The following is a 144,179-nucleotide window of genomic DNA, read 5'->3' as shown; positions in this document are numbered from 1 at the left end:
AAGGAAATGAAATGAAAGTAAAATATAATACAATAATTAGATTTGAAGATAATATGCAAAAATAAAGTCCTTTTAAAGTAAGCTCATTAACTATCAAATTTAAACTATATATGAATGTGTAAAACATATAAAAGATGTAATGTAAATAGTGACTATCACAATGCATACAAAACATATCTAGATATGTAATTCCATAGAAAGAGGACATGACAACCAAATCAGAATGGAAATGTTATTTTTTAGGTTTATTAAAATGTGTAATAAAAAATGGTGTGCAACACTAGGAATATATATATATATATATATATATATATATATCACCAAATTGTATTGTGCATTAAGAAATTCCCGCAAAGGCTCACCCTCAACCAAATCAAATTAGCATAAACCAACATGGATAAAGGGATATTGATATAAAATTCTAAGTGAGAACAAGGAATTGGAGTTTACTTTCCTATAATGATAAATATGTGTGATATGATATTTAAACGTGTGAAAGGAACTAGTGTTATGACAAAAGAAATGACAATTAACAAGGTATGATATTAGATATGATGTATAAAAGTAAGTTTAAGGGAGAAAATAAAAATAATGGGCTCATCTTGAAGAAATAAGAGGCAAATGGACCTTTAAATTTGATGATGATGATTGCAGAGATGTCAGAATTAGTTAAAACACTAGTTCTTGACTTTGGTACCCATATCTTATTTCTGTGAAAATTGTAGTCCCTAAGGATGAGGCTAACTTAAATGGCCTAGTCCAACATAATGTTTCATAATTTTGACCTATTCAAGCTATAGTTCCAAATTAGATTTTAAAAAAATAGAGGGTCTGTGACTATTTGTGAGTTTCCCAAATCCAAACCCATTATTTGTGTACTTAGTCTTGTACACAAAAAAGAAGGTGAAAATATTGTGGAAAGGGGTTTGACTTGGTCAAACTCCTTTTTAGGATTTAAAAATAAAATGAAAGTGAAATTTCATAAGAAAAGTAATGTAAACAGGATAAATGTAAGTACTCACCTTGCATGAGGGTCTCTTGTGGATTAATTTTATGTTCTAATAAGTTCATGAAGATTCTTGTGCTCTTGTGGATTAATTTTTTGTTCTAATAAGTTCATGAAGATTTTTGTGCTCTTGTGGATTAATTTTATGTTCTAGTAAGTTCATGAAGATTCTGGTATGTGTAGATATCTAAATGAATGTAGAATCAAGGATGTCTTCACAAATGCATAGATCTATGATCACTAATCCTTGATATAAAATGTTTATATGCTTGACAACCTCAGTGGAGAAAGACAAAAAAGAAGAGTGGATGTGTGGATCTTCTTGCTTGACTGATAATTCCTTTTCTTATCCATCATGGGATAGAAACTTGTATCAATGAGGTAATATTGAATTTTCTTGAATGAATCTTGAAGAAATGTAGACCGAGAGATCTTGAATTGGTTGCTTGCATTCAAATCTTGAATTAAAGTCCTTAATAAGTTTGATTGCACTGGCTCTTGAAATAACCAATAGTTTGCATACACTAATGGGTTATTGATTATGGATGTCAAAATTAGATGCTTTGATGTCCTTTTATACTCATTTAAGCATTAAGTATTGTGTGGGTCAACCAAAATTAAAGATCTAAGAGAAAAACCCCTACATCATGGTTCAATCCCACTAGCAAAAAGCTCTAGGACAAGGTTGACCTAGTTGACCTTGTCTAGGAATTATTTTCTCAAGGTTATCTTGGGTCTAGGGGAGTGTGATAAATTACAGAGAAATAAAATGAGTCTTGCAAGAATCAAGCATAATAGACATTTGAAGCTTGAAATTTCCAAAATGGGGTCTAATAAGCTCTAGAACCTCAATGATGGGTGCTAACTTTTTAGGATGGTACACCAATAAAATTAATCACTTTTTATCTAAGACCTTTTTTACAATGCATCCAATCGGTCAAAGAAATCTTAGGACCATGTTTTTCGAAATTATTGAATAAAAACAATAGTAATCTTTTGGAAGGAATCAAAAGAATAAGAAGGCAAAGATAAATCACTACATGATGAATCAAAGTTATTGACATGGGTCAATCACCCTTACTGTTATAAGTCTTAGTATGAGGAATCTTCATATATTTTGGAATAACAACACAAATTATATCCAAAGACAAAGGACTATCTATGTCAAAAGTAGGAATGTTAAACTTGAATTGAGTTATTGAAGAAATTTGTTGTTGCAAGGAAGACACAGTTTGAGCCAAAATATATTAATGGTGGAACCTATAGAATGGATGACAGGAGGAGGAGACATGTTTGGAATGTTTGAAACATTGTTAGAAATTGAAGGTATAGTTGAATATGAAATGGGAAAACTATTGTAAGTGGAAAAAGATGAAGGTAATGAAAAACATAACACACTTTAAGAAATAGAAAGAGCAATACAATTAGGAATGATGACACATGTAGAATTGAGACTTTGACTGAAAGTTATTGTGACAGGTGGAGAATAAGTAGACACACTAGGAATAGAGGTAGAAATGGGTATGGAGGTCTCAACACTAGTAGTAGGTGGAATAAGATCTAATTCTTGAGCACATTATATAATGTGCTTGACATATTTATCAATGAGATGAGAAATACTAGACAAGATGTTAATAACATCTTCATTATTATAAATTAACTTCCTTAAACCTTCTAAAATGGAAATGAATTCCTCAAAAATTTCAAAATAATTAGAAAGTTTTTGAACTTGCCTAGGAGGAACCCATAAAGCCTCATATTTATCATGTGAAGAATGGGGAGAGTTATTCTCCATGATAGGATTCATGTCACTAATATGCATGTGGGCTTAAGCAAGATTCATAGGAAAGATAGAAGGATTAGGATCAAAAGAACAAATAAGTCTATGAAAATTCTCCTAACCACAATGTTATAAGTAGGACTCAAAGTGATAATATTTGTGCACAAAATAATTAAAGAGAAGATGAATGCAATACATTTACAAGATTTGAGAGAGATGTGAAAACTAACCAAAGAAGATATTTTATGGAAGGAAGATCCAAATATCAAATTCAAAGATGTAGTTTATTCTAACTGCCAAAATTAAAAGAGGAAATGTCATAAGTTGGGTTCAATAAAATGTACAATAGGGAAAATGGGGAGAGCAATGCAACAGATAATATGTCAAGTGAATTAGTTTTTCTTTTTAATTGATTGCAAATTAGGAAGGATGAATATCCCTAATGAGTTCAAGAGGTGACTTGAGCACTAATTGTGAAAAACATCCATCCTTCATTAAAATATTTAATGAATCAAATGATAATGCTTAAGTGATCAAGTAGATCTAATACCACACTAAAAATATGATGAAAATAGGCTAATACAAATTGATAATGCACATAATTAAATCAAAATCAAAATCAAAAGATGAAACACATGTGCTCCAAAAATTTCAACTAAAAATGGTAGGGACAAGTTGAAAATCAACATGGTCTTGGGAACATGGTGAAAGTGGCAATGCATTCTCAACACTTTCTATTGGTATTTTCACAAAACTTGCAAGCATTCATTTGTTGTTCAGGTCTAAATTTGTAGCTTCAATATGTGTTCCTACAAATAGAAAATTAGGGAAAAGGTTGGGAAAAGGGGTTTTTCTTGGTCAAACCCCTAAATAGGCATCAACCTTGGAATATGATAGAAATTGCACAAAGGAAATCATGTAAAAAGGAAAATTGTTGATTTACCTTGCATAAACCTTCATGAACAAATGTAGAAATCACATAAATCCATGAATATGACTGAATGTACATGGAATACAAGGATTTGAATTTGAAATGTGATGTAGGATCAAGGGTACCCTCATAAATGCCAAGATCTATGATATCCACTTCTAGATCTAGAATGTAGATCATGCTTGATAACCACATGTAAATAAGGAGAAAGATGAGGATGAATGAATGGATCTTCTTACCCACTTTGAAGTTTATCTAATTGGCCATTACAAGAGAGAAACTTTCATCAATTGGAGAATACTTCCTTTGGTTTAATAGATCTTGAAAAAATGGAGAGTTGGAGATCTTGAATTGGATGCTTGCCTTCAAATATTGAATCCAAATCTTTAATTGCTCTTAATTTCTTGTACTTTATTGACAAATAGCTTGCACTTGATTGTTTCATGCCAAATGAGGAGAGAGAGGGTCCTCTTATACTTTATTTTATTTTAATAGGATTCAAATTTGATCCAAGCATACCTTAATTGAAAACCTCATAAGAAGAACCCAACATCGAGCTCCAGGGAAAGTTTGGGCCCAAAACCATAGGGACAAGTTTCTATTGGCAATGTGTTTTAGGCAAAATGGGCTCAAGTTTCACATAGAGGTCGAGGAAAGAGAATAAGTTTAGGAGAAGAAAATATAGATCACTAGGATTAAAGCATAATGGACATTTAAACCTTGAAATCACAAAAATGGGGCCCAATAAGTCCTAAAGAATCCAATTATGGGTGCTAACTTTTTGTGACTATGCAATCTTCTAGCCTTAAAAAATATCATCAATCATTTGATATAGTGTCAATGATTCTCACTATGTTTTTTTCCCAAATTAGGGTTTCCATGTAAATTTGGTATGAATATGTGTGTGCTTTAATTTCTATATCTTTTTCTATTGATTAGTTGGATTAATAACAAGTAACTAAGAGTTGTGGTAGAAATGTTAAGTTTTGGTTGATGTTGATTCACCCCTCCTTTCATCACCTAGAGGTGTTCAACACATTGAATTACTCCTAGACAACTAATTGAGAATGTTTGGGATGAACAAGAAATTGAGGTCATTAACTACTTCCTTGAATTCAAGAAAGCTTTCGAGATGGTATCTAGAAGCAAATTATAGATTAGAATGAAGGAATTGAGAATTTTGTTGCAATATAAAACTGATATATAGGTTGTATGACCAAATTTGGGCCAAAATTTGAACCAAGAAAAGATTATTAGAATGTTTTCAAAGTGATGTTTAAGTCAAGTAGGGTTTCTCTTTATCTCCTAAATTATTTGGGATGTACATTGACAAATTAAATGAATACATGGACATGTTTGGTAGTGGGAGGATTCACATGAGCAAATATGTAATAAAGTTACTTCTGCATGCATGTGATCTTATTTTGATGGAAAACATAGCTCATAAATTGATCTAACACTTGAAAGTTCTTGAATTATTTTACCTAGAGGTGGTAATGTAGGTGGATACTACCAAAACTAAGGTCATGATTAGACTACCTTAAAGAGAAAGAAGGCCCATGATTTTTTATTTGTATTTATGGAAACACCTTTAAGTGTTCAATGATTATAAGTACCATGGTCTTGATTTTTAGAATAAACTCAAAAGGGAAACATGTAGAGAAAATAAAATACAATGAAGGTGGAAAGCCTTATACTAATTAGAGAATAGAAGTAGAAAAGCTAAACTATGGAAATAAGAAACTAAGAAAACTCGCTTTGAGCTGCTAGTGTTTCCAATTGTTCTATACATGTATGAAGTTTGAAGTAACGACACACCAACAAGGGAGTGAAGGCAAATTAAGAGTTTGCACAAATATCTAATGACACGTAGCTTCAAGATAAAACCTTTTATGTCATATGCCATCATCTTGGTCGAGGCCATGTCCTTTTTGTGCGAGGTGTCAACTATGATATGGTTGCTAAGTTATTAAGAAGATTAAATAATATGGAGTTGAATCATTGGTCCCAGATGACAACAAAAGATAATTTAGAGAAAAGGAATAGAACATAAATGAAACAACCACAACAAGTGGATAAACAAGTAGGGTGTTAACATAAAAAAGAATGAAGAATGAAGAAATAAAAAAGTACTTGCAAGGAAAATTTAAAGAAATTATATGAACATGACAACTTGGGTATAAGAAAGAATAATATATCAAACTAATAATAAAAATAAATTATTGTACATCTCTTTTAAAAATGATATACTCATACAAATATCATCTTCTTTGTTTTAGATTAAGGTAAAAATAAGTTTTGAAGGGCCCTGAAACCCTTTACAATAAACTAGAGATAAACATTAAGCACCACTAGGTTTTATAAGGACCTAAAACCTGAAGAAAAACCAAAACCAACAAAAAAAAAACAAGTTTTATAGGGACCTGAAACTACAAGTTTAAACCAAATAAAATTGACTAGGTTTTATAAGGACCTGGAACCTAGAGTTTTAAACAAGCAAGAAAATAAAAAGAAAAACTAGTAAAACCACACGGACCAACAACCAGCACATCAATAGCCACCACTAGCACCTATAGTAGCTCTTTGATGATTTTTGTCACCTCTTTACTTGCTTCTGCGTACTCTAGATAATTTTAGCTGAAGCTAAAGTAGGAGCCTCAAGAGCCTTAGTGACCTTTTTCCTGATGCTCTACCTAGTTCTCTTACTAGGTCCTCCTGGACTCCCCATCCCAACATTATCTAGAGACATTATATCCTCGTTGCTCTTCTTGCCCAGACTAGTCGTCACTGTACACAAACTAGATGTTACCTATTCCATTATTTGCCCACTTTCCTTTATTAATAACGGAGCTCCTCATATTCCTTGAGCTTTTCAGGGATGTTATCAATTTGTGTTTCCAACTAAGCTCTCATGGTACATTCATAGTCCAACTCTTTCTGCATAACCACCACTTTTTTCTTAAGTACCATGATCTCATTGTAAAGCCAAGAATTGCCTTGAAGGGAAGCCTCCCCTTTAAGCTTAGCAGTATGAAGGAAGGATAATTTCACTTCATGAGACTCTTCCCTTCCTTCTTCATCAGCCCTAATCTTAGAATTAATAGAAATAGTAACTGTATTGATCTGGATATCAATGTTGATTTCCTATTTCTTCATCCTCTCCTCTTTTTCCTCTTTACTCAGGTTGTTTTCCTTAGTAGCAAGGTCTTTACCCTCATTTTCCTTAGCAGTATCCTTTTTCATTTTCTCCTTGTTGTCATTCCTCTTTGGATGGGAGGGGTGAACACCCTCTTTCTCTTCATCTCTCCCCCAAAGCTTTCAACCCAACATTAGAATTAGCAATTTTGTCCTTGCTACCCTCCACATTATCTTTACCAGTCAACACCCCTTTGCTCCCAGAATATCCATCCACGTTGGAACTAAGGTCCCCCATTTCCGTTTTGTCATCATTGTCAAAATTCTCAAACTCCATGATTTCCTCCATGTTGTTCTTATTACTATCCCGTTTGAAACCTTTTTTCTTGCTATCACTAGTGCCCTCCTCTCTTTTAACCTTAAATCTCTTAGAATGAGGATCATTGCCAAACACTTTCCACTTCTTATCCAAAACTAGAGAGGGTTTAATGACCTTACTTTTACAGAAATTTTCTATAAGTAAAATTAAACCTTCATGAAGCATAGTATAGGAATCTTTCTTCCTATGAGCATATAGGCTTTGAAGTAGAGAATACTTCAGGTAAAATGGAAAGGAGATCCTATCTTTATGCCTAAAATGATTTAGGAAAACAAAGTGAAATTTATGAATTTTTTTTTTCTACCATCAAGAATAAAATACTCATGGATACATGACAACACATCCCTTCAGATGACCTTAATCTATTTCAGGTCGTAGAAGTCTCCATTTTTCTCCAAGTTTTTCTCCTCAGCTTTCATCTTTGAGAATTTCCTAAAAGTCGCATTTAAGATACTAGTCTCCTTACTAAATTTTATTCCTTCCATGGGAAGCCCCGTAAGCTCAAAAATAAACTCTTCAGTCAAGTTCACCATGACCCCATGCAATGTAACCCTTTCTTCAAACCAATTTTTGAAGAAGATCTCAGTAATGTGTGGTTTATACCCATGGAGATTCTCAATGTAAGTCATAACTTTCCCTTTCTATAGAATCTCCCATACAGAAGAATTTGCCTTCCACTCCCTACAATTTCTTAGTTCTTGCTTTCTTGGTTCCTCTCCCATCTCGTGTTCTTCTTTACCCCTACAATTCACCTAAGAAATTGAAACCAGAAGAAAGAGTAAACTTTTTATGATTACCAAGGAACTTTTAACCTTACATACACGTCAAATACAAATCATAATAGTACCAAAGTACTTCCTAGGGAAACTCATACTATCCTTCGTAAACCCATCACTCCCCTTAATAAATTTTCCAATCTTAGGAAATCTTTCCTTCTCTAGCATGTGTCTTGTCATAATTAGCTATAGCCATTAGCTCCACTTCCTTACATCAGTCAGCTTGCCACCTCAACTTTCTTTCCCTATAGACAACTTGGTTGGCAATCAGTTTCACTCCTGAAATATATGAGAAAATAAAACGTTATCAAATTTATTCTTTAAGATTTTTAATTTCCAACGTACTTCCCTCAATAGTCCAAGTAACTGGACTCTTATTATTAAGCATATTAATAATGTTGAGTGAATCTCCTTCCAACCAAAGATTTTGATAACTAGAATCCACTACCATCCTCATAGTATACAAAGAAGTTGTAGCCTCTACTTTATGGCTAGTAGATATCCCTATAGGAATGGCAATAGCATCAACAATTCTACTAGTATGGTCCCTCAAAACACCTCCACAACTAGCTTTACGAGGATTTCCTTTTGTAACACCATCAAAATTACCTTTAATCCATCCCATAGGTGGATAATTTCATTTGACATTTTGTCTAATCATCAATTTTGGTTTTATAGCCTTTAGTCTTCACGGGGTTATTAATATGGATTTCATCACTCATTCTTCTATGAGATTTGAAGTTTTCCTTGATGGCTTTGATAATATTGTAACCGAGAACCCACTCAGGAATTTCTTTGTCTCTAAAGATTCTATTGTTTCTTCCTTTCCAGATTCCCCACTAGAGATGGGGTAGAGAAATTTTCCAAAGAAAACCGATATCAACATCCTTTGAAGGACAAGTCCAACTTTGGAAACATTGATCAATGTTGTTATGTTGAACCCAATCTAAATTAAAATAGAAAAGGATATTACTCCAAACTTTCTGGCTGAACTTGCAATTTAAGAATAAGTGATTCCTATCTTCAGATTCCATTATGTGTAGACAACATTTGTTGACCAAATAAACCCCTCATTTTTGCAAATTGTCCAGAGTTAAGATTTTGTTTTGGAGCAAGATCCAAAAAAATAAAATGATTTTAGGAGTAAGATCTTTAATCCATGGTTTAGCCCATAAAGGTTTGTTTCCCTTTTCCTCAAATCTAAAAACAAAATAAACTTTACAACAACATCTTGGTTCAATCCCCCAAACCATTTTATCTTCAATATGAGGATAAAGGCTAAAAGCATTCAAAATTAATTGGATACTGGTAAAAAACATATTATTTTCAGCAAGATTTATCCATTCACTATTAATCCAATCATTCAAGATTTACCCATTCACTATTAATCCAATAATTCTCCACTAAAATACCATAAATCTATTTGCATCTATTAACAAGTGTTCTATCCTTAAAATTCTCAATCAAAGGATGATCCAGAAGCCACACATCATCCCAAAACCTAATCTTATGCCCATTGCCTACTTTCCAAAAGCTCCCCTTGATTATAATATGTTTAGCTCCTTGTACAACACCCCAAATAGCAGAAGAAGACTAGACATTTGGATAATATAGAAAATTAGGCAAAGTAGGAGCAGCAAAAAGGTATTTATGTTTCCAAATATAACTCCACTCATTATTGTCATGATAAACTCTCCATCCTTTCTTAGCAAGTAAAGCTTTATTCATACTCTTGACAGACCTGCTACCCAACCCACCATCCAATTTAGACTTACAAATTTTCTCCCAAGTGATTAAAGCCATTCTCCTCTTCTCTTTAGATCCAAACCAAAGGAAAATCCTTTGGATTTTGTCAATAGTATCAGCATATTATTTTGGAATCCTGAAGATACTCAAAGCATAGTAGGGATACTTTGGAGGCAAGCTATAAGAAGAGTGACTTTACTAGCTTGGCTCAGCAAATTACCTTTGCATCCTGCTAGTTTCTTATTGAATTTCTTAACAAGATCCTCCCAAAAAGAATTCGAAGGACTAGGTAAAAGGGAGACCTGGATAAATACAAGGAAAAAATCTTATAGAACAACCAACGATATCAACAATCTTACCCTGTGTAGAAATAAGAGCATTAATAAAATTCAAAGAACTCTTATTCCAATTAATCAATTGATCAAAAGAAAAAGAATAGAGATTAAGGGCCTTTTTGAGATTCCTCACCTCCCTAACCTTAGCTTTACCTAAAAATTTACTATCATCCACAAATTGTTCATGAGAGAAAATAAGAGGATGAGAAGAAGGTCTCAATCCTTCAATTTCCCCTATAGAAACCAATTTCCCAATATATCTGCCCAAACAATCAACCATAATAGTGAAGATGATCGATGATAAAGGATCTCCCTGTCTGAACCCCCTAGTCGATTTAAAGAAAGCGATGGAACACCCATTAACTAGAACAACAACCATAGTAGTAGAGATCATCTGCATAATAAGTTTAACCAAATTGATACTAAAACCAAAAGATAATAAGATCTTGTGGAGAAAGGACCATTCTACTCTATCATAAGCTTTAGCAATATCAAATTTCATTATAAACCCCTAATTGTTAGAGAGAGATGGAGAATGGATATTCTCATGCATAGAAATAATAGAGTTAAGGATTTGTCTACCAAGAATAAAACCATTTTGTTGCTCAGATATAAGGGAAGGAAGCATATTCAACAAGCTCAAAGTAAGGACTTTAGAAATGATTTAATAAATTGAGTTACAAAGACTAATAGGCATAAACTAATCCAGGGAATCAACACCAATCTTCTTTGGAATCAGATAGAGGAAAGTAGAATTGATTTCCTTCAACGTCTTTTTAGCCCCAAAGAATTCTTTAATAGCATCATACACATCTTTTCCAACTAGTTTCCATTCTTTCTAAAAAAATAACACAGGAAAACCATCCGACCATGGTGACTTATCCCCTCCTAACGAGCAAGAAGCTTTATAAATTTCCTCTCCCTTAGGAATAACACACAACAATCTATTATGATCTTCCAAAACCAATGAAGGAACAACATCCAACAACTTGACCTGATTAGTCAAATCAATTCCAAGGTCTGAGGACATCAAAGAAGAAGAAAAGAAAACCATTTCCTCTAAAATTTCCTTTTCATCAGTTAACTTGATTCTCCCTTTATTGAGACTAGAAATTTGAGTTTTGGCTCTATGTTTCAAAGTTGACAAATGATTTTTTTTTGTATTTCTATTACCTTCTTCAAACCATATAGATCTAGATCTCTACATCCAATAAATCTCTTATATGGTAACAATGTCATGGTACTCTACCATCTTCTCATTTTCTTCCATTACCAAATCCATCGAGTACCCTTCCAACTGTATTCTGTCTTGGATAGCTTGCAAATCCTTTTTAATTTTTGATTTGATATTAAAAATGTTCCCAAAAAATATATGTTCCATTCTCTAACTCTCTTTTTAACATTTTTGAGTTTAGTAGCCACTTGAAATAAAGTTGTTCCTTCAATATTTATGTTCCACCATTCAACCAGTCAATCCTCAAACTATGGATGCTACATCCACATTTTCTCAAATCTAAATAGAAAGTTCTTTCTAGCTTGAATAGCCTTTACTCTAAATAACAAAGGAAAATGATTTGAACCTACCTTTTAGATAGCCTTAAGATTACACACAAATTCCTTTGTCCAATCAGGTGATATTAGAACTCTATCTAGGTGAGCTTGGATATAGTCATTACCAACCCGTTTCTTACTCCAAGTGAAATCAATCCTAAGAAGATCTAAATCCATTAATCTTCCCTTATTTATAAAATCCATAAAATCCAATCTTCCATCCAGTTGACTAGAATTTCCCCCTCTTTTTTCATGCTCATAAAATAAAACATTAAAATCCCCCAAAAAGATCCATCTACCATAATAGTCATTATTCTTAATGTTAGATAAAGTAGCCCAAAACCTTTTTCTAGCATTCTTATTATTAGGTGCCTACACATTCGCAATATACCACTCATTGTTAGGGTAATACTCTTAATCTTAACCACCATAAAATGTTTATTAGCATTCAATAATATACCTATAAACAAGGATTTCTTCCACAATATCATTGTTCCTCCTAAGGCTCCTTGAGAGCTACTTGCTATAATACAATAATTATTAAAAGATTTAAGTTTTTTAGCTTTCTTTTTACTAGAGCACTAAAATATCTAGTTTATGCTCTCTACCAAAATTTTGAACAATATCTAACTTGTGAATATTATTCAACCCTCTAATATTCCAAGTAATAATATTCATCATAACTTTTTATGGGTAAAATCTGGAATAGTTTCCTGTTTACCATCATCAATATTCTGTAAGCTTTCACTTTCTCTAGTTTTCTTAGACATTTTCCTTCTAGGTTTCTTTGGTGTTTCAACATTTGGTTTCAGTTTTGGAAAGCAAATATCCAATTTACTACTTCAAGTCTCAACTCCTTTAGATAAATTCTTACCTTTCTTCTCTATTTTCTTTCTTTGACTCTATTTCTATTTAGATTCTTTCTTATTTGAAATCAAATCCATGTCTTTGGATTCTATGACATTATCAATGGATATAATCTCTTGACAAAGGGGAGACAATTGAATCTGAGATACAACATCCTCTAAAGCCAATATACTACTTCTTTCCTCAAGAATTTCTCCTTCCTCCATCTCTTCTAATTCTTCTATATCTTCCCATTCTTTGAAAGATACCCATCTAATTCATTGGATCTACATCCTTCTCTTGTTCCTACATCCTTGAAGTCTCCTCTACTTCCATCTGCATTCTTGTATTTTGATTATCTAGGATATATTTTCCTTCAACACCTTCTTAGGCATACCTTTAGGTTTCCATACCCTTTTTTGGATCTTAGTTTCTTTTTTTTTTTCCACATTCACCAACTTTGGTTGATTTTTAATTTTTAAAGGACAATTTTTTGCCCAGTGACCCTATTTTTTACAAAGAAAACAAGCATTTGAAATATCTTCAAAGATTATCTCTTGCATCCTTTTACCAAGTTTTGAATTTAATTCCACCTTCTGGGGAAGGTTCTTCAAATGAGCAACTTTCACATAGATTCTGACACACTAAAGTTTTGATCTTGAAGCCATTACATTGTCAATAGCTATGACCAAAAGATCCAACTATCCCCTTAAATATTTCTTCATGCTAGAACTCAAGGGGTGAACCAGGAAGTCTAACCCAAATCGAAGTAGTTAAGAAGAAGGCATCAGACAGATCCATATTGGGTTCCCACTTTTTAATTATTAGAGTACTATTACCAAACAACCAAGGTCAACCACATACCACCATATTTAAATCTTCCTTATAGGTAAAAAAAAAAAGGGGGGGAAAAACCATTCATCATAAGTGCAATGTCTACTTGATTGCAAAGTTCCCATTTCCTTTTGACCATATTTCTCAATGCACCAATATTAGGTCTAGCCCCCAGAAATTTTCCAACAAGGGTAAAATCTATTTTCAAAATAGAAAAATGAATAATCAAATCTGGGATAAAGATTTGAAACTCACCTTTTTCCATGCAGAATTTCGATGTAACTAGTGGAAAAGAAGATTTTCCTCCATGTCTTCTCCCAAACAAAGAAGATCACTTGCGTTGATCTACTTCTAGATTCTCCTTCTTCTTATCCTCCGCACTATAAACATTTTCATTCTTATCCACACCCTCTAAGAAATTCCTTTCCAACACTAGGTCCCTTTTGTAGACATGATAGTCAGGCAAAGGAACGAAAAGAACATCTCCAACCCTTCTTTTTGTGGAATAGGAACTTGATAGTTTGTCTTCTTCTTCCAGGAATAAATCACAATGCATGTTCAACCCTACACTTCCTATCGAGATCCCCGCTATCTAACTCCCTACCCTTCCAGAATTAATCCTTGCCACTAAGTTTCCTCCTACCAAATTCCCACCTACCAGAGTTTCAACCATTTCAAATCATCTTCTTTGTTACATCTACAATAAATTCTTTTTTTTTTAAATAATAATATAGATACTAATATATTCATTCATCATCATTAAATTAAATTATGTTTAAAATGCCAATTACAAAATTATCAATATATATATATATATGAAAAGGTGGTAGTGCCACTTGATATATTATACAATTTTTTTTTACAATTTTTACTAGCTCAAAAAATAAGGGGCTCCTAGAGAAAAGAACTAGGAAAAAAACTTTGTTCATACCCCATCAAGGGAAAAAAGATAGAATAGAAGGACCATTGTAAGGGGGATAAATTAACAGTCCCCAAAAATAGTGCCTCTAGATTACATCAAAGTCTAAAGATTTGATGATTGAACCTAATAAAATATCACTGTTTGGTCCAAAGGAAAATTACATATATCCCAAAGACATATAAAAGTTCCAAAAAATATATCATCCCTGGAACTAGGATGAAATTCATAGAGTACACAAAATGTGGACATAGGAGCCATAAAATGTTGTATCAAAATTCCTTCATTTGAGACATTGTGACTACTTTAAGCTTGAGAAAAATGATGCCTTTGAATCTATATGTGAACATCCTTGAGCAAGATAGAAAGGGTTTCTTTAGGAGTGGAACCGACTGATATACATGAACCTCGTAAATGAAACTTGCACACATAATAGAGAACAAACTACCAAAAGAGAGCAAGATTCACAACATAATATGCAGAAATTTAGTCTTCCATAAAAGCAAAGGGGGTATCAATAGACCTGAGCTTAAGGTTAAGATCGAGAAGGGGTTGTGATGGGGTCGTGTCATGAGCCCTAATGCTAGGTAATTCATAATGAATATATATATATATATATATATATATATATATATATATATATATATATATATATATATATATATATATATATATATATATATATATATATATATATATATATATATATATATATATATATATATATATATACTCAATAATAAAAAACATATTTGATGAGATTTATATCATTACATATATATCAATAGTAATTAATAGATATTGTTTAATGTTAATTGATTAGTTATAATTAATTTAATCAAACTAACTATAACTAATTGTTTAATCATAATTGATTAGCATATAACTATGACAATACTATAATAAAGCACTAATGCAAATATAAAACATCCCAATCACTAATAACTACATCTATGTTTCCTCTAAACAAATCGAATGCATGCTGACTCTCTAATGAAATGATGGGATCATAAATAGGGATGTCTTTTCATCTACATGTCACCGTATTTATAGGGTACAATAATGTTATGTCAGGGCATAGAAGAATATTATGATTAAGTTTATATGTGGAAAGATTATGATCGGATTTTATCAAATCAAACAAGGAAAAACCAAAATCTTTTACCATTAATTGCAGCATCAAGAGACTTGAGTACGAGTTGACAAAAGTGTCCAATTGAATCAAATGAAAGTGGATAGAACAATTATTATTTAATTTGAATAAAAGGTTAAGGAAGTTTATAATCAAACCCATCAGCCGGTGCAAAACTCGATAGGAGGGCAATCTGAGCAAACTAGTGACAAGGCATTGTACAAAGAGTGTATTAGTCCCCAAACGCACGTGGGCTATCCATACAGGTAAGTCTAGTTTGTAATTATCATATATAGTTGCCCACATGATAACATATTACAGGAAAATCCGCCAATTCATCTTACCAAGAATGATATGTTAATTAGAGTGGATGAGAGTATTAATAGAATAAATAAATGTTTAGAGAAAAAGGTTAAAGAATTTATAAGTATGATTTGGGTACTATGCAAAAACATTATATTTGGTCATAATACTATAAATATATGTAATATAGAATATGATTAAATATATAGAGAAGTATAAATAGATTTATACATGAATATAATGTGAGGAAATTAAGATGTGTTCCTAGCTAAGTTTCTTATTTTTTTATTATACTCCTAGGGGTTGATAGATGGTGTTGTGTGGGGAGAGGTGGAGTAAAACCAGAGAAAAAATGGTGTCAAGCACCCTACAACAAGTAAATCCACGATCTCCTCAAGATAGTATAAGAAGAGCATAATAAATCAGGGTTAAACATATCGACTCATTGAAATGAAATAAGTTATATTTTACCATTTAGAATTAATGAAGTATCTAGTAGTTGTTAGACTTGGATTATTGATAGCCTTCGAGAAAGGGGTCATCACAAGTGGTATCAGAGCATAATGTTGCCATCCTATGAATAAAGGTCTACGAAAACTCATGAAGGAAGGACCAAAAGAACCACTATGAGTGATGTAGCAAATGAGATGAGATATTACATGGAATAAAACAACCAAACATTGATTAATCAAATGGAAAAATCTAACCAAGCATTGCAAAGCATGGGAAATTTGATTAGTGATAATTTAAAAGGACAACCTACTCATATAAGAGATACTAGCTCGAATCACTCAAAAAATAACAATGTGCCATCCAGGGCTAAGGTACCACAACCTATATTCTTACCTAGGGGAGATACTGCAAATTATGGGAAATTTGATTAGTGATAATTTAAAAGGACTATCTACTCATATAAGAGATACTAGCTCGAATCACTCAGAAAATAAAATTGTGCCATCCAGGGCCGAGGTACCACAATCTATATTCTTACTTAGGGGAGAGTTATTAAGAGAAGAAGGGATAGAATAACCCTTGAATTGAATTGAAGACATAGAAAGAGCATATGCCAAACTAGAACCACATATTAGGAAATTGATATCCTTTAGATAATTTTCTGAAGATAAGAGGAAAAAAACCACAAAGAACACATATTAATAAGGATCTTAAGCATAAAGAAAATAAGGTGGATGTTCCAAACTTTGATGGATCATAAAAGATTACGACATATAATTGGAAACAAACATTAAACACTTACCTAACTTTCAACTCCATGATTGAAGAAGATGCACTCCAATTTGCCATTCTCCATCTAACCAGCATAGCATGAGAATGGTGGTATTACGGGAAGTACACTCGTGGTCATGACAATATTACTTCATATAAGGAATTCACACAAAAATTTATGAAAATATTTCATCAAAAACATCCCCAAGAAGATTTCAAGAGACTAACACATATTAAGCAATTGGGACAGTTGAAATTTACATTAATGAGTTTGATAGAATATCAGTGCAAGTGACAAAAATGGATGAGGATGGACTCATTTATCTATTTGTGGATGGATTAAAGGAACCCCTTAAAGGGTTGGTTAGTGCTCTAAAACTTGGAAGTCTCGAGGATGCCTTTGAGGCAACATTGAGTTTGGAATCTTCATCAAACAATCATACCCATAATGAGACATTTCATAGAAGAGATGGATCCTACGAAAGAGATAATTTCCACAAAAGGGAGGAATTGCACAAAAATCACACTCAAAAAATGAAGAGCTTAAAAGAAAGAACTTATGTTTCGTCAAGAACCTTGGGGGCAAAGGCACACTTGTCAATAAAGAGAATCATATGAGAGGAAATGGTGCTACAAATACAAGGAGAAATGGAGTCCTGAACATAGATGCGGCAAGAGAGAATGGACTCCCAACATAAAAATAATACTCAATACAGAGATGGTAAGACATGATGATGACAAGAAAAAATATGACGAAGAGACATTATAAGATAATTTTTATTTGAAGCCATTGATTTTAAGTTACACAATGTTACTTGAAAATAAGAAAAATAGATAAATAAATAAAAAAATTGCTTGAGGGCAAGCAATTTGAGGAAGGACGGACTTGTCATGAGCCCTAATGATAGGTAATTCATAATGAATACACACACACACACACACACATACAGTCAATAATAATAAACATATTTGATGAGATTTATATCATTACATATATATCAATAGTAATTATATATTGTTTAGTGTTAATTGATTAGTTAAAATTAATTTAATCAAACTAACTATAACTAATTGTTTAATCATAATTGATTAGCATATAACTATGGCAATACTATAATAAAGCACTAATGCAAATATAAAACATCAAAATCACTAATAACTACATCTATGTTTCCTCTAAACAAATTGAATGCATGTCGACTCTCTAATAAAACAATGGGATCATGAATAGGGATGTCTTTCCATCTGCATGTCACTGTATTTATATGGTACAATAATGTTATGTCAGGGCATAGAAGAATATTATGATTAAGTTTATATGTGGAAGAATTACGATTATATTTTATCAAATCAAACAAGGAAAAACCAAAATCTTTTACCATTAACTATGGCATTAGGAGACTTGAGTACGAGTTAACAGAAGTGTCCAATTGAATCAAATGAAAGTGGATAGAACAATTATTATTTAATTCAAATAAAGGGTTAAGGAAATTTATAGTCAAACCCATCAGCTGGCACAAAACTCGATAGGAGGGCAATCTGAGCAAACCAATGACAAGGCATTGTATGAAGAGTGTATTATTCTCAAATGCACATGGGCTATCCATACGGGTAAGTCTGATTTGTAATTATCGTACATAGCTGCTCGCATGATAACATATTACAGGGAAATCTGCCAATTCATATTACCAAGAATGATATGTTAATTGGAGTGGCTGAGAGTATTAATAGAATAAATAAGTGAATAGATAAAAAGGTTAAAGAATTTATAAGTATGATTTGGGTACTATGCAAAAACATTATATTTGATCATAATACTATAAATATATATAATATAGAATATGATTAAATATATAGAGAAGTATAAATAGATTTATACATGAATATAATGTGAGGAAATTAAGATGTGTTCTTAGCTAAGTTTTTTTTTTTTTTTTTAATACTCTTGGGAGTTGACAGATGGTGTTGTGTGAGGAGAGGTAGAGTAAAACCAGAGGAATTCTGGTGTCAAGTGCCCTACAACAAGTAAATCCACGCTCTCCTCAAGCTAGTATAAGAAGAACATAAGAATTCAAGGTTAAACATATCAACTCATTGAAATGATATCAGATATATTTTGCCATTTAGAATTAATGAAGTATCAAATAGTTGTTGGACTTGGATTATTGATAGCCTTCAAGAAAGGGGTCATCACAGGCTGAGAGTTGTGGGTGAGTGAGGGGCTGAAAAGGTGGAACAATGGAGGAATCTTGCTCTAGCAAGTCCACAATAGAAAAGACTAATTGGTGAATGTTATTAACACAATTCTTAGACAAAGAACCACTATATTGTTGTAGGTCAACTTTGACCAGGTGAAAAGATTGCCTTTCCAGGGCCTTCTTAATACTCTCGAGAACCATGTAGACTTTGTGATTGCTAAGAACTGTATGATGATTTAAGAGACCACTTATTAGAGTAGCACACCCCATAAGTCATATTTTTGACAAGCTTTAGGGATCTTATTTCCTTGCAAAAAACTGGCTTGACATATCTGCTAGTGATCAGCTCTAGATGAAAAGGGGATTGAAGCAAATCCAAAGTGTTAGAGAGAAAAATTGATAAAATTTGTGAAGGATAAATAATTCATTTTCCTGAAGGAAAAAAAACATTTGACCCAATAATCCTTTTAATACCACAATAAATATGTGGGCGATTACACAGAAAGATGGAGGCAAGCATGTCATCATTGATACATCCCAGAAATGGCTCCTTCCACTCTTTGACTTCCAACAATACTCTATAATTTTTAGGATAGTAATCCATATGAAGTGATGAGAAAGTCGAACATAACTCAATTGGAGACCTTACACCAACTAAAAAGTTAGGATGATTGACATTGTACAGAAGACAGAAGACTAAGGATAAAAACCCCAACACTAGAGGATGCAAGCGAAACCACTAGTGGAAACTTAATGAAAGTCAAACAAAGTACCCATAAATAAGAATAAAAAGGGAAACTAAAGAGAGAGAAAAACCTTTACTCAAAAATAATGACACCTGATGCAAAAAAAGATATGAAATCCCAATCATTAGACGAAGGACATAGGCGACACAGGGGAGAAGCCCATATGGGAGTTAGTACCGATTACTCATATGATGGAGAGTCATGCCAATAGAATGTTACCAAAGAGTTTTCAAAAAAATGAAATGTAGAGAGAGATCTAAGATCCAAGAAACATGCTCAAAATATTGAGTGACACCACGCAAGGATGACCAAGTGTTGGAAAATACAGAGAGGAGAAGTACATTTTTGAGAAGGTGGCTCGAGTATGACATTAGATCATCAAGAAGAAATAATGAGGAGGCCAACTTGGGGTGATGGTAAATCATCTTGAGGAATAATAAACAGCGAGCTCAACTTAAAACTTAATAAACATATGTTAAAAAACAAATATCCATTCGAATGCCAAAATATTAAACATATTGTATAATGCCTAAAACAACCCAAAGCATCATCATGGAGTACCTACTTACAACCATAGCTGACTATACATTATGGGACATGTATAGGTAGCTTTGCATAAATAAGAAAACCATGATGGCAAGAAGCATAATAGAGTATATTTAGCAAAATGCAAGGAACACGATCTTATGATGATTCATTCTAAATAATTGCAATAATGGCAAGGAATTTATCTAACAAGTTAACTGAAGAGGGAGAGTCCAAAAGAATTATATTGCAACCATAATTTTCTAAGCAGTCTACCAAAATTGCCTTCTTTGTATGTATGTGAAATAAGAAAATTGCCCAGAGAATCAATAAGACCCCACATTTGATGTAAGTGCCAATTGTAATGTTCCTATGAATGCAAGCATTAATAATAATAAATGAATCACCCTCAATGTGCAAAGAAGAGAAAGACATCTTAGCATGAATTAATCCTTCAAGTAGAGTAATAGCTTCTGCCATATTATTGGTACCAAGGCTAATAGGAGATGCATAGAAAGCCAAAACTTCACCTCAATGATTTCTCAAGCAAACCCCGATACCTAACTCACCGAGATTCCCTCTAGAGGAACCATCAAAATTAAGCTTGAATTAAGAAGGATCAGGAAGAATCCATTTAATTGATGTTCTAGGAATATGAATTTTTCTAATACAAGGAAAGACAAGGGAGGAGGGAGAGGAAATAAGCTTCCAAGAATGGGCTACTTGATTATCCCATGAAGAAAAGGTGGCATTAGGGTTGAAATGGTTGGAGGACATATTATTAACTAGCTTAGATATAAGCCTTTCTATTGTGGAGATAACTGGAGAGACATCTAAAATCTATTTTCTATTACATTCCCACCAAATAGACTAGATAACTGAAGAAGGAACAACAATCCATAGACATGCAAAAATTGAACTTGAAAATAGAATGGGCCAAGATTGAAAGAGCTCCCAAAGGGATCTAGGAAAGGGGAAGGATATGGACAATTTTCCCATGACAAAGGACCACCATTGACTAGTGAAGTGGTAGTGCACAAAAAGATGATCAACTGATTCCTCTTGAGAACCACATAATACACAATTAAAAGGGGCAGCTATATGGAATTTAGCTAACCTACCATTGGTTAAGACTCTACTTTGAATAGCAAGCCAAGAGAAAACACCAACTTTTGGAAGAACGCATTTGTCCCAACAAAATATAAAAGCTCACTAAGAACTATGATGCTCAACCATTTGTTGAAGGGCCTCATAACCAAATTTAACAGAATATAAGCCATTTTTAGAAGGGTACCACAACAATTTCTCACTACCTTTTGAGATAAAAACCAATCTATTCACAAGGACAGCCATGAAATTCCTAGCAAGCTTTATGTCTATAGGGAGGGAAGAAGGATCTTTCCAAATCACCTTATGAGACACAATATCAATGCAATCCACATAGTCCGCTAATAATTCTCCACAAAAAAGAGAAGAAACCCTCATAACCTCATTTCAAGAGTTGGAGGAACATAATGGAGGGAGACCATTCCAAGAATCTCTCTAGAAAAATACATTAAAACCATTGTGAACTTGCCAGGATAAATTCTTTGTGACAACTTCTTTGGATGAAATCATAAAGTTCTCAGTAGTAGAGCCAAAAGGGCGATTAGAGGTAGTAAAAATTCTATGAGGACAATGGGAGTCTAAATACTTTGCTTGCATGATTTGGCACCACAAGGACTAAGGTTTGAAATACATATTCCAAACTAGCTTCCCACCAAAAGCTTTATTTCTAAGAGATAAATTGTGCAAGCCCGCCCCTTCAAATAGTTTATTGGCAGAAAGTTTTTGCAAAGAGACAAGGGGAATCTCACTTGCATTAGTCATATTAGAAGACCAAAGGAAATACCGAATGATCTTTTCAATTTGACTAACTACAGAGATGGGGGCTTGAAGGACAAAAATATAGTAATCAGGAGTAGGTAGAAGAATGATTTTAACTAATAAGATCCTACTAGATAGAGAAAGCCATCATGCTTTCCAAGCTAAAATTATATTTTTGAGTCTACTTATAATACTATCCCAAAATGATATTTTCACTTGCCCAATGAAGAATAGTATACCAAGATAGGTGGATGGCAAGTTATCCACAGGGAAGCCAAGGATATTTGTGATTCTTTGTTGTACAAAATCTCGAGTGAAGAGCATATAGACTTTAGATTTGACAAGATTAATGACCTGACCAGATCGAAAGGTATATCTATCCAAAATATATTTTTTGATACATCTGGCCTCTTGAATAGAAGATCTGCCAAATAGAAGTGTGTCATCAGCAAAGAAGTTATGGGTAACAAATAAATCTAAATTAGGAATGCTTATGCCCTTCCAGTTGGAAAGGAGATTTTGATTTTGAATAGATCTACTAAGAGCTTCTACCATGATAATAAATAAATAGGGGGATAATAGGTCCCCTTAGCGAAATCCATGGGTGGCATAGAAGAAACAAGAAGGGCTACCATTAATAATGACTCAAAAAGAGGCACTAGATAAACACTTCTTAATCCATTTGCACCAAGGATCCAAGAAAACAAATTTAGCTAGGACTTTCAAAAGGAATAACCAACTAACTTTATCATAAGCTTTCATCATTTCTAACTTCGCCACAAAGGAGGGAGTCTAAGAAGATTCAATTGTATGAAGGACTTCCAAATCAATTAATGCACCATCAGATGTATCCCTACCAAGCACAAAACCTCCTTGCTGAGGAGAAACTAATCTTATAGATGGAGTTACATAATGAAATGGGCCTAAAATTGGAAAATGTTTGAGGAGATATAGATTTGGAAATCAAAGTAAGATTAATTTTGTTAAAGTTTTTGAGGATATAGCCTTTCTTGTGGGATTCTTCTACAACCAATAGAAGATCAAAACCAGTAACATCTCAACATTTCTGATAAAAAACCATAGTAAAACCATTTGGACCAAGGGCTTTATCTGGAACCATAGAGGAGACAATAGAACGAAGTTCTTCAATACTAAAAGGACTCATAATATTGGCATCTCTTGATTTGTCAATAGAGATGGAATGGATTGAAGAAGAGCATCCCTATCATGGTTATTCTCACTTTGGGACAATACAAGAGCAAGTGATTTTTTGAAAAAATAGACTCCCTTATTGCTAATTTGTTGTTGGGACTATAGGAAGAGGAAGCTTTCCTAATTTTGGTAGAGGCATGAAAAAACTTAGTATTCCTATCATCCTCTTTCAACCAAAGTTCTCATGATTTTTGTCTCCCATAGATGTCTTCTCTTAAGTATAGAGTTTCCTAATAGCTTTGAAGAGATTTTTGTTTCTCTGGTCTATCTAAATCTAACCCAAATTTGACAATATGATCAGAAATCAAGATAAGATCATGTTCTACCCTAGCCTTTTCATGAAATATGTTCTTAAGGACTTCCTTATTCCAAGTTACAAGTTTAGATTTCACAAACTTAAACTTATTAAAGAATTGAAACATTTTGGCACCTTTGCAAAAAGGAGCACTAACCCACCATTGCCAGAGGAGATAAAGAAAATGGGGATGGGTGAACCGCATACTTTCAAATTTGAAGGAAGAGCATTTTTAAGAATTATCTAGAATGATAAAGTCTAAAGAGATAAGAAATTGATCAAATTCTGATGAAGAGAGGATATTAGAGGAGAGAGAGAAATTTAGGAGCTTTAAATCATAAGAAATGAGAAATCTATCTAGCCTATAAGATATGGGCAAGGCTGATCTACGGTTGGTCCAAGTGAAAAACCCATTAGAGAAAGCGTTACCAAATAAAACATTATTCTGAATGAAAAAGGATAACTCATCTAAAATTCTTTGTGTTGTGGGATTCCCTCTAGTTTTTTCATCAAAAGATGAGATGGCATTGAAATCACCATCTAGAATAAATGAAAGATCTTCAAGCTTACTAAATTGTTCAATCAGAGATTCCCAAAGAATAAGTTTATCTTAAGGGGCTATCGGACCATAGACATTAAATAAAAGAAAATTAACATCAAACCAAGAAATTTTAATGAGTTTCCAATTAGGATTTATAGCCAATAATTGGCCTTTAATGCATTTACTATTCCAAAGGGCAATAAGGCCTCTGCATGCACCAAAAGATGGGACACAAACTAACTCCCAAGAAGACCATTTCACAATAAGCTTATCATGTAATTCTTGAGAAAGCTTAGACTCTTGGATAAGAATGATATCTGCTTGAGAAGAATCAATAAACTTTTTTATTCTTCTTCCCTGACATTCCAGGACATAATCTTTATTGTAGGGTAGGAGAGCGAGCTGCTCTCCTAGTTCTAATAATGGGTGAAAAGGAATCCAAAAAATTCAATTGAATACTAGCTTTAGTTTCTTCTTTAATTTTTGAAGCTAAAGGTTTCCTACCCCTTTTGTTAGGAGTTTTAACTTTGGTTTCGAAAATCAAAGGGGCAAAAGAGCTAGCGGATTGGGCTAAAGATAACTTTTGAGAGTAATCAAAATTTGCAGCAACAAGGGGCAATTAGGATCAACAGGATCTATCAATTGAACTCCTTCAATAACTATTTCATCAACTATTTGTGACGCTACTAAAATAAGAATATGATCAGACATTAGATGGGTCTCTTGATCAAAAAGGGGAGAGGAAGAAGAGCATGGGGTAGGGATAAAGGGTTGGCTATTGAAAACCAAATTCTGCACGATATCATGATCTTCATAGGGAAGGGGGTTATGAATCATTTATGGACAGTCAAACTCAATGAGTAGAGGAAATAAGAAAAAGAGATATAGTGGGGGCTAATGATTCAACAAAAAACATAGTGCAAGAGGCAGGAGAGATCAAGGCGAAAAGAGGACAGATATTACCACCCACACAAAAAGACTGAGGAGTAAACATCTTAGAGAATAATGCAGATAATTTCAAGGATGGAGAAGAAAGAGACAAAAAATTATTTCTGAAACATTGAGGATACTTGCAAACTAGAATACACATCCAAACCAGAAGAAAAATCAAATACAACCAAGTCTCCCTTACGAAATTTTCCAACCACTTTAGAAATATTAGGAATAAAAACAACCACATGCAAAGGGGGAGATCCTAAGGGAGGGTGAGAGCAAGCAAACAGACAAAGCTTAGGATCAGTGGCTAGACTCTAACAAATATCATGAGAAGCCTTAGGATACTATTGACATTGATATGAAAAATGTCTTAGGGAATTGGCATAAATGTCTATAGTAAAAGGACCCAAATACTGAATTTGTTAAGCCCAAATCCCAAATTTTCTTCATAAGAAGACAAATGCTAATTAGGAGATGAGGCTGAGAAAATGGAACTAGATCACGCTTAAGAAAAATCCCCAGTTTATTGGCCAGAAATTCAACTAGGGAGGGGTCTCTATATTCAAGAGGGAGATTTGGGAGAGAGATCCAATTAGGCTAAAACAAAGGCATTGACATGTTGACATCAAAATGATGGATTCATACCAAGGTAGTGATGCCTATACCCTTATAGAACCAACCCTTGAAATTATGCACATCCAAGTTGTGTTTATGGGAATCAAAGATTGCGATAAAGAAAAGAGAGTCTTTCTCATAAAGAAATAATTCTATAAGCCTTGCCCAAACATGACTTGCCCAAGAAATTAACGAATCAAAATCCACAAAAGATTGCAACTTACCAATAAGCATACAAGATCACAAATAATCCACTTTAGAGTTGATCATGCCAAAAGGAAATACTACTCTAGGTTTTATTGATCGCTGGTGAAGATCTTCCTTGTGCAGAACAGACTGCTCTTCATTATGAAAGGAAGACAAGAGGGGGACTTAGTATTTGAGAAACCTAGATTTGGATTGAAGAGGGTTTAGAGGAATGAGGGTTTCAAAATCAAAATATAGTTAGGGGAAGACACAAAAGATAGATACTAAGAAGATCGATCTGCAAAAGGGAAGAAAGGAGTAGGGTTAAACTTTACCGGAGAAGAGGGAGAAGGAGGTTGAGAACCTTGGCAAATATCAAAGGTGTGTCGATGGACAAAAGTTTTCTTCTGTCTAAAAAGATGGTTACCAGATCAAAAAGGAACTTTATGGGACTTCTTATGGGAGGAAGGATGAGGGCCAAGAATGCCTATAGAGGTCTTGTGAGAATTTTCATATGAGGGAGGGTGAGGACTGAGGATACCTTTAAAAACTGAAGCCCTATATTTATTTACAGGATGATAATCCCTTGGCGGATCATACAAAGGACAAAGTTTTTGAGAGAAGGGTGATGTTGGCTTCTGAGTAAATGCACAATCTCTCCATTTCCCTTGTAGCAAGACCCTTTGAGGAATATGATTGGATGTTTCTAGTCAAGCCAAATCTTCTACAACATAAGGATAATCACCCCAACGAGGTTTGATAGCTAAATCAAACCTAGACTTTAAATCTATCGAATGTTGATCTTTGGAGGTGTTGGTTTGTGAAGAAACCTGGTAATGCACTAGCAAACCTCCATTTGTCTAGAGACACCTGGTGTCTCCTACATGCTCATCTTGCGCATCCCTCACAATCACCATTTTACAAGTTTATTATTACTCCTATGTGAAACTATTATCAACCAAATATTATAGTTAGATCTTATTATCTTAAAAAAAAATCATTTCTACTACGAGTTAAATATAATTTAGAAAACTGGTCAAAGGCCTAACCCTAAAAGAAAATTAGTCGATAAGCAAAGCAACACCATCTTATATATAAACCAAAATACCTTATTCTTTGGCCATTAATTTAAGATTAATTTTAATTATCTATTCAAAATAGTTAAAATAGTCAAAGGGCCCTTGGTCTACTGGTGAAGTTGAAAGGCTCACAAAGAGCCCACCAAGGATCAAGTCTTATTGATTACAAGGGCCCCAATATCTAAAAGGAAAATGCGTTTGTTAGAATAATCCATATAAAATAAAAATAAAAATAATTCTCCTAATAAAACAATAGTTAGATGATAGGCTTTTACATCGGGGCAACTCGTGATCGAAAAAGTCTCATGTTGTAGCTTGTTTGCCAATAATTTTGAACTGGTTGGAAACCTACCCCGTTGTGAAAGTCTCACTCACAAGGAAAAATTTGATGAAAATTATTTTCCGGCCAATGTTATCGGCAATCACCTGAATGTACTAGAATTATCCATTGGTCTTTTTGGCTTGCCAACTCAACTTGAATTGTCGACATGAACCCCGCCATCGCTAGTATTGCGTTCATTGTCTCTCGTGCAAGCCCTAAGAATGTGAACATGTTACTGAATTTTGTGCTAGCCTAGAAAACCAAAAAAAGCTCTAGAGTTGTTCTGAAATATTCCCAAGAGGAATGTTGTTTTGTGCAATGTGGTGATTGCGGACTCAAGGAAGGAGCGGAGGAAGCAAGCACAATTATTTTGGGAAATGCCTCACCAAGATATGGTTTTGTGCAAAACCATGATTGTAGACAATTATTTCTCAAAGAAGGTTGTTTGTCAAGACAAGTTTAATGTGTTATTTTGTACTTGGTAAATTTATACAAAAAAAAAAAAAAAATCACTTGAAACATTAAACAATAACATTGATGCAGATAATCCTATAATTTCTCGAATTTCTTTTATGTCATGGAAGCATCGGTAACAAAAGAAAGAACATGACTTCAAATTTTCTATGGGAAATTAGGAATTAATGCATGGTATTAGATTATTCAAAATCCATATGAAATGTATATATGTTTTTAGGAATCCAAAGGTTTTTTTTATAACAAATGGTATGTTTTTTCCCTCAAATATTAGCGTACAATACATATGTTGTCAAATTTCTCAAACTTGTGGACAAGTATATTTCTAAACAAATTATCGTCCCTTAAAATATTCTTGAATGCATGATATGCCCAAAATGGTTGTGGTGATGAGGCCTTGAAGCTTTTTAGAGATATGAACTTTGTTACATCACTTGTTAGAGTGAGTCATTAGACTTCTCATATATAGTGGGGAATTGTGAAGGACTTAGGAATTAAAGAAGTAAATTATAAAATTTTATAAGTAGATAAAATTCAATATTGAACACACTAAATATCAACATATTATTTGCATTTATTTAATTAATATTTTATTTACATTTATATTATGAACATTTTTTTTTTTGGGAACATTATTAGTTCTTTATATCATTTACATTTATGTAATTAATATATTATTTACATTTATATTATGAATATATTATTTTTGGGAACATTATTAGTTCTTTACTTTATTTTCAATAAATACAATTTATTTGCCATCTTAGACTTGTTCAAACAATGGATATATTTAATACATGACTCCTTAATTTAAAATTAAAATTAATGAACAAGAGAAGATCTTCATTGTTCCTTACAACATGTGTGTGTGTGTGATATACACTTCCACTATTCCTTATAGGAGAAACAAACAAAATGATCAAGAGAATTATGGATAGGTGTGGAAAGGCTTGAAGATACTTGGTTCATTTGAAAGAAAAGTAGTCCTTGAATTTTATAGGTCCACAATAACAATGTCTCATAGGAGTCATCTTAATACTGCAAATTCATTTAAGTTTGTTCTTTTCCACTCTGCTATCATTGTTCTCCAATTGCCAAACAAGATGCTTTTAATTTCATTGCCAACAAAGAAGAAAGATCTTAATTGCATTCATTTTTTGTAGACTAGTAATGTTGTGGATAAGTTTTAACAATTTTTTTCTTCAATTGATATTTACATAGATGAGAGAAGTCATACATTTTGTAGTGGACACCAACACAAGGCAACATACTTTCAAGGGTCAGTTTCTCTTACCCTCTGCCTAGGTGTAGGGCACATCTTCTTACAAGGATATGAACAAAATGGTTGTGGTTATTTCAAATCCTCGAATGGGCACCGAAAAGGTGCTTGATGTGTTCAACAAAATACAAAAATCTGGACAAAGCATGAGAAATGTGCAACTTGCAAATGATTCACCCCATTCACTTATTGACTATACCCTTACACCCACACTCGGTGCAAGCGCTAGTTAAGCCAATAGGCTTCTCCTTTGAAGGGAACCTCCTACCATAAATACAATTTAGTGTCTCACACTCAAACCATGTTTCACGTCCAAACTAGTGGTATTTTTTTTTTATCTTACGTGGTTTTTGCTTGTTTAGCTAATATTGTTCTCTTCGTTTCATTTGATTTTTTTTATTTTCATTCGCCATGAGTTTTAGTGGAATATTTTTGGAACTTTGTTGAAATTTAGGTAGAACATTTCAAGATGGTTTATGATGATTGATTAAATTAATTAAATTTTTTTAAAAAAATTAACTTTTAAATATAAAATTAAAAATTATAGTAAAAATAATGAGTATTAGTCAAGAAAAATGTTCAACATTTTCTAATATTAAAAAAATAGAAATTCTAATCTAATTTAATTTTTTATATAAACAATTCAAATATTGTCAATAATTTAATTTAAACTAGAGAATTACTATTATTCTAATCAAAATTTAAATAATATTTACATAACTCAATATATTCATTATTTAAAATTTATTCCAAACAAAAATATCCTATTTCCAACCTACTTATTATTATTAAATTTGAACTGATGTTTTTTACAATTTATAAAATTATCATACCATTTTAAAAAAAAAATTCAATAAACTTCATCAATAATCTAGAATAAATATGTTTATTTAAAATTTAATTGAATCAAAATATTTTTCTAAAAATTAAAATATTTCAAATTACACACACACACACACACACACACACACACACAAAGCTTTTAACAAAAAAAAAAAAAAACCTTATGTAACTTATCTTTTATTTTATATATATTTTTAATAGAAATATTCTGAAACATTTTAAAATAAATTTCAAATTTTTAAAATGAAAAATAAAGATATTTTTTAACTTATAAAAGATAAAATAACCAGTTTATTGAAATTAATAGCAATCTCCAATAAAGTTTTAACTACAGATTTAAAATAATTTAATATATTAATGATTTAAGGTGACTTATTTAGAAAAACATTTGAGATATTTCATTGCTTAAGTCTATGTTTGGACAAATACAAAACAAATTTATTATAAAAGTTCATAATAAATATTATTAACCATCATAAAAGTTTACTCTTAATACATTATAAGAAATAATAATAAATATTATATAATAAAAATGTTTTTGAAAATTGGAAAATTAATTTTAATTTAAAGATTTATAAAGTTAATAAGATAAAAGGAATTGAAAACAATATAGTTTCATTCATAATGATGGAATAAATAAAATAAATATGTGTCCTTTAAAACATGTTCTATTGGAAAAATATTCAACAATATAGTTACAAGATTTACCAAACTCAATGGTGGTTCTAACTTTCTATTCAATGGAGGGTAAGCTAGGATCCGTTGTAGGATTTTTGGTGTTGCCCCATCACGAGCCTATCTCAACATGCCAACAAGCTTAATTGAAGGCCTTTGAGGCCATAGAGACAAACATTGTGCAACTCATTAGCACACCATTTACTTGTTTATCTTCTATTGTTTTTATTATAATCAATGATTTGGAATCACACTTGGTAATTCATTATAAGATGAAAATGTTAAAAAAGTAACCCTAAACTTTGAAAGTTTTCACATTGATGACGAATCATGAAAGATATTTCCAAATATTACTAATAAAATTATTTTACACAATCATATCAATGAGTTAATCAATATTATTAAAATGGAAAATATCACTAATAAATTTATTTTACACAATCACATACATAACTTAATCAAGAAAATTATAATGAGCTTTACACCACTTCAAAAACATGTCAAAAACTCGCCTAAAATGCAAAATTTAATCAAATCAATGATACACAGTTTATTAAAATGATAATTTGGGAAGTTGAAAATATAAGTGTTATGAAAATCTCATAAGTAGAGATAACTTGAGGAGTTGAAAAATACCTTTGTTGTGAAGCACTTTCAGACAACCCTCGCCATTATTGTTTCATGACCAAAAATTTCATAAATCATAAGAAAAATGTAACGCCTTGCCAAGAGATCCAAAAGAATTAACCTAAAGATTTATTAAGTTTGCCAAACTTTTTTTTTTTGAACAAGAAGAATAACATACACATCAAACATAAAGTAGCAGAAGCAATAACATACAATCAACTATAAGCATACATAATAGGTTACATTCCTTAAGGATCCTAGGATGTTGAATCACATTTACATTTAATTAACACTAAGTCTAACAAATACCACATCTATATGAAAGAATAATTAAAAGTCCAAAGTCCATTTAAATGATATACATTTGTTTTAAATGCCGCTTGGCAAATAAAATTCAAAATGCTCAATCATCCATTATACATGTCATAGGGTATGAAAGGCTAAAAGAATATACATTTATAAAAATAGATTACGTCATCCTTTTTCGATCCATGATACAAAGTACAATACAATAAATTAAACCATCCATCATAAAAATATAAATATCCATTATAAGATATAACCATCCATTATAATGATACAAAGATAGAATGAAAGGAAGTGCAGACAAGGAAACTCTAGCCACAACATCAACAAACAAACCTCAATGGTAAGAGTAAAAAGCACTACCAATCGACTGCATGGAACCTAAATGGTCCACTCCCATCGCACTGAGGAGATAGTCTCAAGTCCCAAACATGATATCAATCCAAATATCAAAAGCAATCTCTAAATCCAGGAAACCCTATAAGCAATCTAACTCAAAGGTTTCAAATAAACTCGACATCTAGACCTAGAGGCATATACATACACGTAGAAAATTTATATTGCTAGTGGGCAAGTGTCAATGCATGAATCAACACTAGGGTTACCCAGCCAGTATTTTAATCCTCCAACCCCCTAGTGACCCTATGCGACACTAGTATCCTCTTGTACTGACAAGGCATACTAATGAGTCAACTCTAAGGTTACCTAGCTAGTCTTTTAATCCTCCAGCCCCTTAGTGACTTTCTGTGGTACCATTATCTTATTAATTCATTTAAAACACATTTAATGAAACGTTATTACTTATTAATCTACTTACAATGAGTTACCCTAGCAGTCACTTTGGGCCCTAGCCCCCATTGCAAGCGACTTCCCAACTTAACATACATATTACCTACCCTAGGCTCATAAAAGCACAAATCAAATAATCATAATATATCACCTCAGTCTTATACAAGTGACAGGAAAGCATCAAATGATAATTCACAATAACATATCAGTTCTTTACGAGCAACTAGAAAGCATCCCAAAATAACTGATCAAAGACTCAAAATGGTTAAGTCAAATATGTCCTAATATGACATCACCAAGAACATATCATACCAAACACCTCAACTTCACACAAGAACACTAGAAAGCAATAATGAACAATAAATATAGACTCATCATAGAACATATCAACACGTTACCATGGTCGAATTTAAAAGATCAATATCATATCATCATAACATCACAATCACAAAAAACCTAAGCCTCTGGTAGACGTCCTAAAATTGGCCAACACTCTAGTCAACCCAAACCCAAAACATAGACAACACAAAAAATAGAGTATAGGTTTCATAGTTTGGTTTGATTTGAAAACACGTAGTTGAGTTAAATGTAAGGTTTCTTTTTTCGCTTCAATGAATGTTTCGAGTACATAAAATTCTCAGTTTACCCTACAAGTTAACCCATTCATTTATTTGAATAAAATATAGAATTACCCCATTATATTTAAAGTCAATTTCCTAAAAATATTCAAAGGGCAATTATTTACTTAAATTATTAAAATAATACTTATTGATTTTTGAATAACTTATAATTTTATTAAAATCAATATTATTAAATTAATAATTTAAGTAATTTTTTAGACTTCATCAATGAACTTTTGTTATTAATTAAGCTTAATTAAATTAATTAATAATTATATAGAATAATCATATTAATCTCTCATTTAAATTAAATTAAATTAATATATTATAACTAAAACTATATTAATATTAATTAAAACTTATTAATAAAATTCTTTAATAATTTGATATTCATTAATTATTAATTAATTTAATAACATTAATAAATTACTATTAATAATTTTTATTAATAAATAATATTTAAATTATTAATAAAATTATAATTACAATTAAATTACAATTAAATTAAAATAAATAAATAAACTTTATTTAAAAAAAGGCGTATTGATTTAAAAGGCCCGCCGACCTTTGTCATGCGGTCGTAGGCTTGTTGTTACTATAGGTAGCATTCAATGCTGTTGCAACCGGTAGTCCGGCCTGTTGTCGTAGCCAATTGGTGGCAGGTATGGTTGGGGGTGGGGGTGTCATGACCCCGCCTCCCCTTTTTTTTATAATATATTAATTTTTTAAAAATATTTTTTATATAAATTATATTTTGTTTAAATTTATAAAACAATAACCCCCTCCCAAAAAGAAAGAAAGAAAGAAAGAAAGAAAGAAAGAAATAAATATCCTAAGAAATCTCTGATAGGGAAAATACAACCAAATAGTCGAATTTACTATCTAAATTTTTTATTTCAATACAAACCCATCCCTATTTAATTTTCACTTTTGAATCTGTTGAAGGAGGATTATTTGATATATCAATCTTTCCGTATACAGAAGATTTAACATGCATATTAGAATTTCACCGTATTGAAACACTCATCACAGAGAATCATTTAGAAAATCTTTCATAAACACAAAGAAGACAAGAAAAAGAAGAAACGTAATAAACTATGCAAATAGTCACAAGCATCTACCTGGACTTTGATGCTAATCGCTACGCTCAAGAAAATTATAAGAGAAATTTCTCCTCTCAAAACCTTCTCTCTTCTGAAATCCTTTCCTCTTCCAAAATTTGCGGTCCTTTGAAAATGAACCCTTAATTGGTGATAAGGAGTTCTCTCCTAAAATCAGAGCACTAATTGAGTGATCACCCGAGAGGACTCCTTGCTCACCAGACGTTAACTCATTATTATCTTTTCTTTATCTCTTTCATGCACATTTAATGAATTATAAAATATCTTTATTTAATTCACTTGACTTCTCTTTTTAAATTAATTTATTAAATTTTAAACTCATGCACACTTTATGCAATCTTTAAACTTTTAATAATTTATTATCTTTTCTACTTTTTAATTTATTTGTTACATTTTAATCTCATGCATAATTTATGAAATTTTAAAACTCTTAATAATTTAATAAATTTTCATGCTTTACTTTATATCTAAAACATTAATTGATTAAATATTTATTAATTTAAATAATAATAGTATTTAACATTTATTAAAAAATGAACTCTAAATATATTATTATTAAATTAAATAAATATTATCATGTTCTAAAATTAAACTGATAACTTTTATCCTTAAATTTAATATTATTTAATTAATTAATTCTCCAATTAATTAAATATTAAAAATATCATAATAGTTTTCCTTTAAATTAAATCGTTAATTTAATAATTTAATTTGACTTAATTAATAGAAAAATCACCAAAGACTCATAAAATAAAATACGAAAACCCATCATAGAAAAACACATACAAGATCAAACTAAAGGGTTATAATTATGAATTAACATCATTCGATGCATTCGGAAGGTAAACACTAGATACTTGTCCTAATTTTTTACGACAAATGGCTTAAAGGTTTAGGATTTGGACTTAAGAATTTATCTCCCCTCTCTTACCATTGACTAATGCGATAGGGTATGCTCATCCTGACAATTCAGAGAAGTCGATACCTGGTACCTGCAATCTGCATAAAATTCATGCACATACAAACACAATATTCTAACCTAAACAGACAATGACAAGAAGTGGTGCATCGTGTAGATCCCAACTAGCAGGTGACTATGACTCCCTTCCTCAACCACATCAGAAATGCCATATACATAAAGAAAACATACACGCACACCATACACATATAATATGGGGTAAGTATCCATAAGAAAACACATATGATAATCTATCTAACTAATCATCATCAATAACTAGAAACACTATAATAATCATTCTGCATACATGAAGTATAGAGTACCAAGTAATGTCATCATAAATCAATTGAATTTGAAACAATATTTAATAATCTCAAAACAATGCTATTAATCAACAAGCATAAACTGACCTAAAAGAGTACGACAATGATAACAAAATGCAAACTATGGTCAGACACTAGAAAAAATATGATCAACTCTTTAATGATCTATTTAATTTCAGACAATGATAATATTCATAAAATACTCTATCAACTTATCCCTTGAACCTCTTAGAAATGCAAGTCCAAGTAATATTTGAATGAATAAATAGAATTTTTTAATAATGTCCACAAGAACAAAGCAACCTATTATTACCCGCCTACTAATACAAGTACATTAGAAATGCAATGTAATGGAGACCAAAGCAACCTATGGGACCCGCCTGCTAACACAACTACATTGAAAATGCAGTGTAGCAGATTAAAAAAGGAATTCCACGTAGATGAAAATTGTTTTGGACTGCTTACTCTGGTTTGAAAGACAACTTTTGTGCGACCCTGACGACAAATGCCCTCGTCAACAATAATGTGGTGATTAAGTACGATCTGCGCCATTCCACACTGCTTCGATTTCATGCTGGACAAATTCTCGACCAAAAAGTTATGCTCCTGCTGCTCGAATGGCATGGTTTCATTTGAAGGTTTGATTGGTATATGATGATGCCGCCTAAGCAGTACCGAACCCTAAGAGATTCTGCCAATACATGGGTTTACTCTTCTAATTGACAGAGTAGTTGAATGATTATCTTCAGGCCATCCACAATTTGTTTGAACCCTGGTTCGCTGGTTAGGAGTGGGTAAATGAGGGGGGGTGGCTGAGATGAGGGATGTTTTCGTGGTTGATGAACGCGGTAGCGGCATGCTGGCGGCCTGTCCGGCAGTATGCGCGAATGTACGAGGATGAGGGCGGCCACAATGACGAGCTGCTGTGGTGCAAAGACATTTGCCAGCACGCCTGTGGAGAATTTTCCTTCGCCGTTGTGCAGGCGAATGCACTGGTGGAGGATCAAAGCCAGGTCGAGACAGGACCACACGGCACCTTTGTTGGTATTTACGACGGCCATGGTGGACCCGAAGCCTCCCGCTTTGTTAGCGATCATCTCTTCCCGCATCTCATGAGTATGCATATCTCACTTCAATTTACTCATTTATCTCATTTAATCGAATGCCAAACACATAGATTAGTAGCGGGCTTTATATTCTAGAAAGTTGTTATTGCTCTTGAAGATTTTGAATTCCAAGTTGTTAATTTGTTAAGAACATCAAGTTTTCACGATGCTTGAGTAGATGAAACAAAAGCTTCGTCTTGTTGATGGATTACACCACAGGCTTCTATTTTAATTCCGATGACGGTTTAGTCAGCAGCCACAGGCTTTATTTGAATCTTTCTCGTTAAAATGGGAGTTCATAGCTTTAAAATTTTATAGATGGGGCTGAAAGTTTCTTTCACTAGGGACTTGTTATCTCTGACGATCTGCAGCATGCACAGCATATTTAAAATTTAAATTTCTACTTATTATTAATTGTAATTACTTCTCATCTGGAAATTCTCACTTTCACTTAATCCCTCATAGATTTCATTAGCAGCGCCCTCAACTTTACAACTACCTCCTCGATGAAAACATATCCTTCTACTGTAGATCCTAAAACGCTAAATATGAATGGAAAATGATCTGTGAAAAAATACAAGAAAACTTATAGTTAAGAATTAATAACAATTCTAATTAAATATGTAACAATTCTGGTGAGATAACATCAAGTTTTCAGATTTTCTTTTATCTGGTATGAATTGTGAAAAGTAAATTATGTTTTTTTGGCCATTGATCAGAAGGCATGTCTACATTTACCCAACAAAATAGCATCTTTTAGTAGAAAGAATTATTGCCCATATATTTTACCCTATAGTATATGCGTCTTTACAAGAAAGAGTCTAAAATATATTATGAATAATCAATTTGTCATATATAAGTAGAATAGTTGCCTTGCAAAGGATCTCTCTCCATGTATTTTAGATAGATTTGATAGATGTGCTAAAAGTAGGTTATGTTATTTTCACATGGGCTTTAAGCCTTTAAAAAAATATAAAAGATATAAGTGTTTTACAATTTTTGTTAAGAAAAGAACTAAAATCAATTCTTCTGGTTAAAACTAATGGAAGTATGAATTTGTGGTGTATATTTTTTTTTCTAAATAATTTTATGAAAGCCTTATCTGCTTTTAAATTTTTTCTAAATCTTAGGTGCTTTAATTTTTTTTCCCGAAATACTTTGGTTGGAAAAAAGACCGACACTTGGAAACATAGTAAATTGATTGTATGAATGTTTAGCTCTTCTTGTGGGTTAGTGGAAAAATTGCAAATGTGCGGAAAATTGTAGAAAATTGGCATTGCATGGGCTTATTTAGTGACCTTAGATAATGGAATGTGATTCCAATCTAATATTAATCTTTTATTTAAGGAAATCATAGTCTACCTTGATGGGTTTAGGGGAGAAATATCCACCCATGTCCACCATCTCATGTTTCTTTTGTTAATGCATGCTTCTCTTTATAAGTTTTACTATAGAGTTGGGTTTGTAAAATATTGCAAAAGTAAGATCTCTTGAATAATGTTACTTGGGGTTGTTTGAGACATTGCTAGTCTAGCAAAAGGCTCTCACAAGATATTATAGATGGATATGAGACATGCTCTTGCTATTGCTCAACTCCTTCACTTTGATTTTCTTTGGGGAGGGTTTGCTATCCACAATTGCTAGCTTTCAAACCATGCACTTATATTCTTGAAGATATGTCTAATGATCATAATCTTGAATTTTGCCTATCAATATTTATTTATTTATTTGAAAGTGAATCCTTCTATTTGTATTCTTTCATTCACCTTTCAGAAGAATTAGTATTAATGACACATAACCTTTAATACGGTCTCCCTTGTTGTGACAAATGATCACATCTTTTCAGTGTTATTAGGTGTGGGAAAAAAAGGGCCTCAATTTGGGGATGGCGGGGGGAGGTTTCATAGTATACATATATGACCTGAAATGCTAATTATGAAATGATACTTCAATATAACATACCAAATATAGTTGAACAATGAATATAGAAGATTGAAATGCAATTCATGAACCATAAGTTCAAATTTGAAACTTTATAATCACTGACCATTGAACTTAGTAACATATTAATAGTAAGTTGTAACATTAGCAACATACTAATAGTAAGTTGTTACATTAGTAACATTAAAGTTTTAAACACAATAATAATGATAAATAAAATATATAAATCATGCATAGTACCAAGTAAGTCAACCATTGACTATCAACTATTAAATGACGAAGATGAAAGATTCAAAATTCATTTTTCAAATTATAAATATGATATATCATAAAGATCAAGATGCTCATGATTACAATGAGCAGAGTAGCATGAAACAGTGAAATGAAATAATGTATCATGGCCATATCAAAGTGAGTACAATCTACAAAATGTGAATAATGAGAATGTAGGGGTGGGAGCTCTCTAATCATCCCTTAAGCCAAAGTCCTCATTTCTAGAACTAGTAGACTCATGGGTAAGATAATATTAAAAAAATTGAAAAAATTGACTTTTGAACATGGGCGCCGGATGCACCTAGTGCATTGTCACCTAGAAGCACCCAGTGGGCAGCTGCTGGGTGCGGCTGCGGTGCTGCGTCACTCTGGCGGCAGCAACGGAGCATGGGTGCACTACATACCCGCACATGAGACGTATGTGCACCCGGTGCACCGAGGTTTGCATCTTTTCCTCTACTCTACTGAAAATGTGTGCGAGCCAATTGATACCACTTTTCCCTTCCACTTGTGGCACCTGCCCCACTCTTTTTTCAAGCTTCATTCAGTCCTAGGAAGTAAAATCTTGAGTCTGCAGTGTATAGTTTTTAGTGTCTGCAAAGAACAATTGATATGAGACCTGTTATTTCAGTGATCTTATGATGAACTTTTTTTATAAAGCTATTGTTGTCCATCTAGTTGTATTTGTTAGGTCCTTTTTGGTTAATAAGCTGACTGGAATATTTGATCGTAAAATATGTTAGGCTTTTTTCTACACCCTTTTATAGTAGTTTACAAATGATGAAAAATTATTGTGATAGGTTTTTTTAATCATGCTGTATAATTTGTGTCCTAGTTGCTGTTCATGAAGTTTATGTACCCTTATCTTCCCTTTCATTACCTTGTTGTTTATAAAAGTATAAATTAGCTGGAAGATTGAATTGATGAATGACTTTAAGTGTTTCTCTAACTGGGTGAACTGTTTGTTGTTTTGAGTGTTTCTTTAATGAGGCTTCTCTCTCTCCTGAGAAACTTTATTTAATCAGTTTGTTGTTTGGTCTGGCTGATACAATTCAAATGTTGTTTCTCCTTGAAACTTTAATATGTGGATTCTGGTTCAATGATGTCTAAATTTACTAGTTGTTTCTCCTAGAAACTTTAATATGTGGATTCTGGGCCAATGATGTTTACATTACTATTTCATTGGGTTATGTTTCAGTACTCAGTTGCAACGAGGTCAGTAAGCCTATGTACAAATAGCTCAATTTTAGCTCTGTAGTCAAAGGCTGTGGTCTTGTCAATGTAAATATGCAGTTTAATATGAATACTAGCTATAAAATAGATTGACAAATACAAGCTCTTTGCTAACCAAGAAGTTGAACTGTATTGAGGATGTTTTATGATGGGGGAAACCAAAGTTTATCCAATTGATTGTAGTTTCTAATTTTGAAATTAGTATGTGGGTTTCGTTTTAGAGATTCCAGGCTGTGATTGTGATACTTACTATTTATATTAAGTCAACTGGGTTCTGTATTTCTGGCATTTCAGTTTTGGACTTGCGACCTATCACTAAGATGAAAGATCTATATGTCACTTTATTATTATAAGACCATATTATTATCTTATATGGAAAAAGGACAATTTTAAAAAAAGAGATCAAAAGATAAAGGACAGGCAGGCGAATGTGAAGAGTCACCAAGTTGTGCTTAAAAGAAGAAAGATGAGCTTATTTCAGCATACTTAGTTTTATGAGTTTGGATTTCATTTTCTCCCTTGGAGAGTTTTGGAAAGCTTTAGCTTTCAACAGGTGAGAGGACGGAAACCCTCAAGCTTGGAGACAATGTACACAAACCCACTGTTGCTTGGAGACATCGCGTAGGTATTTCACATAGTGCTTCAGGCTCATATTTTTGATATCCAATCTTACTGTGATTTCTGTAACTACTGCTGGATTCTATGATTGTTTTGCTGTAGAAATTCAATGCAATATTAGTTCCGAAAATTCATTTGTGCTGGAGATTTGAATACAACATTATTTCAAATTTATATTTCTGTTGGGTATTTTATATTGTTTATGTTATTTTGCTGGCTAAATAGGAAATTTGTTGCATTCTCATATCTATTAAAATTTCTGAGTAATGTTTTGAGAAATTTGGAGGAAAATATTCATTGGCTATACTACATGAGCAGCATTCAAATAAAGTCAATATTAATATAACATTCTTGACACATGTAGCCTCCATAGACAAGGACAACGACATCTAGATGAAAGAAACCTAACTAACCTAACAGCACACCTCTCGGGGAATTTAATAAGATGAGTTTTACATATTCTAACATCTTGCACAAAGACTTAAGGTCAAGGTAGTATTCATGTTGAAAAAGAGTGGCTCCAATATTGATGGTTTCAAAAACTCCTACTATGTGGATCGATGTGCAACTTGTTTAGAAAATATTGAAGATAATAATCTCTTAAGCCTTTGCAAAAGCCTCATGATCCTGGACTTGTATGTCTTGCATATTAGTTTGCAAAGTCCTAGTTTCAAAAGCTAATGAAGTTGGTCCTTTAAAAAATGATCCATTATGAGTGGTTCACATCCTCCCCAATCAACATCTTCTCCAAGCAAAAATATCAAAGTCCTTGTTTAAACATGTGACATTAAATATTTCTTCCAGGCCTTCTTAAATTGTAGAAGTTTCCTTTTAACACAAATTATATTCAGCCACATCTCTGATTGAGCTTATCATACGCAAAACAATTTTAAACCTAAATCTTGTTTGACTAACAGCTTTTTGGTCTTCGTATAAAGTTGGTTTATCAATTTGAGCTAGTTACCACAATTTCAGCATCATTAAGTTGATTTTGAGTAAGACATTGGGCCCAAAATGTGTGTTAGAGGGTCTACAATTTTAAGCATCACAAATTTAATTACTTAGAAAATTTTCTGCTTCCATTGATTCAGTGGTTTTATGAGAATTTTAACAATGAATTTGTGTCCTTCATCTGCCCCTAAAATCTTTGTCCCTTTCAAACATATTGTAATGACATTAATTAGGGGTTTGTTTCTACTATTTCCATCCCTTAGAAATGATGGTCACATTTTGGCCCATGAATTCCTAATGCATTACATTGAAGTACATTCACATTTTTTCTAGCTAGTAAGGTGGTGTTTACCTTTTAATAGTTCATATCTTTAGGATCCATGTTGATTCCCTTAATCAAACCCATGAATCTAGTGACCCAGTGAGTTTAAAGAAAGCCCATCGGAGGTAGTATAGTTTGCAATGAGCTGATTGGCATTGTTCCTCTTCTCAATTTGGATGCCTTCTCTAATGGGCCTGCATTCCTTTTCTTTTGTGGCTAAAAGAGGTATCGTTTTTTTCTTGACAAGATGTCAGTAAAAATGGATATGTGATAAGCATACTGGATTAGAGGATGTGGATTCTAGTGGCTTGTTCAATTGTTATTCTATTGGACAAGGGGTGAGATTTCAATTTAGATTTTTTGCCTGCTTTATATCCTTCCCCTTGCTCTTTGATATATGCAGAATTTGTGCCTCTCCCAACTCATGTCTTGTTGGCCCACCACAAACTTTGATTGAGAATCAATTGTTCACATAGAGACTTTCATTTAAGTATACAATGTCTTCAATTCATTCCAGTAGTCATTCAGCAAAAAGCAAGACACTTCAAGTTAGTTAATCATTATGATGTGCTCATTTCTTGTCTCAGCCAACAACCTTGCAGCTGTACTTTTTTTAACATTGTGAGTTGAGATTCTGTGGAAATTTTAATGACAAATTTTGCATTGTTCACCTACACTCAGAATCCATTGTACTTAAAAGCATTGCTTTAGGGCACATTGCAGTGATATTAATTAGGGAATTTTTAAATTATCTTTTGGTTTCCATCTAGTAGAAATGATGACATCCATGTTTTGGCTCATCAATTCTTCATGGGCTGCAATCAAGTAGCTACATGGTTTTGTCCGATTTTGCTAGTTCAAGTAAGGGGTTTGGAACAGGTTTGCCAGTATAGCAATTTTTCTCCTTGGGTTTGGTTGTACAATTTGTATAAATATTAAAAATACAAATATTCATAACCATACACAAAATTAGTGACATGTAACATATATATAAATAGATATGAATATAAACGTAATTTTTTTTGATTAGTACTATATAATATGTTAAAGGATAAATAAATAATTTTATAATATTTACAAATATTCATATAGAACAGATTATCAGTATAATTTGGGGATGGCCTCACAATGTGACAGTTGTCCTGAACCTTGTAAAAGGGGAGATCATGCGTTTGATTCACATCAATGATGCCCAGTTACGACATGAGCAAAGAGGTATCTTGGATGGTAGTATTTTCTTGGCCTTGCATGAGTTTACGAAGGAAAAATGCATGGTTCGGGTTTCCATGCTGGCAGTTTTATTGCACAATGGCCCAACCCTGTGTGATGCAGACCGGTTCTGGCAAACACGTACTTGGCAGACAATCATTTGAAGTTTAACATGAGTGATAGGGGACGAGAGATATAAGGAGGTTTGATGGGATAAGGAATGATAAGCAAATGGGAGATATAAGGAGCAAGGTTAGATAAGGAGAAGGTATGGAGGGATAAGGAAGGTGCTCAAATCGACCACAAAATGAGGCTGGCAGGCATGGACTTTGGAGCATTAAGGAAGAGGATTGTAGACATCTGCAGTGAAATCTTTGAGGCATTAATACCTCGACATTAGTTAAAATATACGACCACGAGGATGTGGTCCTCCAATGTGACTCCACTGGTTGATAGTTCTAGTCAAAAGCCATTACTGACCCCAAAAAATTAGTTTAATTTAATAAATGTACTTTTTTTTATCAAATTAATAAATATTAAATAAAAACAATATATTACATAAATATTAAATAAAACCCTACAACATAGATAAAAACAGGTGAAGAAATTATAATAGTAAAAGCAACTAAACATTAGCATTTCTACTTTCATGTCCTTGAAAAAGTAATAACAAAATGGAGATGGAGTTGTAGTGCGAGGGGTTGATTTTTTTCTTTTAGATAAATAAGTGTGGCCTTTGAGGGCACTTTCTTTTATCTCTATGAGCAAGCTTCATACCAAAACCTTTACTGTCATATGGAGTAGGGCACACAAAAATGAGATTCCTAAGAGAAACTCACATACTACAATAGATGCATCATAGCTAAAAAGAAACACAAAGAGAACCTAGTTACAATAATTAAAACTTGTTGGTTCCCAAAACCATAGATTGGAATCCTATGAGCCTTGCCAACTCAATGCTGGGATTCCAACAGGTTGAAGGCCAACTTGACAGGACTAATCAGTCCAGCTCAAGTCCTCTGCGCTTCTGGCTCTGCTGGGCCAAGTTGGGCATGCCAACTCCCAAGGTGGCTTCTTTAGCCTTGAGATATTTTAGAGCAGATAATCCGATTTAAAATGCAACAAAATACTTCCAAATGGAAAGGTGTTAAGGAATCTTCGAATTTGTGCCACTCTATGCAATATGTTGAAAGTATATTGACTTCAAAACTTCAATAATCAATTCAAAACGGAAGATGATTCAAACAGAATGTGTCTCAGTTTTCAAATATTCTGAAATACATTTGTTGAAAATGTAATTATTTGAAAATAAAGATATTAAATAAAAATGTTTTAGATAAAGATGCTTTTAAATATTTGTGTTCTGAAACTAATATGGGGTGCAAAGTAGATATTAATTTCCCAACAAACTTAATAGTGTATCAGATTTCAGGTTTCAGAGAATAATAGCGTATGATTATATTTCTTAAATTTTTTTTCTGGTGTCTTATGCATTTTTTGCATCTCCTATTTATAAAAACCAAAGGGTGTGAGTAAACACACACATCACTTCATGACATTCGAAACTACCTAATTGGTTGCAATTGTTTAATCATATGACAGATATCGCAACCTATTTTATTTACTCATCTTCTTGTTTTGCCAATATGTGATGATGCCTGCATATTAATTATCTTGTCAAGGATGCAGTAGACGGATTTCAGCGCTGGAAGGTGGCTCTCAAACATCATCATTATTTTTTTATTTGAGATGTGCTCTTGTTCATTTGATAGTGATGATCACTTCTCATCCTCCTACCCGCACGTGCCTTTTAAACGATAAAGTATATTATGCCTCTCAAAGAGTGCCCAGTCTGAGATTGATCTTGGATAACAATCCATGATGGTATTAAAAATTGAAATATAATTTCCTGAATATTTCCATTCCCTGTAGAATCTATCGAAATCATATCTTAAGGTGCCTTTACTTTGATCGTTAGAACCATACATAGTCGCCAACATATGCACGATATGTCTCATTTTAACTATATTAATGACAATTTATCCCTCAAATCTGATGGCTCCCTAAGATATGAAAGACACACTTTTGCTGTGTATGTAGATTTGATTGTCGATGATTTCATATCAGTACATGATGCATAAATTTGACTTATTTTGATCATGCTACACCAACTTTCTTTTAAAAAGCGGTTACCACTATTTTGTCTTATTGTGCATAGAGACTATTATCTATTTTTTAATTGTTGCAAGCCTTCTCCATTAGCAGCACAAAGAAGTGCAAAGGTGGCACCCCATTCCTAGTTGGAGACAAATGCACTCCTGGGCCACTGACGTCAGAATTGCCCTTATTATGCAGTGTGGATTATCATTCATATTTTAATAAGAGAAGTATGTCAAATTGGTGCTTGGGCATATACAAATCTGTTCGCCACCATTTCTTGTGCAAGATTTTGCCGGCTTCCCGACACGTCCATATTCTGATACTTGGCATGCTCCCTTCGGGTGATAAGGAGATGAATATGACACAACTATGCCATACTTCCTGTCAAAATCAGAAAAATCATTCTAAAACACATGCCATTGTCTGCACTAATTTTCCATGGAACTCTAAACCCAGTGAGGATATTCTCTGTGATAATCTTGATTACAACTTTTCTCATGGATTGTCAGGTACGTATGGCTTCTACCCATTTGGTGAAGTAATTGGTTGCCACCAAGATCCAACTATGACCTCCACTTAAATTTTCGCTTATCTCTCCTATAAAGCAAGGTCACTGAGAGACGGGGAGACTTCGAGGTCTCTGGTACTGGTACTGGTACCGGTACGGCAATTTTTCAAATAGGAGATGAGGGTACTTGGAGACGACAATTCTTTTATTTTTATTTTTTTAATATTATAAAGAGTCTAATGCTAAAAGTAAATACAAAATTTGAAAATAGTAATACTGTAAGACTAAAAGACTAAAGTAAATAATAATAGTAATGTCACATTAAAAATTAAAATAGACTCATAGAGTCAAAGATTTCAAAACTCACATGATCACAATATTGTATCTCATAGACATATTTGTTTTTCGAATATTGCATATGATCACCATCATATCAGATTGATAATCACTGAGATTATCATTAGATATTCAAATTTTAAATTCAAAAAAGTATAGTTTGATGCTGAATTGCTGATATGCAAAAAAAAATGAACACTTTGTACAATAAACAGAAAACAGAAATATAACTAGTATTAGTATGTCGATGGTACTATCATCTACTCCACAAGGTTGTGATCATCCATCTCAAGGTTTTCAGCTATCATGCTCTCCAAAAAATCATCATTCTCCAACTCAGGTTCCTCTGATGGTAGTAAAACCGGGGGCAAATCATTAAGACCATTTAAAGTTATTAATTTATTAAATAAAATATTTTAAATGATTTAATCATTTAAATTGTCGGTGGTCTTAATTTTTGCATTAAAAACATTAAAAAGAGGGGCTAAAATATATAAAATTATTTAATATTATATATTATATATTATATTTATATTTTATTAGGAGACTTTGGGGAGACTTCACTTTTTGGATTAGGAGACGGGGACACTTCAGGAGACTTCGTCATGAAGTCTCTAACCTTTTTTGAGGTCTCTGGAGACGCGAAAAGTCTTCGAGGTGTGTCTCGGTTTCTGAAACGCAACTTTTAGGGGGGAGACGGGTCTCCTCGTAACCATGCTATAAAGTCATTCCACCACATTTGGAAAGGTTTATCTACTTGCAAGGTTCTTAAGGGGAGAGCACCATCATATTTCAGCTTCATGGAAAACTTTTGGCATGCTTCACACTTTCTTACATACGCATGGCAATCCTTAAAGAGTTGTGGCTAGTAGCACCCTACATGTAATATTTTATGCGCTGTAGTCTTTGCTGAAAAGTGGCGACTGTAAACTCCATGTATTTCTGTAATAATAGTTTCAATTTGATACATATCTAAATAGAAAAGTAAAACTCCATCTCAGTTTTCCCAATAAGTCACCCTAAATGAGGATATATTTCGCAGCTTGAAGCCTAATGGTTCTTTTTTGATTGTCATTCAAGCTTTCATTACATTTCATATGCCTTAAATAGTAAACTATATCATTGTACCAAAGGCATCTTTCAATTCTAGCTTTAGTGTGCTTAGGATCGACTTGATTAACTTGTGCAGCTTCCAAATTAGTTTCAGCCATAAGTTTGGCTAATACTTGTACTCTTACCAACTTTGTGATTTGAATATCAATGTTGAGTTCTTGAATCTGATTTATCCATGTGCGTCTTCTTCTAGTAGTTTCAGATTGTTTAATGATGTCTTTGATAGTCGTGCTAGGTAAATAAGCAACTATTTCCGCTCCAACAATGTAAGGCCTGAAAGATTTAACTGCCTTGACAAGAGCTTATGCTTGTTTTTCGTTGATGTCATAATTATGCTTGACAGTTTGCAAATTCTTGCTGAAGAATGCAATCGACTGCTCATGACCTTCTTCGTTCTTTTGCAACATAACTACAGCTATTGTATGATACAAAGCAAAAGAGAAAATTTGGAAAGGTTTCTTGAAATTAGGAGATTTGAGCACAAGAGCTTCTTTTATAGCTTTCTTTATTGTTGCGAATGCATCAATGGCGTCATTGTTCCATGACATCTTAGCCCCCTTTTTCAACATCCTAGCTATTGGTTTAATGATTTCTGCAAAGTTAGAAACGATTTGATTTTTCCAAAAAATGATTGGATAGCCTTAGCCGTTTTGGGTATCTGAATATAATTAATAGAGGCCACTCTCTAGGGATCTATTCTTACACCCTCCTTAGATACAATGCCCTAAAAGCTTCCCTTCTGTGACTCTGAAGTGACATTTTTGGGATTGAGGGAAATTCTGTATTCAGGGGCTCTTATAATTTTTTATCTAAAGTACCTGCAATGGTCTTCTTTCTCAGAGAAAGTGGTAAGACCGTCTTGATGCACTACCAAAATTAAATCAATTAATCCTTCAAATGCAACATCCATTGCTCTTTGAAAGTAGCCCTTGCGTTAGTCAAACCAAAGGGCATTCTGACATACACACAAGTCCCCAAACCGAAGGACATTCTGACATAGATGCAAGTCCCCCAAGGAGTAGTAAATGTTGTTCTGCATTGTTCAGACTCCATGACTTTAACTTGGTTATACCCTGAGAAACCATCCATTATGGATGGTAACTCAGTTTCGACAACTTTATGTAATAAAATCTCCATGTTAGGTAGAGCATAATTATATCTTAAGGATGAAATATTTAGGTTTTTAAAGTCCACACATAGCCTAATATTGCCGTTTTTCTTCCTGAATGAAACGAGATTAGATAGCCAGGTTGAATGCTTGATAGGTTTAATAATTCCAACATCTCTTAACTTAATTATTTCTTCCTTCATTTTGGGAGCTAAAGTTGGGTTCATAGGCCGTTGTCTTTGTCTAAAGGGTTTAGCTTCAGGTTTTAATGGTATCTTGTGTTGAAACAAATCCTCTCTATTAGTTTTTAGTTCATCATAACTCCAAGCGAAGACATGCCTATATTTTCTGAACAAAGAAATTAGATCAGACATTATTTTGGAAGACAACTCTTTACCAATAAAAATGTTCTTGGGAGCATGTTCAGTTCCTAGATTAATTTCCTCAATATCATTCTGAATCTTAGTAGACTTGCTAGGTTTGAAACTTTCTTGTTCATAAAAAATTCTTTCTAGAGCTACCAAACCTTTAGGTATCTTATTTGTTTTAAGTCGAACTATCTTTTTACCAAGTAAGACTTCCTTACCATCTTGTTCCTCCACATACCCATTTCAATTAATGTTTGGATCCTCATAATTTTCCTCGCAAGTCAAAAATTCGAGATCTTTATTGTCTTCAAACACCTTCCAGTTCTACACATTCTCTGGTGTCAATGGTCTATTCATCTCCACCTACACAATCTCATCAAGTGGAAAATCCATTTGTCTAATAGCAAGGTTAGCCATAATATCAGCAAGGAAATTACTAGATCTATATATCCATTTATTAGAAAATGCATCAAAGTGTTCTATTAAATCCCAAATATAATTCGTGCACTATTTTATCCTGAGATTTCTAGCAGTAATTTTTAAAAAAATTTGAAATACAATTAAATCCGAATCTCCTAGAACAGAAATCAATTTAATCCCATATACTTATGCAATATTAAGACAAATTATTAGTGCTCCGTATTTAGAGGTTTTATTTGTGCATTCAAATTTTACTAAAAATGAATATTTGAAGGTCTTACCTAATCCCATTACATTCTTTGCTGCAAGCCCCATAAAAGTACATTCATCATGTATTAGCATGATTTTCCTGTACATGTAATTCAATCGGGTCAACAACCCGTTGGTTCCCAAAACCGCAGATTGGAAATCCAAGAGCTTGCCACTTCTTCGATAGGATTCCGTAATCAATTTTGGCCAACTTGACAGAATTGAATGGTGTAATCCGAGTTCCCTACACTTCTAGCTCTGTAAGCCCAAGGCGGGTGCACCTGATCCTGGACAACAACTTAGATCCAAGATGCTTAAAGCAGATTGATTAGAATTTGAATGGAAGTTTCCTAAATGACAAGAATTGTAGAAAACTTTAAACTTGCAAATTATGAGTTAAGAATAATAAATGAATAAATGAATGTTTTTAAAATAAGAATAAGTATAGATTTTGTGCAACAAATGATTATATGAATTCTTCAAACGAAAGAAATGAAACAGTTGCTAGCATATGGATTATGAATCAAGAGTAATATAAGGACCAGTGCTTAATTAAATAGGCAAACAAAGTCAATATTATAAGTTGAAACATACAACTTTATAAAATTCAATGTACTTAAATTATTAACAGATTAATAATCTAGACACGACGGATCAATTATATGAACACAATTTTAAACTAGTCTAGAATGCATTTTAACTCCTTTGGTTGGGAGACAAACTAGACATAAATAGGGAAACAATTAAATATTTCACAATATCTATGTTTATCAAGCCAATCCTCTTATCCGAAAATTAAAATATTTATAGAAATTAGAAAATATTTACAAAGGAAACTTAATAATATTTCGAACCCTAATGCTTTTACGCAAATAAATAAAATAAATGCACTTATTGGTTATGCAGAAAACGAAAATACAATGAAGATACTCATTACTGATAATCGATAAACCGCAATTCGATTCCAAATCGTATATAGAAATTTCTACTCAATAATCCAACATCCATAGGCTTAGCTCAAAAACTCATTCTTTGCCAATGAAAGAATAATATATCAAAGTGCATAGGATATGTAAAAATCTGTATATGAAATTGAATTGTGTCCTCTATTGGTTTTACATTTTATATTTATATAATGACGAGTTGTCAGTTACTCTTTTAAGCATCACCTCTTTTCCTAACAAACCATTGATCATAGCAAACACAAGATTTTAATATAACTTCTGACTAAGAGTTTCTTTTTTAAATTTCATAATTTATATCCCTGAACTTAGATTAAATGGTTCGATTGATGCTAGAATAAAAAAGGCTCCCCACGCTTCGTTCCGACAGATTCTTCTCTTTAAATTTCTCAATAGGATGGATGTGGTTAACTATCTGTAAATACGCCAAGTACTCCTCCAGACATCCTAGATGAACATACCCAAAATATATAATAAGAATTTTATCATTCCAATGCCCGATTCTGTTATCTAGCCTTTAGCGTGCATTCCTGCAAAATCAAAGAAATATTCAGATGTGAATATAAATGCAACAAGAATTGACAAGGAGTAACAAGTGACACAAGATCCCTAATACTCCTGATAAAAAGTATGTGACTGGAATGGTGTGACTGTTGATGATTTTTATGGCTCTGTTCATTCTTGTGTGATCTGCCTGACTTCGGTGCTCCTGTATTGAGAGCTTCATACGATTGATTGCCTTTTCCTTATGAAGACTCCCAATGATACATATTTCGTACAAACTCCAATGAAATGGCACAAAGACGACTGTGTGGTCATGAGGGCATTAATGGGTGCATAAATTCACTTTTGACGTGGAGTCTCTGTAGATCTCTCTTGTTGTGTTTGGTTTTGGACGCTATTTGAAGATGCCGCTCTTTTCACTGTAATATCTTGTGTCAGTATGTTTGATGGAGTATATACCCTTGCATAATAGATCAAACCTTTATCTTTTGTATTTGCTGGCTATGTTTTTGGTAGCTTTCTTTTGCTATGTTATCGTTGCTTTCCATATTTATTTATCGAGCACCATCCTCCATCTTTTGTGAAACCCTTTTAGACGGTTCCTTCCATGAAATCAACTTCTCATCATTCTGCCTGTTTGTGTATGGTCTCATCAGTTGAGAGAAATAAAAGGAATATCGGTTATCATTTTCTCCAATGACCACTTTTCTCCAGAACGATATAACTTGACAACATTAATGCTGGAAAGTGAATATGTAAAGGAGCGATCAAATTCACAATGTGAAGAAGACAGCAGTATCATAGTTCGAAAATATTTGGATACCAAGCTCAAGATTTTGATGCAAGGCCATGTGAGATTTGTTCAATCAAATATCTCCTCTCACAAGTATCCCACAAGGCTTTTTAACATCTTGAAAGACATATCAAGGCTTTTCAAGATCTCTTTAGATTCAAGAATGTAATGTTTATGATCTTCAATTCAAAATCTATGCCATTCATGAACAAAACTGTGGAAACTAAATTTTCTGTGATGACTATTTTGACTAGGTTGCTTCAAACAGTCAACCATTTTGTTCATATATATGCAGACTGTTATAATGATTTGCTAAGCATTTCTTTGTATCATCATTAACCATGTTTGGAAGTTCTGTCTCATATAATCAGTGTATGCAAATTTCAGAGAAATATTTTATCTGAATCAAAGAAATAAGAATATATTTATATTTCCAATCCTCAAAGATTGAAGAGGCACATATTTGGTTGTATGCTTTTCTGTCATCAGGTTAAAAAAACTCTAGGCGTGTTTACTGTTCCATTAAATGTTTTCTGCAGTCCTTAGCAGCCTCAAATGTCTATAGAATTTGCAGCACAATTCAAGAAGATTATTTTTCAGATAACATGAACATAGTTGCTTTTCAGATTTGTATCAACCATTGCTCTTTCTCTCATTGCTTTCCAGACGGAGGATTGTGCAAATGAATGGCCTCTTTTGATCTGTCTTATATCCAGTACAGTGTGACATGCTTTATTGACTGCCTTGAGTTTGAGATTCAATGCATGACCAAGTGCAGATGTTTATTTTATGCTTTTGATTACCCAGTCTAATATAATCTGGTCTGTAATTCAGTATTTCCTTATGTATGTAAGGATGCCCCTTCTCTGTTGCAACATGAATAGGTGCTATTCCCTTCCCATTAAACTCATAATAGGCAGAAGAATCCACTTTTAGCAACTCTTGTACCATTTCTAAACGTCCATCTTCCCTAGATATAGCCAAATATAATGGATTGCTCCAAGTGTACGATATCTTTTGGAGGTAGACACTTTAAGCAAGTTTTTCATTCCTATTTCGGCATATTGTAAAATATCATTATAAAAGATTTGAGAGTGTGCTAAAAATGGAGGCCAAAAATTTGGACTCCATCACAACCTTTAAAGCTGGTTTAGATATACTCACTTGAAAGTTATCCATATTGGATTGGCAGAAATTGACTTCGGAGTTAGGGTTAAAATCTTCAACTAAGTAATATGATCTGGGCTCTCTTTCAATTCTGATTTCTTTACCACCCACTGGTATAGTAACCTAAGATAAATCCAGTTGAATGTGTCCTACCAGGTTGGATCATTGTCGAGATAGTAACATACCATAATTTGCTGGAATTTCTACAACAGTAATGTCAGTCCTATATGAAATCTGAGGAAATGCAGCAAATCTAAATTCAACATTCTTCATTATACTGACTACAGAAATAGATCTATTATCCATAGCATAACATTATCCATAAGAAGTATCCACTTTAAGACCAATTTCTTTCATTACATTTGCAGACATAATGTTAACTGCTGCTCCAGAATCAATCATGCAATTCTTAACTAATCTATTATTAATCAACAATGTTAAATAAAAAGGATCCACTTGATTATGGTTTTTATTTAGTGTAGTCCCTAAATATATAATAGGATATTGCTCATTATCTCTTTTATCATTTTCATCATTTACATCTTCTAGGCTAGATAGAATCTTCACAGTCTCCTTCTTGTAATCAGGAAATTTCATCATTTCCGTTAGTGGGACATTAACTTTTAATTGAGACAATGGATGATTCATAAAAGATTGACAATTAGAAATCTTCTTACCAGTATTGTGCTTGATCGATGCTTTGCTTATCTAGGAGGCTGAAAAGTATCTAGTTGTTTACATTGGTTCCGATTGTTGATCTTCCTTGACGTATCTCCTTGCTGTGGGGCTTTTGCAAGTATGCCAACTGGATTACCTTGATCAGTACCTGTGGGTTTATTTCTTCGTTGATATGTTTGTTTGACTTGCTCAACGACTACAATAGTATATGCTTTTCTTTCCTCATTTGTCATCCTTTTAAGAGTAGGCACTTCCTCCTCATCTGAAAACACTTGTTGTATATGATGTTGCTGATGAAGTCTTCTTGAATAAAAATCTGAAGCATGATCCTCGTAAGAATACTCTTCATCTCTTCCCCATAAAGGTTCAGATGACAAAGCATTAATTGTTTGTTGATCCTCTGTCTCTTGATTCTCTTTCTCTAAAATAGATTGTGCGACAACAGAGTGATCAGGTACATGAGGTAATCTGCAAATTTCACATCATGGCCCATCTTCAACTATGTTAACTTTCTTCAATGGTTCAGGAGTATCCTTAACATGATTAGGCCTTTTCAGTTTTCCATCTTTCGAATTTGTATTATATGGCATATCATGTAACCTCGGTCTATCATTTCTCTACAACGGTGGTCTTTCATTTCTATTTTGCCTCATCTTTATATCCTTTATCATATCCATTATCTCTTTCAACTCATCCTTTTTAGGGGCTTTAGAATTATACAACTTTACATCATCTCTCTTGTTTACTCTACCAACCACCTTTTTGTTCTCTATCATTGTGGCTATCTTGAAAGCTTGTGGTAGAGAACAAGGTCTATGAGACTTTATCTCATAATGAGTCTTACTATCAAATGCGCTTAAATAAAAATTAATCAAGAAAGGATCAATGGGCCTGATTTCTCTCAGGATTCTGTTCAACCCCTTGTTGAATCTTTTGTTGAATTCCGAGGCTGGCTCATTCACATTCTTTTTGATACTCCTTAATTCATGTGAAACAAATGACATATCATTGTGATCCCCGAATTGCTCTATGAATTGATCGACAAAATCACACCATCTAGTTATGGATCTATTAGGAAGTCTCCTATACCACTTTGCTGCATCTTCTGTTAAAGATTGCACAAAAAGTTTCATTAAAAAATCTTCGTGATCTTCTTCCAACTGCTCAATTGTATTCTTTAGATTAATGACTTGTTGCTTAGCAAGTTCAACTCCATTGCCGGAAAATTTCGGAATGGCTTATCTTAGATTGTTAGAAATTGGATGGGGGTATCCTCTTATCCCATCGAAATTGAGTTGTCTGTACCTTTCAATAACCATAGGTTGTGTTACAATATGATTTCTCATCCCTTGATTTTGCATCCGATAACCTTTGTTATTTTGGTTGATACCTCTATTGTTTTAACTTTTGATTACCACCATAAGACTGCCTTGAGTTTGTATTACTGTGCGGAATGCCTCTAGCATGCTGTCCCGAATTCTGGCATGCTGGTTGTTGTTAGAATGTCTTCCAAAACCCTCATTCTGATTTCTGTTTTACCCATGATCATACAAAGGATTTACATGGCTAGTGGGATAAAGTGGGTCTAAGTTTTTCCTGTGAGGAGGGTTGTATTTAAATGTCTTATTTACCTCTTCTTGAACATGTTCTCTTCTGTCTTCTCTCCACTTTCCTTGCCTTTGTTTCTCTCCATTTTGTGAGTAAATGATATCCGCTTTTGATATTCCTATCATCTTTGAGATAGGATCAGATTGCCTTTTAAGTATTCTTGCTAATATTGCATTGTTATCTCTAGATGCTTGAGCTATCCTTCTAATTATTGCATCCCACTGTTGTAACTCCTCTTCATCTTCCTCATCATCTACTTGAGTCACTTCACATTGTGGTTCTTTATCAACTCTAAGGATTCGAAAGAGTGGATTAAAATTCTCATCTTCCTTCTCGGGACTATCATGATTTGAATTACTTCTTTCGTTTTGCTTATTAGTCCTCATGAAAATCCTTGTGTCCTGGATAAATTATTTTTGATTTTTACTTTTCTTTTTCCTTAGTTTCCTTTCAAAATTCAATTGCGTAAATCTTTTTGGTCCTTGATTAACTAAACCTCCTTCCCCACATAAACTTTAAGACCAATGTCTAATTCCTTTTATACAAAATAAACTGATCATTCATGAACAATGTATATATGATAGAGTCGCCACCCTTTAAGGGAAATAAAATAAATATTTAGGTTCTTTCTCAGAAGAGTATAAAATAAAGATTCTTGAAATAAATCTGAAATCAAAATCAGAACTTTAACAAGAACTATAATCTCTATAATTTCAGATTAAAAAGCTCTATTGTTTATCTGCTGAAAAAAAACCATAACTTCAGAAATCTGAATAAAGTCTATTACTGAAAAACTTTTAACCCTCAAACAAATATCAAATGCTGAGTTAAATTATCAAAACTTTTCCAAAATCTGAAATAGTGTCAGTTATTTAAATACTTTGATAAAAGGGAAAAGACTGAATGCTGAAAAATAAAAAAACCTGAAACTCACCACAATGTCTTTTGATTAAATGAATTTCTACGGTGGTCTGAAAACAAAAACCTTAGTAAAGTTTACTTGCAACTCTTCCCCAGTAGAGTTGCCAATTTTTTGGTTCCCAAAACCATAGATTGGAATCCAATGAGCCTTGTGAACTCAATGCTGGGATTCCAACGGATTGAAGGCCAACTTGATGGGACTGATCAATTCAATCCAAGTCCTCTGCACATCTGACTCTGTTGGGTCAAGGTGGGTATGCCAACTCCCAAGACGGCTTCTTTAGCCTTGAGATTTTTTAGAGTGGATAATCTGATTTCGAACGCGACAAAAGTCTCCATAAGGAACATTTGAGTTTGTGCCACTCTAAGTATGCAATATGTTGAAAGTATATTGACTTCAAAACTTTAATAATCAATTCAGAACGTAAGATGCTTCAAACAGAATGCGTCTAAGTTTTCAAATATTCTGAAAATACATTTGTTGAAAATGTAATGATTTGAAAATAAAGATATTAAACAAATATGTTTCAGATAAAGATGCTTTTAAATATTTGTGTTTTGAAATTAATATGGAGTATGCAAAATAGATATTAATTTTGCAACAAATTTAATTATTGCAATGGAGTCAACAATCATGATGTAGACTATTAGGAACAACCTTATGAGACAAAATATGTTTTTAACTATTCTGAATTACAAAATTTAGAAATTTATATCAAATATGCAATTGACTGTAGATCTAATAGGAATTTTAATTTCTCTGAACAGAACACCAATTGGATAAAGATAAGGAAAAGCACAATATTCTTCCCAAAATCTTAATTTATCAAACAGTGAATGCTATGAAATAAAATTCCTGTACAAACTAATCAGAAAAATCTTACCAATTTTCCTTGATAAATCATAAGAGACCAGTCGCTTAAATATAAGGACATCATTCTAAAGTTTATATCAGGAAATAATCACCCAGTCTCTCTGCTCATATATCAGATTTTCAGATAATAATAGTGTATGAATATATTTCTTAAAAAACATTTCTGGTGTCTTATATGTTTTTTGCATCTCCTTTTTATAAAATCCAAAGGGGGTGAGTAAACAAACATCCCACTTCATGACATTCGAAACTAACTAATTGAGTGCAATTGTATAATTATATGATAGATATCGCAACCAATTTTATTTACTCATCTTCTCGTTTTGCCAATATGTTATGATGCTTGTATATTAATTATATTGTCAAGAATGCAGTAGACAGCTTTCAGCGCTGCAAGGTGGCTCTCAAACAACATCATTATTTCTTTATTTGAGTTGTGCTCCTGTTCATTCGATGGTGATGATCACTGCTCATCCTCCTACCTGCACGTGCCTTTTAAACAAGATTTTAAAGATGTATATTATGCCTCTCAAAAAGTGCCCAGTCTGAGATTGATCTTGGATAACAATCCATGACAGTACTAAAAATTGAAATGTAATTTCCTGAATATTTCCATTCCCTGTAGAATCTATCTAAATCATCTCTTAAGGTGCATTTATTTTGATCGTTGGCACTATACATAGTCGCCAATACGCATATGCACGATATGTCTCATTTTAATTATTTTAAAGATAAAACTTATTCCTCAAATGTGACGGCTCCCTAAGATATGAAAGATGCACTTTTTCTGTGTATGTAGATTCGATAGCCGATGATTTCATATCAATACACAATTCATGAATTTGACTTATTCTGATCGTGCTACACCCGGCTTTTTTAAAAAAAAGCGGTTACCATCATTTTGCCTTATCGTTCGTAAAGACTATCATGTGTTTTTAATCGTTGCAAGCCTTCTTCATTAGCAGCACAAAGAAGTGCAAAAAGGCACCCCATTCCTAGTTGGATACAAACGCGATCCTGGGCTACTGACTTCAGAATCACCCTTATTATACAGTGTGGATTACCATTCATATTTTAATAAGAGAAGTATGTTCAATTGGCGCTTGGGGATATACAGATCTGTTCGCTACCATTTCCTGTGCAAGATACTTGCTGGCTTCCCGACTCGTCCATATTCTGATACTTGGCACAATCGTGAATAATTCTATACACTAAGGAGATGTTATGCTGTTTTTGAGCATTAGATTGAAATTTGAACATCCCATACAGTATGATTGTGTCCTTTGTAGCAGACACTACTTTCATTCAGTTTGTAACTCTATTCAAACTGTATTATCTGCTGTGTGCTTGTTTTAATCGTCAGCATCTCTTCTGGTTACACCAAAACATACCACTGATCTTTCACAAATTTCCGAAAAATCAGAAGGTCAGCAAACTCAAATAGGCACTAAATGTTGTCCCAGTTTTGAGTAAGATGAGAAATAGAGATAAAACTTTTATCCATTTTACATTTTGAAGCTCTCGATACATATTTTCAAGGTGCATGTTTGTGCTCATTAAATCCTTAATTTTTATATGCTAATCCTGTAAAAAAAAAAAATTAATTACAAAAGCAAGAGGGCTAGAGAGAATACGCAAGTGGAGGCTCTAATTTTTTCCCAAAATCAGGGCTGCATCAGAACTAACATTTCATATCCTGGGTGTCTCCTTTTCTTTCTCATTCTTGACTATGGAACTTCTCCAGGCATGCTCTGGGTTCATGTCAGATGAACTAAGGGCTTGTTTTGTAGATCTGGTTTGAGGGATATATTTTGGCATATGCATACATTGACTGGACCGGTGTCAGTATTTGGTATGGATATGTTCTTGTAAACACAAAAACCTAGTGTTGTACTGAATGTAAACATCATCATATATCAAGGACAGTCAGACAAGTTTGACTATAGTAATAACTAAAAAGCTTCCCATATGGAATAGAATGATACAATCAACCATTTAGAGGTAAGTTGAATCAATTCTCATTGCACGTCTTTGTATTGAAGGTGTTACCAATCCCTTATACATATTGTTTTCTTATGCCTAACATAAATATGCTTCTTTGAGGTAAAGAGATGGCTTTCAAAGTGGGTTCTAAGAGTTGATTCTTGAATTCTTGAGGAAATTGAAGCTCTTATTCAAAGCTTAAAGTAGACGATGGTTGTAATTTTGAGAATGGGTGAAAGCATTATTTAAGCATGTCGAAGAAACAATTGACCCATATTACAGCAGGAGACCACTGTAGAGGTGCTAGCAAAACCTATAATTTGGTTAATTTTAGCAATTGATTTGAAAGAACTTCCAAGATGATAGTCACAAATTTTCTTTATTGAAATTTTCTTGGATTAGGTCTCTTTACTATTTTTTTATGCTTGTCTACCTTACATGTGTGTTTCATTCATTTAGTTGCTTTGTTTCATTCTATTTTACTACCATACTATCTCAAACATTTAGGGAAGCTACTAATAGATATGTTTTAACTAGTTATAAACATTATATCATTTATAACTACAAATGGTATTCAAATTCAATTTGAATTAAGAACCAGGACAATTTCTATTTAACTATTACTAATTAGTGTTGTGGAATCATGAAGAATCACAAGTCGATGGTAGCATAGGAGTAAAACATGCGACAATTGTGCCTATTCAGCATCATTTCAGGCTCACTAGATGTGTATCTGGAAATCTTTTGAGGAGAAGTTCCACACCCAGCATCTTCTTAGGTTTTGTTAAAGCAAGCTGTTGAAGATCCAAAAAAGGAACAAAATTTTGGGACGGGATTGCACAGAAAGATGTATGTCAAGAAGAGACTTCAAATGTGAATCTTATAGTGATCAACTCTAGCTTGGTGAATGGAAAGAAGAATTAAGGTCCATTAAGTGCATTTTATGGGTTCACCATTGTCTGGTCAAGCATAGTAAACCACAGGCATCTTCACCTATAAAGATCAAAGAAAGAGGCTCTAAAAGAGACTAAGATCAAAGAAAGAGGGCCAACGAGTAGGTTAGTAAATAGTATATTCTTTAGGCCTTGGGGTGTCCTCGGGAGGCTCCAATTTTGGTGTGGCAAATGGTTATGCAATTTAGATACTTGAGGACCAGGAGTTTGAGTTTTTGGCTGCATTTGTGCTCAATCTAGCAAGAGTTTGATAATTGGAGGTTCTGCGCGAAAGTACTTGAATGTACAAGTGGCAAAGGAGTGAGCCTCGACGTCGGTTCGGAGTGGCACATTTGAGTACTTCAAGTTGCTCAAGGTGACCAAAAAGAAAATGAGGGTTAGCCCCCTGTTTATTGCAGCTCCTCCATTTTATTTGAACAGATCCAAAGGCACATGATTGTGAAGGGATGCAAGTGGCAATTACTTTTTTTTCGGGTTTTCTGTTTTTTCTAAAGGTTTTGCATTTTGTGAATGGCTTAGAATATTTACACTAATGCTAATTAATTCAATAGTTAAAGCTAGTTTAAAGCAAAGCTGACCTAAATATATGCAATATTCTAGGTATAAATTGCCTATATGCTCATTATTTAATGTAAAGAAGTCTAAAAGGTGAAGAATTCTTTTTAATGAAAATGAAGCAATTTGGGAATACAAACCATCGCAATTCAATCTAAGTTGGGGATGCTAAAGTGAAAATCAAAATTCAAGTTGCTGATTGACGACAAGTGGAAATTACAAACTCGAGGAAATCCTTAGTTTTAAAATGCAAAAATTTAAGTTGATTTCAAGTGAAAAAATGAAAAATATATGAATTTGCACCTAAATATCAAGGGATTTCCACCTAACGTGTGAATTTGGATCCAAGAAGTTAAGCATTTCTAGCAAAAATTGAAATTGTACTCAAGAATCTTGATCATTTCCACGTAAATTGTGAAATTGTGCCCAACTTAACTTGATCATTTCCATCTAAAAGGTGGATCTCTGACCTGAAGCATTGACAATTTCTGCCCCAACTTAGACATTCCGCCTAAAGAGTCATTCATTTCTGGCTAGATTTCTTAAACCCGCTACCTAGCATCAAGGATATTCACCTAAATCTTTAGTTTGTAGCCAAGGGTAAATGAGATAAGATCCAACATCTTGAGAAGGCAGGATGTGTAAACGTTAAGGAAAATCCCCTAATTGAAAATGAAGAAATATTTCAGTTTCTACCCTTTGAAGTGCATTAATCCTTGAAAATCCCAGCTAAAACTCAAGAATGCATGAAATTTCAGCTAAGTTTCTTATTTGTGCCCTCTTGTGGAGAGCATTTTCACCTTATCCACTCAAGTGTGCCCAACTTTATCTTACCATTTTCATGCTGTACGCAAAATTTTGGAAAATTACATTATCATTTCCAGCCAAGTTACTAATTTACACCCTCAAACTTGATCATTTTTCTAAGTCCTCTGCAAATTCTGAAGATATAATACTGATGGAGAATTAATACCTTGCTCAAATCAATCTACTACAATTCTGGACTGAATGTTATTGTTCTGGAAGTTTGCAATAAATTCTGGAAATTATATTTTATTTCTGTACTAAATCGCCAAGGAGTAGATTGCTAGAAGAGCAGATATAATATTGTATTGTGTGTTTTCTATCCACAATCTTGCTCCTACTTATATATTAACCAAGGGTATTGTCTTTTCATAAGAGACAACCCCTTCTAGGTCGGCCCTCCATGAAACAACTTACTCCTCTACAAATCGGCGCCCTTGTCCATTAACTAATAGTTAATTATTAATTAACTACAATAGTCAAATACAAGGCATATAAATATGCCTAGCAAATCGCCGATCTATTCTAGGGAGATGTATTTATCATGAGGCCATATATAAAGGAAATTACATGCATTTTAGATCTGTCTAATTGGGAAAATCAGAATAATAATATGATCAAGTTATTAGGATACAACACTCCCTCTTAACTTGATAATATAAATGAGAGAAACATATCTAGCAACATTGTTAAGCATAGATTTGTACTCTATATCTATCTGATTCTTCCAAGCATGTAGTACCATGGTACACATGATACTTTATCATATTACTTAACTTGTAATATGAATTATCACTAATACTTGTGATAATAGTGTTACATGTGATGCAATACAAAGGATAAAATCTAGAGAATGAAAATTCTTCCTTAATCCAAATTGTCTCGCAAGTACTGACAAGCCTATATCACAATATGATCCTAAATTAAGATCTGCCATTACATAGGATAAAATCCGGAGAATGATTAAATTCTTCCTTAATCCAAATTGTGACTCATAGGCATAGAAATGTCTATAACACAATATGATCTTTAATTCATCCAGATCTGCTAGTAGTTCCCTACTGTTTTAGAACATTATCTCATAGATCATCATCTCATATAATGTCTATTCATTATCACATAGATCGTCACCTCTTTAAATAATAAACACAAATGGTGAAGCCCATAATAGTCAATAGCTTGACTTAAGGAAGGGGATCATAATTACAGATACTTTCACATTACCACCTTGAAGCACAGAGCAACTAATAGAATTACCAATCTCAAGATTGATCAAGAAGAGTTCACTAATGAGGATGATATAACTATCAAAATGAAGGACTTCTTCTCATCCTAGCGCTCGTCAAACTAGAATCTTTGTGATGTTAGCCAAGGTCATTTGCTAGAAAATATTCCTTCCATCATTTCTGACCACCAGAATTCTGTTTTAGTTGCAATCCCCTCAGCTTCTGAAATTCATAAAGCTGTCTTCTCCTTTGAAGGTGACAAAGCGCCAAGCCTTGATGGTTTCCCAATGATGTTTTAACAAAAACAATGGAACATTGTTGGTAAGGATGTGTGTGATGCTGTCAAGGAATTCTTTGGAGCTAGATGCCTCTTAAAAGAGCTTAATTCCACTTTTCTAGCTCTCATTTCTAAGAAGGTTGGGGCTAACTCTCCGGATGCTTTCCGCCCTATCAATCTTTGTAACTCTGTTTACAAAATCATCTCCAAGGTCCTTACCCTGAGAATCCTTGCTATTCTCCCCGACATCATATCCCCTGAACAGTGTGGCTTTGTCCCGGGTTGACAAATTTTGGATTCGGTAATTATTGCACACGAAAACATTCATTCTATGGTGGCTTCTCTTAACCAAGGGTTCCTCATGAAGTTGGATCTCTCTAAGGCTTATGATTGTGTGGACTGGGGTTTCTTATTCAAGATCTTAAAGTCCTTTTGGTTTTGGTAATAGATGCATCTAACTCATTTCTCAGCTTGTTTCGACGGCTTCCTTGGCTGTCCTAGTCAATGGCTCTTCTTCTAACTTCTTTTCTCCGTCAAGAGGGCTTAAGCAGGGGGATCCCATCTCTCCTATCTTATTTATTATTATGGCAAAGTGTCTGGGAAGATACATCAAGCATCTCAATGTTCAAGTTAGTATCCATGGCCTTTGTCCCTCTTCTTTCTCCAATGCCAAATCTCATGAACAGTTTGTGGATGGCACAATTTTGATGGGGCTTGTCATGGTGACGGAAGCTAGGAGTTATAAGAATGCCTTAAATCTTTACATTCAAGCCTTTGGTCAACTTATCAATTGGGAGAAGAGTTCGATCTTCTTTGTGAATACTCCCCTGGAGAGACAGAATAAAATCTCTAGGATTTTGGGTTGTGGGGTTGCAGCCCTCCCTAGATTATACCTAGGCCTCCCCCTTTGTTCCAAACCGCTAGACTCTTTCAGGGAAATGCTCATTGACAAACACAACAAAAAACTTGTGGGTTGGAAGGGAACTTTACTGAGTCAAGCTGGCAAAATTGTTCTTCTCAAATCTTGCCTCCAAAGGCTCTCCATTTATCCTCTTAGTTTGTTCAAAATGCCGATTAAGTATGCTGAAGCTATGGAGAGAATTCAAAGAAACTTCTTATGGTCTGGGACTGAGAACAAAAAAAAACTTCCTCTCATCGCTTGGGACTCTGTTTGCAAACCCAAGAATCTTGGAGTATTGGGCTTTAGACCTATGAGAGATACGAACAAAGCTCTCCTGGCTAAACAAGGTTGGAGAGTTTTCAATGAAGATAGGGACTGGAGTAAAATTTGGAAGAGCAAATATCTTCAACACTTTCCCACTCTGAATAGTATCCTATTTGCTGATCACTTAGAGAATGTCTCTTCCATTTGGAAAGCTGTCCAAGTTTCGAAGAATATCTTGACCAAAGGTTGTAAATGGAAGTTGGGTGATGGTTAAGCTATTTATTTTTGGGAGGATAGCTGGTTACTAGATTCTCCCCTGAACTTGTTTTACAATAATATTCATATTATTGATTATTGCAAAGCTAACTTCGGAGATAAAGTTTTTGATTACTGGGATAACAACAGATGGGTGGACCTCACTGCTTTGGATATCAATCTTCATCAAATCCAAATTCTCTTTTCTGCACCTGTAACGATCCCAATTCCCAAGACAAGGTCATCTGGGCTCTTCATCCAAGTGGTAACTTCAAAGTTTCCTCCCTTTTCTTGAACAGAGAATTGATCTCCCAGGTGTTAAAGCTTGGACCAAAGGTTTAACTCCAAAGATTGAGATTTTCTTCTGGATTGTTCTATAGAATAAAATCCTCACGATAGACTATCTTAGAAAAAGACGGATGATCATTACCAATTGGTGTTGTCTTTGTAGGAAGGATGTGGAATCTATCAACCATACATTTATGCTAGGGATATTTGGAAGGAAATCTTAAATTTCTGGGAAATTCAATGAACCTTTCAGGAGAATCTTGCTGACGATTTTCTAAGTTGGTGTAGTCCATTCATAGGTGAACTTGTTAGCACCCTCTGGCGCTACACTTTCCCCCACATATGCTGGGGCTTATGGAAAGAAAGGAATGATAGAATCTTTAGAGATACCAATACCCTCCTGGGTCATAGGTAAAAAGATTATTAGAAATTGAAAGGAGAATTTTATATCTCATTCTGGTTCCTCACCTAATCTCAACATGGAGCATCTTGGTCAAAATTGCATAGTTAAAAAGGACAATTTGAGGGAAAATGCCATTTGGTTATCTCCCCCCTATGGTTGGATTAAGGGTAATTTTGATGGGGCCTCCAAAGGGAACCTTGGCAAGGCTGGTTGTGGGGGTGTCATAAGGGATTGTAATTGCAACATCATAAGGGCTTAGGTGATTCCCTTTGGTATAACTTCAAGTCATAAAGCTAAGATGGTAGGGGCCCATTACATGATCAAGCTGGCTAAGGATACTGGATGCAGGAACCTTTGGTTGGAAGGTGACTCTAGGAATATTGTCAATATCCTAAACAATAAACAGGACTTTGCTTGGAATATATCTAACCTCCTCAGCGAAAGTAAAGAAAACCTCAACTTTTTTCATGTGTTCATTTCTCATAACTACTGTGAGACGAACACACTGGCAGATTATATGGCCAACCTGGTAGTTCAAAGTAACGATGTTGTCACGTGGATTGACCAGCTAAGCATAGATGACATATTAATTGCAAAAGGGAATTATGAGAGAAACATATCTTGAGAAGGGAAAATCAATATTTGATACGCCTGCGGCCTCCACTTATCAAATCATTAATGCTTCCATTTATTATTTTAAATGGAATGGTTTCCGTGCTTGCATGTCTGTCAGAACCTCACACGGATTATGGGTATTTTTTGGGCTTTCAAGAAGTAATACTCAAATCTTTTCTTGGTGCTTCTCTTTGTGTTTTTTTAGTCACAACATTCTGCAAGAAACTCTCTCTGTGAATATGGGTGGAAGCGAAAAAATTGGAATCTGAGAAGTGCCACTATTGGAAAAAGAAGGAAGAAGTATGGCATCAGCTCGAGAAAGGAAAGGTGGCTAGTTTTATTGAGAAACTTCATGGTTACAAACCTCATGTGACAGACAACTTCTACAAAGCTTGGGATGGAGACAAAGTTATCCTCTATGGCAGACAGTTCACCATTAACGCTGAGTTCATTGCTGAAGTAATTGGGTTGCCGAATGAAGGAATGGAAATTTTAAAGCAGAAAAAAGCTTCTGAAGAGGCAGTCAAGCGTGTTCCCAAAAATGATCAGGAGGATGCTAAACTGGTTAATAAGGTTGGTAATTTTTATGACCTTGCTCAAATTAAGGATATTTGGCAGGAGGTTCTCACTTCTGTGCGGATGTATTTCATTCTAGATGGTAAGGTTTCTAGAGTTCATCTCTATCACTTTGTTTTTTTAAATCATTTCCGCTACAAGAAAAAAATTTCATTCCCTTACCACTTGGCGAATTCTATCATTTTTGGGCTTAAAGCCCACAAGCAAAATGATTCTAGACCTATTATCCATGAGGGTCTCATCCTACTTATCACTAAGTTTTGTTGTGATAGCACCCCTGCTCACTCTATTTCTATTTCTAGTAGCAAACATAAGAGGGAAGAGGAAGGTTCGCCAAGCAAAAAGGAAATTGTTGGTGATTCTTTGTTGAAAAACAAAAGAAGCTATCAACGTGCCCTAGCTATGGAAATGGAATCTGAGCACAGCTCAGAGGATATGGATGAGGTTGAAGCTCCCTTAGATGATGACATGGCCCACACCACATGTGATGGGTGCTCCTCTGAGAACAAGGATGTCGCTTTAAGTTTGGATGATACCTCGGCTCTTGATTCTCCACTTTCTTCCCCAAGCACTGTGAGCAAGCGTGGTAAGCACTCCTCTTATAGTTTAAGGATATTGTTCCTTCCTCAAAGCATAAAAGAATTAAAAAGGTTATCTCTAGTTTGAAGACCAAAGAGGCTACCATCAATGAGGATAGTGAAACTTTGGTGAAAAGGGACAGTATGAATGATTTGAAGGATACCAGCACTAAAGGCATTGATGAGGCCATCAATCTATCCTCCCATGCTCAGGAAACAGAGACTGTTATGACACCTGTTATTGCTACCCTTACCCTTGATCCTATGTCTGCTGATACTCCTGTGGTCAATAGCGACCATGATGATACTAATCTTGGAAAACCCACTGCCCACACGTAGGAACTCAAGGAAATGCCTCAACTGAATGTGGTTTCTGAGGAGGTCCAGGATTTAAAAGATGATGACAATGTGCTAGAATTTCTGAACAAAGCCAAAAATAGAGCCAATTGTGGGATGGAGCTGGACAATGGTTGTACAATGAAATAAAAAAACTCCATGTTTTTGTTTCTTCCTTTCAGGAAAAGACCCTAAGTTTACAGGTGAAGCTGGTTGAGGAATGCAAGAAGCGGACGAAGCTGGAAGCTCTGGGTGGGAACATCCCAACTAAACTTCAGGAGTATGAAGCCTCCCTCAAGAAGTTGATAAAGGACAACGAAATGGGAATGCAGGGTGTTACTTCGTCCATCCTGGCTATTGCTGTGTCAATAGGGAAAGCTTCACTGGATGAAGCGACTTTGACTGATCATGCTCCAATGGTGGATGGTGGTCCGAGCAGGCGCACCAGACAAAGTACCAAGAAAATTGACCTCTAGATCCCTGTGAAGAGCATTCATGAATCTCTCAAAGAGGTCGTTGTTTTAGGCTCTTCTATCACTAGAGCTATTAAAGAATTGGTTTTAGTTTTTGTCTTTTTTTTGATCTTTTGGCCCCTGGTGGTTTTGTTGAATTATTTTGGTTGCTAGTCCATGTAAAACCAGCTTGACTTTGTTGTTGGTCCTTGTAAAACCAACCCTCGAATTTTATTTTGAAACTCTGGGTTACTGGTCCTTGTAAAACCAATTCTTGTCTTTGTTACTTTTTGTTTGGTGTTTTGGGTCCCCTTGGACCTATTTTTACCTAATCAAAACATTCAATAGTCTGACAATAATAATTTAACACAAAATTATTTTATTAATAATCAAATAATACAAATGAGTTATAATTCAACCATACCAAGTCCTTTTCTGAAGTGATCTATCTTCACTCGAGAGAGAGGTTTGGTAAGAATATCTTGCTGTCTGATCTACAGTACAAATGTATCTTGACAGTGTTCCTGTCTACCATATCTCTTACATAATGGTAAGGAATTTCAATATGCTTGGATTTGTCATGAAAAACTAGATTCACAGAAAGCTTGATGCAACTCTGATTGTCACGATGAATGATAGTGGGATTCATGGGTTGACCAAATAATCCCACAAGCAACTTTCTAAGCCAAACTGCTTCTTGAGAAGCCATTGCAGCTGCAATGTATTCAGCTTTTGTGGAACTCAGTGCTACTGATGCCTGCTTTCTGCATATCCATGATATCATTGCTGAGCCTAAACTGAAACATTTTGAAGTGCTTTTCCTATTAGTAACACTTCCAGCCCAATCTGAATCTGTGAATCCCTGTAAGTCCAAGTCAAATTTCTCATACTTGAGCCCAAGGTGTTGAGTGCCTTGTAAGTATCTCATAATGTGTCTGACTGCAACTAGGTGAATCTCCTTTGGTTCACACATAAACTTGACTTAAGGCATTTATTGCATAGCAAATATCAGGTCTTGTATTTACCAAGTACATGAGAGATCCAATCATCTATTTATAAAGAGTAGAATCTATGGAGGGTGATTCTGCTGTTGCTTCCTTAAGTTTGTGTAGGTCAGTCTCCATTGGAGAAGACATAGGTTTGCAGTTTCACATTCCAAATCTCTTCAAGATGTCTAAAGTATACTTTCCTTGATTAAGTATGATGTTGTCAGAGTTTTGACATATGATGTTGTCAGAGTTTTGACATACTTCAAATCTTAGGAAGTAATGAAGGAGTCCTAAATCTTTTATATCAAATTCTTTGATTAGATCCTTCTTGCATTGATCTATTAAGATGATCACCGCCTGTTATTAGTAAATCATCAACATATAATATCAAAATTATCTTATCATCTTTATCCTTTTTATAATAGAGATTTAGATCAACTTCATTCTTGGAGAATCCTAAACTGGTGAGATACTTATCGATTCTTTCATACCATGCCCTTGGAGCTTGTTTAAGCCCTTAGAGAGCTTTCTTGAACCTACAAACAAAGACTTTAGGGTTATGTGTTTCAAATTCTTTAGGTTGTTCCAAATATACCTCTTCAGTAATCTTTCCATTCAAAAATATTGTTTTTACATCCATCTGATGTACTTTCCATCCCTTTGATGCTGCAATAGCTAGGACTGCTTTTATAGAGGTGTATTTGGCAACTGGAGCAACGGTTTCTTCATAATCAATTCCCTCTTTTTGAGAGAATGCTCTAGCTATGAATCTAGCCTTATATTTTTCAATGCTATCGTCAACAACATGCTTGATTTTAAATATCCAGTTAGAAGAAACAATAGATTTTCCCTCAGGCTTTGGAACAATTTTCCAAACATCATTTTTAATAATGGATTGGTATTCTTTTGTCATAGCATCCTTCAAAGCTGTATGTTTAATAGCATCTAAAACATTGGTTGGTTTTGATTTAGATAAATCACTCATGTTTGCAGCATAGCTAGATAATTTTTTGGGTTTTTTGCTTTCTTAGAGGCCCAAAGTGGTCCTTTCTTAGGATTTTGAGTTTCCTCAAGATTATGATTTTGAATTTCATCTTCAATTTCTTCAATGCTCTCTCTTTGAAACTTAGGTTCATGATTTTCTTCAGAACTAGGTATATGTGAAGGATCTTCAAAACTTAGGGCTCTTTTGAATGCTAAATCTTCTTCAAATATTACATCCCTACTAAGTTCAATGTTTCTCTGACTAGGTATGTAAACTCTGTATGCTTTGGATGTTTCACTTTATCCAACAAAAATTCCTCTTTTGCCTGAAGGTTCAAGTTTAGTTCTTTTCTCTTTAGGAATATGAATGTAAACAAAACACCCAAATATTCTTAGATGATTGATATTTGGTTTAGAATTAGAGAAGACTTCCTCATGAGTTTTATCTCCGAGGTGGGAGTGAGGGCATCTGTTTTGAATATAAACAACAGTACATGTGACTTTTGTCCAAAGATAGGATCCTAAATTTTGGTCAAGTAGCATAGCTCTTGTAGCTTCCACAATTGTCCTATTCTTTCTTTTCGCTACCCCATTTTGCTGAGGATTGTAAGGAACAATACACTCCCTCTTAATCCCTACTTTACAAAAATCCTTAAACAAATCTGAAGTATATTCCCCTCCATTATCAATCCTAAGAGTTTTAATTTTGTGTCCTGATAGATTTTCAGTCAAGGATTTGAGTTTTTTAAATCTTTTAAGGATTTCTTTTGGTTCTTTACATTTCAAGAGATAAATCCATGTCTTCCTAGAGAAGTCATCCATAAAGAGTACATAGTACAAAAATTCTTTGAGAGAAGGAACAGACATAGGTCCACATAAATCTGAGTGGACTAATTCTCAAACATTGTTAGTTTTTCTAGTGCTATTTTGAAATGGACTTTTGGTATTCTTATGTAGTGCACATCCTTTGCATATGCTTGAATGATCTTTGTTCAACTTAGGTAAACTAGTAACGATCTTCTCCATAGTTGATAAGGCTTTGAAATTTAGGTGCCCTAACCTTCTATGCAATACTTCATTTATATCTGCAGCTTCATGAACTAAGGCTTTAATAGGTTCCAAACATAGTTCATATAGGTATCCCTTCCTTTGACCAATCAATTTTGATTTCTTAATAGAAGAGTTTTTAGGCCAGGTCATTACCTTTCCATCCATAAATGCTACCTTATATCCATCATCCTCAAGTGCTGTGATAGAAATTAGATTCCTCTTGATTTCGGGTACATATAGTACTATATTGAGGTGTAAGGAGATGCCTGATTTTAGTTTTAAGGTGTAGCTTCCAACTCCTTTGACTGGATGCGTAGAACCATCACCTATGGTAACTTCTTCATCGGTTTTCTCGGTCATTGAACCCAATACTTCTTTATACCTTGTAATGTGTCTGGATGATCCACTATCAATTACCAAGAGTTGAGTTTGCTAGATACATTATTTGATAATGCTGAATACAATACATAAATCTCAGGATCATAGTCTTCTTTTGTCTTAGTTACCTCTGCGAAATTTACATGCTGTTTCTTATTCTTAGGGCAGTCTGACTTATAATGTCCAAGTTTTTCACATTTGAAGCATTTGACTTTAGATATGTCCCTCTTGAATTTGTTATTGCCTTGAGGGGCCTTCTTCTTAAAGTGTTTGTTCTTTCCTTCGTAGGAAATTGTGTTGAGAACATGAAGTTCTTCATCTTCAGTTTTCGATTTCAGTCCTTTCTTAAGTTGCCTAGATTCTTTTTGAAGGCAGTCTCCTTTAAGTCTGTTGAAGTTTGGGAGTTTGTCTCTAGCACTTACTCCTTGTGAGAATGTTTTCCATGAATCCGGTGACCCATTTATAGCCATGCTCTGTCTTCAATTATGGTCCCAATACTTGCAAGTTCATCTTGTAGATTAGCCACCCTTAGGAAGTATGAAAACATAGATTCTCCCTTCCTTATTTTTATATGATTTAGTTGCCTTTTTAGTGAAAGGGTTCTAGTTGCATTGTTAACCTCATATGCATTTGATAATGCACTCATCATATTAATTGTTGTCTGATGTTTCATTAGCATAGGTACTATTTCATTTTTAACTCCATCTAATATGATTTTCATGGCTTTCCTCTTTCCTTTAATCCAGTTAGTTTTATGAGGATCAGCATTAGGTTGCTTGGATTCCTGATCAACAAACTGTATTACATCATTGTCTTCAAGAGTCATCATAATTCTGAATTTCCATGCAACGAAGTGTTCTTTTCCATCAAACTTGTCTTCGGGTCTGATTGTGTTGGCCATTGAAGGGAGAAGGATGTTGCTTAGATATTTTCAAATCTGATTGTTGATTTGCAGAGCTTAGGTTCGACAACTTGGCTCTGATACCATGTAAGTTTTCTGTTACATCCCAAATTTTGACCTAATTTAAAATATAGCCGTTGAGGTTCATATGAAGTCAGTTGACAGTTAATTTGGTAATAATCTTGTGAAATGGTAAGAGAGTTAGTCGTTATAATTTCAAAATGAAGATAACAAGCTAGTTGATCATTTGTCACGAATTCATGGAATTGAGAAGATGGTTAACCGTTATGATTAAACAATTTATTATGATAATATAATTTAACTGTGGAGAACTTCCTTTCAGGAAACACGTCGAAGGGGTGAAAGCATTGTTTGAAAGGAATTAGGCATAGAGCATCGCCATCATTGGGCAAATGGGTTGAGGACGTAGCGACTTGAAACATGATACATCTGTGGGACCTGCATGAGTTATTAGGAAAATAGTACATTAAAAACATAAATAATCTAAACTAAATATAATTCATACCTTTGAAGATTTATAATTGAATTCTCTTTTTTAATCATTATATAAACCCTTAAATACGAATACATATATGTAAAAATAAAGTGACACCAATAAATTATAATTTTATAATCTACTGATGTCGTTTCATCAATATATACACGTGAACGTATATAAGAGCGTATAATAATAAAAAAATAAAATTAAAACTCTTCAACTCCTTATTCCTTTTCTCTCTTTATTTCTCTTTTATAATTTGAATTTGTGATGCATTCGAAGGGCCTTCTTGATAATCATAGGTAGCTGAGAAGTCAAGGCCGACCATTGAAAGGAGGATCATGAATCGTGTTAGACACAACTCTTTTTCTTTCTGCCTTGCCTCTACCTTTACATCCATCTGATATTACGTCTTAGCCAGCCACCTTTACATCCATCTGATATTACGTCTTAGCCAGCCAAGTGATATTCTTAGAGCGATATCAGTTCAGAACTTACAATCTGATGTGTTCCTTCTCCCCTTTTTATCCATGAACGGGTACAGAGCAAAGGATACTGTGGGTGACTATTAATTCCGGTCGCGGGAGGAAGAAAATATCTTGCTACAGGTCACGTGATTCTTGCTAAGTGCAAACCGATTTTAGTTGGCTTTCTTTTCTTTCATTCTTGAATATTGAACCAAGAAGTCTATGCTCTGTTTGGTACGTCTACCATTAAAGATTTTGTTGCCGCTGTATAATTTAAATACTGGACTGAATAGAATGTGCATACGGCCTGATATCTTGCCTTCTGATTTTTCTATCAAGTAACCTTGAGATTGTTTCAATTATGGATTTAAAAGATGGAAAACTTAATTTAATTTCATGAATCAATAATCATGCCTATGTTATCACCATTAACTACATTACTTGTTTCACTCCATGCATTCTGTAGAAGTGTCTTTTGTTCCTCATGATGACTGTACATAAGCTTAAGTATTTAATAGCAAGTTATAAATCAGAATATTGATTCCATAATAGAATATAGATTTTATATTAGAACTTTTGTTTTAGAGGAAGTCATATCAGTGCAAGATTATACAAAAGTATTTTCCATATGCCTCTGAGATAAGGGATAGTACTCTCAAGAAGAGCCAGTAAATAATTTACAAAGCAATTTTAATCTTTGCTAAGCCATAGACCTAGGTCAGGCACACTACATTGGCTGTGAATATAAAATGTTTCTGTACTCTTATGAAGACAAGTATTATGAATCTTTTGTTGAAGCCAAGAAAAACATAGCATGGATCCATAATCATTATACCGATGGATATTAGAATTAAACAATCAAATTTTGGAATCTTTAAAGAACATAATCATGTAATTACAGATTGTGAAACGCTGGATGCATGTAATCTTCTTGTATAATTGACAAAACCAGTTGTTCTGAGAATTCCGAACACCTGGGTCTCACCCGACTGTGTAGCCAAGGAAATGGGTGATGAGGTGAGAGAAAGGAATTTGCAATAACATGAAACAGTAATCAGTTATGACATCAATGTTTATTATTTTTATATGAATTATTTAATAGCTCATGCATGATTCCGTTTAATGTAATTTCTTGCTGTCAAGTCGAGGGGTATGGTTAGATACCAGGTTGCTCAGCTGATGAAAAGATGGTCCCTGTCTATTTCGGGTAGGGAGGGCCTTTCTCAATAGAGATTGTGTGGGGATAAAGTTGAGGTCCGAGTTTGGGTGGTTAAGCCCCTGACAATGTTTCATCTCTCCCCAAGATGTTGGACGTGTGTCAAACAAAGATAAGCTATGCATTCAATTGTTTAACGGAAACAAGTATTATCACTTTTATATATGAGAAGGTAAGATTAATTGGTTTATTTCATCGTTACAGATATTTTACACCTAGATGCGAGAGATAGATTTATGGATTGTTTTTCTTTTATATGAATATTGAATATGAGCATATTTTTTAATCTTGAGTTATTGCCACAATTAAGAAACCGAAAGGAAAGGAATGATACAGTGGTATCTGAAGCCCTAATTGGTTCAATGGTAATTGGAACCCTAAATGATACAGTGGTATTGGAAGCCCTAATTGAATCAGTGGTATTAGAGGCCCTAAGTGATACAATGGTATCATAAGCCCTAAATAATCCAATGGTAATTGATGTGCTAATTGATACTATGGTTTGTGATGCCCTAAATTCTATATAGTGGTTTTCAATAGTAATCGTCATTTGATTTAATCATCATTTGATTTTGAAATAACGGTTTTAAATGGTAGTCGTCATGTGATATTGTTATCGTGGTATTTGTGGACTAACCCAGGTGGGTGTAGAAGTGTTCGTAGTTTGATTTCGATCTCAAATTTCATGGTATGTGGATTTTAACTTCTATAGTAATTTCATTGATGGTGTTTTCAGCTCTTCGTTAAGAAATTTTGTTTAACTATTTTTAACCATTAATCTCTTTCATATGAACGAAACTGATTTAACTGTCTTTCTATGAAAATGAAGTATTATCTATAAATTCTTTGAGAATGTTAGTTGTTAATTTAGACCCAGGAAAACAGGATGTTACATTTTCTGCAAATTCTGAAGATATACTACTGATGGAGAATTAATACCTTGCTGCAAATCTATCTACTACAATTTTGGACTGAATGTTATTGTTTTGGAAGTTTGCGATAAATTCTGGAAATTATATTTTATTTCTGTACTAAATCGCCAAAGAGCATATTTCTAGAAGAGTAGACTTAATATTGTATTGTGGGTTATCTATCCACAATCTTGCTTCTACTTATATATTAACCAAGGGTCTTGTCTTTTCATAAGACACAACCCCTTCTAGGTCGGCCCTCCATGAAACAACTTACTCCTCTACAAATTGGTGCCCTTGTCCATTAATTAATAGTTAATTATTAATTAACTAAAGAGTCAAATACAAGGCATATAAATATGCCTAGCAAATTGCCGATCTGTTCTAGGGAGATAGATTTATCATGAGGCCATATATAAAGGAAATTACATGCATTTTAGATCTGTCTAATTTGAAAAATCAGTAATATTAATATGATCAAGTTATCAGGATTTAACAATTCCCAGCTTGCAAAATAATGTCAACACATGTTCACATTTTTGGCTAACTTGTCAAAATGTGTCCACCTTTTAGAGAAGATTTCAAGCTGAAATGAAAAAAATGCGATCAAGGTATCTTGTCATTTCCACCTAAAATGGAGATTTGCACCTAATTCCAATTATTTATTTCCGTCTAGAGCATCCAAACCCGTCCTCCTTGCATCGTGTGTTTCCACCTAAAAGGTGAAAACCTGTCAAAACTACATCTGCATTTCCACCTAAAATGGAAAATTGCACCCAAAGAAAAGCATTGACAATTTTGAAATTGAAAATGCAAAATTGATGAGGTCTAGTATCAGGTCGGCTTCAAGCAAGGGTAAGAAATGAATTTTTAATGCAAAATTAAAATCAGTAAGAGGCTACGTTCCCTAGGGATGCATCCCCTCCCAAAAAGGTCAAGTTTCAGAAACGGGACATCCTGAGGACGGGTATGGGATGTCACCCCTCGGCCCCTTTTTCTGAAATTTCTTAGGAAATGTTCTGAAAACTTGGGAGACATCGGGAATTCTTTTGGGGGATGTACATATGTCTCGGGGACTATTGGGGATGCCTTGGACGTTTCTGGGACAGCTAAGCATCCCCGATGTTATAGCACTATCGAAACTTAAAAATAGTTTTCTTTTTTAATTTTAAAGTGGGCCCCTTCTTTCAAGTTCACCCTAACATGCTAATTTCTATTTGGTAGTTAATTGCTTCTAGTTGGGGCCTTCTGATTAGTATTTGACAACATTACATTAAGAATCATGGAATTAATATTGCTGTTATAGTCACACTACACGCTCAGTATCATATAGCACACTATTTGCAAGTGCTGGGAAAATCTAAAAAGTGCATTATAGACCTAGAACATGCATCCTTATGTTATTTTCTGGCAATACATCAGTGCTAGGTTGGTCTTGGGTTGATATGGTCCTTTGTGGAAGATATGGTGAATATTGAAAGTTGCATCAAGATACTGTCTTATTGTAACAAACCTATATCATGATCAGAATTGTATAGAGGACCTTTTTGTATTAATATCAGTCCACTTACAATGAATTGGAAGTATAGTTTCAGAATTAAATGATAGTGACGTGTTTCATTTGAAAGGTGGGTTATTGTCCTTGTTGCTATTGAAAATGAATTCTAAATTATGTTCAGGGGTATATTTCAAATTTTTATGTTATTATTTTAAAATTACATGCACATCAACAATAATTCCAAATTATGAATACATTATAGCATATTGAGCATTGAGTTTGATTATTGAAATGTTGTATGTTAAGGTTCTATGATGTTGAAATGTAACATATATATGCAAATTTCCCTATATATTTTATATTTTTGGATTTTCTTTATATGTATATATATAGCTGTCCCCGTTTGCTGTTCCCCCCCGTCCCCAAAATCAGCAACTTTTTTGCCGTCTTAGAAACCTGTCCTGCCATTACCGTCCTAGAAATTCAGGGGAGCATAGATAAGAGGTCTAGGTTAGCCCTTTTTAATCCAACAGGTTGTACCTCTTTATCCATGAGAGCTATATAAGTAAGTTGAGGGAGCCAATGCAAAGCAACATAGCAACATCCAAAACTGTTCAAAGCAGGAATATCAGAATAAGAGCATACCTACAGAAAATTCAAGGAAGGAGGCAAATTTGAAAATAAGCCCTAGAAAATACAAAGCAACTTCAAGGAGCAAACAATCAGATATGATCATATGGGTGGCAAATTTGAAAGAAGTCCTCAGCTAAAAAAAGCCCTGATTGCCAGCAGGGAGGTGCGATTTTTAGCAGAAAATCAGAATAAAAAACAAATTCATAGCAGACTCCTTCAATAAAGGCAAAATTAAGAGCAAATCAAGTGAAACTAATTTGCTTAGGGTGCAGAATATCAGAAATAGGGCTGCGAATTTGAGGTATTAATCTTTAAAGTTTCTAGACTTAGTGTGAACAGATTCAGAACTATGGAAAAAATCAGAAGTTGTCTTTGTCCAAGAAAAGGATAAAATTCACAAATTATAGGAAGGCTGTTCAGGATTTTATATCCTTAAAAAGGTTAATACTTCTAACTTCCCACTAGGGAACTTGAGAGGACAACAGAAAATTACTTTAAACATGGCACCATAAAAAAATAAAATAAAAAATATTGCCATGTTTGAAGTGATTTGGTGTTGTTTTCTCAGGCTCCTTGGCGGGGTGTTAATACTAGGAAATCATTTTGAAAGAATCTGAAAGCATTTTCACATTTTGAACTCAAATTTCTAACTTGAGAAGTGAATGTGATGTTGCAAATGATCTTTTCTTGCAAGGAACTTTTTGATATCAATCTAGGATAGATATATTTGTAATTTTGACTCAAGCGTTTTCTCTTTCTTTGCAAGATGCATGGAAGTGATGATGCTTGAATGAAGAAGAAAGCAGGGCTTTCACAACTCAACTCGTGGAAGGAAGAGGAATGAGGAAGTTCTGAAGTACCAAGGAAGACATCAATATGTTCAAGAGGATTAGCCCAAGGATCAAGCGGAAGAAGGTGATAAGGAGTGGATTTGTTTCACAAGTTACAAATGCTACATGATCCTTTGGAAATCCAAGTATTGACATGAAGATGATCACAACATGATAATGAGAGAGACCAAGGCTAAGGATGTTCAAAATGGAAGGACATGAGCATTTCAAGAATGAGGGAAGACAAGGAAGATGATCAATCAAACAAGAAGATTGTCATACACAATGAGGTCTAAGGAAGATGGTTTCAGAAGAGGTAATTAAGGTTTGATATGTTGAGTGTCAAGAGATATATCTAGAAATGCAAAAGACTTCTTTGCGATAAGCAAGCCGATTTGGCATTCAGTCATTTTCAATCAATCAAACTATTTGATATCATTATTGTGGCCAAGTTCAATGAATTTGCCATCAAGGAAAAGAATAAGTGATGCATGCTTTTGGAAGATAGTTTGTTATGATCCTATGTGGCATGGAACTTTTCTATTTGCCATTAGAGGATGCCTTATTTTTCATTGACTAGCATTTAATGTTTGTAGGTGGTGTTGGTTCCCAAAACCACAGATTGAAAATCCAACAGCTTTTCCAGTTCTCCTGTAGGATTACCCAATTTGTTTTGGCCAATGAACAAGAATACCCTTGATTCCACTGCACTTTAGGCTTCGCTTCACCTAGGCGGGTATACCTTCAGCTTAAACCCTGATTACTTGGTTCAATGGTTTTTCTATAGTGAAATTAAATCTTTGTGAATTCTTAGGCTGGCAAGGTCCTCGAACTCGATCAATACATGATTGCTTGAAATGGTTGAATGTTTATGTAGGGTTATCAATAATTTGATTAGATGCTGGAAAGAAGGAAGTATATAGATTTCTGACTTCAACTATAAATTCGAAATTATATTTCAATGTTTTAAATGACCAGTGCGTCAATCACAGTGAAGACAATATTTATCCAAAATATTATCAATTACTCCTAAGCTTTGCAAAAGATAATTTTTATATGCAATTCTATGTTAGCCAAAATGAATTTAACATTTTAGGTGGGAAGTCCGAGTAGCCAGAGACGAGGAAACACATGTATATTTCACGCTATCCCTATTTGTTGAACACAAAATGCTGAAAATACCCAATGCAAAAAGAAAGCCTTGTTGTAATAATTTAATAATCTCTTTATTGATCATAAAGGATGAATCGACATTCTAATTATAATCTCTTTGCCTCAAGTAAAATAAACAAAAGGGCATTCTATTAATCATTAAAATATACAACCGATGCAACATTTAAAAAATACAAAAATAATTAAGTAGTCACCAATCAAGGTTTGTTACCATCGGTTTCGTAATTACAGTGAACTTCCAAAGGGAGAAGATAGTTTGAGAGATAATTTTGAAACAAAGCTTTTTCATTTGTTGAGCCCTCGTGTATGGTTTCATCAGGCAAGGACAACAGATCGAAAAGAGAAATAGAACCTCCCTGCAAATAGCTCCTACTGCCATGATAAAGTCACACTGCTTTCTTCAATGATACCTGCACACTCTAAACTCTGCTATACTCGACACTGTAAATGTAGTTTTAAACCAATATCGAAGCCGCCTATTATATCATATTGAACGCAGCTTTAGGGTGTCGCTTACATAAAAACTTCCGATGGCATTAATATACGCATGGATTTTTTAAGTTCTCACTATTGGTTTGTTGCTGTGGCTGGAGATTTCAGAAACTCATAAGTCAATTCATTTGATCACGTGCTCTCATGTCATGACTGCAGCGTCAATTCATTTGATTGCGTGCTCTCATGTCATGACTGCAGCTCGTCCAAACTCCAACATACGCTTCCTTTTGAATTTCTCACAATAGTCTTCTATGACTCGTCTGCATCATTTTATTGGTGCAGAGTATATCTATTTCACATCACTATGTATCTCTTCCTTGTACAATCGATCCAAACAAATTTGATCACAGAGATCTTTCGCTGAGGATGTATTTCCTCCATTCAAACCTTGTTGCTGTCTGTGTGTTCATTGAAACTTTTTATATATTGACCTTTGTCGTCTTTTATAGGTTCATCTTCTGTAATTTGTGCTTATAATGGAGATGTTATGTGAAGTTGAATCCTCCGTGTATGTGCTCAGAACAATGTCAAAACTAATTGCTTGTCACGTGTAAGGTTGCTGTTTGGTGTTTGGCAGATTACAATCTGACTGAATCTCACGTTGACAGTTCAATCTGTAGGTTTTTCAAACAATCGCTGGACATAGCCGCTTATCATTATGATATATATATTTCTCTGTTGTTTTACTTCCTTCGAATTCTGCCATCAATTCTATTTTGTGTGACTGTTAGATTGCTCATACATCATGAGTCTGATTACTAGGATGCATCATTCAAGATGCCACTTAGTGTTGCATATAAACTTTCTTATTGCCATTTATGTTTAATCTAGGCCTGTGACATTTACTGGACTGAGTGAAGTCTTCAAATAGTTTGACGTTATTTGTGAATGATGAGACTGTCGATGCTGTCATTCATTGTAACTTTTCCTACTGGTGAACGATGATTCATGTTTGCTGCTGTATGTAACATGGTATTCTTCATATACAGTTGTAGATATATATTTTTCACTTCAATACCTAATCAGTTTATACTTCTCATTTTAATGCTGGTAGATAATCTATTATTTGACTTGTTTTGTATTGCTTTTTACGTCCAACAACATTTATACTAAGGATTTTCATTTGTTCATGTTTTGATTTTTCTGCAACGACAAATCTGGAAGTCACAGTCCTTCTTTGTACAGTCCTTTGTTCTTCTTATCTTTATTACTTTTCAATATTGCTTTTATATATCTATCCATATACTTGAACTCTTCATAAAATCCATATTGTTACATGCTTCATATCATTACCAACTTGACATCAAATATTCATCAGTCTGAATAATCTCCAATGTTATTTCTTTGTTCAAGAGAAGATAGAATACTTAGGTTTTAATTCTTGAAGTGTAACAAAACATGCACCGACGGAGTGGGCTTGAAGATTAGACTTGAGGAATTTTCTAGCTTTCCAAGTGTGTGTTTTCATTTAATTCAATTTTTTCTGTGCTTGGTTAGATATGCTGAAACTACATATATAAAATGATATTTAGTGTGTATTTAATGTGTACTATGGAAAAATAAAAGCAATGATCCTTGGCACATTCAAAATGGACATTTGAAAATCCAAAATAAAATAAAAATGATGAAAGAATCAGATTTCTTTGTACATGTTATTTTTTTGTTGTTCATCGGTTATGTTAATTCCCCTTAGCTGCAAGTCCCTCCTTTCTCATTCTCTCTTCTTTCTCCTTTATTCCTTGTTTTTTTGTCATTTACAAAATCAAATTAATAATTGGCAGTTCCATGGGGGTTGTATTAGAGTAAGGGGAGAATGGGGCCCACTTCTAGGTTTTTAAGCCTTTTTTGAAAGTCATGTTTTAATAGTTACTTTTTGATAAACACATGGGCCTGCTATTGGTTACATGCAGACATCCTTGAAATGATTAAAAAATGTCCCAGCATGCAAGGTATGCCTCTTATCCGTTGAGGACAGAGTAGGAAATACCCTCAGGTGTGTGTTGAATGTCAGGGAGTCCTGGATGCCTCTGATTATTTTTCCATTAGGGATGTTTTGTACTAGTGTCATACTGTTCCACAAGTCTGAGTTTCCCGAAGGATGCTTCCCTATACAATTATGTTTATAGAATTTATGCTTCGCTTACTACTAAAGTGATAGATTGACACTCTAGACATGCTTACAAAGCTCAGGAGTTTCAGAATGCTCTAGTTGAGAAGGTTTAACTTTACAACTGCTGGCCTTAAAAAGTAAAGGCACATGGTTGGATATCATTAAGCTACTATATCTCAATAGAAAGTTACCAATAGTTTTGTAATGTCCCCATTTTTAGCAAGTTCTTGCAGTTCGCTTGGTCAGTTCACCATCGTGACCCGCATAACTTGATAGTGGGATTTGAGGATCTCAATTGTGGAGTTATAGGCTTTCTAGCAGCCTATGGTGTGTTTTGGCTTCGTTTGAGGGACTTACTATTTATAGTAACTCAAATTGTTGGTTCTAATGAGCTTAGTTGAGTTAGAGGAGTTTAGTGATGCTCTTAGTTTATATTTCGGGTTTTTGGTTTGGGCTCCAAGAATCTTGGAGGGAGCGTCTATTTAGAGTAACTGTAAGTCACCCCATTAGGTTCATTCATCATCTTTCTTCACCACGATCACTTTGGTGTTGTCAAATTTTGATTTGGATGCTTCTTCAGTTGTTTTCACAAGACAGGTGAATTATTATTATTATTCATCTAAATATGCTGAGGTTGCTATTTTTGTTGGCATTGTATGTTGGTTGCCTTAGTATCATAGCTTGTTACCAGGATGAAATTTTTTAAATTGTGGGCACAAGAAATAGTGGCCTTGTGTGTAGAATATTATGTTATGGTGGAAAAGGTCATGTTTGGAGCCAAAAGCAATTAATAAATTATATTATAATGGCATTATATTTTAATGTTGTGTGGAAGAAGGTTTTTAAGTGAAGTTCATTTGGGAAACTTGTGCCATTTGGAGATTATAAATATGAGGCCATTTGATGGGAAAGACATGCGATTCATTGATATCTATTTGCCTTTGCTGTCTTTGTGACAATTATGAGTTTGTGGCCTCGCTGAAGTATAAGGGTCTAGATTGGAGAAGCACTTGGTAATTCACAGCTAAGGTATTATGAATTAACTCTGAGAAATCATTTAAATTGAATTCCCTTTTGTCTTTATTGTATTCGGGGAGATTATTGATGTGCTAAGGAATTTAATATTGCAATCTGGAAATAGTTTGGAAGTGAAATATGCCCACACCTCTTTACTGTTTATCACCGTATCTAGGAAGTGGGTCAATTTCAATTAAATCAACTGGTTTGAAGAGGATTAGTGGTGCTTGATGCATTTGTGCATACCTGTGACCTTTTTAGAATATTCATGGTGCAATGCTGAAGGTTGTGATCATACTGTGGCAGCAATTAGGTGTCTTCTTACTTGCAACGACACAATAATAGGCTTGATATACATCTTGGAGGGGTTGCATAGCAAAACAGGGGGCTTGCATTGTTGGGACTAAAAATTGCATGATCAATTTTGAGTACCATTGAAAAAATTGAGCCCTATAAATGCCCATAAATTCATATGTACCCGGTTGTACCTTTGAGGCCCCTAAGGTGTTTAATGTTTCTGACACCCTCCATTCAGTGCGTTTAAGTGTTCCATGATGATAAATTGACATTCCGAGCCATTTCGTGAAGTCTTGTTGTGAGCTAGTTCCAAATCTGCATTTTTACCGTGTTAAACAGCGACAGGAGGCCCTGTTTGCCAGTGAATATCTCGCACACAGAAATGTGTCATGACCCGCCACTTTGGGAATATCTAGTGTCCATACCCGAGAACCTATGTTTCAGATTTCGAGTTGTTTCGAGTTCATTTGATTAGGTTTTGAACCCCTCAAAGTTGGCCAGTTATTGTTTTCATGCATTTGCACTTTGCACATAATTTTGGGAGGCCTTGTTCGACGTGTTATAACTTTTGACCAGTTGACCAAAATATTGAATTTCCTTTTGCGTTGCATTATAGATGTCAGAGACTTGTTATGTTTCAAGTTTCACCTCATAACAAATCCATTTGATCAGTTTTCAAACGCGATTCCAAACGCAATTTCTAAAATTTTACTGGTGTTAGCATTTGCAGATTGATTAGTACCCCTGTTTGTGATATCATAATTCAAAATTCGTGATTGGCTAGACCGAATGGATTGTACCTTTGTGTAGTACTCTGAAAATACTTTTAGCGTGCCCAGTTGCAAGTCTTGACGAATCCATATGCACACTTTTCCAGGTCAATTCCATTCGCAAAAAATATTTTGTCAGTGTTTCCAGTTTACAAATTCCAAGTAGCTCACTTTGACTGCTCGCCATTTGCGCCCAGTTATTCGTCATGAGCTCAAATTGCAGATCCATAATGTCCTCATGACAGAGAACCAACACCCCAGTTTTCATCTTCCCAAGTGTCCATTTGCCCAGTTTTCAAAGCCAAATCCGAACCCAATTTATTGTTTTCTGACATGTTTTCTTGCAGGCAATTCTGAGAGGTCAACTTTGACAGCGAATGTCTTTTGACCCCAGATTCGTCATGAGACGAGATTCGACAGGGTAAAAGTGTGCGGAACAGAGATTCAGTGTGCCAAGTTTCAAAGCCCAATTATCTGTTCGGGTCAGTTTTTAAGGCCAGTCAATGGACTTCCTGACATGAAATTCACAGTTTGCAAAATAATGGTAAAATCAGTTTTGAATGATTGCTCAGAAGGTCGAATGTGTTTTGGATTAGTATTAGGTGATGAATGGATCAATTATAATTGTCAGGTGTTCGAAAACGAATTTTTTTTTAGCTGAACCCGCTTTGGGGCCTGGCTAAATTCATTAGAGTTGTGGCAACCAGGTGATGTGAGCATTTGTGCATAGGACAGCCGTTCTTGTCTTCTTGGAAAGCTTATTGATGCTTTTGATACACACCTCAATGATCACATCACTATGGCATCTTTAGTTGGAAAGCATGCTCTCCACTTCATGTATTTGGGACTTGTCATGATGGCAGCAGGATGGAATGGGATATCATGTTGGATGCAAATAGGGGAACGATAATTAGCTTGTATGAGAATGGAAATTTGAAATTTATATGGAGCCGAGATATTAGTTATCGTGATATAAAGAATGTTAGCTCTCCACTTCTTGTATTTCTAATGATGTAGTGGTTGTACAAGATACAATAAGTGACAAGATGGGCCATTCTTTGCATTTATAGCTCGATTTATTCTCATATGTATATGCCGCAGCCATGACTGGTTTAAAAAAGGGAAACAAGCATACACTGAGGTTAGAAAACACAGACACCCACAGCATATAAAAGAACCCACAAGAGACAAGTAAAGAAATATCCGAATGACAATAAAAAATAGGGCATCCCACCGTAGCCCATGAAAGAGCAGAAATCAACCCACACAGAGGTGAGAAGATGAAGTTGTGAGCAGGATACAAAAAGCCTCCAAAGCTCCCACTTTGGCACAGGCTGGGAATACGTTGGCAAATGTAAACCGATTGGGTTGGACGCTTGTTTTCTACATTTGATGAAATAGTGTGATTGTCTCATAAGGATCCCCATGTCTGCTATACGCTGCCATAATCATATTCCATGAGACAACATCTCGTTCTTTCGTATGGTTAAACACTTTACGGGCATCGACTAAACTCCTACACTTGGTATACATTTGAATAAGCTTTCTATGAAAACTTGTGAGTGTAGCAAATGTAAATCGCCTGTGAGCAATAAAAGAGTGGGCATTTTTCCCCCTGTGAAGATGTGCTCTTGAGAATACATGCCTGCAATAATTGAAGATATGTCTGCCACTCATGAAAGGGGGAGCCGTTTACTCATGAAGTCAAAAACATCCAGACAATTAAAAGGAGGATCCACGTTTTAGAGAAGAAGTAAGCAAGCAAGGAGAAAAAACCACCAGTCAAAGCAGGGGAGAGAAGGCGGCTTTGAAGCTCACGCCAAGTTTGGAGCCGCAGTCAAAGATAATAAAAGGAGAATGGACATCCGAAAAAAGCAGAGTTTGAAAGAACAAAGGAAAAACGTCTGGCAAAAAAGGTATAAGCCCACGGCCGGGGCAATTAAAGAAGACCATATTTAGTAAAAAGAAACGCAGTCAATCACACAGCACGCCTCTTAAAAGGAAACCCCACGTCCACAGCCTCATGCCAAATGCAAAGACGTTTGGCAGCATGAAGGAGCGGCATAAAAAATTCACGCCAAGGCAGAGCACTGAGAGAAACCCATGCTAGAAGGCATTTTTTGCAGTAGAGGATATTAAGTGTAGAAAGGAGGGAGGTCTGCATTAGAATTCGTTATAGGGCAAGCCCGTATTTGAAAGAGGCCCATGAATCTAATGAATATGCTGTTAGTGTATACGTTAGCAACCATGTGGCGAATCCTCTCCGGTAAGAATCAATCCTTTTACAGTGACAGTGGAGGTGAAATGCCGAAGATGCTTTCAGAGAAGGCCGTGCACAGAGGGAGAACTCATAAAAGGAGCATTATCCCACATTGTTCATGTCGGGGCCTCTTTAGTTGTTTAAATACTCCAACACACATAGAGTAAGATGTCTTAAGAATTAAAAGCTTTTGAAGAGTTGTGGTTGCGCACGGGTCCCAACCAGTTGTATGATGACGTAAGCAAAGTTTTGAATGAAAATACAGGTGCGCTGATTTGGCGATGATGCTCTAAGATCGTGCCAAGTGTCCAAATCCGGCAGTGGATGCCAGCCCACAATAACAAAATGCTCGGGAGATAAGTAATGCGGGATTGCGGGTGTGCGCCATGTGGCAACGGGGCCGGGATGAAATGATGTGGCGGTTGAGCAAGCAGGTGGTGACGGAGCAGTTGGGCAGCCAGTGGTATCGTGCCATGTGGCACAAGCAGAACGAATTAACAGGGGCCCAAGATGGAGTTGTCAGTGGCGAGATCCGACGGCTGGTGCTTGCCCACAATACAAAGTTGCCCGGAGGTTAAGAAAGGCGGGGAAGCAGGACGCGCCATGTGGCAATGGGTCCCGACCTGTGATGATGTGGCGCCAGAGGTCAACAAATTAGATATCGCCGCGTGTCACAAAGGTGCGTTTGCCCACAATACGAAGTTGCCCGAAGGTTAAGAAATGCGGGAAAGCGGGGACGCGCCATGTGGCAGTGGGTCCTGGCCTGTGATGATGTGGCGCTAGAGGTCAACAAATCAGATATCGCCGTGTGTCACAAAGGTCAAACTAGGGTTGACCCTAGATTTGAAGGGTAGGCAGAAATTCAAAAAATGATAAAAATATTATTTTGTTTTTATCTCTCAAAGTGGACGTTAGTGTATTTTAAATCAAAAAGGGTTTTTAATATAAAGTTCCAACATTAGAGATTTTTTTAAATTTTTGAAAATTTAAAATCTTAAGTTGCAGCATTGAATAGTTATAGCAGGGGGGGGACTGTTTTCCAAACTGATACTCTGGGGGTTTCTGTGAGGCGAACATAGCAGTATTAAATATCGTCGGAATCGTGAGAAGACGAACTCTCCGATTATGCAGTTAGTTTCTGCACAGGAAGCAGTCTGTTATGCTATAGGAGGTTTTGTCCCAGATGCCTAATCCGCAACCGCATTTAGGTATCGATGATCAATTTTGATTTTTAGCAGGGTAATGACCTGAATATGCATAGAACATGGTAAAAATGCAGTTTGGGTCAATTCTGATCAGATTCACTGAGTAAAAACTCAGAATTTCACCAACATTTTCATAAGGCAGATTAGATATTTTGGCAAACAAAGGATTTCATCATTCAGCAAGAGATATTTTGCAAATCAGTTACAGTGTAATGATGAAACAAAATCAGATCAAAATGGTAGAAAGAGAAAATAAGTTTTTTAGTTGCAGAAGATTGAATTCCAAGTGGACACATGTTAGGCAAAGATCAGATCCGAGAATTCATCTTCTCCTATATCTTTCTTTCTTTCTTTCATTGTAAGGGTTGGCAGTTTTCTCTGGGTAATACCAGCAGGGTTCCAGTGTTTTATTGTGAAACCATATTCTTTCAGCACATTCTCTCTTGTATGAACAACATTAAGAAGGTTAATACAGATAGTTCAGATCTGTTAGGTTGTTTTCATGTTTTTCATTTCATGCATAATACTATATAATTTCAAGGAAATAATACAAAGAGCAGAAGAATTTCATTAGTTTCATTCTGATTCTCGTCTCCAGTCTCAGTGAATTTTCAATGTTTTATGATCTTTGAACAAAGAGCTTAGGTCATAGTTGCAGTCCCTTAAGGCTGTATGTTGTTTAATTGTTGCTTATAACTCAAGGAGTTATGTGAATGCTTCAGGGAATCAACAGGGTTGCAAGTTTACTGAGGGGGATATCATGTAAGAATGAGGTTCAGATTGAGCACAGATATCTATTTACAAGGTAAATAGATAGATCATATATCTGAATATATAAATAAGTATCATATATCCATATGTATGCATTTGATTCATGGATTTGCCCAATGGATTAGGCACTGATCGGTTACAGGATCATTAGGTCTTATTGCTGCATATTAGGGGTTTGCTGAAATCAACATTATTAATCAAACGTGTTTTACTCGTTCATGTTGAAGGACTTAAAGAATTAACCCTCACTCAACTTATGAGATTCATAGATTTGCATTTAGCTACTGTAGATCTGTGTCGTTTCATGAGTTATTAGGAGATATAAGAGTTTCCATCTGCAATAAATAGATTCAGGGGTATGTTTTGCATTGGTACGATATCAATTGAATCTGAGGTCTACCCGCCTAGGTCTTGTAGAGCCTAAAGTAGAAGAAGGAGTTATGCCTTATAGTTGGCCCAAGACTGCAGTCTAGTGTATCTATCATAGGAAGTTGCTAGCCTTAGATGCATTTATCTGGTTTCTTGGTCATTTTCAAAACTGTTAAATCAGGAGCCAACATGCGTGACATAATGAAGGTCCGCATTTCACAAACCGAGATCTGCGATATGTTTCTTGGGCAGGTAATCCCCGATCTAAAGCTGGCGATTCATTTTCCTTGACCTGTGATCATCATTAAAGGGCTGTGGATGAAGTTAGAAGGCTAATGCTTGATGCTAGTCAACACTTGGGTGTTCAAGAGTCATTGATGTTGGTGGAGGCAACGTCCAAGCATACACAAGCTGCTGTTGATTGTTGGTTGGATGCTAAGTACAGGTTCCTTATATGCAATTTGTGTTTGGAATAAGTTTATGACAGTTTGTATTCACTTTCAATTGGCAGAGTTGAAATTGATTGGTTATTCTTTGTAATTACATTTCCTTTACCATTGCTAAGTTTTGAAATTCGAAACAGAATTAAACACAGGCAGAATATTTATTTTGAATCTTTGATTATACCAAATAACACTAAATTCCTTTTTGTATTTTCTAAATCATGCTATTGGAGAGTTTGTCTGCAAAGTGTTTGCTAAAATGGCCAACCATCCAATTGATACAAGAAATTGGTAAAATTGGAATTGGTCAAGTGATAGACAGGTTAGGGTTATTACAAGTTTTAAGATCTGCTTATTCAGTTCACATCGAGCAGGCCATGTTCTCAAAGCATAACAGTAAAAACACCATTTGAAATAGAAAGTCAAGGATATCAAATGAGAACAAACATTGCAAACTGAACCAATTCACTAGAGTAAAACTCAAGCATGCTGCATAACATTAGAAAATATCAACCTTACTCAGGATTTGTAAATCATACTAAGATTACTGACCATTCCTGTTAAACTGTTTTTGCAGTTTTATTGGATGCTAGCATACCCAACTGATTCACCATTCTTCCATTTAATGAATGAAACTGCCCGAGTTTTAATCTAAACTTTGCCACAATATTCAAGTAAGGCTGGTAATTTGATTGCTCGGGTATATGAAATAAGTTAATTGTAAGAACATATGGTCATATAAATACACCACATGGATCATTGATGGATCACCACAACATAAGAAGCTTGAAGTCAAAAGGACCATAAACAAAATACCAGTATTCCTAAATAGGCTTCAGCACATTATGCTCACAAGGAGCTGAGGATTTCATGCAGTTTAGTTATGAAACACAAGCAAAGAGTCCATGCAGTGTAATTCTGAAGCTCAAGAAACTTACTTTGATCTTTTCAACTTTCAAACATCAATCATGGGAAATGTTTTACTGTGAGAAATCACATGATTCACCCTAAACATAGGTATATGAATGAAAATGAACGAATCCCTGAAAATTTATTCCAAAGAAGAGAGGTCTATCTTGTATAGCTAAATGGTACAATATTATTTTTGTTCAAGCTAATTTTAAAGCAGTTTCCATCATCAAGAAGATCAACTCTCTATAATATTAATGTCTTCTGGGTCCACCATATGAGCATAATGGAAGAATGCCAAAGGTAACAAATGGGTCCTGTGAGCCTAACTATAGACATTGTTTACCTTTCTCAATAGTTGGTCAGCACAAGGCCGGTGGAGCAAGTACTGACACAATGACTTCGGCCATTTCACAGAGTTGTAACATTTAACAATCTAGGAAGTAACATTTATCCAGGATCGTACCATTGCATCTTGCTCTGAAAGTCTGTCTCCAAACCACTTGCAGAGATTTAGTGGTCTGAGAATGGATAAAGTCCTTTCCCAGACAGTCGCAACTGGATTTTCAGGTCACTTAATGAGTTGAAGACATTCCAAGAAGTCAAGATCAAGGAAGCACTTTAGATCTTCTCCATTAAAGAATAAAGTTATAAACTGAATCACAAAAAAATTCCTCAGATTATTTTCAATCTTTCTTCAATTCTAGGTATTTTTTGGTGTTCTTTGTTGCTATTGCCATCTCCTTGCTCTCTTATATTCATTGTCACAATCAGTGCATGCTGGGCTTGATCCATTTGTTCCACCACATACATTTAAACCAAAGAAGCTTCAACTTTTGCAAACAATGCAATTTAAAATAAAATAATCTAGTTACATTTCTGATGAGTATCTTTGAATAAAGCTATGGTTGATGTAAGCACATCTAGCCAAGAAACGTACTCTCGTATTACTTTAGAAATTAGGAACCAAACCAAAACTTGATATAACTGTCAGAACTAGGAATCCATATCAACAGAATAAAGATCTATTGCAAACAGAAAGGTTAGTAAGAATGACAGCTAAGAATCAGAGCTGTAGTGTTATTGAAGTATGTGTACAAGCTGTCAAGCAATATAATTGAATATTATCTTTTCGGAGGAGTTATGGATGCAAATCTAGGCTAAAAACTTGCAAAGTATATCACAGCTGCTGTACTTGTCCAAGCTGTGGTCTCGATAGATCTGTGCATAAAGCCACTTCCACACACAAAACATGCCGTTATATTAATTAGAGCCCATTCATAGCTATTGTTACACTTATTCTCTGGACAGACATAAATACTATTAACTAAAAGAAAATACAAATTGCTTTGAGGTTTTCAAGGGATTACAACTACTGGTGCATTCTATTTTTTATTTCAAACATTTTAACATTCTTATTTGTGTGTACATCTATTGTGTTCTATCATTTTTAAAATTTAACTCAAGATTTCAAGTTCACAATGTGATTTCAAGTCTTTGTGTAGTTGTCGGACTAATTTCTTTTCATTGATCTTATAGGATTTGCACGGGAAGAAGGGCGCATGTCAGACGAGGTTCTAAGGAGATCTTTTAATGCAACTGAAGAAGGATTTCTCGCACATGTGACTAGATCATGGAAAACAAAACCATTGGTTGCTGCAGTTGGATCATGCTGCTTAGTTGGAGTTATATGGGGTGAAAAGCTGTTTCTTGCCAATGTGGGGGATTCTCGGGCTGTTATGGGAAGTTTGGGAAGGTCTAATAAGAAGATAACAGCTGAGCAGCTTACCATGGATCATAATGCCAGTGTTGAGGAGGTCAGACAGGAGTTGAAAGCTCTTCACCCTGATGATTCCCGAATTGTTGTTAATAAGCATGGTGTGTGGCGTGTCAAAGGCATTATTCAGGTATTTATCAATATTCAAACTTGTTGAACTTATATGTTGTTGCGACATGCTTTTTATGCATTTTTGGCAGCATGGTATAGATCTCTTTGTGTGATGGACTTTCTTGTTGCCATTTTTCCAGATTGATTAAGTCTGTCTTCTGTTATTTTGCTCATAACACCTACCTTTGTTTTTTTAATTATTATTTTGTTTTCATAAGTAATGCATTTATATTCAGAAATACTGTTCATTTCATGTACAAGACACTTTATTCTCGAGAGAAAATCACTATGAATATAAATTTAAAAACTTGGAGATCTTAATATGATAGTTTTTGTGTTAGGGAATAAATGAATCAATGACAATCATTTATCTATGCAGTATACAACTAAGTTTTCACTTGCATTCAGACAGATGACTGAGTTTCCCTGATGGGAATCGGGGAGCCCGTTGCCAGGAATTGGGACTAAGTCTCTAGGACTTGCCAGGTCTGCTTGTCTTGAAATGTGCTGGTCCTGGCAAGTTTTTAACTCTGGTTAAAATCCATGTGAATCCATGCTGTTCAGGATTTTGAGGGGTAGCCAATTTTTCGCAAGTTTGCATATGGGTCTGAAGATGTTGATTTCCAAAGAATAAGAACAGGTTAAACAACATCCATAACAATCAGGCTATTGTGCACTGCCTTTTATTTTTTATGCAAAAATACTTTTCAAAGAAAAGAAGAAGAAATAAAGGCACTAATGATAGAGAATGGGAAGTTGCAATATAATGATTAGCAGTTTATTATATCTAAACAAATTCTAGTATTAGCAAAGGGATATTTTCATGTAAAAGCTGTTCTTTGAACAAGTTTATTGTTATGATGGCATAATTATTGTGGATAGTGTGGAGAAGGATGACCCACTCATGAGGCGTTTCTTTATTCTAGTTTGATGATTGGGTTTGAACTCAATTGAGTGCATATTTATTGAACCTTTTGTAATTCCCGGTCAGAGCTATATAAGTTGAGATCAATAGAATCATATCTTTGGAAATTTTTAATCACAGCTGTATAATCTGTTCAAGAAAACACATCTACAAATGAATTTGTTTTGAATTACTTTCTTCTTTTGATAGCTTTATGTACTTGAGCAAGCAGCCTAATACACACTTTGCAGGTTTCAAGGTCTATAGGGGATGTGTATCTGAAGAAGCCAGAATTTAACCTGGGCCCTGTTTACACAAAATTTCAGCTTTCAGAGCCACTTCATAGGCCTGTTTTAACAGCAGAACCCTCTATTTACACTTCAACTCTAAATCCTCAAGACAAATTTTTGATCTTTGCATCAGATGGTCTTTGGGAGCATCTTACCAATCAGAAAGCTGTCGAGATAGTTTATAATTATCCACGAGCGGTAATATCCTTTGCTTGTTCCTTTTGAGCTCCACTTTTAGTCATATTGTTATTTCTTGGTACAAAGTCATTTTTATTCTTTGGTCCAAGAATTGTTAATTGTATTTGCTCCTTCTCTCTTCTAATGTTGATATGCACATGTGGAAAAAATTGGGATCAAATGCACTTCATTTGTGCACTAAGTTGGGATTCTTTAACTTCCAAGTTACAATGATGTATGCACGTTTTGAAATTTGTATCTGTACAGCAACATTTTTTACTTGCAATATAATAACTGCACTGATTTCAAAATCTTTATAATTGAATTCTTATGGCTAAAATTGGCTTAAAGTCATCTCATTAGGATAAGAGTATGCCTAATCTTTCTTTTTTATTTGGTAAAAAATTTTGTATTTCTTACTGAAATTGGGTTTTAAGCATGGTCACACTAGGTGGGGCTACAAACAAGGAGCCACCTCCTGGAAGGAAGAACCCATTAACGGGTTTGTACAATTCATAAATGAAATTTAGCATCACCTTTGAATTACATCTTAGATGCATATTGACAGAACCCTCATTGTTCAACCTCTAGTCATTCTTCCTTGTCATCAACTTCCATCCTGCCTCGTAAATGGCAACCTTCTAGATGTTGTCAGCATAGTTGAGGACTCAATGAACTCATCACAACTTGATGTGGTTTACTGTTTGCTTCACTCAGAGTGTCGGCTTTTGCTGAGGCCCTCCCTTCTCAGCTACCTCCATTCTTAACTTATCAGAGGCTGGTTGAAAATACGTTGAAGCTCGAAACTGAAAACTTGACGCGTAAAGACACTGTGGCAAGTCTCACAGAGATAATCTCAATGCTCAAACTACAGACAGATTCCAATCTAGCTCGTTTGAGTAGCTTCTTTACCACTTTCACTACTGGAATAACGGGTATCAAGTTTGACTTAGGCTCGGTCACTTGGAGTTGGGAGAGCTAGACACCATGAAGGACAAGCAAACTGAAATTGTGGCTCGACATTGCTCCTTGCTAACTGAAATGGAGCAAAAAGCTAAAACTTGGGATTTCTTGCATGATAGTACTAGGGCTGCACCTCTTTTGGGTGTCGAGGAGTTGGTTCAAGGGAAGATTAATGATGAAAGGGAGAGGTGTGGTTGTGAACTTAATTTGCTGGTTAGGGGCCTTCCCGCTTCCTTGGTGGACCCCATTTCAGCCAGTCACTCCTTTCTTTGTGACCAACATGGCATCTTTGATATTACATTGGATAAACGTTGGTTTGGTCACTCTCTTACCTTGGATCCCTCTCTCTATCTGACAAAGTGCAAGCTCTTAGGGCAAAGAGGAAGTTATTTCCTCTTCCCATTAAGATATTCCTCGATGAGGATCTCACGAGATCACAAGTGGCAGAGTTGAAACAGGCTAAAGGCCCTGTTGTTGAGGCTAGACACAACGGTAAATGGGGAATCATTTGGAATCTCAGAGCAGTGATTTATGACCACCCCTAGTGATTGGGAATCGAGACGGTCTCGCCAACAATTGAACAAGAGCGAGTCCTCATCTTGCTCTCTTCTTGGTAATTGTGAAAATGAGAATGACACTTTATGGTCCTTGCCTAGTCTTTTTGGGGATGCGGTGGGGTTTGTAGACATTCTGGTTGTTACTGAGACTCACGAGATCCTTGTTCGTCCTCTTCCTAGATATGTTGGCTACTTGTGGCTGTCTGTTTGTAGAGATGAGGTCCATGCTTCTGGGGGTGATTGTACTTTTGGTGGCGTTGCATGTTTAGCCAACGATGGTCTCTTCAGCTCTATCTTAGTTGTTCATTCCGACACCTATGCTAGATTCTTGTAGATCCGTATTGGTCATGCGAGTTGCTATCACAGTGATATCTTCATGGTTGTTTGTTACTTTCCACCAATCTCTTCGCCATATCCCATTCACAACACTGAGGATGGGGACCTCTTTATGGACATGCACAAGTGCATCTTCAAGTTTGCGGCTATGGGTGATATTATTATACTGGGGACATGGCTACTATTCTGACCTTACTTGCATTTCAGAGATTGATTTTGCCAGCATGGGTTTGTAGTGTACCTCTAAGGATTGCCTGGGGCCTTTCTATTAATGGTTGCCATCTTTAGCTTTTTGAGTCTTTTGGGCCGATGATTCTGAATGATCTCTCGTGATTACCCATGCATCCTTCATTCCCTCCCTCCGCAGTTTCACTACATCCTAGCTCCCGCTAGCCAATCATACCCTCCTCAGTATCGCAATTCATTCTCCCCCCACTCTCCATCCCCTCTTGCCCACCCCCTACTGCGCCTCACACCGTACTCGCACCCGTACCCTCTTCCTCTTCCAGGAGAGTGACCAGGGACTCTTCTTCCTCCATTGCAAATGTCTCCTACCCCCTGATTGCTTCATGGACTCTAGCCAAGTTTCTTCCATGTTTGACTTAATGGCCATAACAACTTGGGATTCGATTCTCCAGTCGATTCTCCTCTCCATCTTGTTGGTTCCCAAAATTGCAGATTGGAATCCTACAAGTCTTGCCAACTCGATGCTGGGATATCCAATTGGTTATGGCCAACTTGATGGAAATGAATAGTGTAGTTTGAGTTCCCTGCACTTCTGGCTCTGCAAGGCCAAGGCGGGTGTATCTGATCCTAAACAAATCACTCAAGTCCAAGATACGTATAGTAGATTGATTACAATGCGAATGTGATGAAAGTTTTCCTAATGGCAAGAATTATAGATAACTTCAAATTTGCAAATAATGAATTAAGAATAGTAAGTGAATATATAAATTTGAGAATGTTTTAAATAAAAAATAATTATGGATGATTGCAACAAATGAATATATTAATTCTTCAAAGGAAAGATATAAAATAATTGCCAGCGTATGAATTGTGAATCAAGAGTAATATAAAGACTAGTGCCAAAATCAAAAGGGTGATAGAGTCAGTATTATAAGTTTAAAACGTACAACTTTATAAAATTCTACACACATCAATTATAAATAATTTAGTAATCAAGATGTGACAGATAAAATATACGGACGCAATTTTAAAATAGTCTAGAATGTATTTTAGCTCCTGACCAGATCAGATTCGGAAACAATTCAATATTTCTCAATATCTATGATATTCGATTTTAAAATGCTATAATTGATCTTGTCTACTTATCTATCATATAAACTATATATAGAATTAAAAATAATTATAAAGGACAAAACTATATAACATTTGAACTCTAAAGCTTCATAAAAATAAAATAAAATAAACATTTCTTAGTGATCATGCTGAAAATAAAATTGCAATGGAGACACTCCTTATGGATGATCCAATGTAGTTTGATTCTAGAATCACATGTAAATATATTTACTCAATAATCCATAATTCACGAGCTTAGTTAAAAAAATCCATATCTTTACCAATGAAAGAATAAAATATATCAAAGTGCATAGGATATGTAATTTTTTTTATATGAATATGAAGTGTGTATATTATTAATTGTATCTATTTGTGTTGTACATCTCAAATTTATAAAGGGTGGAAGGGTATTCACTCAACCATCACACCTCTTCAAAACTAATAACCAACCAATGTTAATAGTAATATAACTTTAATATAATTTAATTTTGTCTAACATAACCGGTGGTATATCCTTATTATTTCCATCGCACATGCTTATACTCCTATTTCCCATTTCTCGCATGCCTCCATTCTCAGGCCTCTAGACAACTCCCCTTTCAAATTTTTTGTGTTTTACATCTCAAATTTATAAAGGATGGAAGGGTATCCACTCAACCATCACACCTCTTCAAAACTAATAACCAACCAATGTTAATGGTAATTTTGTCTAACATAACCGGTGGTATATCCTTATAATTTCCATCGCACACGCACCTACTCCTATTTCCCATTTCCCGCATGCGTCCATTCTCAGGCTCTAGATAACTCCCCTTTCAAAATTCAAACTAGAAGGGTTCCCGTAAGTGACATTCTGGGCATTTTCTCTCAACTACATACACTTCAGGAATGCTTCCAAAATATCCCTCCATCGTGATATTGGTTCACGGTACTGCAGAGAATACATTCACGATCTAGTTCTATGAACAAATCCCTCATCCGCTTCAGCACCTGCAAACAAAAACAAAAGAGGAGTTAGATGTTTTGATAAACAAAGTTAAATGATGTGAACTTGTTATGAATGCTTCAGATGTCTTTCGAATTTGACTTGGACAGAACAGGGACTTAGCCATGATAATTTCATTAACGGCAATAATAATAATTTTTTCATAACCGTCCCTTCTGTTTTATCACATGTTGCCATATAGAGTGATATTTTCATTGCCAGGAGTGCAGAAGCTGATAGACGCAATGTTTAATTAATTGTGCCATATATAGTATTTGCATTAGCCAAGTTAATGCCATAGTGTAATACGTTTGGTGTTCTGGGTATTCCAGACAGACCTCTTTATCGGGCGTCATTCTTATACAAGCTTCCTTGATGTAAACTCACGATACCATCTCCATCATTTTGTCAAGTGCTTTCTGATTTGGAGTCCCCTTCAGACGTGTGTGAATGGCTTCTCATTCTTCATTTGTGTGCATCTCAACAAAATTCTCCATCTCACACTATTAATGTCCCCAATTGGAGATGGTCCACCACAAGTTTGTGCATCATGTTCAGCAATTGAAGGCATTTGCTTAGCACCCAACTTCAAACTATTCTGATAGAATCGAAAACCAGATTACATAATTTTAGAACTGTTACATATTCTATCACTTGTAGTCTGAGGAAACTTATTTCAATTCTGAAATCAAGTGTTATGGACTGGTGCTTTAGTGCAGAAAAAGGATGAGTCTGCCTGAAATAAATCACAAGTATTAGTGTTGAACTTGCATCTCTATTGCTTATCTGCTGCATGCTTGAGTGTTTCTGTCTGTTAAACAGAATACATGTCTTCCAAAACATTGCAAATAGCCTCAGTGATGTAGATTCACTTCAGCAACAGGAGGTTTCTACTCCGTACAGTTCCATCAGCACAAGGAGACTACACGCTCTTGTCAATGCATTGGTTACAAACATTAAGCAAAGTTCACCTAACATGACATGTATGAGCACTGGAATAAATATTCACCTTTTATCCTTAATGAACTGGCTTCAAGAGTTTAGCCTCTGACAAGAGAGGACATTAGTAATTCATGGAAATATTATTCATGCTGAATGATCATTTCTGAAGCTCTATAATATCTATCCACTAATGCAAGGGACAAGTAAATATTTTGCCATTATCTTGCTAATTGTGGCACTAAAACGTTTTTATGGAAACCCTCAACAATGATGCATGAACCAAATCATAGTAGCTATTTCATTATATTTGCTAGATGGCATTTGTTACTATTTGCTTAGACTGAATATGATACGGTTCAAAATTCATATGAATATGGAAGTATTCACTGATTACTGTTCTCAAATCTGAGTACTGACACCCAAATTAGTATAATGAAATCAGAATTCATTAATTGATGCTTTTGATGTATTTAGTTTTATCCACTTTCTCCTTTGTCCATGTTGATGCTGTTTGTATTGCAGAAAGCATTGCCATTTCATGAACGTTTGAATATTGAGAATGTATACAGTCATACATGAAGATTCTCCCCTTGGCATGGAATTTGGAACTCTAAATTCTGCCAGAGTTTAGAGTTCCATCAGTGGCTCTCGTTGGGGACATGGTATCCCAACTATCTCTGGAGAAGCAGACCGAGTATCCATGCCTAGCATGATGCACATGAAATTGGGCGGCCCCATGCCCCCCAAAAATGAACACTGATTCTTTCCTCTATCAAACACCTGATTTTGATCATGTAACACTTTAAACATTGCTGAATTAGATGCATCATGTTGTTCCCTAGGAAAATCTGGTCAGTTAGAAAATCTATTGTACACATGATTTGGAGGAGGCACCTTTCAGTATTGACATGTATGAGCACCGGAATAAATAATCAACTTTTCTCCTGAATGAACTGGCTCCAAGTGTTTAGCTTCTGACAAGAAAGGACATTAGTAATTCATGGAAATATTATTCATGCTGAATGATCATTTCTGAAGCTCTATAATATCTATCCATTAATGCAAGGCACAAGTAAATATTTTGCCATCATCTGCTAATTGTGGCACTAAAACTTTTTTATGGAAACCCTCAACAGTGATGCATGAACCAAATCATAGTAGCTATTCCATTATATTTGCTAGATGGTATTTGTTACTATTTCCTTAGATTGAATATGATACAGTTCAAAATTCATATGAATATGGAAGTATTCACTGATTACTGTTCTCAAATCTCAATACTGACGCCCAAATTGGTATAATGAAATCAGAATTCATTAATTGATGCTTTTGATCTATTTAGTTTTATCCACTTTCTCCTTTGTCCATGTTGATGCTGTTTTTATTGCAGAAAGCATTGCAATTTCATGAATGTTTGAATAATGAGAATGTACGCATAGTCATACATGAAGATTCTCCCCTTGGCATGGAATTTGGACCTCTAAATTCCATAGTTGGAAAACTCGCCAAAGCCAAAAACTCGCCAAGCCCCCCAAAAGTTTAATCGGGAAAAACTCAGTGATTTAAAAAAAAAACTTGGGAGCCTTAAAAAACCACTGAAATTTAATTAAAAATACATTTTTTTTGCAAAATTTAATGAGATAAAATAGATAAGATAAGATAATGATATTAATGTCCAACAAAAGACCACCAAAAGGTCTATGGGACTGGAGGGTTACAACGGTGAGGCTGATAACAGCAGGATCACACAAATGTGTCCGAAAACAAAAGCATCTAATAAGTTAATCAAAGAGAACACAAAAGAAACAAACATAGTTTAGATATATATAAATGCATAGTTGGTACAAAATCACATTCTCATGTGGAATGTTCATGGCATGAAGCAAAATAGTAAATAGTTTCAATCTGTTAAACTAGAAGTAAATACTAAATACATCAATACAATCACATCTTCCTCTTTCCAGCTGCACTAATAGGAAAGCGAGGAGATCTAGTCCTCGAAGAAGTGCCCCGCATTGGGATTGGGCGTGAGCTGCGTGACTGTGAAGTCTGTGGCTGTGCCTCCTCACTCGACATCCCTATTGACTAGCGCGATGTCTTGGAAGAGGATGTATCTTCTCCTTTATGTGGCACTGGTAATGCCTCGTCCTTTGAGCTTGAATCATCATCGTCCTCGTCCTCAATGTCATCCATTGTGAAATAAAAATTTGTTCCACCATCCCCTTCCATGGTCTGCCTCTCCGAATCGGCGATCTCATCTGTTGAAAACAATGGACTTGGCTCCTGTGTTGTCCAATTAGAATAAGGATCTATCTCTTTTAGATCAAGTTGACTAGGTAGTGTTGAACTCTGTGCCCTTTTTATGCACAACTTAAGATTATAGTGCACATAAACAAGGTTATTAAGCCGTCTTTGAGTCATTCTGTTTCTTTTCTTTGTGTGTGGATGGACTCAAATAAGCTCCAATTGCGCTCACAATGGGATTGGGCTACAATGTTGGCATAGGACTCTGAGAGCAAAATTTTTTAAACTAGGGGTATTGCCACCCCAACTTGCCTACCAACCATCTGCAAAACAAAATATAAAAAGTTGTAAAGCAATGGAAAAAGACAATCAGGAAACACAACTTATCAATTTGCAAAAGTTTTAAATTTTGACGCTTTACCTGGTGCTTGAGTAGCTCTTGCTCTTTGCTCACATAGAAGAGAACAAATTACCCCTCGATTCCACATAGACTTGTTGTTCGGTTACAACAAGGTCTCTCTCTGCTTCATTGGATAATATTCTCTCAATACATTTAGAGAGACCTTCCATGACCTCTTCGTTAGGATCTGAGTAGGAATCATCAGCCTTAAAACAAATAGAAAATGATATCAAGTCTTACTACACAACTTTGAAAAGCAAAGTAAAATAAAGTCTTAGTAAAATCTCAACTTCAAGGACAATCAGAGTACCTGAATTCGGAGTTGAGGAAGTAGCCTGCTGCATGAATGGATTGGTGGAGCATATTGGTCCACCTCCTATCAATTATTTCCCAAATGGGGTGAAATTTGAGTCTGTCTACATGATAGTAATTTCTAACAGCCTCTTTGGCCTTATCCATGGCCTCATAAAGACCTCCAATTGGGGATTGTTGCCCATCACATATGTGCAAGACTCTGACCAGGGGCATAGACATCTACTTTTGAAATTTGAAAAATACAAATTAGTTAATAACATAGTAAGTTATGATTAATAATGAAACTTGAATCAACTAAAAATATAATGTTTTGAATCTTGATTCTTGAAGTTACCTCCACAATCTCCTTAGCCTTTGCAAAAAAAACTATCATCAAAGACTATTTGTGCCACAGCCTCTCCTTCGGTCTTCTTTGAGTAAGATGAAGCAACTCAATCGACACACAAAAACATTTGTTTTAGAGCCAATATGTGGTTGAGAATACTTTGCAATGTCAAGAACACCGTTGCAAACCTTATCATAGCGGGTCTCACCAATTCTTTGCCTTTAGTGGTCTTTCTCATCAAACTGAAAACTCATGGGTGATTATAGATATATTTGGTGACTCACCTAGCATCTTCCACAACCGGACTCACCCAATCAAGTTTTCCTTTGTCCTCCAAAAGAAGGTCAAGCATAAGGTGACCAAAAATGTGTGGGATGCCTCTCTTGGAGGATTCTACCTAAAAGATTAGTAGAAAATCAATAATTAGTTACAAACTTTCCATATTTACATCAAATCTAAATTGAATGATACCATAGCATTACTTTCATGATTCATATTGAATATAAAAAATTAAATTTACCTGCTGCCACATATGCTGCTGCATTATGATGATTTGCACCACATTCTCTACTCCCACCTCCACGACAACATTCTCCAACATTAAAGCCAATGTGTGTGCATTTTTCACTTTGTTGGAGGTGTCAACAGATCTCCAAAACACCACATCATCTTTGCAAGCAACCAAGAAATTAATATTGGTTCTACTTCTTCCATCTGTCCACCCATCAGATAAAGTGGTGCAATCATATTTCTTCCACTCTTTCTTTTGTTCTTCTATCAATACTCTTGCCCTACCAAACTGTATGGTCAAGCAACCTACAAAATTTAGGTGTAATAAAGTATTAGTAAAAAATAAGAAATAACAATTAAGATTTAAAATATAACAATCAATTGAAGTGAATCACAATTATTTACAATTATTAAATAGTAAAGTACTAACCTTCCACTCAAATCCTTGTGAGAAGGTGGCTTGTACCCTTTTCTTGATATTGAAATTGCATTCACCAAATCCAACCAATAGGGACTATCAGCCGCATACATTGACATATTGTTGAAAAACTAAAAATCAGTTGCTGCAATATCAGTTTGCTTATACACCTCCTTGTACCATCTAGTGCCCTCTAATGATGGTTGTGATCCAGCTGTGTTCCTGGACACAAAATAACTCCCTATCCCTAATGTGGATGGTGATGAAGAACTAGGAAATGTAGAAGTGGAACCGGCAAAAGAGGCATTTTGTTTGCGGATCCGTGGGCCACGAAGAGATCTTGGTATGTTCTCAAGTGCTTCTTCTTCTTCTTGCATATCAAAAGGAGCTCCTTGAGATTTAGCTATGGCTGCCCTCATAGCTAATTTCACCCTCTCCCTATTCAATTTTTTCTCTTCAACAGCTGCAAGTAGTGCATTGATGAATTTTTTTTCTTCTTTAGTTACCTTGAGATAAAGATTTGAATCATGTTTCTTTATGCCTGCAACGTGGTATTTGAAGCGGTTTATGCCTTTAGAAATAAGTTTTTCACATGGAATGCATATAACCTTCCCAACATCATTTGGAGTTTCATAGGCATACCGTTATGCCTTATCTCTTGCATTTCTAGGCCGAGTGCTTATATATCCAGATGGTCATGGTGTTTGTGGCCACTCTTCGTTCGGATTTGTCATGCTTTTTTAATGTTTAACTACTGCCTTGCACATAAATTTATAGAAAAATGAATAAACAAAGTTAGAACAACTAGGGTTTGTTTTTAAAAATTCTTACATATTTTTCAAAAAGTTTTGTGAAACATAGAGCTGAATGGCTTTCAAATGATCTAAACAGAGTTAAAATGCTTTTAAATGCTTTGAATTTATTTACAAGCAACATAAAAAACAATAGAGCATTTTTTAAAACTATAAAAAGTTTTCCAACTATGATAAATAGAACATACCTGGAAAGAGATTTGTCTTCTAAAACCGGTTAGAATCCTCCACAAATCCACTCAAATCCACCTTGAATCACTTGCAATCACCTAAGAATGCCTCCAAACCTTCTTCTCTCCACACATCAAGCCTCTAGAGTGCACAAATGCAACTGACGTTGCAAAAAAATGGACTTTTTGCACTATATTGCTATCATAGTGCGCGAGTTTTTTAATTATGACTGTCACCGCGAGTTTTAAACAAAAACTCGTTGATTACTTGTTGATTAATTGGCGATTTTTTTTCCCCGGCCGAGTACTTAAATCCTGCAAGTTTTTACAGGAAGAACTCGCCAAACTGGAAAACTTGGCGAGTTCTCCAACTATGCTAAATTCTGCCATAATTTAGAGTTCCATCACATCCCACACCATACTGCTCACTCCTCCCTTAGCCTCAAATGCCATAAAACCTGCCCTATTTGAACCATTGGTATGATGATGAGTGTAAAAAATTTCACCGCTCTTTACACTCGACCTTTGTTGCTAGCTCCCCTTCCTACACTCATCTACGTTTCTCTTACCACTGCTTACTTTGGCATAAGAAGTAGCTATTCATTGCTTTTCAGTGTAGATCCTTTTGTGATAGGCTTATTTGTAACCCCAAGCATTTCTAGTGCACCTTGTTCCCTCAGCATCCCCCTAGGCTTTCACCCTTGACCTTCGGTCCCTCGCCTCCCATACCTTCGTGCTTTATGATATTCCTGGCCTACCCTCTTTTTGCTTCACCCCCTTTTCACATTGCTACATTTTCAGCACTAGGTGGGTAGACATAGTTGCTCTCTCTCGTTGCCGTATCATCATCGGTTGAGACTATAATTGCCATCACTGGTCGACAGATCAGCATTCACGAGGCCATAAGATCCATGGGATGCAACAGTGCAATGAATGAGGAAGGGTTCTACGCTTTACACATTTTTTAATAGTGTGGTTTTCATTGTTTTCTTGACTCTTGGTTGAGGCACGTGATCTATCCAAAACATTAGTCGGGTGTTACTTCCGACCCTGACAACTATAGGACCATCATGATTGGGTACACCTTTGCCAAACTTTATGCCACAATGTTGAACACTATCTTATCCAGCATGCTTGACAGGTGACTTTGTTGTGCCATGGGCCAGGCTGGATTTCGTATAGACTATTAGACTATGGACCATATTTTGACTCTACGTACTATTATTGAGGAGGCCTGGCACCGCTTGGGCGAAAGTCTACTGATGTTTTGTGGACCTTCATAAGGCCTCTGATTTTCCAGAGACTTAGAGATATTGGGATTTCTGAGATGTTATTGACAATTATTATGAGGCTCTATGAGATTGTTGAGAGAAGATTTAGGACACTCGAGGGTTTCTCCGATACTATTTTGAGCATTATTGGTGTGAAACAGGGTTGCCCTCTCTCGCCCATGTTATTCAACATCTACATGGATGAGGCTGAAGCATTTCTCAGGAACTCTTCGCACCCTGTTGATGGATGTTACTTGCATTAGGTTATGATCTCCAACCTTCTCTTTGTTGTCGATGTGGCTTTTATGCTCTCCTCTTCGGAGGGTCTTCAGAGGCTTCTTGATAGGCTTGCATCCTTTTGGGACTTACGCCAACTTGTTTTGAACTTGAGCAAGACTCGATTCATGGTCTTCAATTGCTTGAAGATTTCGCATTTACATTTTCACTTTTAGGGTCAGGGGGTCGAGATTACTTCTCTTATACTTACCTCGGGGTTAAGTGCTTTGGACCTCACTTTAGCTTGAGACCATCCATTTAGCCTAGGATAGGCAATGGGATGGGTCCCTTGCCATTTTGAAGGGATATTGCTTTAGAGATCATTTTTAGGATATTATGTCTAAGTTATCCCTCCTGGGCTCCTTAGTTAGACCGATTGTTCTTTGTGGCTCCATGGTGTGGGGCCCCTCCCTCAAATCAGATTAGGCCTCAATCAAGCGAGTTCAGATGCTTCTCCTCCAGGGATTATCAGATGCCATCGGTCCACTTACTATATTATTCTTGTTGAGTTTGGGGCTTAACCCCTTCACGTTGGGGGATACCTTTGATTTGATTTGGTTTCTCCACTATCTCCATGGCTTTGTCGACTTAGCGGCAGGTTGACATTGCTAATTTTATTTGGCTTATTGTTCTTAAGTTGTCATTGCCGACGTTGACATTGCCACTAGGGCTTATTGGTACGCTCAAGCCACTACTTTGTTAGGTGCTATTGGGATCGGAATTGACAGCCTTCCCCCCTTCTAGTTCTTGTTGGATGCTCCTGCTCACTTCCTAACTTCTTAGCAAGTGCTGAACGGGTGTGTTAGACTTGACATTTATAGGCACAACATTTCTACGACTTGGAGTAATCCCCCAGGTGGGTTACATTTGCAAATGGCCTTCTACACTGAGCAACTTTTGGATATTTAGGATGGGATTATTGCATGCCAAGGTTATTTGTCACGACAATTGTGCCATGCTCTGCGTATTTGTCTGGCTTCCTTTTGGGTTGATTCTCATAGGCTTCGGATACAGACTACTCACCACATTAATAGGGAGGACCGGATTTGTTGGCTATGTACCTTAGCTGAATCGGAGATTAAGACCTATCTTTTTTTCCGATGTGCTACCTACTATGAGATTAAAGGGAGATACTACTGCTTGTTCAAAGATTGTTGGTCCTTCTCAACCTTCTTCAGGTATATGGATTAGAGATGTCTCGTGTTTTACCTTCGGGAAACCATACAATTCCGCGACGATACTTGGCAATGTCTTTTTCCTCTGAGCTAGGCCTCGACTTAACTTATCAACGACTTCTTCTCGCTTTTGTCTCTTGCTCAGGGTGTGAAGCGTTTGGTCAACACTTCTACCATTAGTCATTCTGGATCCATGAGTCATTGTAGTAGGCTATCTTGACAACGTCACCCCTCTAGGAGTACTCAAAGATGCACTAGGATTCTTGGTTTCCCTTGGCCTTACTCTTTTATTCTGGACTTCTTTGCACCTAGGAGGCATCCCTAGTCCTTGCCTTGGTGGTGTTCTTGTTCTTGTCCTTGCTTTGGCTTCTCTTTCACCTTTTTGTTTTCTTTTGTTCTGCTCTTTCCCGTACACCGTTTGGTGGTCTTGTTGTTGTTAGTCTCCTTGGATGTATGCTTTTAGTCCCTTAGATCCTTTTCGTGGTTTCTTGTTGGACATTAATAAATTTATATTATCTACAAGTTGTATTCTTTTATTTTGCTTCAATCCAATGGTACTTTCTCATTGCCTTGCAATAAACTCCTGCTATTAAGAATACCTTCATACCATGAGCTATATGTGTGAAGATAGTCAAATTGATTTGTATTAGTTGCTGATCTAAAAACTTCAGCAAGCTGATCTAGTGGAGCACTTTTCTCATATGCAATTTTCACTTGGATCCCATATCAATATTGGAAATTTGCAATTGCCAATCCTCAATCCTTCTTGTGGTGTAGGTTGCTTTTGTTGTGCCGCTTTGATATAATCACAATCAATATAATTTGAATAAGGATAAACCTCAAGATCCATCTCAAAAGAATGGGTTATTAAAAGATATCTTTCATCCAATTCAAAAAGTTGTCATTTGAAAAAGATTGAAATTATTCTTGTTCACCTGATTAGTCCACGCTTCATGCTAGTACAACTCTGTACTTACATCTAGATTTTTTATGAAATTGATCTGAATTAAAATCCTCTTGAAATGTATGAAGCTCATCAATTACCTCATATTTCTTTATACTTTTCTTCATTTTCTCTCTTGTTAAAGTAATCCGTGTTAACCCCAAATGACAACGCTGATAATGTTTGTGGAAGAGTCATATCAGTTGTTATGTTGTCATTGATGTCAAACATGATTGGTAAGAGATTATGCTAATTAGTAGAGTGCCATATCATTTGATTGATGAAGAGGATTTGAAGAAGTATAATGGTGAAGAAAGTATTGATAAGTGTATGGATTTCAATGGGCACTTGATGAATTAGACTTTTATAGTATAATGTTGATTTGATTGTTTTACATGATTTGATTTAGTGTTGTTATCATGTTTGATTAAGTATTGAAATCATGATTTGAGAAGACAAAGAGATAGCAAGTTGCGTCGAGCTAGTCAGTTTGGTTGGTGAATGAAGAACTCAGTTGTCACCAAACGCGCGTAAAGTGAATGAAGGATGATCAATATTAACCAAGCAAGAACAGTGTTAACCGAGTGTAGTATTAACTGAGTGAGGTGTGGTGTTAATTGAGCAAGAGAAATAAGAATAGTTTGGAAGAGAATTGATTTGAGGCCGATATTTGATGAAAATAAAGATTGTTCGAGAAGTTGTGAAGATAAGGATGGAGTTAGTTATGAGATCTATGGTTGGAGAAATTCAAAGAAGATTTGAAGAAGATTTAATAATTCAAAATGAATCACAAAGTTCAAGGTGAAGGTTTGATACTTGAGTGTCTAGATTCAATGAATCTGAGCAGGATGAAGATTGGACGGTTGTGATTAAGCGGCAAAACAGAAAAGAGTCTAGTGAAGCGGCAATAAGTTGTCTATTTAAGAGATGAACAAGATGTTCATTGTTGCTGATCAAGTTATATGTGAAGAAGAAGAAAGAAGGTGAAATCGAGTAGAGCAACATTGTGAGATCTAGCAAGTGAAGTGTGAAGTTAATGTGTATGTGAGAGGACCAGTTAGAAGGAAGAAAGAGGATGTACAGAGGACAAGGTATGAGTGAAATGGAGATCTGATCAAGCAAAGGTAGTTTCTATTTCAAATAGATCATCTTACTGTTACAATCTAACCATTGTAGAAGAAAATCTCTTAATCAAGTGGACTTAACAATCCAGTTTGTAAACCCATTTGTATGGTGTCATTCCTTTGAATGTTTGTAAGCCCTTTAGAGTAGGCCACTCTTATTAAGGAGTGATAAGATCTGGATGATCTTTTGTGTAAATCCTCTAACAAGGTCACATTAACAATGTGCATGTAACCTTTAACATGGTTGGCTCGTAACACAACTCACTTCAAAAGGGTGAATTTTTTGGGTTGCCGGCCCTAGGTGGTTTTTCCCTTCACAGGGTTTTCACTTAATACTTTTTTGAAATTGTGTGAATATTGAATGTGTTGCATGTTATTTCATGTTTCTTATTTTATGTTGCAATTTGGTATACAAATGAAGTTTACTTGGATACTTGGTGTATGAATTTAATAGTTTACTGGAAACATTAAGTTGAATGATATTGGGAAGTTTAATTTGTTTATCATGGTAGTTACCTGAAACTTTAAAAGTGTTGAGTTTCTGAAAAAGAGTTTTAAGGACCTGTAGGATAACTGGTTATTATTGACTCCCCCCCCACTCAGTTATCTAACAATCTATGCATTGTCAAGCTGATCTTCTACTTCCAATGGTGCCATCTGAGTTCTTTCTAAAGAATTCCTGGTTAGCTTAAGCTCAAAGGTTTCACTAACATTTACTTTCATTTTCTTAGATACAGTTAAGGCCTTACTTGAAAATTTTGATGGTCACATCTCTATCTTTGATCATATGCACATAGTCTAATTTCAATGTTTTCATTGCATGCTTCATTGTAAATCTAAGATAGTGAGAATTTGTTTAGTCCTGACAACACTTTTCCGTCTTATTTTTCAATCAGTTTTCTCTGTAAAGTATCCTTAGATGAGCCTTTTTGTGCTATCTGAATCTGTTAGGACTTCCATTTCATTTTGGCCTGTTGCCATCAACTGCTCCTTCCAATCTTCCTCATGATATCTAGAGTCACAAAAAGATATCAAATTTCTGCTAGATTTAATATACATAAATCAGCACTTCTAAGACATACATTTCGATACACTCTTTTTGAAAGTCATTTTAATGAGTTTCTTGCATCTCCCACTCATTTGCTGAATTTGCATGACTGGATTGATCTAATTGCTTATCGTTAGTTTCTGATCTGAAACTTTCGGCAAGCTCAAACCCATAATTTGTAACTGCTGCATCATTTTTTACTATGTGCAATGAGACTTGGGCGCAAACTGAGAGAAGAGGTTGCTTGTGAAGCTGTACGTGTATAGGATGACCTATATGGTGGAGACATGCCACACAACCTTCCAGCTTATTCGATGTTAAGGAAATCTTGGCACTAATGGAATACATCTGGAGCCAATATTCCAAAGAGATGTTAAAACAATTGTAGGAGACCAAGAAGCCTCAAATATTAACCCTTAAAATTGAAGCTGTCAAAGTAGAATTAGTGGATGTCTGACTAATGCAAAGGAGATGGAAATACTAGCATAATAGACATTGTTGGCTAATTGAATTTTTGGTTTGGTGCCTTAGTATTAATATATAATCAAAGATGCTAAATTGATCCATGAAGTATAAAATGTGGTAGCTCAGATCCTTTACTTAAGTCATGGGTGATGGGTTAGTTTACATGGAAAGTTTAAGATTTCTATCAGTGCCTCAATAGTGTTTAAAAGAAAATAAATCAAATACTTGGGAGTAGTAAAAGAACAAGTTAAAGATGAAGAGAAAGAAAAGCTGATAATAGAGATTTGGCTCTTAATCTTCTCACCCAAATCTTAAATTGGCCAGTAAGGGAGTCGAGGGCAACGAAGATGATAGGTGAAAAGGTGATAAGACATGCAATGTGAAAGAGCCTTTGAGAGGTCTTGGACTTAAAAAAGTATTCTTGTAAGCTGAGAATATTTCATCCAAATTTCTACTTTTCAATTCAGATGGAATAGAAAATCATTCTGGAGGAAAAAGTATGTCTTAAAAGTAAAAGGTGTGGGAGTAGGAAATATTTCACTCATTGACCATGAATTTTTTTGGTAGAGTGCAAGTATGAATTCTGTATATATGAATATGAGTATAAAAAAAAAGTATTGTAAGTTCCTTTTGGATCTTGTATTACATATTTATAAACAACGAAAAGGTGCACAAGGAAAAGTCATATCCCTTCACAAACCTAATCTTAATTACTTACAAATATACATCTATTTACTAATGTAAATAAATACAAACTGTCTTATTATAACTTCCTATCAATGAGACAACTGCATGTTTAAACATATGAAACGGGTTGCTCAGGCGATGAATCATCCACGCAATATTACTTCTATCTGGACATCGGTGACACTCCTTCCCATACTAAATCACATAGCCCTGCCGCAAAAACGAAAATCATTAGACTTTTTTGGTAATTGATATAAAATTCATTTCTTGGGGATTTTCTGAAGCTTGGAAACTGATCATGATGATAATGATTTGATGCCCCCAAATGACCAGTGCACAATGATAACTACTTGGCGGATTGGAAAGGCACGACTTCCAGATTTAACCAACTGGGTATGAGGACATTGCACACTCCATTTCTACACATGCTCCTTCTGCGGATTTGCAAAAGAAGTCTTCTTATATGCCTGTGCGTGAATCCACTTAAACTCATCATTTGGCATCAAATACGAATATTACACTTATTGCATCACATACTCAGGTGTGACCTCTCTGTTAATTTGAGAAGTAACATCCACTCCGTCAAGTTAGAAATATATGGTTTTCTGATTGCTCTGTTATCCCATGCATCAATCCTGTCTATGATTCCACATGTGCGTGAGTTTGATCATATGATTGCCTTTTAAATCTGCCTGGGCTTAATATATTGGCATTCAAACTCCTTCTAATCCCATATATAAATGTCTCAAACACTCCAGGCTTCACTAATGGACGAACAAAGACTGTGCCATGGAAACTACCTTCAGCTTTCAATCATGTCTCCTCCCACAATGACTAGTTCTTGAGATTTCTCGATACATCAACAATGTCTTGGTATTTTTGACTGAATACTATTATTTCATCCTTATACTAAAAACTATCAATAGGCACTGGTTCAACCTAATCCTTAAGCTGTTGGTGCATACTAATGCCTAGTGAGATGGCATTCTCAGGAATAACTGATCTGTTTGGTGGACCTTACAACAGATTAAACAAAACTTGATGATATGTCTGTAATGGCATTGATGAAGCTGCTGCAATACCATTATCTGTGCTCACAGTCTGTCTCTTATGTGCGGTCTCAATTTGTCCAGGACAGTTCTGTACTACATTCACAACAATCCTTCCCATTCTCAGTTTGTGACTATAAATCTGGAATATCTGCATGGCCAGATTGTTGTAATTTTCAGCAAGACCTCTGAAGTTAATTCCAATATGTTCCAAATATGCTTACTTTCTGAACATGGCAGTCCTCTGCAATTTAATGATTCCAGACTTTGCTGCTAGAAAAACCAGGACTTCAGTGCATATGACTGAGATTATATGCAGGCCAGAGATGCATCTATGTTCAGGATCAGAGCAAGCCGATACAGCCATGTGTGTGAGTTTTTGGAAAAGAAGCAGAACAAAATCTGGCACAAAACAGGACTTCTGTTTAAATCAATATTTTCCTCTGAAACCTGTCTGGAGATTCAAGGCAGTGCTGCTTCTAGTCTGTGGCATAGTCCTAATGATTTGGAGCCTGCTATATATGTTCTCTGTTGATTTCTCTTCACTGGAGGAACTCACAGTTGCATCTGTATACTCCCATTTATATCAGTATCATATCAAGTTCTGCATATGAATGTAAATTCCTAAAACCACTCGTATTCTGGGCTTCCATATTCAACTAATACAGATCTGGTTCTGATTGATCAAACCGTAGTATTTGATCATTATCTTGTGCAAATGAAAACCCCTATCCAACAGAAGTTGATCAAAGATCCACAACAGAATGAAAAAGTGATACTCAAAATGCAAGTCCTGATCTAATAAATGAGGTTTCCATCAAGCCCTACAACGGGCCACCCTGGGTACATTAAGACCTACAAGAAGATACGAGAGAGTTTCAGTTGGAAGGATCTTAAGAGCAATGTCCTGCGTCATATCAAAGACTGTTTATCCTGTCAGCAGAACAAGTCAGAGCAGGTACATCTCACTAGTTTAGTGCAGCCCCTACCGATTCCTAAGCACAAATGGGCAAGTATATCCATGGATTTTATCACAGGGATTCCGAAAGTACAGGGTAGAGATAGTATTTATGTAGTGGTAGACAGATTAATAGTGGTAAACAGATTAACGGGTACTCTCATTTCTTTGCAGTTGCCACTGATTGGACAACTTTACAAGTAGCAGCATTGTTCTTCAGGGATATTTTTGGATTACATGGTCTACCCAATACCATTGTTAGTGACAGGGACAATAAGTTCCTTAGCATGTTTTGGCAGGAACTTTTTAGACTTGCGGGGACTTAGTTGACACCCAGCACTAGTTACCACCCCCAAACGGATGATCAAATGGAGATACTGAATAAGTGGATAGAGGAGTACCTCAGTAACTATGTTTTTGGGCAGTAATGAGCATGGGTGAAATAGTTGTATTTGGGTGAATACTGCTACAATTCTACTTATCATATGCCCTTTGGTATTCCCCCTTTTAGAGCCCTTTATGGGTACAAACCTTTTCTTTTGTGTATTTAGCTCTGTCAGATAGCTGGACACCTTTGGCCAAAGATTGATTGCAAAAGCAACAAGATAATTTATCTGTTCTTAGAGAAAACATTCAGCGCGCTCAGAACTAGCAAAAACATTATGTTGATAGGCATCAAACTGAGAATTTTTTTGAGCTCAGGGATATGGTATTCCTATGACTCCAACCTTATAGGTAGAGTTTGCTGAAAAAGAGTGGATTTGAGAAACTCAGGCCTAAATTTTATGGACCCTACAAGATGACAAGGAAAATTGGGGAAGCTGCATAGCAGCTTGAATTATCATCAGACAGTCGGATTCATAGTATCTTTCATGTTTCTTGCCTGCAAAGGGCATTAGGGTGGCATGTTCCCGTATCACCAGGCTTACCTCCACTTGATGAAGAGGGCAAGTTGGAGTTGATACCAATTGAAGTGCTTAAGACCAAAGAAAGACAATTATGAAGTAGGACCATTAGAGAGTACCTGGTTATATGGGCCAATTTGCCAATTGAAGATGCTACATGGGAAGGTGAGTAGATTCTCCAACACCCATCGCTTCAATTGCTTGAGTGAAAGCAATCTTGGCAAGGGAGGACCGTCATGTTCCCTTTCGCTAAGTCCTTAGTTAACACTTAGCCTATTTTGCACCCTGATGGGCCTATGTCATCTTGCAAGGGGTGCCTTGAGTGTGGATAGTTAAGTTGAAGTCTATTCATTTTATATTCCTCCTCAGTTTTAATCATCTTCCTTCATGCATGTCTTGGTGTTGGCCCACATCTCATGTGGTACACCCCTCCTCACCGCCTCCGGCTTGGCTGCTACATCACCCCATCAATTACGCTTGCAACGTCTTTGCCATCGGGTGCATGTTGGCTTGAGTATGGCTTCTTGCTTGTGCATTTTGGGTGGTGTCCAGGGTCTTTTGATGGCATTGCAGGAGAGATAATTCATTCAAAAAATTGGAGGATGCAATACTCTGCAAAGGTAAACTCATAAACTTGAAGGACATGAAGGACATAACCCCTTCTTTCTAGTGGATGGGACGATACCTTGTCTAGTTATGTTTGCATTCTTCCTAGATTATAATTTTCAATTGCAAATTATATGAAATATCATTGCTGCATGAACTAGCGCCGTGGTGTAGAAGACTAGTTGAATATCATAGTTGTTTAGGTATGATAGCATCATACTTAAGCACACTGGAAATAAAGTCATTGAGCTGTGATTCTAAGGTGTCGTCCCTCGGTTGGTACTATGTGATTGGATCTAGATGAGCTTCATGAAGGATTATCTCCACATAAGAGAGACCTTATCGAATCTCTACTATAAACAACAGATTGTGGTTTCCGTTCATGCTTGATCTGCACGTGAAGCAGGTGCTGGTTTTGGAATTCACGTCCCTATATGCTCTTGCAAGGAAAATTACATATGGTGTGGCTGGCGACCCAATATTAGGTGGATGATAGTTATTAGTTTTAATCTCACGGACCGAGCTATGTGATCAATAAGTTTGAGTTCAATTTTTTGAATTAATGTGGTCTTTTAATTCTATTGGAAACTACATGTGCACAAAATTCTGAAGTTTTTAATTCCAGTTAGATGAACTGTGGTATTGGTAGCTAATGCTAGTTGATTTACGATTTAATGTTTGTTCAATAGTCTAAGAGATTGAATTATGTTGATTTTCTTAAACTAAATTTCTGATCATTTCAACCAACACCCATTCTATCCTTTTCAAAACTTTTTGTCTACACAAAGGGGTTATCACAATTTTTAATGGAATGTTAATTTAATTTGATGGACCAAGTATATGGAGAGACTTGCCACTGACATAAATTATGATTGCATTCCTTTCAATGGAGTTGACAATAGGCAACACATGTCAAATAATTGTACCTTGGAGAATATTATTACAATACCACCCATTGCATGTCCATTTGGTTGACTCCTTTTATAATTTTGTAAGGATGTGATGCATTAATCCTCATAGGTTTGGTGTTCACTAACAACAAGGTACCAATAGCTGGTGAGCAGAGGCACAATGTAGAACTTTTGAGTTCCCTAAGGATCACCTATTGCGGGCTCAAGATCAACATTTGTTTATGTAGGCAACACATGGAGAGGTTGTTTGAGGTTGGAGTTGGAGATGTTTTTTCTATGTTTATACTCTTATAGTTAAGAATTCATGAAGTGACATGGAGTTGACAAGCTCAAACCTTGCTTCCATAGACCTTACATAATTGTTTAAAAGGTTAGTGAAGTTGCTTATGAGTTGAAATTGCCAATAGGAAGAAAAATTCACAAATTTTCTATGTATCATACTAATAGTAGAATTGCTACAATGTGATGGTGAAGTGAAGCTTATTTTGGTGCTAGAAGCCATCCTTCATACATGTGAGAAGAAGATACGGTACACATGGTTTAAGAAATCATGTGTTACTTGGTTTGTTGGAGGAAGCTACCACTTTTAGAAGATGCTACATGGAAAGGACTAGAGATTCTTGAGTACCCTTCTGCCATGTCCCCAACCTTGGTGTGGTTCCCTATTATAGCACTTAGCCCTACCTTGGTGTAATTCCCTATTATAACACTTAGCCTATTTTTCTCGCTTCCCGGTATGCTAAGGTATTAAATGCCACAGGGTGCGTAAAGAGGACATCATTTGAAATTTGTTAACACTTTTCTCTTAGAGTGCACATTAATGTTTAATCATACAAACCTTAGTATGCTCCTTTCCTTGGTCGGTACTACCTTGGTATTACTTGATGATGTGGTGACACTCTTACATTCCCTTGCCAGAAGTTACACTTGGGATGAAGAGGCAATTTACTGAAAGTTTCCAGTGTAATGGATGCATTGGGTACTGTAAAAGGTCATCGTTTCATCCCTCTGCTAGTAATGTTCTTTTGCATGTTAATAGTGGTTCCTTTGGGACAAGATGGCATGCAATGTTTTCAAAAAACATAGAACTTGCTAGAGATACAAATTTCAGAGGAAGCTCTGGAGACAGAAACTTCTAGTCTTTTTACGTTTGGGCAAAGTCCCAAACCATGGTTGAGGAGTTCACAACAGAACTTCTACTTATGTTGTAATTAGAGGACTGGTAATAGCTAAGCAAAGTGCTCACCTGAGCGAGCTGTAACGGTGTGTGGTCAGTGTGATAACAAGCATTGATATCGATATTAGCTCATCAGGCAATACTTAGAGTTATCAGGTTATCTGGTGTTAGCAGCAAACTGGTTCAAGTATGCTTGCTACATTGATTAGGGTGTGAGATATCATTGCTACATTGCTACATTGATTCTCTCAATGTTATCATTTTCTGGGCGTCGAATTGGAAGTGGTGGGATGTGCAAGTAGGAACAAGACGACACAATTGAGGCTTAGTTCCGTCAATCAATATCACTTATTAGCGGACTCGTGAAGGTATCATCATCAGGTTCTTACTTGCTATCAATAATCTTTCAAACCTTAGTTGTTAACTATTGAATCATGTGTGGTTTATGAAATTTGAATTTGTGAGAAGTTGGGTTGTTAAAACAAAACCAGAACAAACACATTATTTACTTGCTGTTCATTCATTCGATCCCTTATATGTATTTCATCTGATTCTATTAATTCAGTATGAATATCTATTGATCACTAGGATACCGATTCGTGCCCTGTAGCCCTGGATGCGGACGGATGCGGGATGCGTTTGGAAGTGCGTTGGATGCTGGCAGGGTGCGTTTATTGAGTGCTAACTTTGTTTACTGACCAAATCATTACCCAGAACTCTGTCACAGTCTCAGTCACTGCCCAGAACTCAGCTACAGGCCTGGTACGGACCTCAATCATCTTGTACAACACCCTTAATGGAGTATTTCAGACTTATATGGAACTGCTGTAGCAGTCCCTAACATAGACAGCTTCCTCTGTGGTAGATAAGCCATATACAGCAGTTAGCACTCAATGAACTCCCAGCAGATAGACATTTATATATTGCCCTATGTAAGCAATGTTGGGTGTTTTGTGAGGGACAGCAAATAGACAATTATATATATAATGTCTAGCAACACACACACGCGCACACACACACACACACACACACACACACACACACACAGGCACACAGAGGCACACACAGGCATCCATACGCATCTGCATCCCTCAAAAAAAAAAAAATTCACGCTTCCGGCATCCATAAAATTCACGCTTCCGGCATCCGTAAAATTCACGCTTCCGGCATCCGTTTCTGAGTCTGCATCCGAATCGGTAACTTAGATTGATCATGTATACAAGGATTTGGTTACTCTTTGTGTAGTCCTACCGACATACTACAAACTTACAAATCTGAACCATTAAAGATAATCAATTTAACTAGAGACAGAATTAGAGAAAAAAATGAAGGAATTGCAGGAAACATTTTCACTTGTAATTTTACAGTGGTATCAGAGCAGTGAACCTGCTAACTAGTAGATAATTGTGTTGAATGCATCAGTATACTAGGGAACCACGTAGGTTTTGGAAACCACCTATCATACCAGAAGAAAGGACAGTATTAGAGATTATGGGAGTTCAATCAAATACTGGAATCGCTGCAAATCAGGCAGAGGAAATAGACAAAGAGGCCAGCTAAACATTGAGAGCCCTTAGGGAAGGACAAAACCTTGTTGTTGACATTTTAGAACAACTCATTGAGGCAATAAAGCAGTTACACAGGGCCAAGAAGACCTCAAAGCCATCACAACGAAGGAGGAAGTGCAACTGGGTCTCCACGAGGTGTTAGAGCTCCTACACGTACCACAAATAGAGTATTGCTACCAATAGTTGCTGAGAATAATGACGAAGTAGAAGTGGGTAATGCAGGACAACAATGGTTATTCAAGAGGATGTTATTGTTGTGCATGCTGACTGGGATCTATTCCCTGATAATGTTAAGCCAAATTTGAGCTTTGCTCAGTATTTGGGACAGCCAGGAGCGATGGCAAGAGCTAGACAGGATAGAAGGCCTAGAGGCCCAAACGGGAACTTGAAGCACGCCATGAACAAATTAACTTTACCTATATTTGATCACAACTGGAAAACTACAGCTAATGCCTGGATACATAAGTTGGAGACATTCCTCACATTAAAACCTATGACTGAAATTGATTGGTGGCATCACGGACTTGTTTCCCATAGGACGGGGCAGATGCAAATTTCGGAAAGCAAGCACATACTTCAAGATCCAACATTACGATTACTTGAGGGCAAGCAATCCTAGGGAGGGAGGACTGTCATGTACCCCACCTTAGTATATTCCCTATTTCAACACTTAGCCTATTTTTCTTGCTTCTTGGTAGGTTAAGATATTAAACTCCATAGGATGCTTTAGGAGGACATAATTTGGAATTTGTTAACACTTTTGTTTTAGAGTGCATGTTAATGTTTAATTACACAAACCTTATTATGCCCCTTTCCTTGGTTGGTGCTGTTAGTTCCCGAAACTGCAGATTGGAAATCCAAGAGCCTGCCACTTCTCCGATAGGATTCCACAATCAATTCTGGCCAATGAACGAGAATCACCTTGATTCCCTTGCACTTCAGGCTCCGCTACACCTAGGCGGGTAGACCTTCTCCTTGAACTTGATTATTAGGTTTAGAGTTTTTCTAAAGCGAATTCAAGCTTTGGAGTTCTCTGGCTGGCAAGGTCTTTGAGCTCTATCAAAATGAAATTGAATGCTAAGTGTCTGAATTGGTTGGATGTTTTGTATAATGTTTGTAATAATCGATTTGATGCTTGTAGGAAGATATAGATTTTCTGACTTTAATAATAAAAAGACTAGTGCCTCTGCTCATTTGGGCAATAGAGTCAACTTTAGTGAAGATTTTCACATACAACTTTATAATGTTCCACGCACTTATATTGCCAACAATTAAATAATCAAGATGTGACAGAGCAAATATATATGCAATCTTAAATTAGTCCAGATTGAACTTTAACTCCTCTGGTAAAGAGACAAACTGGACATAGATTCAGAAACAATTAAATATTTCACAATATCTGTGATGATTGAGTTTAAGATGCTAAATGACCGTGTCCATGTATTTGACATTTAAATTGTATACATAATTGAAAAATGATTATAAAAGACGAATTATCTGCAGTTTAATTCTCCATGCCATTTAGAAATAAAAAAAGGACATTTTATTTTATTATTAAAATAAAATAAATGAATTTATATTACAAGTCATATTTAAGCCCTTATTCCTTACAAAAATATATCTTTTATAAATGCTTCTTGTTGAATATGAAAGTTCAAATATCTTATTTACAAATAGCATACCCCTTATTTATATTTTAGATATAAGCATAGTTACCAGGAGACCCATCTCCTACACCCTGAGATGTGTCTCGGAGACCCCCAGTACTTGCGACACGTCTCTAGGTACTGGAGATGTCCCCAAAAATGTTTGGATGCACGAGGTTTTGGTTGCCATCTCCAAAGTCCCCAAACCAACAATTGATGTCTCCCACCAAAAATATTTAGCATAAGGCATCATAAAAGCTCCTAAATCTTATCCTCTATCATCACCCCTTAAAAATCATTATTACTTATATGTTAGCGTTGATAATGATAGCCACTATAGTTTTCAAATCAATTTGCTTAATTGCCTCTAGAAAGACTTGTCAATGATGTATAATTATTTCCTTTTCTTGTAGTGTTATGATCTACTAACAGCTCTTCATTTAAAGAGATCACATAAATGGTAATAAGAGATATTTGCGTAACATCAACTCAATCGTTGGAAATAATGGAAGCCACTGGGTATCTCCAACCTTCTCAAGTATCTTATAGGGACAAATCCATTCGAACCTTCTCCAATTTCAGAAGAACAATACAAAATTTCTCAGTCACACATCCCATATCCTTTGGCATCTAATATAAAATATATATTGAGTTCTGAATTCTTTCACCCTTCAACACAATGACTTTTAACTTTTGTGTATCTAAACTTAATGTTATAATACCACTATTCTTGTTTTCAAAGTTCTATGTCATTATATTTTCTAAAAATTATTAAATTATATTAAACAACAATTAACATCTCCAAGTACCCCAGTCTCCTATTTTTAAAAATTAGTCATACTATTACCAGTCTCCAAGGTCTCCAAGTACCCTACTCTCTTGGTAACCTTGGATCTAAGGGAGACGTGACCTTTCAAATGAAAAGTTATTTCTAAGTCATTTCTTGTTATTAATAAATTATGTATCTTAATACAATTTTATTTTAATGACCTCACTATCGCACCTTTTAATCTTTTACTATCATGAGCACCTTAATATAGTTCTCGGGCCATTAATATTTCATGAATTCACCGCAAATAGGAATTTATTCCATTTGATATTTTCGCATTGCCAAATCCGTCAAATCTAATTGAGGCGTCCGTAACCTACAGGTTTTTTTTTCATTTTCAATGTCGATGTTTGTGTGAGCGATGGCACCTAGGGACCTATATGACGCCCATGTCAATCATTACCGGTGTTGCCTGTTGAAGAATGAATGAATCGATATTCTCCAGAGTCTTGTTGCTGATGCAGTAGAATTAAATTGCATATATTCAACCTTTTATTCCACGCAATGGCTTTATCATTCTCTTCCAAGCTTTGTGATATCGCTAATAGTTCTAAATCTTCTACGATTTACTCTTGATCATTTCAATACCATGAGTTGAATGTTCGATTCATAGACAATTTGCTTTTGGAAACATATGTTTGACAAGCAGTATTCATCTTCTCCCGGCATGAACATTCATATATTTTGACGGCATATGGTCTTCTCTGAACATTGTTGTTCTCCCCGGACGGTCTCTAATTTTTCTCTCCATATTGTTCAAGCAAATCAAAGAAATTGTCTTTAAAATTGTGCACATAATTTCTAACTGCCACTCTTGCTGCTTCGTATCTACTCCTTTCATATTGAAGAGACAACTGGTGCCAGAAGTAATTTGGATCTGCACTTGCGAAATCTAAAATAAATTAGAAATCTGGAAGTGATAGGCACTGTAATAGATTTTAACTTAACTCTTTACTACCTTGAATCTGGAAAGGCTATGGAACCTTAATATTATTCAAATCACAGCCTTTGATTCCAGTCATGTATAAATGCTGATTTGGATGCCTTGCTGTAAATTGGCTTTCTGTGTTAGCCTTTGTCCCAATTTTGCATTCTGTGATATCCCAGTGAGGTCCTTAATTGATACATAGTCAGGAAATATCATTGCTTAATTTTGTTTTCATTGATTCAGCTTCCCCTTTTCAATTAGAAACCGTCAACTTTGAGGTTGCCTAGATATGTCTTGGTCTGTTTGTAGATACTATCTAAAAGTGTAATGGAATTGTGTTCGGTTTGTTCAAGTATGGCTTGGGTTGGAATTGTATAAAACTTAATATGAAGAAGATGGTCTTTTTAAGAATTGGTTTTACATTAGACAAATGGTGTATGAAAGTATAACCCATGGATATAAGAGGAAAGCATATTATAACTAATCAGATATAAAAATCCAGAAAGTGAAGTTGATAGTGATCTGGGTGAGAGAGGGTAACAAATGGAGGTTCTGATTTTGCCGAAAAATAAAGCTCCATCAGGTGCCACTGTGGTATTACTTGGTGATGTGGCAACACTTTTACATCCCCTTGTCAGCAGTTACGCTCAGGACGATGAGGCGCTTTACTGAAAGCTTCCTGTGTAAGAGACACTGTGGGTATTGTAAAAGAACGTCATTTCACCCCCCTGCCACTAACGTTCCTTTGCATGTCAATAGTTGCTCGGTTGGGAGAAGATGGCATGCGATGTTCTGGAAAAACGTAGAATTTGCTGGATAAACGAATTTCAGAGGAAGCTCTAGAGACGGAAACCTCTAGTTTTGTTGTGTTTGGACGAAATCCCAAACCATGGTCCAGGAGTTCACAGCATAATTTTTATCCGTGTTGTAATAGAGGACTGGTTAGTCTCTATGAAAAGTGCTCGCCCGAGCTGTAACAGCGTATGTTCAGTGTGATAACAAGCATTGAAATTGATATTAGTTCATTGGGCAGTATCTGGAGTTATCGCGTTATTTGGCGTTAGCAGTGAACTCATTCAAGGCTGCTTGCTACGTTGATTGGGATGTGAGATATCATATTCTCTCAATGTTATCATATTCTGGGTGTTGAACTGGAAGTGGTGGGACTGCGTGGCTACAAGAATGGTGACACAGCCGAGGCTTGGTTCCAGTGATCAGTGTCATGTATAAGTGGACTCCTGAAGGCTTCATCATCGGGTTTTACTTGCTATCAATAATCTTTCAAACCTCAGTTGTTAACTATTGAATAGTGTGTGATTTATGAGCTTCAAATTTGTGAGAAATTGAGCTAAAATAAAAAGGAACACATTATTTAATTGCAGTTTATACATTCTTGATCCCTTATATGTATTGCATCAGATTCTGTTAATTCAGCATGAATATCTATTGGTCATGCATGCAATTCTTTGGTTACTCTATTTAGTCCTACCAACACGCTACAAACTTTCAAATCTGAATCATTAAACATAACCAATTTAACTTGGACAGTCAGAATTAGAGACAAAACTCAAGGAATTGCAGGAAATATTTTCACTCGGATATTTGCACCAACTCAACGTTGGTTTTGGCCAGGCAATTTGGGAAAGGACAATTCTGTCCCTTTTTAATTAATTATGTGGGCCCTACTTTTATTTTCTAGAACCATCTAGGAGGACTACTAATATTAATCTCCCTCTTATTGGCATTCTTAAGGAATGAGTTAATGATAAGTTTTCTAGAAAGGCAGGAGATTCTAGGGATGCATTCCAACACCCAATCGTTGATAGTTCTTTGAAGACTTTGATTTGGGATGCAGTATTGACCAACCATGGTTTTAAATTCTGAAGAAAGAAAGCCATTAGAAGTTCTCTTGAGAGTAGAAAGTTGTTTCATACCAATCCTAATAAAACCTCGTAAAAAATGTTAAAATTTTCCAAATGGAAGATGATTTACCCTCTGAAATGGAACCGTTTTATACGCGACACAGACACCCATTTAATTGCAAATTAGCAATGTTGAGTCTACCACCTCTTGAAGCTCAGCCAAGCATTAGCATATCTGGATAGATCGATATTGAAGTGGCACTATCATTTTGTACGTTCCCTATCTTGCAAAATTGGGAACAATTCAGTTAAGGAAATAATTAAAGGAGTATGGATGTTGAGGGAAACAAACTTACCCATGATGAGTAAAAATATCAGGAGATACTTCTGATAGAAGGGAAATATACGTGCTATTAAGAGGAAATTTCAAAGATACTTTATCCTCTTATGGAAACACCAAAGCATGTTTTATTCTCACTGAGTGGGAAAATGATTAAAGCTTCCAGATTAATCTTTGCCTCTAAGAAATAGCCATCTACAGTAATTGTTCAATCTGAAGACTGCAATTTCTTGAGCTTAAAAAATAATGAGTGCCTTGCTTCAGGCCAGGGATGACAAAATGCTGTATATGCTACAATAGTTGGTTAAATTATTTGATTAAAATAACATACCGGTAGAAGGAAGTCAATTTTTTTTTGCTAGATTACTTTTGTGTTATTTTTGGAAAATAGCTTTTACCATCCTTTTGGTGTGTCTATGGATCAACAACCATGGTAAACCTAGGTGGTAATTTTAGAAGTCAAGATTAATGCTTTAAAACCATGTTCCTACTTACCTATGCTGTTGCTTTACAAGGCAAGGTCTTCAAGCTTGGGAACTGAGGGCTGATGAACAAAATCCTTTTTGCCACCAAGGAATTGAATTTTTTTCTTGATCCTCTTATCAAGTCTTATCAAGAAGAAAAGGTACTTAGGTAATAATCATACCATGGAGTCAGAATTCAAGGAATTAATATTTCTCTTGACCTTACTATAAAGAAGAAAGGTAATTTTGTTAGACAATGAAAAAGTGATAAAAATCAGAATTCAGGTGGCCTCAAAATTTCTTTGCCTGAAAAATTGACAGCTACTGAAAAGATTCATGTACTTGAACATGGGAATAGGGCTGTGAAGAAAACTTGGCTTGTTACCAATAAATATAAATTTTGAATTCGGCATGGAATGCTAATTTAATTTGGTGGATCGAGTATATTGAGAGACTTGCATAGTTTTTTATTGACTTCCTTACAGAAGAGCGGACAGCAGGCAACACAGGTCAATTAATTGAACCTTGGAGAATAAAACTACAATACTACCCATCGCATGTCCATTTGTTTGATTCCTTTTATATTTTAGTATTTTGATGCATTAATCCTCATTGGTTTGGTGTTCACTAGCCAGTGAGGCAGTAGGCATAGCAAAACAGTTTTTGAGGTCCCTAAGGATCACCTATCTTGGGCTCAAGATCAATATTATTATAAGTAGACAACACATGAGAGGTTGTTTGTGATTGGAGTTGGAGATTTTGTCTTATAGTTAAGATTTCATGAAGTAACATGGAGTTGACAAGCTCAAACCTTGCTTCTATGGTTCTTATAGAGTTGTTAGTAGGGGTAGTGAAGTTTCTTATGAGTTGGAATTGCCAGTACGCAACAAAATGCACAGATTTTCTATGTGGCTTACCTCAAAAAGGCACCTGGAAAATGTATCATACTAACAATAGAGTTACTACGTTGTGATGGTGAAGGGAAGCTAAGGGAAGCTCATTTTGGTGCTAGTAGCCATCATTGATACATGTGAGAAGAAGAAAGTTACAAATAATTTAAGAAATTGCATACTACTCGGTTTGTTGGAGGAACCTACTGCTTGTAGAAGATGCTACATTGGAGGGACTAGAGATTCATTAGCTCCTAACTCAACATTGGTTTTGGCCAAGAAATTTGGGAAAGGGCAGATCCAATGTCCTTTTTTAATTAATTAGCTTATGTGGGCCATACCTTTATTTTCTTGTTAGGATATAAAATATTTGAATAAAGAGGCCATGTTTAGTAAAACCAAGTAAAATAATAATTAATATGGGAATTTAGGTTTCAATTGAAGGTTGTAACTGCCAGGCATAGTTACACTACTATACATAATGGTACTTAAAATGCTGGTTATGAAAAGATGTATTGCAATAGAAGATATAAAGATGTAAAAGAGTAAATACTTGAACATTGCATGGAACATCAAACATTGAACATAAATAGTCACATCAGCAAATAGTTGACATCGGAACGTCCCCCCATCCTCGACTGGAGGTGGTGGAATCTAGTGGCACCACTGGGGACGGGGGAAACGGAGTCCCCGGTGTGTCATTCTTCTCGGTGCGTGGGGCAAAAAGGGGGGGACATGTCCCCGTGTTACTATGGTGCCAGGATAATTGACAACTTTTCATGACAAATTCCGGGACAAGAGCTTAATGAGTTATTGAGGAGCTTCTTTCTTTTTGAGACATTTGCCAATGTATTCATCTGTGTTCAGCTATTTGATTTGAGAATGAAAACCTTTGATTTCTTGAGGGGAATCTCACACAAAGATTGTATTTGTACTTAAAAGCTTTGTATGGATTTTATTTTGGTATTTGCAAAAAGTTTAGATCTCTGAAGATTTAACATATTGTGGTAGCATGTATTTTGTAATTACACCTGCAACATTTTATTTGGAGAAAGCTTTATTCATATTTATGTGTTACTCTTTGAAGCTTAAGCATACCTTCTTTGTGTTTGCAATCCATTATTACATCTTTTTGCACATTGTTTTTGATAAAGGGTAAACCAAGTTTTGAATGGCTGAAAACCCTATATACTAAATGCTGCCATAAGGTTAGTCACAACCAATTGACAATCACCATTCAGACAAACAAGCAACAAGAAAAATCAGAATAAACTAAAGTTGCTGTTTCGGGTTTAGGGATGGATTCGTGTGTTCGGGCAATTTTTTTTTCCCACTTGGGTTCATGAGTGTGTGTGTGTCTGTGTGTGCATAATTGCAAAACTATGTCATTTAATATTATGAATATATATTGCTTTATCATTGATCAATGCCCAATGTCAAAGATGAACATTAAATACTCGCTCATTAATCTATCTTCATGATTGTAAAGAAAATCTTTGATTGAATTACTAAATTGCAAAACATAGACTACTTCATCAAATAATAAAGTTTGAAACATAATGATAGATGACAAGTGTTTCTTAGTTTATCAATGATCATAGTATCAAATGCCTTTCAAGGGTCAAATGGGTCATCATAAAATGAGGGGTCAGTGGCTTCATCCCTGGCTGTAACTCTATCTAGATCTTGATCATTGGAATCCAAACCGATTCCAATAGCCCATATGTTGCTATTAACATGAGAGATTAGATGAGTGAAATGTTTTTTTATTAGGTTCCTTTTAGGGTTGCACAAAAAAATTATTAAAAGAAAACAATTTAAAGTTGTTTTATTGAATTTTGGACCCTATTGTTTTAGGTTCTCCTAAGTTCGCCATGGGTTCTTCCGGGCTTGATCCAGCACGGACCTGCACGAACCCAAACCCGAATTGAGGCAGCTGGGTCCGAACTCGGTAACACAGGACTAGACCAAAGAAGACTAGAGGTTCTTGAGGGCCTCCACAATCTCATCCTCCAGAACAATTAAATTTTGACACATTTTTGAAGTCTAGCAAATGATTTTTTTGCTTGTTCTATAGACTTTTTCAAGTTAAACTGTGTATTGAGTAAATGGGCCCTTCTTAACAACATTGCTCTGCTCTCTCTAGATCCACAAATGCATTGTTAGGTAATTTGGAAGCCCAAAGCTCCCGCCACTTGTGCATTAGGCATTTGATGCTATCAGCCATAGTAACACGGGGACGCATCCTCCTCTCCCCCACCTCCTAAAAATTACACCCAACGTCTTTGAGATGGGGACAGGGGGACATTGTTTTGACGTCGCCACATATCCGTTGTCATTCTGGTGGAGAAAAGGGGACGTTTGGACATCCCTTGAAGTGACGGGGGGACATCTCGATCTCCGGTGGGGAGACAGGGGGCGGGAACAAGTCCCTTGACCCCTCTAGGGGATGAGTGGACGTCCCTTGTGCAACCAATAAAAATAAAGTTTGTTTAAAAAAATAATTTAAAAAAAAATATTCTATTAGTTTTATTGAACATATCATGTTCCTCAATGTAACCATCTTTATGATGATATACTCATACTTTTGATATCGATGATTATTATTTTTTAATATTTATATAATAGAAGTTAGAGCCCTTCCATTTGCTGATTCAAGTATTTAGAATTTTAATATTTATTGTTCATTGTTGAATAAATATGAATCAAGCTTTCTCCAAATAAAATGCTAATTTCTGTTCGATCCTTCAGTGTTGAATATTCTAGGATTCTTGTCCCACAAGTTGTTCTCAGTTTTTTAGTTAGATGCACTGTACAGATATCCATTATCCATAGGATGCATTTTCTTCTCTCTACTTTTCACTCACTAGTTTACATTTTCCCATTTGTGCATTTTATTTATCTGGATGCATGAATCTGATATTTTGTAGATCTTTCTATATATTTGTTGTCATATATCATTCTATTATCAGATTTCAAGTAGATCAATGCAAAGGTACTGTAATCCAAGGTCATAATTTGACTTTGTTCCCCTAACATCATAGTAATCCAGGTTTTCCAAATTTGTTCTTTTGGGCAGCAGCTTCAGTTAAGTCTTAGAGAGGCACGCCATTCATGGTTTGATTGGAATTCTTCTCTTATTCTTTGTAAACATGTGAGCTATGTATATTTCATATTTCCTTTTTGGAAAATATGTCCCAAATATTTTTTATAACCACTTTAGTTCATGGAGATTATATAAAACATGTTTTTGGAAATGCCTTATCGAAATTTTTTAAAAACTATTTTTTCATGTTAATTATTGAGCATATCTGTGTTTGATGATTATAATTGTCATTAATCCTTCTCTAATGCATTAAATTTGAACTATTAATTATTCATATACTGTAAAAGATCCAAGGCTTTTTATACATTATATTGCACGAAGTACTCTTTCCTTTGGGATATTCTGGTATCATATGCATTGATATCATGATGATTGTCAATCCATGGAAGAAACACTAGATTACGTAATAAATTGTTCACATGGATTGGAAACTCTGATAGGGGTTTATACAATGTTTAATAATACATGCTGGAGTTTATGATGACAGGGGATTGCAAGGAGACTTGTTAGAGCAGCTTTGCAAGAGGCAGCCAAAAAACGTGAAATGCGATATTCTGATCTTAAGAAAATTGAACGGGGCATCAGAAGGCACTTTCACGATGATATAAGTGTTGTCGTCATATTCTTAGACCATGAGTTACTTGGCAAGAATCCAAATACACCACCATTATCTGTGAAAGGTGGTATTGATGTAATTGTTCCTTCAGATTTCTGTGTCTTAGATGGACTTGACATGAATCACAATTTGGTACCCTAAAACTGCTGGTAACTTTTCTTTAGCTTGCCTCTTGTACTTGCCCTTTATGGTTAGCGTTTTTAAAAACTTTTTTTCTATACCCTGCCTTACATTCTGTTGTTAATGTGCCTGTCTGATTTTGGCGCCATATTTGTGAACCTTGTAGAGTATTATATTATTTTCTTTAATCTTTTATTGTTAATGACAAGGATGGGCTTCTAACGAAGCTGTCTTCAATACTAACTATTTAACATTGAAAAGCAGCAAAGCCAATGCTATTATTGGAACTTGTACTAGCTCAGCTAACATACTTCTGTTCTCCAGAGAGTAAGTCGTACAAATATTATTGTCAAGGGTGACTTCTACTTATTTGTATCAGCCATCTCTCAATGTTATGGTAGCATCTTCCATGAATTTGATGGATGATTGTGTTCTTTGCAATGTCAATTGAACCCAGAAAGAAGACTCTTGAAAGTAGGAGTCTTTAGCAAGTGAAGGATTTGTTGAATCTATTTTTTTGTCTTCTTCATATTCCATTGAACATGAGATGAAATGATGAACTTAAAAAGACTAATTTTTGTAAACTGTGTTTCATATTCATAGTCTGATGCCTTTAGCATATTCATGCAAATTTTATTCTTGGATATCGATAGAGGCTCTATAATTTTGCCTATTTCATGGTTTTGAGATATGAAATAACATTTGATTAACTGAAATATTTGCATAAGTATTATTGTTTAGACTTGTGGATCAATGTGATTTGTGACTCGCTCAAATTATATCTTACATTCAATAATCATAGGTTGACATACAAGTTGTGAGAAAATGATATTCAATTAAATTGCCATGTTTCAGTGTCGTCTTCTAAATTTATTATGTTGTTTGGAGTTCATAATAGATTAGTTCATTTCATGTGTCATAGTTCTAGGACTCTCCAAGAATCTGAGTCATGAGCTTTGTGACCCTACCCAAGTCCCAGGGTCTCGGGACTCTCTAAGAACTATCTAGATGAGATTCACCAGAAACTAGTATTTTGCCTAGTTGCATCGTGCCAAGTATTGCAGACTTTTTTCCGAGTCCCAAGTCTGGGCAGCCTTGCCAAGTCCACATCAAGTCGAGTCTTGTTTCTATGGTGTGTACACACATTTTGCTATTGTATAACATAATTAAAGCTACTTTCCATGGAGTTTCCAAGATAGGGATGTGTTTTTGGTACGAATACTGTTCAAACCAAAATTTTAGAGGACAACAATGGATGGCTATTTAAAATATTGGGGAATTTTAATAAATATAGAGGATTCAATTATGAATATCGTAACATTGATAAACCATTCAACATATATATTTTAGAAGCTACATACAATGAGTACATATAGCAAATTAACAAAATTCAAATACTTTTGTTCTAAAAATAGTGTACATTTACTAGAAGTGTTCAAAGCCTCCAAGTTTTATGCCTGAGATCAAAATGACAAAAAGAGAGTAACTTAAATGTTAAACAATAAACAATAACATAGAAGTTAAACTACATAATCACGTCAATAATAATCAATTAAAAATAAAAATAAAAAGTAATAAAAAAATATGTTCATGTCAATAATAATCAATAAAAAATAAAAATAAAATAAAATTTAAAACAAATATTGGACGTTTTTACATGCTGAGAAATAGGTGATAATGTTGGGTTGGGGATGGGCCTCAATACCCAATGCCGTCCCCAAGTTTTCTTTGATGGCCAAAATGACATTTTGGAAAGAACCTAAAATTTAAACCAAAAAAATAATGGAAAGGGAACATTGAAATCTTGTTGGTGTGTCCTTGTTTTGTATTTGGGATGGGATTGGGGTTTCTAGGGTAGGGGTGTTACAAGCCAGGGCTGCTATTATTGCACAAAAGATCGACTTTTCAATATTTGACACAACTACTAAAGTTATAGAATATAAGAGGTGGTTAAGTCGTGAGGAATCTTGAAGGAGAACGTTGGTGGTTAGTCTAAAACAATATCCTCTTAGTGTAACTTGAGGATATTTGAATTGGTGTCCAAGCCATGATACCACTTGTTATAAGCTAGGGTTGCCATTGTACCAAAAGACCAACTTGTCAATGATTGATACAACCACCCAACTTATAGAACACAAGAGGTGGTCAACCGATGTCACAATTTTGAAAGAGAAAGTTGTTGATTAATCCAACACGGGAGCACACCCTCGTGGAACACAATTGAACACTGATTTTTGCACGTTAAGAAGAGTTGGGTGTCATCAAAAAATCTTTAAGTCAATTTTTGTTGTTATTATGTAAATTACATAGAATGGATATTCTTGTAATCTTGCCTAAAAAATATGTCTCGAAATACAACTGGATTGTCTATGCAATAAACTTTAAGACTTGACTAGGAAATACACATGAAATGCATAGTGAAAGTCCTCAGATATGATTATTATATTATAAGTTTCAGGTATACAATATCATGTCCATCAATCTGATGTAAACCCTTTAGAAATATGTTATTGGATTATACTTCAACAATACTACAACCAACATAAAATGTCCAATCCTAAAAACAATATTATAGTCAGATTGGAAACATCAAGAAAGAATAACTATGCACAATGTGAACTCCTTGAATCCACCAGAGAGATGAATTGGGTTTGCGGCTGATTCACAAGAAGAGCTTGAAGGTTTTTGTCCTTAGGATCAGAAAATTGTAGCCAAGCTTTTGCTTCCTCAAGGAAAAATTGTAAACACTCTAAATCTTAGCATGTCCAAAATGAACAAGACTTCCTCTTTTAATGTTCAACAACGACTCTTCAGATTTCCTATTTTGTCTTTTGTCTTATCTACCTTTGTCACCTTTTCCCCTTCTAATTAAAAGAGGCTTTTAATTTTTTTCAAATTTAATTTCGAAGTCATTTAAAAATGTTTTATAAGGTGGACTTTAGTTTCCTAATGTCTCCAAGAAGGGACATTAACGTCCTCCCACCTCAAGATTGTTTGTCCTTAATTAATCAATAACAAGATGCTATATAAATATGCATGTAACTTTATAGCCCAATATGAAAAGACATCCTACCACATTGTGTAGCAAGATATCAAAATACAAGGTATCCATCGATCAAATCCATAGATCCCATGTCAATTTGCGGAGTGCCGCTATGTTTGTAGGTTGTACGACTCTGATCATTACTACATCAAATCTCAAACTGTGTTGTACTAAAACCAAATCCTCAAAATTTAGCATATTCAATCATTCAATACTTGGATCCCAAACCTCCTATCAACATAATCCTGGGAGGAGTAATTGATGTCTAACAATCTATCATCTTGGGTTAACCAACGAAATAAATAAATCACCCAACCAAAATCATGAAAATGCACGATGTTCAACTAATAAGTCCATCTCGTATCATTGTCATAATTCAGACCAACAATACAAGAGACAATGCTACTGTCACTATGCCCCTATACTAGAAGGGTAACCATCTCATAAGGCGTGTCTTAAGATGATGAATCTCCTTGAATCATCTTGCAACTAGCTAACCTCTAGAGGTTGAACCAAATCTTGAAAAAATAGTAGTAAGCAAACAACTAGTGTATGCATAAAGATAAAATCACGAGCTAGCAAATAAATAATTGCCATCTCATGAAGACTTGGTGATATGTCTTTGGATAGTTGGTAGGAACTATCAACACACATTAAGAGCAATTTGGGATTTTTAGCACAACCATATGTACCAACACTCTGATCAACATCTCCATCAATCAAATGATCACTATAAAGTGAAATCTTTGAGTCATTTTCACTTATTTCATCTCTATGCAATGTAGATATATAACTATTGTCATAAAAATCAGAATTCATGTGTTTGACTTCTTGGTGGTCCTTAAACCTTTCTTCATCATAATGAGTCTCATATAGATAGGGTGAAGTGGCGATACTAAATTCATCTTCATTCTCACCAAGGGTTCTGATCCCTTCTACATTGTGTATGATATCCTTGGTACTATGATCATGTTCAACATCTATGCAAGTGACTGTTATAGAATTCTGAATTTAAGCTTGATATAAGGAGTAGTGTGTCGTACTTCTTGAAGACAAAGTTCATATGCTTCTTTTTCCTTTTCTTCACCAAATTTCATAGAAAGTTTCATATCCGCTAGGAGATAAAAGTAATCTGATTTCATCACTTCAAATGCTTCTTTGCCTGTTTGTAGTTGTATATTACTGACTCCACATGAGAAACCATGTTGTCTTTCATCACTTCAGATTTTATACACAAGTTCTTAAATGAATTTGTGAGAGTCATCTGTCCTTATTAACACTTGTACTAGCTTTATTTTTTTGTAACCAGTAACCTCTCCATCAAATCTTATAGTGATAAAGGCTTGTGTTCAAATTCAAAAGGGTTGTCATGTGACAATTTATATTTTATCCTAAAGTATTCGAGCAATGCAATCATTATTTTTTTCCATGGTTGAAGTCATGCACTCTCCATGTAACACAAGTGGGACAATGTTATGATCGTTCATGATATCCTCAAAGGGTTTCTCTCCTTGCCAATATGGATATGAAAATCATCAATAAAAAGTTTGGAATGCACCTCACCTTTGTTGATGAGTTTTTCTTCCACCTTATCCCCCTTGATTGATCGAAAACCATTGATCCTTGTGCATTCATCTTACATATGTGTGTGCATAGAGTGTGTCTTCTTAAGACCATCATTCTCAAGAATACCCCAGGTTAAGAGCATCCCAAGAGGTAGTTTGTAGCACTCTATATATGATGTGCAAGAGTGCTATGATAGTATGGTGACTCTAGCTAGACACACCTTGCAAGGTGCACCATAGAATGAGAGAAGAAAGTGGAGGCAAGAATGCCAATATCCAAGAATCAAGTATGCAATGCAAAATGCAATCTAAGATAAATGAGATGCAAAATCTAAGCTAACAAAGAGTTACAAAATGCCTAGTTAGACTAAGTGAGCTAAGCTAGTGCATAAAAGGAAACCTAAGATAAGAATGCAAGTAAAGAAAATGTGAATGCAAATGTGCTCAAGTGAAAATGCAGCAACATAACAATAACAAAGATGTCTAAGATATCAGAGAGTGAGGAGAGAGCCTCCTCATAAAGAAAAATGGACAATAGAGAATAAGGGGAAAAATCTATGGTGGAGGATCAATCCCATGTTGACATTGTGCACAAGAATCTCAACTAAGAAAGATTAACATACATGTTTAAGAGGCAAAAGATGTGTGGAGAATTAAAGTTATTTTGAAAATAAAGATTCCTCTCACATGGAAAAGTGTGTCCCTCGTGTGTAGACAAAAAATGTTTGATTTTATTTTCAAAATAAGAGATTCGTTTTGTGTGCACACTTAGGGATAAAGAGACTTTGGAGATTTTATTTAACTAAAATGGGACAAGTTCTTTCAATTAAATAAAAGACTTAGGATAAAATGGTCAAACCATAGCTTATAATCATATAAACAACAAATCGGCGATTTGATCAAAGATAAGTGATAGATAAATTATGCTAAATTGCTAAAAAGTGGCTTATAGTCTAGAGGACCATTTTTGGGTTATTACATTTTACCTTCTTTGAGTCAATGTGTGATTGATTTGGGAACACATTGAGTCAAAGAATGAAGATGTAAAGATAGCAGGAAGGACAAATATGTCCAAGATAGATTGATCAAGTTAAGATAAATCAAAATGCCAAATGAATTCTAACCATCGATGTAGATAAGTAGATAGATCAAGTTAAGAAAAATCAGAACCAGAGATGAGTACTGACAAGTCCAAAGTAGATAGAATAGACAAATAGTTTAGAGTATTCATTCCCCCTCAAGATCAAAATAGAAATGATATATAGGAGATACAAAAATGAGATAGATTTGATTACATCAAGACAAGATGAAGTCCAAGATGTTAGATAAGAGATTAACACTAATGGTTGACCACCAAGTTGTGAAGATATGCACCAGTTTGACTAAGTTTGACCAAGGAAGAAAAATCATGAGAATTAGGTCAAAACAAGAGGAAAGGTGAAATGAAATGAATGAGAAGGATTGACGAGAGTAGAAATAATGAAGAAATGAAGAAAAGAAGATTGCCTCATAAAGATTCTTAGATTAAGCCTTAAACTGTCAGTCAACTGCGTAAAATAAGATAAAATTTTTAAATTATAATTTGGACCATCAAGATGAATCCAAATTTTTATTTCAATCTAGAAAATGGATCTAGGATGTCAAAATTAGGTAAGGGTGCAATTTTTTGTGAAAATCCTAGGAGATAGAGGGTATGTAAGGGGTCCAAGGGATCATATTCAAATAATTTGTCACATTTGACAATGTGGAGTCCAAAGCATATAGAGAGCACCATGGCTGAGATGAGGATCCCTATCCATGAGCACCGTTTTATGTGCACATGGTTGCACAATCGATCTCAACGGTATGTTTCCTTGGTAAGTAACTAACATCCGAGCTCTATTTTTTAGCATTTTTGTCATGTTTTCCTCATATTTTGGTAGTTTTAGTCAAAAGGTCGTATGTTACTCCTAGAGTATCATACTACTGTTATGAAAATTCTCGTACATATTTTTGGCTTTAATAAAGTGTCATCCAATAGTTTTGTAGAGTGTTTTATCAAGGATACCCATAAGTTGTATGAGCTTAGGTGACGTATCGTATTAGGACAAAGTTATTGGAAAAATATAACTCAAGATTAAAAGAAGATAGAGACCAAACTTGTTGCTTGTTATTTATCATTGGTAATAGTAATTACAAATATATACTATTACATAATTGCACCATGATCATATAGTTATGCTAATAAAAATGCCAACATACTAATATAATTGACACCAAACTAGATTAGGACTCAAACTCTTTTCGAAATATGCAACACATTATTAGATATGATTTATTCACTATAGTTGGAACATTAACTCCAACACCTCCGCTTAATGTGACAACTAAAATAAAAATTATGTATAAACTATTCTTTGGAAATAGTTGATAGACTAGTAAGACTTCCTCAAGTTTCTCCCAACCACTGGTATAGTCATGCAACTATCATCCAACTTCCAAACACCGTTGGACAAACCATCTCCACATGAAATGCCTCATAACCCTCGTAAAGGTATGATGCCAATCTTCCATATTTTAAGATCTCCCTGAACTATTGGACACCAATCCACATGTGTGTCTCATAACCCTCGTAAACATATAGTTTCTTCGATCCTATAGCACTCAGACTATTTGAGCATCCATCTAGCTGCTACCACATTATTTCCTATTTTCAGAGCATAGACTTTCTTCAAAATAGAATAAAACCTCCATCTTCAACAAAATTTTCATCACCATTAAGATTTGGTGGTTCTTCACCTAGCCCAATCCTCTTGATAGCTTCTTCTTTAACAAGATTTAATAGGAAGATAGCTCTGATACCATATCAGAAAAATAGAACAACAGTTCAAAAGAAGACAAAGACTAAACTTGTTGCTTGTTATTCATCACTGGTAATAGTAATTACAAATATATAGTGTTACATTATTTTAGTCAAAAAGCCGTACGTTACTGCTAGAGTATCATATCACCATTATGCAAAGTCTCATACATATTTATGGTTTTAATATTAAAAGAAGATAGAGACTATACTTGTTGCTTGTTATTCATCATTGGTAATAGTAATTACAAACATATAGTGTTACATAATTTCGCCACGATCATATAGTTATGCTAATAAAAATGACACCAAACTAGATGTGATTGACAACTAACTAGGACTTACTGACAACTAACTCAAACACATCTACAATCTAGTCATTGTTTACAACTCAAACTCTTTTTGAAATATGCAGCACACATAATTAGATATGATTTATTCACTATAGTTAGAATATTAACTCCAACACCCCCACTTAATGTGACAACTAAAAGAAACATTATGTAGAAACTATTCTTTGAAAATAGTTCATAGACTAGTAAGACTTCCTCAAGTTGCTCCCAACCACTGCTATAGTCATGCAACCATCATCCAACTTCTAAACACCATTGGACAAACCATCTCCACATGAAATGCCTCATAACCCTTGTAAAGGCATGATGCCAAGCTTCTAGATTTTAAGATCTCTCTAAACTATTGGACACCAATCCACATGCTTGGATTTTGGCTTAGAGTTCCCTATCAGTGGAGTGCAAAGGTGCATGCATAAGCATAGAAATGGCTCTTGGCTAAGCCTTAAAGATGAAACCCTTGCTAGTAAACCATGAAATGAAAGATTCTTTAGATAGGAGAAAGAGTGCGAATCTCAAAGAAATCTCAAACATGCAATGCAAGAAATGAAGCTATGCTAGGATGAAATGCAAGAGTGCAACTAAACTAAGGATATGAAAGTTTTACAATCATGCTAATTAAGCTAAGTGATCTATGATATTCCAAAGGAAACTAAGCTACTTGCAAATGAACTATGCTAGGATGAATATTCAAAGAATGAGACAAGAAGCAAGAAGTTCTCTACAAGTTTCTCCAAGAAAACCTATAAATAAACTTGCAACATAACAATAACTCAAAATTAGGATCCTTAGAGGAGAAAACTCTCCATTTTAAAGATGTATGGTAGTTGAGATCAAGATCAAAAAAATGAGGGACCAAGGGAAGGGGTTGACTTTTGGCATAATCCATGTGCAAGATCATGTCAACCAATGAGACAGAGTTGACTTTTCATGAGAGACAAATTCTTTTCTTTTAATTTATAAATAGGAAAAAGACTTTATGTGTGCACATTGAGTGCATTAGAAGAATGGGGTCTTTTATTTAATTAAAATGGGACATGTTATTTTAATCAAATATAGACTTGGATATTATAGTCAAAAAATTAATTTTATTAGCAATTTGGCCTAGGAAAATGATTAAATAATTTTGCCAAAATGCTAAGAAGGGGGCTAATAGTCTAGATGACCATTTTTGGGTGATTACATTTTTCCCTCTTTAACCAATGTGTGATTGTTTTGGGAACACATTATGTCAAAGAATAAAGAAGCCAAGTAAGTCCTGAATGTACAACCTAGTAGTGATAGTATTGAACACTAGGAGAGAGATGATATCTAGACTCAGAAGAGTACTAACATCAAGAAAATAAAATAGATTGAGAGAAAATGAAAGGGTCAAGCATATATTCCTGAGAAGTAGATAGCTATAGCAAGTGAGCAATAATAGAATATTTCTGCCCCCTTAGGATTGAAATTAAAATGAGGTAAAGGGGATGTAGAAATGAGCAAGATATGACCAAAATGAAATAGAGAAAGGTCCATGATGATAGCTATGTGATTAAAACCAAAGAGTGACCATAAGGAATGATAGAAAGCCCTAGTTTGACTAGAGTTGACCAAGAAATATATAGTATAAAAATTAGGTCAAATAAAGTAGAGGTATGATTTAGAAGAGAAAGATATGAATTGAAGTGGGTACAAAGTGTAGAAATGATGAAGACATGAAGATGCCCTGTCGAAGATTAAGAGATTAGACCTCAAAAGGTCAGCTAACTATGTAGGAGAAGATAGAATTTTAAAATGAATTTTTGACTAGCAAGATGAACTCAAATTTTGATTTCAATCCAAAAAATGGATCCATGACATCAAAATTAGCCATGGGTGCAATTTTTGCAGAATTTTGAGGAGTTTGAAAAATGGGTCAAAATTAGGTTAAAGGACTATGTAAGGGGTCCAAGGGTAAATTTTCAACTCATTTTGTCTTTTGTGAATTTGGAGAGCTTTTGAGTGGTCAGAGAGAGAGAGAGAGAGAGATGGATTTGGCAGGCATTCCTACCCACTGAAATCATTCTGAGTGCAATCAGTTGCACAACCGACCTACAGACTATGAGGCCCTGGTATGTTTTCAAAAATTTCATATTTTTTTGGTTATTTAATGTAATTTTTGGCACATTTTAATGCTTTGAAAATATTTTTGGTGAAATATCATGCAATACTTAGAAAGTATCACACACCTACTTTGAGAAGTATCATACGATACTTCTGATGACCAAAAGGTATTGAATGAATCGTATAAGATATATCGCATCAGAGGCACCCAAATCTTGCATGATAATTTGTGAACTATAGCACAAACCAAAAGTGCCACATGCATATTAAAAAAGTATCACATGATACTTTATCAACAAAATATGTTGCACAAATATTAAAAGAAGTATTGCACAACTATTTGTTGAGCATTTTTTCATGTTTAGAGGTAGATTTTGAGCATGTGTTGGTTGTTTTCTATCATACTTAGCTTTTGAAATTTTTTCTTGATCTCCTATGATTGGTATTGATACTTTTTGCTTCTCATTTTGATTATGTAGATAGTTTTTTCAATGCTACTGATTAGAGCCCCCAAGGTGGTGGGGTTACACATCATTCACCATCTTGATGACGATGAGAGGATAGTAGTAGAGAGTGTGGGACTCAGTTGGTTGCTGTGCATGTCCCATATTTGGGCGAACCATAGGTTACTAATAGTGTTAGCTGAGAGGTGGAACAATGAGCATAACACTTTCCATTTTCTTACTAGCGAGGCCACAATCACCCTCAAGGATGTGTATTGCATCCTACGTGTGCTATGTCACGAAGATCCAATGAGTATGATAGATGTTCCTTGAGATTTATCCTTTTAGGCTCCTAATTTCCATATCAGGTGTGTTAATATGAGCTTTTGCATGCCACAGGTTTATTACGATCAAACCTTGACAGAGGGGAGATTAGTGGTCCAACATATTTTTGAGGATGTGATTATCTTAGTTTGCCATCTCAGTTGGAAGAGGTTGGTAGATGAGTACGGGGATCAATATCCCTTACCTTGCCTCATTTTTTCATTGGTTACCCTAGCCCTTGTCACACACAAGAGCCATAAGGGCTTCCCTTTAGATTGGGGCAAATTGGTTGCAAATCTAGTGGGCCAACCAAGATAGATGGCATGGGGCCTAATTATCCTTGTAGATATGTACCATGAACCGCATGAGATAGTGTAATGAGAGGGAAGGACCTGGGCATGTGGTGTAGTTTTGGCTCAAATTTGGGCTTGAGAGCATATAACATTGATATAGGCCAACTTGTAGCCATGAGAATAGAGTCATCCATTCATATATAGATACACGAGGATCATCCCCTAGACCCATAATGAGGGTGTCACCTACTATAGGAGGTTATTTGATGAGTTGAAATCCTTTGCCTAGAGACCATACCATCAGTGTGAGAGGTGGGCAGACACCTAGGAGTTGGAGTACATGCACTATAATAGCCCACTCGTCAAGAGGTACTTTGATATAGTAGAGTATTTCATGGTCAACCACATATAAAGATAGTTTGGGTAGTGGCATGTGATATCTATTGAGACCACCATATTTTCCCACTTCTGAGGAGAGGAGGATCAAGGTTGGTTGGCTATGTCAGACTATCAAACATCCTTGAGAGATACACTGACATTGATGTGAGAGTACTAGGACTATCATCTTGATTTGGTAGATGTAGGTGTAGATCTTGTGTATCTATATGAGATGTAGAGGCATCCCTTCCCTTGATTTACATAACTAGATCCACTGCTTGAGGCAATGGGATAGGGAGGAGATGAAAAAGATGGTGGAGGAGGTAGAGGTAGATAGAGGTAGGGAGAAATTCTCAAGGGCCTATGAGGAGATGGATGTGGTCTTGAGCCACAAGGGGGGAGGAGGAGGAGGATGCAGAGAAGCCACTGCAACAGAGGAGAGTAGAACAAGCAGAGTCATAGTAGGAGAAACCTATAGGAGGAGATGGAAAGGACCCTAGAGATGCTTGGATTCAAGCACTAGAGGTGGAGGTACATTGGTTGAGGATGACCATAGCAATCAGAGACCAACAGCTGGTGGATGCGTAGGCAAAAACCAAGAGGTGGGAGTAGTTGTTGAGGGAGGATTTGGTGGACACCTAACATGAGGTGGAGCAATAGGGAGCTAGAGAAGTGTACTACCATGGAGTCTACATTGCTACAATTCTTGTGGATTGGTAGATACCTATGTACTGAGAGAGAACTGGCAGATCATATTAGTCACCATTGAGGGCACTAGTGGCTCCTCCTCAGACATAGACTACTCATGAGGGGGGAAGCCAATATTAATTCTAGGACTAGGTCTAGGCTGATGTCTTGTAACACTTTTTGATGTGTATATGTATTTTGAGACAGTTATCTAGATTTTGGATCTCACATGTACATGTATTTTGATTCATTTGATATATATATGGGATACTAGATTCGATTGATCTTTATTGTGTACTTGTCTCATGTGATGGATGTTTTAGCACTTGTGTTTTTGTTTTGATGTGATATTTTTGTCATGCTCATGATTATGTATGCTTAGTTTTCATGTTCATGTTTATATGCTCATGGATCTCTCTCATAGATGTTGTGGCTTTCATGTTTATGATGTAGACTCATGTTTTGAAAAATCTGATACTTGGATAGATTAGATGCGATGATCAAATTAACCCCTTGTGATGTCAAGTATAGAAGAAGCAAGAAAGTGGACATGATTGACAAGGAATGAAAGACGTGATTGAGAGAAAGGTTGAGAAGAGATGAATGCAATTAGCTAACGTGTCTATGAAAGATGAAGAGAGAGATCTCTCCATATGCAAAATGCAAGACTAAGTTGGAATGAGCCTATAATGGAAACTTGTATGCGAAAATTGTTTACTTACAAGGGACACAAAATATTTAGACTCTAATTTCATCATTGAGCATTATTATGGACATTGAAAGATCATACAATGCTCACTAGTATAACTATGAGGATATGAATATGATCTATATCAGATAGATATGTGGGAATCCAACCTAAGCATCAAAGACATGTAGGTCAAGATAATTAATGTAGTTAGACTCTCTAAGTTTAGTATAGAAATATTACACCTATATTAAGGCATAAGTACCAAGACAACCCCCAAGTGTGGTCTTGCAAAAATAAACAAGGATGATACATTGTAGGCCCGAAGGGTCAAGTAGGAAAAGCACAAAGGCTTTCAACACTTTAGACTAACTAAGTATATCCACAAGTAGAAAACGAGCAAAACATGCCCCATGCCCCCAATCTTCTAGTCCATGACATCCTTGAAAGACTATTAGGGAGGGAACACTCATCAAAGAAATCATCATAGACAACAATCAAAGAAGATAAAATTCATCATATCTTAGCAAGTTTAATGTAAAAGTGCGTGTGTGTATGTCACATGGCCATTTCTTCAGGACTCGAATCTTCTATTGAGAAATGTCATAGCATCCTAGACTATAGGTAAGATATCCAAAAAGTGTTGAGAAACACTCGATGTCAAGGGGGAAGTGTTGAGTAACACTTTTTTAGACGAATTGATAGAGAAACTCTAACACGTAAAAAGACCCTGATAAACTAAGTAGCCATGCCTGCTAGACAAGGACAAGTGTCAATTCCAAGTTAGGAAATGTATCATGAAATGAATAAGCATGGAATGAGACTAATAGACATAGGCATGAGGGTCTCAAGTAGCGGCTAATTCCAAGTTTTCACCACTTGGTAGATTTTTTAAAAGATTTTTTGTGATTTTTTTGTATTTTTGTATTTTTTTGGTATTACAGCAAAGCACCTATTGCTAGGTTTTCACTAAGATGATAATTTGTTCAAGACATCTTATATTTTTTAGAATTTTTAGAAGTTTCCTAAGTCCATATTTGATTAAAAGAACATGTCCCATTTTAATTAAATAAAAGACCCCATTCTTTTAACCCAATCAATATGCACACATAAATTCTATCCTTATGCACACACCTTTGCACTCCATGGACAGAGAGCTCTAAGCCAAAATCCAAGCTTTCCAACTCATGGGATACTTTGGATAAAAGGGTTTAGAGAAGTGCACAATTCTAGTGTACAATTTTCATAGTTGGCACAAAAAATGTATACTAAAATTTTGCACTTCTATAAACCCTTCTATCCAAGGTATCCTATGAGTTGGAAAATTTGGATTTTGGCTTAGAGCTCCCTATCCATGGAGTGTAAAGGTGCATGCATAAGAATATAAATGGCTCTCAGTTGAGCCTTAGAGATGAAAACCTTGCTAGTAAACCATGAAATGAGAGATTCTTTAGACAAGAGCAAGAGTACTAATGTCAAAGAACTCTCAAACATGCAATGTCATAGATGAAGCTATGCTAGGATGAAATGTAAGAGTGCAAGTAAACTAAGCATATGAAAGTGTTACAACCATTCCCATAAAGCTTAAGTGATCTACGATATTGCAAAGGAAACTAAGATACTTGCAAATGAACTATGCTAACATGAATATGCAAAGAATGAGACAAGAAGCAAGAAGTTCTCCACAACATGCTCCAAGAGAACTTGTAAATAAACTTGCATCATAACAATAGCTCAATATTGGGATCCTTAGAGGAGAGAACTCTCCATTTTAAAGATGTATGGATAGTTGAGATCAAAATCAAGAAATGACAAATCAAGGGTGGGGGGTTGACCACTTGTTATTCTGAGACACTTGATTGATATTTTGAGCTTATATTGAATTTGTATGGATTCATCATGATATATATATATATATATATATATATATATATATATATATATATATATATATATATATATATATATATATATATATATATATATATATATATATATATATATATATATATATATATATATATATGGGATACTAGATTCTGGTTAGTCTTGTTATACTTGTCTCTTTCCATGCTCATGTGATGTTAATGGATGTATCTTTTACTTTTTATTAGTTATTTTGATGTAATGTTAATAGATATTGATGCAAGAGAATCATGGGTGTAAGAGAAATCTTGCATCACCTAAAAATATTTCCTTTATTTTTCTTGAATAAGGGTTGTCTTAGTGTAGAGTTGTTATTTTTGGAGGCTTTCTACATAGTAAGTAGGGCATTCGATCTTAGAATATCCTAATTTTAGAGGTGGAAGTTCCTCTTGGATATATCAACCTACTAGTTGAGGCTCTGTGTGATACCATGAGTATTCATAAAGTTATTACAGACTTTTGGTGTGTAATTTTGGTAAAAAAACTTTAAGCTCAATTGTGATAGCCTTAGAGGCTCTAAATGGGCTTTGAAATGGGGTTGATTGGAGCTTACACAAGCTAGGCCCTATAAAATCAGAAGTTGAGTATTCTAGAATGGGGATATAATAGCCAATCAGAGTAATGGTTCACAAGTTATGATCTTCCAAGGTTGGGCCAACCAAAATTTTCAAAATATATGTCATAGTTGATGTGTGGTAGCTTTAGTTGGATAAACCTATATATTATTATCTATGAGATTGTGTTATATATGTGTTTATTATTATATGAGATAAATTAATATAAAAATAATATATATAACCATAGTTATATTTATTATAAATTAATATAATAATAATATTATAACTATGGTTATAACATTAGTTATTAATTAACAAGTAGACATGTCCCTTAAAGGGACATGTCTATTCATGGCTTACACTTATTTATATGAGGAGAGATGCCTTTGAAAAACACAAACCAAACATTATGGTAGTGCTATTACATTTCCAATGATCTTCGTGAAAATTATCATGGTATCGGAGCCAGGTTGGAAGGAAATTTACCATAACTCTAAATTGCTACATTTGGAAATCTATATCAGGTCATGGTTGTGAAAATTTCTAACATCATTACTGCTCCATTCTGTGTCGACGATCTATACTTGAACATCATTTTTTATGAAGAGTTTACTACTAGGTGAATGCTTCTGGTGGTTCCTTTACCTCTATTGGTTTCAGGTTGACCATTGCAAGTGAAACAATAGATAGTGCGTGGTACACTTCATTGATAGTTAAGGCTAAGTGCCCCAATTTTAGATGGTTTGTTAGACCCTTATAATAGTCGGGCATTGGTACTCTTCTTAGAAAATCAAGGAATGAAATAATATAGCTCAAAGTGGTGCCAGATGCCTCATTGAAGATTGATACTTTAGAGCAATACCAATAGGATAAACACTCATGCCTAAGCATAGTTGTAGGTGAATGTCATTGTTAAGCTGGTTGAAGGTATGAAGAGAGGGAGAAAAGAGAAGAGAAGGCCTTGATTGAGAGGGTTTGATTTGCAAATTAATGCACAAACTACTAT

At 35.1% G+C, this 144,179-nt stretch overlaps 1 protein-coding gene across 1 annotated transcript; it reads left to right on the top strand.

Moving 5' to 3' along the window:
* Positions 1-35,882: 35,882 nt before the first annotated feature.
* On the top strand, positions 35,883-128,409 carry LOC149562105 (putative protein phosphatase 2C 25). The gene is made up of 4 exons (XM_089825650.1): positions 35,883-36,549; positions 91,036-91,403; positions 92,540-92,776; positions 127,747-128,409. Exons 1-4 carry the CDS (start codon positions 36,258-36,260, stop codon positions 128,014-128,016), a joined length of 1,167 nt encoding a protein of 388 aa, XP_089681776.1. The 5' UTR covers positions 35,883-36,257; the 3' UTR covers positions 128,017-128,409.
* The last annotated feature ends 15,770 nt before the right edge of the window (positions 128,410-144,179 follow it).

Source organism: Cupressus sempervirens, chromosome 4, assembly GCF_028749045.1.
Source record: "Cupressus sempervirens isolate cs-2001-9-10 chromosome 4, ASM2874904v1, whole genome shotgun sequence".
Lineage (NCBI taxonomy): Eukaryota > Viridiplantae > Streptophyta > Pinopsida > Cupressales > Cupressaceae > Cupressus > Cupressus sempervirens.
The sequence above is the reverse complement of the archived record's forward strand: the minus strand, read 5'-3'. Positions and strand labels throughout refer to the sequence as shown.

What these genes read in the sequence shown, in the direction of transcription:
- LOC149562105 (XM_089825650.1), top strand. Translation starts at nt 36,258, where the DNA reads ATGTTTTCGTGGTTGATGAACGCGGTAGCGGCATGCTGGCGGCCTGTC. An exon ending in GTGTCAAAGGCATTATTCAG is followed by an intron (nt 91,404 to 92,539) that starts GTATTTATCAAT and finishes CACACTTTGCAG; the next exon opens with GTTTCAAGGTCTATAGGGGA. An exon ending in TTTATAATTATCCACGAGCG is followed by an intron (nt 92,777 to 127,746) that starts GTAATATCCTTT and finishes TTATGATGACAG; the next exon opens with GGGATTGCAAGGAGACTTGT.